Source organism: Cygnus atratus, chromosome 18 (assembly GCF_013377495.2).
Source record: "Cygnus atratus isolate AKBS03 ecotype Queensland, Australia chromosome 18, CAtr_DNAZoo_HiC_assembly, whole genome shotgun sequence".
NCBI classification, from domain to species: Eukaryota; Metazoa; Chordata; class Aves; order Anseriformes; family Anatidae; genus Cygnus; species Cygnus atratus.
In genome coordinates, this window is record NC_066379.1 from 138,798 (window position 1) to 273,697 (window position 134,900).

The window sequence follows — 134,900 nt, forward strand, 5'->3', positions numbered from 1 at the left end:
AAAAAGGGCCTCACAAAAGGCATGTGTCACTATAACCTGTGAGAGTTCACAAAAACTTTTAGCCCATTTTGGTTATAGAAGTTTAACCTTCGTTTGACTCACACTGGTAGACTGCTCCTATTCAGTGGTCTTGTGTGAATTCCTCCATGAGCAGTGCAAATCACCATGAGAACCTCTGACCTTCTGCAAACAGATTTTTTTCTGTCCATTGTAAGCCTCGCAGAGCCCAATTGTCTCTTCCTGTGTTACATACAGTGACCAACATAGATGGATGCAGACAGGTCCAACAGATCATTGCCTGTCAGGCCCCCTAACTGCACCAGTAGGACTCAACTGCCCTGACCAGCCTGACATGGATGTCCTCTGTCCACAGTTCAAGGAGTACAATTTAAGTTCAGGGCTGAGCTATGTTTTAGGTGTCTGACCTATGCTGTAGGTGCAGCTGTTTCCAGGCCTACCTCCAGCTTTGTCTCTTGAATGGACCTCAGACCCATGTTGTAGCCTCATCTCCTAGTCCTGTGCCTAGGCTCATCTCCTATTGCAGCTGACCAAAGTCCTTGGGTTGGCCTTGGTCCTGATTCATGAACTCATGTTGCCTTAGGGTGTTGATGCACCACATTACCAGCACCCTACTTCTTTCAAGCTTTTCAGAGCTGTGCCCTGGTGATAGCTGTGTTCACTAAGGGCTCTGCCTGTGCTATGATCTAGGGCCCCCAGCACAAGAAGGATGTGGGGCTGTTAGAGCAGGTCCAGGGGAGGGGAGGTTAGAGCAGGTGGGGAGGTTAGAGCAGGTCCAGGGCAGGTTAGAAGGAAATTCTTAGCTCAGAAGGTGGTGAGGCACTGGAACAGGTTGCCCAGAGAGGTTGTGGATGCCCCATCCCTGGAGGTCTTCAAGAATAGGTTAGCTGAGGCCCTGAGCAACCTATCTAGTGGGTGGTGTCCTTGCCTACGGCAGGGGGGTTGGAACTAGGTGATCTTTAAGGTCCCTTGCAACCTGAGCCATTCTATGATTCTGTGGTCACTTTGCTCCTGGTTTGTTTCACACTCATGGAGTAGCCCTGCTCTTGCTGCTTCTTGACACCATTGCTCAGCATATTTTTCATATTTCATTGGGAAACATGACTATTTGTGATGGGTACATGTGAAACATTAGAAGATGTAAGAAGCAACTCAATTAGGCTGACACCAAGGAAAATGACTACACAGCAGGGGATTGTGTGGTCCCTTTCCAAACCTGGTATCCTGTCCTCCAGCTGGCAAGCAGAGGTACTGAGTGCTTTCATGCTCCCAAGATTGTCGTTTTCTACAGTATAAAAGTTCATTATTACTTCTCCTTAGCTGCAGGTTATGCCCTACCCCTTCAGCAAAGAATCTTTTGCTGCTCCACCACTGCTCTGCCCTGGAAGGTCTTAAGTCCAACAGACTTCCTTTGCCTGGAAAAATACAGTCCTGTCAAGGATTGCAGATTTGGGTTGAGCAGCAATGCTGGAAGTGTGGTATGTAATGTGGCTGCAAATGTGGTGTTGTCCTCTGATGACTATACTTGACATCAAGGTCATATGCAAAGAAAAGGAACCAGTTAGAAATATGTCACATCTGTCACGTCCTCTTTCCTTTTTCCATTCCAAATCAGGATACATTGAAAGCATGAGTTAATATGACAACAAAGCCAGGTATTAGAAAGCAGTCAGCTGACACATTTGTGGCCAAGACGTAACAGCTTTTTATTCTGTCAGGCCTGTGTCTGCACATGCTCCATCACCAGTCCTGACAGCACACCTGGTAATCTTCAACGCAGTTGCAGTTTTCTAAGGACACTCCAATCTGAAACCCTGTAAGGCAAAGAGACACACTGACATCTTGTGTAAGGTAGAAACATGCACTGCAAAAAACAAAATCTGCACTGTAAAGGCAGAAATGGCATTGAACTGTGAGGGAAAGCAAAAGGGCCCTAGCAAATAATTCTGGGGTTCTTCCTCAGGTAGTAAATTGCTTGAAGGGAAATAGTCTGTGGAAAACCTATGCCAGACATAACTCCACCTCCCGTATTTTACAAATAAACACCTAGAAGCAGTTTTCCCTATGTCCATGACAAATTGCAGAATCATTTTCCGTGGTATTTTTAAAGATATCTTTATTATGCTAAATAGATTAAAACTTAGTCCTAAGTAGATTGTTTATTTCTGTTTGTCTCTATGACTAATCTTTTAATTAGTCAAGCACCTGGGGCGTTTCTTGTCTAACAAAGACAGAGCCCGTGCCTCTCAATCTGAACTCTTCAGATCTCATGTGTAAAACAGATCAGCACAGATCAGGTGTAAATGCACATACATAGAACAAGACCCTGCTATGTTCACCTATGGGGCAGAAGCAGATGGGTGGAAGGGTTTTGCTGGGGCACGTCATGTTTTAACAACAAAATCCAAGCAAAACTGAGGCTATGAGGAGTTTTGCCACATTACTGAAACTCACAATTTCTACTTCTTTCTGCTCTGTTGTCAGTGATATAAATCCCTATATAGCCAGGGGAAGGGTGCACAAGCATGTGCCTGGTGGTGCTTCCTTCAAACTCCTGCCTTGGTCCATATAGCTGCAGGACCTGCTGTGACCAGAGGCTGAATCTCTGGATTAAGCAATGCTTGGAGTAAAATCTTTCTCACAGCAACTAAATCTGTTTCAGAGCAATGCAAACTTCTGACATCCATAGCATTCTGAGGCATAAGGGTTTGCAATTTGACTGTGCAGCCTGAGAGGAATTATCATCTTTCACTTGATCTGTTGGTTAATTTAAATGCCTCTAGCAGGAAGGATTTGGGGGTAAGAAAAGCCTTCCTGACTCATATAGACTTTGGGGGAGGGAGGGAAACCCACAACTGCAGGGCACAAAAAAAGAGAGGGGAAATACAGATACACTTGAAAACTAATACAGGCTGGGAACAGATGTGGAGAGCTGTTGAGAGGAAGGCTACACATCCCTTCAGGTGAGTTAGTAGTGGGCATTTAAATTAAGCCTTTAGCTTCTAGGCCACAAACTCCGGTGCAAAACCCAAAATGTGCATATGAAAAGAGTTGTTTATTTCTACAGCACATGACTAGTACAAGGTTGATGTCTCACAAATATGACACAGTTAATGAAATTTACCTTGGTTGCTGTTCAGTTCTACTAACCTACTGACTACTCATTTTTTATCACACGAGTCAAAAAATAAGTACACCTCATAAAGGACTTGACAACACTTACTTCAAAGCAGGAAATAATTACTGGACATCCTTCAGAGTCCAGACCAATATAAGTAAGTAAGCACCAGGGTGCAATGCTTTCTGTCTGACCATTCGGTAGAGTGGGATTATATTGATAAAAGATTAACTTTGCTTTTATCTGTAGGAGCATTGCTGGGGCTCTAGACACACCCAAGATTTGGCTGTTTGGAAATTGTGGATGGTATGAGTAGGCATATGGGAAAGAAAATGCAGAAATAACATTTTAAAAGGTAGATCTACATAAACATTTCACCTTAGGTGACAATGTATTGTTTCTGTGACAAAAGGGTCAGTTGTTCCTGGTGACAAAAATGCTAACTCTGCACAGCTTTCAAGGCTTACTGGCTGTATTCAATATTCATCTACAATGTATTATCATTGTGGGAAGGCCCTGTCTGAAATAACAAATAAATCAAAAAGATTTTTCTCAAATCAATGAATGGTGCCTTTATTGCATAGGAAGGTCACTGCACAGTCAGAGCCCTGAAACAGGTGTATCTGAAATGCTACATTTTTCTGCAAGTTGCATGACTGTCCAAAATCAATAACAGGAATACAGTATAAAATATCAAAAGTTAATGCTTAGATTCAACAGCACAGGATGCATACTGGACAGTATATGTAGCCAACAGTGAGGCTTAATCCTGAAATATTCCGTGCAAAGCAGAGCCAAGTAAAAGCCATCATTCATTACTAACTGATTATGTGCTAAATAATATGATCTCTGAGTTCAGATGCCCCTGTGGCAGCAGGCCACCAGGAGCACATCATTGGGGAACTCCCCCAAACCTCCTCTAACTGGCCTGTACACAGCCAGGTTAAGAAATGATCTCCTACAGGCTAGACTCCTCCTGCCCAGAGCCTACCAGGTGCTATTTGACACAGTGCAGTTTGCATTCCCTGCAGTTTTCAGGACTGTCAGAACAAAACCCATTCTGATTAAAGCATTTTTCTTTGACTAGCAGGGCTCCTGTTGGATCTGTCAGTAGGGCCATTAGATCAGAATCTGCCTTTGAAGAGACTTGCAAATGGGCTTTATGCATCCTGCCTGTGGTACATGGCCAGAAGCAGCAACACAGGAAGCATGCTGTTCTCAGGTCACTTAATAATTGAATTGCTCCAAAATTCTACCTTCAACAAGACTAACTTATTCCACCCCTGAAGGAAAGGTGGAACCCTGCACAAAAATAATGAAGGTGGTGAGGAACAGCACCTAGAACAAATGGGACCTGATTCAAATCACTGGTGTCCATGCAGCCTCCAATTTCCATTTAATATTTTTAACTTGTAAGGACTTATCCAGAGACTTCCAAATCATGTTGCTGATTAGGAAACATCAGAAGATGCAGACAGAATTGACAGGATTTTATTTATAAGTAACAGGAATGTCTGAAGCATTAGGTAAGGGCTTGAGGAATAAAGCACGTCTACTTATTAGTCGTGAAAGAAATCTGAAATCAAATCACTTCACTGATGCCCTTCCACCTTTTTTTCTACTTCTGAGGAATGTGAGAGGGTCAAAAGCTTAATTGTACTGTGAAATCCAAGCTTTTTTGAGTAATTATTTTAAGTAATTATTTTGAGTAATTTTTTGAGTAATTGTTTGCAAAAGACTAGCACAGGTGTTTGTGTCCAAAATGAAGTAAAATCTTCTGCCCTTTATATCCAAATGTCATAGACTGTGAGGCTGACAGCCCGATCATCCACTCTGGTCCTTGACTGTAACAGTTAAGAGCCACCACACCAGCACAGCAAATGTCACAAGTTGTATGGTATCTCCTCATCTGCGGTTTCAGAGTTGTATCGTCCTCCACACTTCAAAATGCTGTTTGCTGATAAGGTGCAATGAAGTGTACCACAATATGTTAAGAATTGCCAAGCTTTCCCCAAGATGGTTTACACCATGCACCAACATCTGAAACAGCATTCTGAGATTTTTTTTGAGCAGATTTAGGCTACTTTGGGCAAAGTGCAAATGTACTGCTTTGAAAACCAAGCTTCAACCTAGAACTTTTGCAGTGCCTTACCTGTCTCTTCCTTTCCCGTGAAGAGTAAGCACAACTCTTCAACTACTTACCACATCAATGTATTAGGAATTTCCTTTACTAGCAACTCCTGTATTCCTTCATCTTTAAAAACACACCATGCAGGTATAGGACTATTCTGCAGGTGGGTGAAGAAAATAAATTTTTACATGAGATCAAAACTGGAAAAATTCTTAGGAGGAAGCTCCAGTGAGAATTATGAGATGTGTGGACAATGCCTTTACCTCCAAAGTCAGTGTATCACATGCTGCTGGGAGGGTGAGCTCATGCTCTGCAGAACTGTGACACATGCTTTTTGTGTGCTCTGCTTCTCCAGCAGTATCCCACATTGGAGACAGTAGTTGGGCTAGACAGAATTTTGGTAAGGTTGACTTTGACTTTTTTAGAAGACCTGCCAGCATGCATGTTAACTCAAACATTCAAAGTAGAACAATTTATTAACAACATTTTACAACAATGCTTTCTCTTCACCTAAACTTCAAGGTAAACATGGGACTTGCAGCTAAAGGACTGTGTGTAGAACACTTACGGAGCACTTAAACCATGCCAACTTCATGGCAGCTGCTTTCACACCTGTTTATGAATCAAACTCACTTAACTACTGCGTTTTAAATAGTTTTCTATATAAAAATGAAATTTTAACAATTGTACTCATCTGAATATCATGCAAAGGTCTGAAAAGGATATGGGTAAGTACATTACACCTGATTGATGTGATTGCAAATTCCAGCTATGTTACACTAGCATCAACAAAGCAGTAAATGTGCATATGACACCCCAGGTACACTTTGATGTTATTGCATTCAAAAGGTGTGTGACTTTGGTAGAAGAAAAAACAGTCTGGTATATACAATTCCATGCTCAATGTGTCTCTGTACAGTTTATTTTACAGGATATGAGATGAGCACTGTGGTGCATATAAACTTGCAGAACAATATAGGAAAATACAGTTTAACCATATGAAATTGTTTTACAGAAGACAAACATTATGTTGTGGAAATGCCTTCGATATTGAAGGACAACATCCATACTGACATAAAGTAGCTTCCACCAAACTCTGCCAGTATACCCAAGCTGAAGATCTGCCCCTTAAATGCTTTCTGCATTCAACTTCTTCAGGCTGGTGATTCCTTCATGTACCTTTATGGAACAAACCTCATCCTATAATTTGCACAATGATGCAAGATTTACTAATTACCCAGACAGAGACTGTATGATACATAAACTATTTTAAGAGGTCTAGTCAGCCAAAATTTATGGAATGTTACAAAACTCTGGTTAAACATCTTTAAAAAGAAATTAGTAGTGGCAAGAGACATCTTTTCTAAAATTTTAGAATGTATTTAGCAAATTACACAAAAAGGACCAAACAAGCAATCTTATTTTAGCAGAAAACTCTGTTTTACTGTATGACTGGTAATCTGGCCTACCCTTGAATCCTTGCTGCCAGAATGTCTGCAAAACCGTTTGGTAGATTTTTCACTGTCTTGGGCTGCTGGAAAAATGGAAATTAAAGAGAAGAAAACATTTGCCCAATACTAGAACCTGTTGCTGGTGGGGTTTTGTTTGTTTTTTGTTTTTAAATTTCATTTTAATGAATAGAGGTTTCTGTCCCTAAGAATGTTTTTGTCATATTGAAGTAACAGAGTGGTAAATGGGTATCAAAATTCCTTATGTTCTTTTGAAAATCTCAGTCATCCCATCAAAACACCTCCAAAGGAACAAGGGATTTCAGGTCAAGCATTCCCAAATTCAAATGACTAAGATTGTCACATCATGCAGATGTGAGATCCCTGAAATCGCTGTTCAGCTTTGGACTTCCAGTACCAGAAAAATTGTTCCAAGCAACTGCTTTAAAGAAGAGTCAAGGTTTGTTTTTACAAAATAGCATTACTTAATCCCCAAATGCTACTTGACTCAACTATATTTTATGCAGAACTGCCTGCTTATTCCCTACTGAGACCCTTATACTGAGACCACTATACCTATGTGTCAGAAGATTAAGTTAAAACTGTCTTTCAATGCAGTTAAGTCTAACATGGCTAACATTTCCTTCTCCATTTTCAGCACTATGATTTTATGATGCCTGTGTTAGACTGTAAATGATCAGTGATATAAAGGCAGGAATATGTAAGTGTGAATGCCCTAAAAGAGTGCACCGTCCAGAACAAGGAGGAAGGGTTGAGATTCCTGCACAGATCTGTACGTACTGGCTGCTCCTAAGTTCTGAAAATTTTTAGGGTCAATCTGTGTATTTTATATGGTTGTAGCATGTACAATTTAAAGAGGCACTTCAAGAGGAACAACTAGCTCAGTTTTAGTAGGGTTGTGATACAAGCCATTATTCAGTTATTTATGAAATCAGTAGCTCTGAAAGACTATATATATTCAAAACTATAGTCTCGTCCACTCACTGAACCTGAATATAGCAGCTGAAAAGCTTTTGTTCTTAATATCCACTGAGTTTGTCTCTTACAATACACCTGAAACAGTTCAACTTAATGTAAGTTGAGGGAGTTAAATTTGAATGTTTCAAATTTGTATTTTTATGTAATTAGTATGCTATTACTGTACGACAAATTTTATTGGTCTCTAAAAGATTTTGTCCATGTACAATTGTTAGAATCAGATGTTTCATTAGGCACAAAAGGTTTCTGCTTTGAGAACACATGGGATTAGAAATTTAAGTTAAATTGTGCTATGTGTTGGTCCCTTCAGAAAAAATCTCCAGGGAGAAAAGATAAACTGTGACTTGCACGAAAAGGAGTCATTGCACTTCCAAACCTAGTGGCTGTTTAGAGAACTCCAAAACAAAACGCAAAACAACATCTCCAAAAAGCAAGCACTTACCAGCCTCAGAAAATATCCAGAAGCGTGAAGTTTGGTCAGCACATAAAAGCAAAAGAAATGTTCTATGAACATTCAAAATCAAAGAAAAGATCTTGAAAACTGGTGTATGTCAGTAACAAAGGGGGGGGGGGTGTAGTAACAATGAAGTTGAAGAAATTAAAATTGACAGATGCCCTCTTACATAAGATCTACTATGAGACAATGTAATGAATAATATTTATACAACAGTTCTCAGGAGGAAGACAAGGACTTGCTGATGTGAAAGATGACATCATAATTATGTAAAAGAAAGACTGTGTTCTCCAAGCTCCTGGAGAATACCTGCACACCAGGCTTGATACATTTCTGCCTGACTCACAGCCAGTTCAGTGCCGTGGCACAGGACATCATACTACTGCCAAATCCAAAAAACATTCTGCAGTCATCAGTGTGGTATTGTCACATATCAGTCTCCTGCTTGCACAATCATATGCTAGTCAGAGAGCCCTGTATCAAGGAAGAGATACAAGGGAACATTTCATTACTGATTTTCATATGCTAAGCAAAATTCAGCAATGAGCCTTCTACTGGACCCGTCAGGGTTCTGAGGGAGATGAGTGCCTAGCATCAAGCTCAGATTTCATTGGGGCAATTAAATATTTTACTATCTTATGTGTACGCTTTTTAATTTGAATCTGCCTGTGACTATCGCCTGCCTGGTTAAGAGGGACCAGCATGCTCCTCTGTAAAATGTCAGATGCCTCCACCATGCACAGAAAGACACCACTCAGCTGCTCCTGAACACTGTACCGGAGGAATGCCCATACGGGAAGAATTATTCACAGCAATGCTTCGGAAACCACTACGTCTGGGACTTGATTCTTCTGTTTGAACATGTGCTGGATAGCAAAACGCCTACAGACTTTACATAAGGCTCAGTGATCAGGAAAAAAGACATTGTTCTTGCAAAGTAGAAATGTAAGAGTGACCAGGACTGCTTCCAGGACATCAAACTCTTGACTCCCATCTCTAGGAATAGGCCCAGCAGGCTGCACTAGTGCAAAACAGCACACTGGCTATTACGAAATAGCAAATATTTTTTCTATTCAGAATGAAGCAATCAGTTGATCACACCAAGAAGCCACATCTACTCACTCCAGGGGTTCCTTCAAAGTGCTGGTTTGGATTTCTAAGGTGCTTCATAGTGAAGGACCCACCTGGGTAAGCAATGCTCTCGCTCTCTCTCTCTCTCTGTGATAAAACAAACAGATGGTCAGAGCCACTTTTTCACTTATTTTGGGAATTGGATCATTAGAGCAGCAACAGGAGAGCTGTAGGCTCTAGAGCCATGCTCCTACAATAGCCAATTACACACGGAGCTGTTGGGAACTGCATACAGCAGCTAGGTCTCATACATTAAGTATTTGAGATTCTCGTTTCTTAATGTTTACCTCATTGAGAGACTGAGGAGAAAAAAAAAAAAGGAAGCTTGTGAATTTCTATTCAATACCCTTATTTTCAAAGTCTCTGGTATCACCTGTGTGTGCCCTGATGACTTCCTAGAAACCTCTGACAGCTAAGCACTTCCAAAGAACAGGTCAAAAGAGTGTACATTTCTGCATAAAGACTATGGAGGCTCACTTCCAGCAAATATTTAAAGAATGATGTAAAAAAAGGTACAAGTTTAAAGATGTTCTGAGAAGGTCTGAGTAATTATGACTGCTACCACCATGTAAAAGCTTCCTGTGAATGCTTTATAGAAAATTCCTGTTAGGAAAATAAAATATAAGAAAATAAAGTGACTTAGCAGGCAGATCACTGTCCCAAAACAGCTATGCTTGCTTGCATTGCATCATGGGGTATGATTCTATGGGGTAGCAAAATTAACAAAAAGCATTTAATTCTGCAACAGAAAACTGAATATACATAAAGTTTAAAGAGAAACAGAGAACAAGTTTGCACATCACCTGCTACGCATGAAAGAACGAACGATTTCAATATATACTGTTACTGTGCAATATGGAAGAAATACAGCTACCCCACAGCAGCTCAGGTAGGGCTGCAGAGGGAAAAAAGTGTTCCAAGAACATAAGAAGGATTTCCATATGTCTTTCAATGCTCTTATGATCTTTTAACATTAAAAAATAAAAATTAAAAATTAAAGCCATCTCTAAAGATCCCAGCATCAAGTAATTACAGAATGGCTGAGGTTGAAAGGGATCTCCAGAGATCACTTAATCTGTTAGTTTAACAGCCCCCCTGTTGAACTTCATGAGGTTCCTAACCACCCAACTCTCCAGCCTGTCCAGGTCCCTCTGAATGGCAGCACAGCCCTCTGGTATATCAGCTCCTCCTCCCAGTTTTGTGTCATCACCAATCTTCCTGAGGGTGCATTCTATTCCGTCATCCGGGTTACTGATGAATAAATCCAACAAGACTGGACCCAGTACGGACCCCTGGGGGACACTACTAGCTTACAGGCGTTTAAGCAGACTCTGTACCGCTGATCACAACCCTCTGAGCTCTGCTATCCAGCCAGTTCTCAATTCACCTCACTGTCCACTCATCCATCCCACACTTCCTGAGCTTGCCTATGAGAATGTTACGGGAGACAGCGTTGAAAGCCTTGATGAAGTTAAGGTAGACAACATCCACTGCTCACCCCTCATCTATCCAGCCAGTCATTCCATCATAGAAGGCTTTCAGATTGGTTAAGCATGATTTCCCCTTGGTGAATCCATGCCGACTACTCCTGATGACCTTCTTAGCCTCCACGTGCTTGGAGATTACATCTGTTCCATCACCTTTCCAGGGATGGAGGTGAGGCTGACTGGCCGGTAGTTTCCTGTGTCCTCCTTCTTGCCCTTCTTCAAGACTGGAGTGACATTGACTACTTGGGGCAGAATGGCTGGAAAGCTTCCAGAGGAAAAGGATCTGGGGGCGTTGGTTGATGCTCACCCTGAACATGAGCTGACAGTGTGCCCAGGTGGCCAAGAAGGCCAATGACATCCTGGCTTGTATCAGGAATAGCGTAGCTCACACCGGTAATTGTCCCACTGTACCCTGCTCTGGTGAGGCTGCACCTCAAGTATGGTGTTCAGTTTTGGGCTCCTCACTACAAGAAGGACATCAAGGCCCTGGAGCATGTCCAGAGAAGGGTAATGAAGCTGGTGAAGGGCATTGAACACAAGTCCTATGAGGAGCAGCTGAGGAAACTGGGGTTGTTTAGTCTGGAGAAAAGGAGGCTCAAGGGAGAACTTGTTGCTCTCTCCAACTACCTGAAAGGAAGTTGTGGGGAGCTAGGGGTCAGCTTCTTCTTGCAGATAACTAGCGATAGGACAAGAGGGAATGGCCTCAAGTTGCGCCAGGGGAGGTTCAGGTTGGAAATTAGGAGACATTTCTTGTCAGGAAGAGTGGTCAGGCATTGGAAGGGGTTGCCCAGGGAGGTGGTGGAGTCACCATCCCTGAGGGTGTTTAAGGAAAGGCTAGATGTTATACTTAGGGTCATGGTCTAGTGAGTAATATTGGTGGTTGGGAGATGGTTGCACCAGATGATCTCAGATGTCTTTTCCAACCTTAATGATACAATGATTGGTTTTCTTCCAGTCCTCAGACACCTCTCCTGTTCTCCATGACCTTTCAAAGATGATGGAGAGTAGCCTACCAGTGAAATAGCTTTCGTACAAGAGAACAACTGAAGACTTACAACACAAGTTCAACATATAGAAGTGACTAGCAAACAAGGGTTATGGATGTGAGTGAATCTAGAGCAGGATGGAAATCTGAGAATTAGGCCTTTTTGAATCTTGCTCTATGAAAGCAACTGGAATCCTGCCAGTGATGGAGAGAGTGCACTTCGCCAGTGTTGCAAATGACTCATTACTTTCAGCTCATTAACTCAAACAGAAATCAGCTGACAGCATTGGATCCAGAATCAATTCTGTTAGGAAAAAAGTTAAAAGAATACCTCAGAGAAAGACTTACAAGGACTTTCTATTGAGTTAACTGTACCAGAAGAATATATCTTAGAATATACAGGCAGACTGGTATAGACAATGAATAAAATGTAGGCATTCTGTACAGTAGCTGAAATAACAGTTGCATAACACCTCACCTGTTGTAGCACCTGAGTCAGGACACCCAAGGGATTCAAAGCCACCGGAGATCTTAGAGCCCTCTAGCTCAGACAAGAACTCAAAAGCTCTGCTTGAACTGGAGATCACCAGGGAACCAGAAATTTGGCAGCATGATACAAGTATGTATGAGACAACATTGCTTAATCCTAGAGAGGGAGCTATGCAGGAGGGGAAGGCCTTTGAAACACAGGCAGCTTCAAAAAAACCAAAAAACAGGGCAAGTGGAGCTACCAGATGAGAATCAAAGGCAAATTCCCACTAATAGTGCTTCTTTAGGTAAAAGCAATCAATACTAATCAAAAGCCCACCTTCTGTTCTGTGAACATGGAACCATATGAAGATGCAAGGCAGCATCAAACAACAAAAAACAGTTTGGTACCTATAGCAACTAGAACAGTAAAAACTTGTATGACGTGTGTTGACTCATCTGCCAGAAAAACAAGATCACACCAGAGCTCAGGACCTATGGTGGCAAGAGACTTTTTTTGCAACTCGATGATGAATAGAGCAATGCTGAAACTCCCAGAGTAATCTTGGTAAGAACAAACATGAGGGCAGGCATCCATGCTTCCCTTCAAACACGCCACTACTACTTTAAAGATATTGGCTGTTCAGAAGCATAGGATCTCCATCAATCGCTGATTTGTAAGGTGTCACACTGTCCAAGATCCATCAGCCAGACTAGGTAATGGGCCAAGCATCACTGATTCCAATCTGCAATGTGGTACCACAATGGAATATCATTCGTAGAAAATAACATTCAAATTGTTTTCAAGCAACAGCAAAACTTCCCTAATGCTTCCATCAATAACAAGATAAAATTCTTATTATATAGGAAATATTTCACTGAGTACAGAGCAGTTCCATGTAAGGGTTTGCTGAGCCATCAAATAAACAACAGCCAGACACAAGTGCACACCTCATATTATGCAAGAAAAACAAAGATACAGCCTCCACCAAGAGAATTATCATTCTACACAGCTCACACTTTCCTGCAACATTTCTAATAGACCAAAAAGTAGAAGTAGGAAAATGGCCTGGAAATAATTAAAAAACAACAACAAAAACCAAGTAATCAGAAATTGCAACTGAGAATTGAGAGCAGTTTAAGAAAACCATAGAAGTGGAACCAAAATACATTTCAGCCCTCACAGAAACCTGTGCGAATGGACAGTATTTCCAGTTCAAAGCAGATAAAATAATAAACAACTGTGAAAAAAGGAGGAAAAATAAACTGTAATTGGTAACAGAGTATTTCAGATATTTATTAAGGAGAATACCATTTAAAGTGCACAACTAGCTTGTTTGGTTTTGCAATCAAAATGTGATGAGATGTCATCAAGACTGCTCATTTTAACTTGCAGTGAGGCTTAGAATACAGGGGTTGACTTTAGACGCAGCTCTCAAGTACAGCAGTAAATTTTGGCCACTGAAGTTTTGAAAGCTCACCATGAATTTGTGGTTTTTAAAAAAAAAGTACCTGTCCTCCAAAGTGCATGGTAGAAATAGGAAAAGTACAAATCAATATGCCAAAAAGAATCATATTGAGAACAGAGTGTGAATGAATAGGAAGACTGAAAAAGCCCTATCAGCACAAAACTTCCCTGTTCAAGCAGCATAAGAAGAGTTGAAGTAAAATGTGTGGAGTCTAACAGTTCAAAGACAGAGTGACACTTAGGCAAACTATGGTTCAGGCATCAGCATGCTGGATGCTTCCAACACTGAGAATAAAATTATAACTGCAGATTATGAAGTGTGTAACTGAAGGGCAGTATGGTAAGTGTCAGGTCTAACAATCAGCAACAACAGGAAGAGTGATCCTGAGAATGCAGCAGTCACAAAATCGCACCTGCCAATGTGCAAAGGTTTATAAAGGCTAGCAACACAGCAGAGAAGGGTGCTGAAGAGACATTTGCTTTTGCAAGATGGGAATGACTTGTAATATCAGATTTTTTAAGGTGAATAAAAGGTGATTCATTCTTTTTCTATGAATCTATACTGGTAAAGAGGTGGTTGAAAAAAAGAAAAAGCCACTCTATGAGAATGCAACAGAATTCAGTTTGAAATGACAAGCCAGAAAAATAATCACTTGCAGCAATATTTTAAAAAGTATTTCAGATAAGACTTCTCTGCATCTCAGCTTGTGTTTGTAAAGGGGAAGATTAATTCTCAGTGATCTAATCACAGCACAGTAACTTAAATACTCTGAGATTGGTGAACAAAAGCTTAAAATAACAGCCAAGCGGAAGACACAATTTTGGTACGGGGGAAAAGGGACGTTAATAATGAGATATAGTAGGGCAAAACTGTGGATCAAATGAAAAAGTATAGTTTGGGATACTGTAGTTAATACCACCCTACACAATGAGGAAAGGCTATAGTGGTGAAAATCAAGGTTTCACAGAATCACAGAACGGTTAAGGCTGGCAGGGATCTCTGAAGGTCATCTGGTACAACTGCCATGCTCAAAGCTGGGCCAGCCACAGCAGGTTGTCCAGGACAGTATCCAGGTGTCTTTTGAAGATCTCCAAGGAGGGAGACTCCAGAACCTCTCTGGGCAACCAGTTCAACAAGTTTCTGCTGGATATAAAAGCAAGAATCTTGAGTATAAAATGCCGAAATAACAGAATCATAGAATATTCCGAGTTGGAAGGGACCCACAAGGATCATCAAGTCCAACTCCTGGCACCACACAGGTCTACCCAAAATTTTAGACCATGTGACTAAGTGCACAGTCCAAACACTTCTTAAATTCCAACAGGCTTGGTGCAGTGACTACTTCCCTGGGGAGCCTGTTCCAGTGTGCAACCACCCTCTCAGTGAAGAACCTCTTCCTGATGTGTAGCCTAAACCTCCTCTGCCTCAGCTTGACACCATTCCCGCGGGTCCTATCACCGGTGATTAAGGAGAATAGATCGGCACTTGCCCCTCCACTTTTGGGCCCTCTAATATATTAACAGCAACACTGATCAATCAGTCAGAAATAACAGTGGAAGAAGAAAATGAACACCTTTTAAAAAACAGTCTCCAAACTACCAAACACTGTGCCAAGAGCTGTGTTGAATTTTTGGTAAGGAAAAAAACCGTTTAAATATATGATGATGCAGAAGTGCTGGGCACCTACAGCTATACTTAATGCAGTCTAGAATCACAGATACGTGGTACCTTTGAAAATCAGGATCTAAAAAGATAAGCATAATTTAGCTACATGAACTTGATAATTAAATATAGCTAAAGTCTCTGATATTCAACTGAAGGAACCAACAGAGGGCAATTTAAACTTGAATCCCAAACAAAATGTTAGAGAGTTGTCTTTAAAAAGACACCATGAAAAAACATCCTGCATAAGCAGGAAAGGTTTTGAGCATCTCATTTACTCCTTGGTATATAACTTCTTTCTGTCATTGAGCTAATTCTGTCATTGAGCTAATGAGGTAGGTATAGCACAATAAAGTCTTTCCTGGTAAATAACACCTTCAACTTTATCAATTGGCCTAGAACAGAAACAATGACAATAATAGGTTTATGTATCCCTGAGAGGGAGTATAAAACAGGAAGAACAAGAGTCCTCTCTATAGATATGGGGGAAAAGGGCCATGGTGGGAAACTGTGTTATATGAAATAAATGTATTTGCACAACGTTGCTGCAAGATATGCAAGTTTTACAGATGGGGGAGCCAGAAAGTTAATTGACTTGCCTGTGGTCATGAAAGCAGTCAGTAACAGACCTGGGGTTCATGATTAGGGCTTCCTTGCCTCCTGCATCATGTTCGTTTACCCACTTGCTGGCCAGAGGAGACACTGCATTGTTGTTCTAACATACTATATACGATAGCCATGCAAGGGATATAGCACAAAGTCACTGAAGAACACAGTTCTCTCTGTACCAGAAAGCAGATTTCTTCTGGAAGCTGCGTGCAATTGAGAACCTTTGGTGGGAAGTGCACACCTGTTTTCTTCACCTTGGAATGTTTGGTGTTTAAGGCTTAGTTAGCACAATGAAAACCATTTTAATGACTAAATGTAACAGAGATAGCCCGTACAGGCATAAATTACAAGGTGTCTGGTAGTGGAACAACCTTTTCCATATGCTCTTCTGACCCCTAAAAAAAACATTAGCCTGGTTAATTCATCACGTACAACTATAAGAACAGTCTATATTTCCATGTCCACAGGTCGGATATCTCCAGTTTTGTGTTCTTTTACCCACAATTCTCTGTCTTTGGCAGGATCCACTTTCCGAAGCAACTGATCCACGAGCTCTACTGTCTGAAATAAACAAAACAAGAATCAAAATGTCAAGGGTGCATTTCAAGTGGATACAGTTATTGCTCTAAAGTGCAGAACTGCTTTGGGCATGCCTGTGTGGCATTTGCTGACAACTAAGAACTGCATGTACTTGAGGCCAGGGGACAACAGCCAGAATGGGAAGCCTTGTAGCAGGAAGCAGAAAAAAGGCAGGCCTGCAATGTCAGGCAGAGACAAGCTTCCTATACCAGGCACCAGCCAGTCAGTCTCTTGACTCTAGATCCGCAAGCTATACCTTACATCAAATACAACCATGTATTGCAGGTCAGCATACATCCTCTGTATTTAAATATTTGAAAACTAGACTTTTTAAAAATGAAAAATATACTCCCTCTCCCAACAGTGAAATTGTCTATTTACCATCTTTCATTGCAAGAAAAAATGACCTTGAGGTGTAGCATATGTTGCTGGGAGAGCTGGTAACAGCTCATGCTGGTCAAATGAAATTCAATACCCCAGCTAAAAGCTGTGATCCAGTAGTATGAAATGTAAGCAGGATCAGGAAGTCTTGGAGGAACAGGACTGGAGGGTTGCACTACAGTACTGCTGCAAACTTAACAAGCTGACAACATGCACTACTTCCACATCTCTTTTTGTTATCAAGTTAGTCAGATCAGGATAGGGACCATTCAGCTCAGATGAAATGCAGTAAAGACCAAAGGGATTAAACAAAAAGCAGACTTACACTTTGGTTGAACATGTCTGTCTCGTGCCGCAGCTGTGTATACTGACAAAGATGCTGCCGAATCATCTCCACCCTTTCAACTTCTAGTCTCTCAAGCTCCTGAAGAGGAAAAAAAAAAAAAAAAAAAAATCAAGTCCACATTTTTCTTGGAAGCTGATCTGGAAGGCCCATCCTCCCAAAGGATGACATACAAAAGGTCAGTGCAATACAGCCCCAGTCAGTGCAATACAGCCCCAGGGTCATGCTTTGGAACTGAATTCTGAGGTTCCCCCTGAATTGCAAAGAAGAGACAGCAAGCAACAGAAGTCACTTCAGCCTTAGCCAAAGGACAGAAAAGAAGGGTAAAACTTTGCATTGTTTTCAGGGATACTGCAAGCCAAGAGGGAATCTGTTTCCTGCAAGAAGCTTTGCATGTTTGTTGAAGTTAGCTCCGGTGATTCCTTGGGGAAGCAGGAGACCATGTCAAGGTGTATGACTCAGAGGGCCTATCTTCTGTCGAACCGGACACCTGATAGCAGTTTTATCTGTTCACTAGATGATGGGCTGGGACAAATCTCCACCTTGCCCAGCTGGCAGCGAGAATCATAGAATCATAGAATATCCCGAGTTGGAAGGGACCCACAAGGATCATCAAGTCCAACTCCTGGCACCACACAGGTCTACCCAAAATTTTAGACCATGTGACTAAGTGCACAGTCCAAACGCTTCTTAAACTCCAACAGGCTTGGTGCAGTGACTACTTCCCTGGGGAGCCTGTTCCAGTGTGCAACCACCCTCTCAGTGAAGAACCTCTTCCTGATGTGTAGCCTAAACCTCCTCTGCCTCAGCTTGACACCATTCCCGCGGGTCCTATCACTGGTGATTAAGGAGAATAGATTGGCACCTGCCCCTCCACTCCTCCTCGTGAGGAAGTTGTAGACCATGATGAGGTCTCCCCTCAGCCTCCTCTTTTCCAGGCTGAACAGGCCAAGTGACCTCAGCCGCTCCTCATACGTCTTCCCCTCTAGGCCCTTCACCATTTTCGTCGCCCTCCTCTGGACACTCTCCAACAGTTTTATATCCTTTTTGTACTGTGGTGCCCAGAACTGCACACACTACTCAAGGTGAGGCCGCACCAGCACAGAGTAGAGAGGGAGAATCACTTCCCTCAACTGACTAGCGATACTGTGCTTGATGCACCCCAGGATACGGTTGGCCCTCCTGGCTGCCAGGGCACACTGCTGGCTCATATACAACTTGCAGTCAACCACAACTCCCAGATCCTTCTCTGCAGGGCTGCTCTCCAGCGTCTCGTCGCCCAGTCTGTACGTATAGCCAGGGTTGCCTCGTCCCAGGTGCAGGACCTGGCACTTGCTCTTGTAAGCCCAGCAATGCTTTAGTTGAAAAGACAGGTGGTTTCTAACTTTCCTGTTGATTTTTTTTCTGCCTCCCTCTTCTCTGAAGGCCAGCTAGGACTGGGGAGGGCAGTATGCCTCCTGGATTCTGATACTGTTACTGTGCATCAAAATCTGCATTTAGTCCTCTCCTTGGCCACCTGCGTGGGAGTAGTAGAAGCAGCATGCCACAGAAGTCTATCTCTAAGGATACAAACTAAAATTGGCTTAACACTCCCCTCTGATGTATTACTAGAAAGTTCTGCATCCACAGGGACATTAGTGGGGTCAAATCTTTAAACCAAAATTGCATTCAGAGAGCATTTCTGATGTCTGCTTACTGGGCACCATGGTGAGTGCAGCCTCAGCATACACAAGCAGGCAGGCTGCTTCATTGCCTTCACTGTGCTTACTGCTATTTGTTAAATGTCTTGTGGGAAACAGATCCCTGATTATAGGGGACGAAAATCTCAGGTGGCACACCTGATGACACCTGGACGAAAATCTCAGGTGGCACACTATCTGCCTGGGGAATTAGAAGAACAAAGGAGCTCATGGTATGCACAGGACTGAAAAACTGATCTATTGCTGTTGCTGGCTGACGTACTGAGCTTATGGAAAGAAGTGGGCCAGTTTGAACTCAGACTCCCTTACTTAGGGCACATGTATGTGGGACCAAGAAACAGAACCCATTGTCCTAATGCTGATGAGCATGCGACACAAAGAATGTGCACTGTATGTGCAACACAAACTTCCTGAAAGAAGGCACACAAGGAAACTCAAATCTTCAAAATCTGACTCTCTTGACTGTGTGTTGTATATGAACAGATCAGATGCAGATTGTTTTTGAATTTAGATTTTATATTGATTATACTGAGACATATATTCAAATGTTTCTCAGCTTCCATTTCACAACAAACCAACCTACTGCGCAGGCTACAGGCTATGACAAAAGCACTTGAGTTGTACTGATTCCCCAGAAACATATATGCAACTTACATATGGCCACACCTCTGGCACTTATCAGTGAGAAAACACCAGCGCAGGTAAGAGGAGGATCAGATCCCTTACATATGGGAACTGCCAACTTTTCCTCTCTTGTTCTGCTTTTGGGATTATATCCGCCTCCTGGATTTCCATGCCCCATCTGCCTTTATTTATTTAGTGCACATCAAATATTGCACTGACACACTTCTAAATGCTGAGCAATTGACTCTGCTTCTTATTAGGAGGAGTCTGAAGCTTTGTGTTTGTCCAGTGAGGAAAATACTCACAGAAGATATTTTTATTTCCCACTTTTGAAAGTAACTGGCTGTCATTCAGAAGGGCTCTAAGGAATGGCATGAGGGAGGAGCCCTAAAGCTAACGTATGCATATTTCAAGGAATACAGCACATAAAGCGAGAAGAGTATCTTTGTATGCTAGTGACTAACCCTGAAGGCATATGCCCTTAGGGTGAATACTGTGAGCTGTGTTAGCATCAGAGAATAAGAACAGCAAGAAATTAAATGATATCTCTACTGAGCCAGCAATACTTGTGAAGAAACTTTAAAATCATAGAAACAAAAATTCATTAATTTATAAATGGATTCAGTGATTTAATGTGTGTCTTTCCATGTATTCCTTGCTCATTACTTCATCCTTCCTGGGGACAATTCCAGCATTCCGGCCCATAGGCAGCTCTGAACTGGTTTAGAGTCTTCTGCAAAGAAACAATTATCTCTGCCTTCCCCAAATGATATGTTTTTCTTAGAACTGAGAACACAAGATACCACAGGAGAGTTATCACCTAATTCTCCCAATGCTTTTCCCTGTAACTAGCTAAGTAATCAATGTTGCAAGTTATTAAAAGCTATTACAACTTTGCAATGCTATATAAACTTAAGATGCTAAACAGAGTTACATACCAGAGTGGTGGTCACCATTTCCTCAAACCACTTGGACTGTGCTTGATTATAAAGATCCACACAACGCATCAGATCATCTCCTGAAAAGTTCAAGACAGCAGCACTTTAGTCCTCTCTAGCTTGTATTATGAAGCTTAAAAGAAAGTTGTAGTTCATGTATTGTATAAAGATCAAAAAGTTTTGAAGGTCAGTCCTGGCAGAGCTGAACACAATTGTTAGATGGTATTTGTTAGGCACAATAAGAACAATTTGAACAAAACGTATGCAATTGATGTCTGCTTAAAGATCAGGTGATTGGGGTGAGAAACCATGAAGGAGAAAGAGAAAATTTTAAAATGAAAATATGAACACTAAGTAATATTTTATATAACGACCAAAACTATGAAAGATAGTTACTTCAGTTAAATTAAAGCTGGTCATAGAAAATTATATCAAAAAAATAAATAATTAAAATGGGAAATCATAATATTGAGTTATGGAGCTGCAGGATAGCAGCTCTGTAGTTCAGACTGCATTCTAAGACAGGTTTAAAACAGGAGAGAAGCATCAGGCTCAAGCTTTCTGAGATCAAGGGAAGCTTTTTTGCAGCAACCTCAACTGAACTGCACACTCTCATATTCTCCTTCTTCTGAAGATGCACAATTCCAGTCTGGCTCTGGCTTCCTCTCTTGTTCAGGGCAACAACCACACCTTATTGTGTTACTTGAAATTTTCTCCATTGTAGAGCTCTGCTCTGACAAAGAGGGTAAAGTGGGTGGCACGTTTGAGATTACCACTTTCTGACTAGTATATTCTCTTTCTTCTTTAAATGAGGCTCAGTTATTCCTTTGCTAATTGCTGTAATGTCTTGGTCCACAGTTCAAATTCATACAGTTCTTTTAGGTATAAAAAGATCTTTATACAGAAACCAGGGAAGAACTGAGCTTTAAGAACAGGACTACATAGACCAGAGAAGTGTCAAAGAAGTAAATGCATCTGAAAATTTGAGCCTCATGGACTTAAAACTTGGTGTGGCAACCAAAGTCTATAAAAACAAATGAACAGACCAGCCACATAGGATTCAGGGCTTAAAGTTTGGCAATATACTTATCTGCCCAGACAGGGGATGCCTAGGCTGACATGAAAACTGTGACCTAGCAGCTCCCACACTCCAGAAGACTCTCTAGGTATCAGACTCCAGATACTCTCCACCCACCTGCGTGAATCTGAGTCACTATACAGCCAGAAACATGAAAGTCATAGAACATATGACATGGAAGGAAGGAAAAAGCAACATCACTTATCAGTAAATGGTGGGATTATAGAAAGGGTGTGGTTTGAAGTGGTATCTGGAAGTCTCTAGTCCTACCATCCACTTGCAGCAGGCCTAATTTCAAAGCTAGATCATTAATGCTGCTGCTGTGTACATCCCAAGCACCCCAGAAAGGCTGCTGGGTAGCATTAACTGTGGGGATAAGGCCAGTCCTCCCCCTTCCATGGACTGTAACAGTGGCATGGTCTGGGAGAGTGATGGGGGGACTCAAGCCCAAACTCTTGGTTACTCCCTCCTTATCTTCATCTCTCCTTTGCTTGTTTGGTAAGTAACTATTACAAACAATTTCTGAAGACCCAGTGAACAGAGAGGTTGTGAATTTGCAGAGAGACAGAAGAATCATTTATCAAGGAGCCTCCTGTCACTAACACAGCATTTGTTCTCCTCAGATGGCTGCCTATACACACGGTCAAACTGTAAATGACTCTCATCAGTGGACTCAGAACCCAGAAAAGCCAAGAGAAGCCTTAGAGTTTTAAAACTGTTAAGGACCACTCTACCAAGGGACAGACCTATGAAAGGATGAACCACAGAAGCCCTAGTTAAAACATATTTTTATCAAAGGCACGAACAGGGATGCACATGGATCCCATGGAAGTGATTTGACTCTCTGTAAAACACATGCAAAAATCACATCGAGTAGTTTCGTCTTCACTACAGTATAACACACGCTACAATATTCTCAGTATTCCTTAAACAAATCATTTTAATCACTGAGTAACAGAGGAAAAATAGACAGAAAGTTCACTTTCAATGAAAAAGGCAGTGTAACAGGCACCCACATGGTTGGGGGTGACTGTGACTTAGGGAATAACCAAGCAAGGAACTACAATTTAAGGAAGAAACATCCTCAGTTGAGCAAAGATCTGTAACTACCTTTGACAGGAACTGTCAAGTGAAAAAATGAGATGCAGTCCCCCAAACAACTGTAAATAGGATTGGTCATATGGGCCTTAATCTTGCCAGTACTTGTGGTGTATGCAATGGTTACCTGAAGAACTTCTACAGACAGGAAAAATCTATGAAGATGGTATCAAAGACTGATAAGGCTTGTCCCATGAGAGAAACAAGAACCATATGTAGACACCACTTGGAAGACAAACCTCCAGAACTTGAGCTGCACATGAATCAGAAAAGGCTAAGGTCCTTTCTGTGGGAGAACAGAGGCTGGTACCACCTAGTTCTCTTTCATTGCAGTAATAAATGGCACTGAGCTGTGAAAAATTGACAGTAAGTTTAAAAGTTAAGATTGTACTTAGCTTGAACTGTAAACAGTGCTATGTTTCAGCCAAAAGTTCAGAAAAACTCAGGATATGGGGTGGGCCACGCTACCTCCATACCCTGTACATGATGTGTGGAGAGGAAGCCTGTAGTGTGCCTGCCCCTCTGAGAGCTCCCAGCGCTAAAAGTGCTTTGGTAGAGTATTTGAACATACCTGAAAGCGTGCATTTGCAGATCCACAATCACACCAAGAAAAGCCCCGAACTTCTTGCTTGCCATCTGGATGCCCTAGCTGATAGGAAGATTCAGACTCCTTCTTGCTTGCTCCCTCTGGACCCATAAAACTTGCCTTCATGGTTGCACACTAACCCAGCTTCAACAGGAGCGACGCAGAGCAATCTTAGCCCAGAACACCCCCTAGTTTGCTTACACTTCTTTGTGGATGGGCAACTGTATGTTTATAGCCCTGACTTGAGAGAGCCTAAACTACAGGTCTGCTGCATTCTGGACAAGCACCTGTCTGCTACCTGAATGGCAATAGGTCCTCCTCTGGCAGATTTTCAACTGAACTAAATACAACTTGAAAAAGTTACAAGCGTGTCTGGAAAACCCTAAGGGATTTAAAAACAGAGACCTCAGGCAGGAGACAGGCATCTCGTTGTCTCAGCAAGATCAACATCAAGCCACGATAGAGATGTTTCTGTCTGAAATCTGAAGCGTATAGGCAGGCTAAATAAGTTTACTGGACCCTAATTCCATCTCAAAATCACTTCAGGCTACTACAAACGTCTTTGAATCTGACTTTTAAAGTTTTGCAAACACTGTTATCTTAGCACACCTTTAGAAAACAAGTGTAATTCACTCTTCTTTCTGGCCAGTTACTGAAATCATCCATCATTTTCTGATGTCTGACTTAGAAAAACCTGGCTTAGTTTTTTCTTTGAAGAAAATTCTCCTCTTCAGAGGATTTAAAACCAAACATATCCATACCATGCTTCACATTGACTTCATAGCTGGAATCTTAAAAAAAAGAATGCAGATGGACAGGCAGTTCTATCCCAATTTTTCCTGCCACAATCTTCTCGGTGGCTTTCCTGGTGTAGCACTTACCTCCTGATGGCCCCTGGTCACAGGTACTCACCTGCCTGAGTGGACTTCCGCCTTGCCTTTTTAATTTCCTCTTCTGTCTTGTTGCTGAGTTTCACCTCCAGCTGCTGCGTTTTTGCTTCCAGATCCTTCTGTCTCTCTGTCAAGGCCTTCCGGGCCTTGGATTAATTAAAGAAGATCACATGTTTTTACAGGAAAAGAGCTTCCAACTGCTTTCAGACATCTATGACTTTTTCATACAAACGTGTCAGTAAGAAGTCAGGTTTCTAACCCAGTTTCAAGTACAAGGATTCAAGTTCCTAGGACACCATGTGGTGTCCAAAGAAGTGCCTTATTAGAATTTTTCACTGACCATCTGGACTCTCCCATAGGTCTCTGCCTATCTGCCTTACTGTACAAAAAGCATCATCAGACTGTCATGTTCTTTAGTAACTTTCTCATTATTTCTGGAACAAAAGGGAGCTGTAGTTTCTTCCAACTCTCTTAACCAGTATCACCAAGATACTTCTTCCACTTACTTCTCTCCTTAGGATCTGAATTGTTGAAAGAATTTCAAGTACACTGCAGAATTTATTTTCAACTACCCTCTGGTTTCAATATATATTTATCAGAAACTTTAGCAATAGGTAATCTTAGACTTATTTTAGAAAAACTAGTTCAGGTTCGTGACTACAGCAGTTCATAACATAGAAATCAATAACCTGAGACCTGTTTACAACTGATAATTTAATTACCTTACTTTAAAGTTCTTCAGGCTTTTAAAACCTGATTTATCAGTATAATTACTGAAATTATACCGGCAAATTAGTGAAGCATCTGAATTATAATTACCATATATGCATGCTGTCACCCCATTTGGTGAGGGTGCCTAAATATATTAAAAAAAAAAAAAATTGCTTTGTCCAGACTATTTCACTTGTTATAAAATAGGTCTTATTTGTTCTTTCTCCAGCATCTAAAACTAAATTTGGATAATTATATATTGTTAGCACCTTGGAGTTTTCCTGTAACTTACAATGCTTTTGAGGTGTTACTTGAATTTTTCAATTCACTTATAGACATTGGTCTTAGCTTGGTAGGTCGAAAGGTGGAGCTGCAGGAAAGCAATATGGTGAGAAGCTGTGTGCTTCAGGCAAACTGCTGACACAGCTTTTTTCTTTTTTTCCTTCTCAAGACTCCTATTTCTGATTCATTCGTTTCAGTATCCTACCGAGGACTGCGTTTCTTTGCAGATGTGATGGTAAATAACTAAGAATTTTACAGCAAAATGCATTCCGTGCATACATACAGTCTAATAATCTTGTGTATCCTGCCACACTTCTGCCCCTGAGCAAACTTCCTCATGTGCACTCTGGTCCTTAATGGAAATCCAAACAACCTCCTGGATTAACTGAGAGAGACATTTTCCTCTCCAGGTCATACCCAAGAGTATACTGGTTGAGGATACTGTAACAAACAGCCACACCATTTGGGGTAAGTGTCTTGGCAGCTGAGCCACAGGTATCTGTTTCCTGCCAACTACTGAGAAGACAGAACTATTTGTAGACAAAACTTTCTTTTAGTCATGACCTTAGCTACTACTGGATGGTCATATTGAAATAGTCCCTGAAACCAGCGTGTTGCTGTTTCCTGTGAGGCACATAAAACTGGAAGTAGGAGAAGGTTTGCAAATTATGGTGCCAGGTTTAAGGCTACCCTTCCTTGGCCATCTTCTTCTGGCCATTGTACAAGACGATATTGAGCCATACAAGCTTTTAGCCTGACCCTGCTGCTGTTCTAGTGCAATGCCTTTAAGATTTTGTGGGCAATACATGTGACTTCTGGATGCACATGAGCCAAGAGTATTTTCATCAAATGTATTAGAAATATATTATCCCAAATTGGAAAGGAGAAGATGCAACAAAAAGTTACTTTGGCAGTAACACATTAGCACTGTCTGCAGCACCCACTTTCCCAAAACACCAAACTATGCCTGCAGCCCAGCAAAGAATAACCAACTGCAGAAAGCACTCAGCAGAAATCTGTGGTTTCTCATCGTAAAATAGAAACTTTCCACTTGCAATTGTTTTTCTGTCCCAGACAGCAGTATCTCAAACTCTCCAGTTTGTTCTATTCCCACCTTTTCAACTGCTGCATAGCGGCTAGCCAGTTGCTTCCGTAAGTCTGCAATATGGTGGTCACACTTCTTCATGTCTTTCTTAAAGTTCTCTCTGAAGTTGAGCAGGGGTTTTTCTACCTCACTCTGAAGCTGAAAAAGAAAACATGAAGAAGAAATGGTGATAATGAGGAGCTGGGCAGTAATTCCTGGCTCTTCTGCTGAGAAGAGCTCAGGACAGAGTTAAGAATACAAATGCTGCAGACACAGGCCGTGGTTTATTGCAACACTTCTTGTGCCCAAGACAACCTGGAGTGATGCAAACATCAGCGCCTCACAAGACAGCTCTGCTAAGTGAATATTTACTGAAGGAAGCAGAAAGGTAGAAATTTTGTCTTCCTCCCCTGTTAAACTGTATCTCTCTTCTTAGACCTAAGATCAAACTTCAGACAATTATCACAGTACTGAGGTGCTCCAACTCTGACCTAACTGATGCAACCTACCTCCCAGAAAGTACACAAGTAAAACCTGCTAAACCTGACTGCAGTAAGGTTACTCAACACATTGAAGTTACACACCTGCATTTCTTGTACAGTTTAAACAGACGCATTAAAGATACATCTTATTTATTTATGCTAAATATAAAGGAGCCTAGCTGAACCCCTCTAAGTAATGGCAAGAAATCACTGTGAAATGGACTCAGAAGGACTTCCTACGTGACTGCAAGTACTTATCTCTTACAATCAGGACTTTATAGTCAGTAATACTCAACTCTGACAGAGTCTGTATCCCACTGCTCTTTGACTTCTTCGAAATGCGCTCTGAAGGGATAAAGATATTTCACCTCCCCAGAAGCAACCCACTACTGTTTTCTATTGTCCCTTCAATGCAGATGCTGGGCTCTTTCAACGCAAGTGGGTCCACAATCACCTCACATGGCCCACAGTGGAGCAATATTAAACAGTCCCCGAAACCAGGTATTTTTAGCCTTTCTGCAGTGCTATTTTAATGGAGAAGGAAACTTCCTTCATTCAAGCTCAGTAAAACCTTTTAGTGGGGAGATTCTACAAAGACAGCCAAGGCCTCACAGCACATCCTAGAGAGGTTAGTAAAGCTAGGCTTGATAACGCAGGTGGAGAGCAGCACCGAGGTGATCTATTATCACCTACAACTACACGAAGTTCAGCTACAAAGGTAGGAGACAAATTCTTCTTTGTAGGGCCAGGCAATGTCACAACAGACAATGGCCATAAATTGATCTTTGGAAGGTTCAGGTTGAATATCATCTACGAAAAAGTATCGCAAGAATGGTAGTGGGGCACTGGAACAGGCTGAACAGAGACGTTTTGAAATTTCTGTCCTTAGGGATATTCAAGACTTTGCTAGACAAAGATGTAGCTGACTTGATCCACTGTGAGTGATAGGCCAGCTCTCACTGGGAAGCTGGACTAGAAAACTCTAGATGCTATTTTTATGACATTCTCATCAGGATGACCCCAGACAAGCTTATAAAGATCTGTACCACCATGCTGAACCACAAAGTTGTGAAAAGGCTCTCTCAATATTGAGGTACAAACCTATAGCTGTGCCAGAAGCATTTCCAGTGCTCAATGAAAATAAGAAATGGCAAAGAGAGAAGTTCAGGATAGTTTCTGTGAACTCCAGAGGCAACGTATCACAATTGATAGAGATGCCTGTTTTCAAACAGGCTAAACTCTCTGAGAGCCCTTTGGATTCCCCTATCAATAAATGGATTAACCTCGGTAAACAACCCAAGATGAGTCAGTCATCCTCAGTAAGAGAGATGGCAACTTGACTTGTCTGACCTAAGCAGGCATTGCTGTAAAGACCCTCATAAAACTCTCCAGAGCTAGAGACACCAAACAGGAGTACATTTCAGTGGTAGCTCTCCTTGCCCAACAAAAAATAAAGACATTTGTTTATTTCACGCATTTTACAATGAGACTGGAAATTTTGATATCCTTAAAAAAACGGGAAATGCATCACCAAGAGGCTTAAAACGTGAACAAAACAGCTTTCTCCATTTTTGTGTGCAGGGAGTCACAGAGGCTTTTCAGTGATGGCTGTCATCTTCCTTCTAGCATCATTAATTGTCCTACTTGAACTTCCGTCTTGTAAAGCCATACCACAAGCTATCACACAGATTGACTGAGGCTTTTAGGTGTTGCATTATAGTTGACCATATTTATTCTTTTCTGTTAAAATATCTTGCTAAAAGACTTTATAATGCATGCAGTGGATGAAAAACTAAAAAATGTGAACTAGTTTCCTAAGATGATGAGAATTAAAGCCTTATTGTATATAGACAAAATTGACATCTACTTATCACTAAATGGGTAAGATGCTACGAAGAACTTGAAATCTCAAAACGTTTGCTAAAAGAAGTTATCAGGCATAGGGCAGAGACCTTATACCTTTGCACCACTATGGGAGAGACTTAAGCAGAAACATGCACACACCACCCAGGGTACGCTTCTTCCCATTGGAAATCAATTCAGTAGGCCAACAGGGAGCAAAAAGTATTTCACTAATTACAACCTTGAAGTAGAAGTTTGAAGCAGAGCAGTGGATTACCAGCAGCAGCTGGTTGCCTGAGTAACATCTGCATAATCGCTTACAAACACTGCAGAGCTATAATTTTCCTCCAGAACATGGCTGTTGTGCTTAGATATCTGCATCTATACTGAACATGATTACCCACAGAAGTTAACATAATGTAACAGGATGCAAGAATATGTCACATGGTAGAAAAAAAACAGATGAAATACAATAATTTGTACAAGAAATCTCCCTGGGCATCATTTGAAAGAAGATCTAAAAATAACACTAAGTTTAAATTCTCACCACACTTTTCAGAAACACTAATAACATGAAGAAGTCAGAATCCTGCTTCTCTTCCTTGCAGACAGGTGCAATAGATTCTTGTGAGAAACCATTTTTTTTTATTTTTATTTTTTTTAAATTTCTCCCTCTACAGAAGTAATCTGTACAAGCTCTAGGAAATTTTACTTAAACAGGATGGAACTTTGATACCTAAGTGAATAACCTTTAGAATCTTTTTTTTTTCTTTTAATGAAAAACTAAGGCTAGAAGTGTTTTAGCTTACTTATCAGGTGGATTAAATGAGCTACGATTTTGGCAGGAAAAAATGGACAGTTTCAAAAAGCTCATTCACCAGCTTTTTAGTTCTTCAGAATTTGTACCATATGCATTAAGTATTTTCCCTACTAGAGAAACACCCACTGAAGGGGACACACGTATCAATTACAGGGCAAAGATTTTTGCAAAAGGAAGAACTAATTACTTACCTTAGAAGAAAATTTGAGATGAACCTCTGCTTCATCAGCAAGACTCTTCTTTAGCTGAGTCCAAGCCTCTCCCAGTGTGCTGAAAAAAACACAGTGCAACAACGATCAGTGTTCTGTTTTCTGCATATCGTCCAAGCAAGACTAATCATACAGCTTCATATGACATACCAAAGCTTTGTAGCATATCATGCTCTGCAAAATCATGGAAAAGTGAAAGCAGAAATCTGAGAAGATAACTGATCTCTGTGACCAAGGAAGAATTGTATTTGGACTGTATGTGGAAGATCTCTGAAAACACTGTTCATAATGATGAGTTACAGAGATGCCAGTCTCTTTAAGCAAGATACTCCACTATCTTATCCTTGCCATAACAAGATTTCTCTTTTTTAATACTTAACATAGATAGAATCATAGAATCATTAAGGTTGGAAAAGACCTAAGATCTTCACTAATGCAGTTTTTCCATTGCCTCTTCTGTTTTATATCTTAGATTTGATGAACTGGTTATATTACTTCTCTGTGGAGAAGTATTTGAAAACTATTGGGTCTCTTTCTCCATCTTCTTTTTCCTTCAGACAAGTTATTTTCCAGACGATGGTCCTCTAGACCATCTCCAGCAGCCTAGATTCCTCTTAATGTGTCATAAAAAATACATTGACTTCCAGCAGAGGTCTTCCAGTTGATAAATTGGTAATAAAATATTTTCTATGAGACACTCTTTCTTTTGCATATCTCAGTATGATTTCTTTTTCAGACAACAGCATGAAGCTGTTGATGAATAAGCTTGTGATTCACTATAACCAGATCCTTCTCCCACAAACTGTTATGTAACTGTATCTTTCACATCATGTGAAAGTATAAAAACTTGGTACTTTGTCCTTACTGAAATGCATCTCAATTTCTCTCAGTTAATTACTCTAGTTTTTCAAAATTACTCTGAACTGCAATCTTTTCTTCAAATTTTACATCGTCCCTCGTAGCTTTGTCTCATCATCTCTGATTTCAATAAACCCATTCTTTCTTCTATGATAGGTCATTAATGAAAATATGGAAAAAAGAATCCGGGCTTGGGACAAACCTTGTGGACTGTCACTCCACAGCTACTTTCTGTTTGTAAGTAGCGAGTAGGATTTCATACCTAGTTTTGCACCTCAGCCTTTATTTAGCCCACATTTTTCTTGCCTGCCTACAAGAATCTCCCATTGTCAAAAGCTACACTAAATTAAGAGCTATGATGCTGACTCCTTCTTCCACATGGCCTGTTATTCTGTCACTGAAGGGACTTAGGTTGCTTTGGCACAGTTTCTTCTGTATTCATCCAAAATAATTGCTCATCATTTTGTTTTCCATTAAGTGCTTCTAGAAAGCTTGACTGCTTATTCAATCATTTTCTTGAGGTTATAAAGCCAACTGATCTACAATCTCCCATCTCCTCTCTATCCCATAAACCTCTTTCCAGAGACAGTCATATTTGCCTCTTCTTTGTAGCCTAAAAAAATGTTTCATCAGAAATTTCAAACTAATGATCTGTAATCTCTGTCATTGCTCCTCCTCTAAGTTGAGTCAAGCATGGTGTCCATTGCAGCTGAACACTCTGAGAATGCTTCACTTATGTAAGTACTCCCAACTCTTCTCCTTCCCTAGTTAAACCCCAAAGTCCCCTCCCATTGTCTATTTGTTACTGGTATTAGGTATTTGAGCTGCATGATGGTAGTTCATCTATTAAAATAAAGAAGGCATTTCAGCATGCTAAGCATCTTCTGTATCTCTTAACCAACTACAATGAGTTAAATGACTGTGGATTTTACTGCTTTATGTGCCTATGCAACAGCACTATACTCACAGCAGCCTGGCCGGAACGATCACACCAACACAGATCAACCCTACTCCTCACCCTCATGTCCCATTCACATAAACGATGGTGGGTGCTATTACCACCAGAGGAGGGTAGAGGATCCTGGAATAGAGCCCATATTTTAAGTTAATTCCACAGATGGCTGGACAGCAAAGGTAAAAAATGCTCTGTGGAGTATTACAGTAGCAGAAACTGTTGTGTTCACAGAGCAGTTCATGAGGTCCCCTGACTCACACCTTTTCAAGAATGAGAGGGAGACCCTGGTAAATGTGTATTATGAGAATGCTGGGTTTAAGTCCCATGTTTGACTCCTTCAAGTCCTCTTGTTTGCTGGTATTCCTCCCTCACTTTTTTGAATGGAAATTTTCCCCCTTCTGGGTCTCACCAATTCCCAGGATCTTCTCACTAGCCTCTTTCTGGACCTAACCATGATGGCCAGCACAGCACCAAGAGGAGAAATTCCAGGAGGACTTGTTTCCATTCCCTCATCTTGCCGCCCTTCCAGGCAGAGCACCACCAAGCAGTGTTCCTGGCTCCCTGTACATCTAAAGGGAGCTCTGAGCACTGCCAGGGGTGCTCTGCTCCTCACCCCGTTCAATTCCCTACTTTAACATTTCTAAGCTTCAGTTCTCATTCCCTCTCTCTTTTCATCTCCTGTCTCCTGCTTCTTCTCCCCCTTCTGCTTTCTCAGGCCTTCCACCTCTCTCCTGTTGAGGGTAGTAGATAGTACGAGGAGGATGTGGAAGAAACCAGTGTTAGCTTTGTTAGGAGCCGGTTGACACCTGCCCCTAAAAGAGAAAGAACAGAAACCATGGTCAGTGGAGATGTTTAAACGAGTACCACCCTGGCTGGCCTCTTTTCTTTTTTGTCCTTGGCTATTGGAAGCAGAGCAAACAAGCCATGAAGCCTCACTCCCAGAAGAAACACGCTGTGTCTGAACTAGGGTGAGCATAGTTATTTCCAGCCTTGGCTTTCAGTACTGAGAGGGCTTACATTGGAATAGACATAGCTAACTATTTTAATCTTTCAGGAGTACTATCTTCTTTTCATTATTACCAAAGAATTGCAATCCAGCCAAAATGCATTGTCTATTATCTTCTCAATAACTTCCAAAGTTACACTGTGGTTTGTTCTGCAGCCTTTGTTAGTGAAAGAAGCACTGGTGCCAGAGACATCCCACTGTATTCCTCACCAAGGCCTCTTTGATCCTTCCATTTTCTGCAGTGAACATGCTTTCAGCAGTGTATATATTTATATATTACATATATTCCTCCATATTCAAATTAATTTAGCATGTACACATGCTAATCCCTAGAGGAACTACTTCTGGTTTAAACAAGGATAGCATTAAACACACCAGTGGAAATGCAAGGTTCTATATAGGTATTCCTAAAAATTTACCATGAATATCTTCAAAAGAAAAACACTCCAAAGCAATTCTGTCTTCCCCAACACACACAGGATGCTACGCTAGATATACCTCTACTGAATAGGAGAGCTCAGGAAAAATGCATGTACCTGTGTGGGAGGAATGACTTATGTTAGAAATTCTTGTCTTCTGCAAAAGTCACAGAGACAAACTTACCCTTCTTCCTGAGCAGCCAAGGAATTCTGAGACAGTTTGGACAGATTTTTAGCATATTCCTCCTCAATCTTTATCCTACACAGAGAGAGAGAAAATACAAAGACAGCAGTAAGCAAGCATTAATGCAGAAACCCACACACATAATTTAAGGAAAATCTCTGCATTTCAAGGAATCTTGTAACAGGAATTTTCCTTGCAGTCTTCAGCACTAATCTTAGGATCCCTCTCTCCCCCTTTCATACGCTAAAAATACAGCAGCAAGAGCATAGATATATGCAGGACAGCATACATGATAAAAAGAGAAAAATCTACAGTTCTGGAGTGCAAATAACAAGGAGCAAGTGTTTCCACTGTATAACACGGACTGTCTGCAAAACTGGGCTCACTTGCAAAGCATGTGTTTCAGTGTGCTGCTAAACCTGAGGTTACACATCATTGAAGCAAAGATGAGGAAATGCAGCTATACAGAAAAATTTTATGTGAGCAATGCCACATCACTGATAATCAGGCTAGACTCAACCACTGAAGGCTGGTCTCCCACGAGAATAAAGATGTGACCTAGGAAGGGTAAGGATGAACAAATACTTAGAAATTCACCAGCAGAAAAGGATAGAGATCAACTCTACCTGATTAAAGAGGAGGAAACCAAGTGGAGACATGGCATCAAGTATTCAGCACATAAATGGCTACTCCATGTTCCCCATGGCCCCTGAATCTGGGGTGCTGGACTGCACCTTCCCTAGGAACACAGAATGTTTCCTTCTCCCTGTTTCAGATGACAAAGCTGGGGAAGACATGGCAGAGGCTTCTGCATACTACGTGCAGGATTGCAGCCCCCACCCTTCAACTATCCCAACCATAGCTGCAGCAGGATCCTGGTCCTCCTCTGCATTCACTCAGCATCATCATTCCAGTAAGAGGAGCTGAGCTTGCCAGCAGTGGGGGTGACAAAGACAGTAGCTGTTGGCACATGACTGCTATGGGATTGGCTGCAGGGAGAAGAACGAGAGTAGATGTTGAGTGAGGTAATGGGGGTAAATGCTTATTGCACAGCAGGGAGGGGAAGAACAGCCACGGGTTCAGAGGTGATGTGCATCTTGCTTGAAACCCAACTCAAGCTCCCCTGACATTTTTGCTGAGTCAAACATTTGCAAGGTTCTCCTAACTAGTGAGAACTGCTTTCTGATTTTCAAACAAGTTTGCTCTGTTTAGCATCTCTGACAGTGAGCAGTGTGGCAACCAATCAGGAGCAGTTCCTGATTCTGTGCTGAGCTACAAATAGACAGAGGAAAAGGGAAACAGAAGGTGGGATATTTTTGGCATACCATTCTGCAGTAGCTAGTCGAACAAACACTGCTACGCATAATACATTCAAGACAAGAAGAGTCCCTCTGGCCAGCTAAGATGTGTCTGATATTCTGGGATGATGAAAATATGGTCTGAATGTTACCCCAAGATGCAGCTGGCTGAGGCCCAAGGTATTTACCCGCTCTCTGCGGCATTACAGCACAGCACTACTACTGACCTCACCCAGCACATTTGAGTCTTTTACTCCTCATCCTGTGAGAACAAAACCAGCCAGCAGCTCAAGGCCAAATCTACAAGAACATGACTCAGAAATTGCCTCTGTCACTCAGAGGTATCAGTTCATGGTCTCTGTCAATGACTGACTGCCCAAACCTTGGTCAACATCCACAGGTCTTTGGTCTGGCTGAAGAACTAGCAGAACAAGTCAGGTCTGCCAGCAGCAACACACTAACCAAGCCTCAACACTGCTTGTCTCCCCTCGCCCACGTGACTATCTGCCAGTACTTTTCTCACATTCATTTAAAACACCTCACGAAAGAAAACATCCATTTAAAAAACAAGCAAACAAAATCCACTAATTTTCCATCAAAACATAGAATGGTTTAGGTTGTAAGGGACCTTAAAGATCATCAAGTTCCAAACCCAGCAGGCATGGGCAGGGACACCTTCCACTACACCAGGTTGCTCGAAGCCCCATCCAACCTGGCCTTATATACTTCCAGGGATGTGGCATCCACAGCTTCTCTGGGCAACCTGTTCCAGTGCCTCACCACCCTCACTGTGAAAAATTTCTTCTTAATATCTAATCTAAATCTACCCTCTTTTAGTTTAAAGCCATTACTTGTTGTCCTATATCACTACACTCTGTAAGAAGTCCTTCTCCAGCTTTCTTGTACTACCCTTTAGGTACTGAAAGAACCCCTATGCATGATCTTGTTTCCAAGCTGGTTGATCCCCAAGCCTGGTCCCCAGCTGCCCTGTTCCAGCCTGCAGCTCTCCCTCACCCCACCCCACCAATGCTGCTTCCTGCATCTGTTGTACCAACACCAATAAATACAGCTGCAATGTGCCAGAGGAAAGCTATGAGAGATGAAGGGCATCTAGCTCCCTTCAAAGGTGGGCACTTTCTAAGAAATATTCCCTGTGGAGCCTGGAAGGGGCAACAGCCCATTACTAAGGGAAGCAAAAGCCTCCAGAAGTCCCATCAATCTCACTCTGGGGCAAAGGGGGAAGCACCTTCTGAATCTCCAGGGAATTACTTAGTACTGACACGTGAGCATGAGAAATCCTCAACAAGCACATAAACTACCTGAAGTGTAGATTATTTAATATTCCTCCCAAGCACAACCAACATCTCATTTATAGGAAAAAAAAAAAGACGGCATAACTGTGTGGCTAAACTAAATGAAGGACTGAAGTCTCAGGGCATAAACAAATTTGTTGTTTGGCACTACTAAGAGGACAGGCTGCCTTGACAAGCAGGAAGGAACAAGTTGTTGGAGTCAGTAGTTCTTCAAATTACAGTAAAAAGGCTACTGTTCAACAACCCCAGCCAAAAATGACCCTCAGCCTGGTGTCCCTTCACCTTTTGTGGCAAAAACATCTTGAGCACCTTAGCTTCAGCAAAAGACAAACACAAGACAAAAGTATACCTCAAAAAGGGAAAAAAATGCTTCCTGAACTTGGCCAAAATGCCTACCTTCCAAACACTGCATTGTGATTACTGTGAAACACCAACACAACAGATACACAGGGAGTCCTGAACACCGTGATCCTATCTCTGGAAAGTCCCAGGGTTGTTATAAAATTATTCTACTTTCACACAGGAAAAAAATAGTTTCTTGTTTCCACGAACTTGTTCAAAAGCTTTCAGAATTTCACTCCTGTGTAGTCAGGAGCATCACAGTTTCTAAGTGCATTTTGATCCACATTGTCTTTATTAGTTCCAGTTGTGCTTTTTTTTTTTTTAAGCACATTGTGTGCTCACACACACATTGTTGGAGTTCCAAACATTCTATCTTATAGTGGATGAAGAAAATCTAGAGAGCTACGAAGGGAGGCAAAGATGATCTGATGAGACTACTGTAAGAAAAAAACTAAATACATTATGACAGCATAGAGAACACACAGAAGAGGTGGTAAGAGGATACCTGACAGACATCTGAACAACTGTCAGTTGTGTGAATAAAGTGACTATGAGTCTTTTTACCCTATTTCTCAAGATTGTGAGGCAACAATGAAATTATCAGACAACAGAATTTCTTTCTTGCATATAAATGCATTGCAAAAGTCTTTGGTATAAAACGTTGCCACAGTCAAAAAGAAGACTCAGAAGGATTGGACAAACAGTGGAAGATAGGTTTACAAATACCTGCTGAACAAGGCAGACCTGATGTAAACTCTGGCTGTGGAAATCCCCAAACTTTTGGTTATCAGAAGTTGGAAGGACAAAGACTCTGATGTTCTTTTCCTGCTAAGCAGTGAGTACGTGCACAGAGTAAAGTCTCTGGACTATGCTGACCTTTATCAGACTCAGTACAGACATCAGCCTGCTTGTGTTTCTTTTCATGTGGCTAAATAATCTGTTATATATTTTACACTTTCTAAACACAACTCAGCTCAAAAAGTGCGAGTGGACAAAAACTGAAGACAGTGTTTTCCTTTGCTAATAAAAGCACTTCCCTTCCTATACCCTGAGAGAATAATGCTATTCAGGGCAATCTGCAAGTTTTCTTGGCTGTTTTGGACAGCTTACTTGAATGTAAATGTTAGATCACAATTTCACTTCCAATTTAAATCAATTCTTTCTTTCTTTCACACAAACACTTGATCTTTCTGTTCAGCCAATTTCCTAATTATTTTCCTCCTTTTCTTGAGGTCTGTCTTATTTATTTTCAAAGTATTATAACCCTACCATTGCCTACCTTGCAACTCAACACAAACTGAAAGAAAAGCATTATTGCTCAGTCTAAGATTAGTATTTACAAGAGTAGCTCCTCTAAAAGTATCTACTTGATAAACTAAGTTTCAGTTCATATTGCCTCTTGTTGGTTATTTGATAAAGAAATCTGATTTATGTCTGCTAGTACCTATGTGTTACTGCCACTTATTCTCCTGTCCAGAAAAATTTAGTTGCCAGTAAGTACAAATGGAAATTACAGTATTATTTTTTCCATAACTTAAAACTATATATATTGTTATCTTATTTAAGTCAAACCTTGGACTTCTAAGAAATCTTCGCTATTCCTGCCTTTATTTTCTTCTTCTCCCTTCTAACCTTTCTTCCACCTCCTCCCATGCTTTCACTCACTCTAGTTCCCCAATACTACTTCACTATGTGCCTGCTATTGCTATTTATGTCCAGTTACATGACCTGCTACTAGGATTTCCAATTCTTCCATTATTTACCTAGTTTCTGTCCCTCCTCAAAGTGTGTGTCATGCTGCAAAATTATGTAAAACTGTCTCATCCCAGCTCTGTATTTAAAGATATTTTTATTACCTGTCTGAGCCTCAACTACAGAAGGCTGTTTTTACAGATGCAGAGAAGTTTTCTGAACATGAGAGCTTCTAGTTAATCATTTTGAAATGAAATCCTCCTCCTTTTCCATAGAGCAATCCTGAATCATTTCTTCCAAACTGAAGAAAAATGCATTCATATTTTTATAACTCCTCTCTAAATCCTCTCCAAACTCAATACTGACCCTTCTTTGTTTTCAGCATACAGTGAATCTTTTCTGTATTTTCTTCCATAACATGCCTGTTTCTTCCTATAGTAGCAACAAAAACATTCCTCCTTCCAGCATCAGAACTGGTCTCTCCTTACTCTAGCCCAGTCTAGCTGTATTTCACGCCAACTCTCCCTCCCTTTGGAATACTCCTTTCGTTTGTTTCTGTCAAATTTCATTATAAATTTCTTTCTTCAGAGCACCTTTTCTCCAATTTTCCCTGTCCATTTCTATCATGATTCTGCTTGCTTTTTTTTTTTCATCTTCTAGCTTTGCAAGTCTATTTTCCTTTCCCAGCTGATCCTTCCTTCTACCCGCTTCCACTGCTCACATTTTTTCCAGGGATTATACAGGCAACTGTCTTACAAAGACATTAGGAACCAAGCATGGATTCTGGGCACTCTACACCTCCTATATCAGACTGTCTTTATTGCCTGTGCTATACTTTGTATAGCCGCCACACTATTACTAAAGAAAAAGCTTTTTTTCTTTTTCCTATTATTAAAAAAAGCTGAGAGGAAGGAAGAAAAACCTCAAATGAAACCAACTATCTACAGGTTCTGCCCAATCAAACTGGCCCACAAAATCCAATGTGGATGTGTTTCTTCCCTCGTTCATTGCTTCCACCACTATTTACATCAGAACAACCATGCTGTGACCGCAGCAGTAGAGCAGGAAGACCATACCAGCTCAGCAGTAAGCACCAGTGGAGAATCAATAGCTGAGGACAGCAGCCCCTTCAACTGGTGTAACTGCCTCCAAGACAGAACAAGGATTAACGTGCTCTGCCCTTCTCTTGGGATTCAGCACCACTTCTTCCCTGTGGGCTGTTCTTGAGTTCTGAGAGTCATCCACAGATGATTTATACTAGCCTGCACACGTGACAAGCTATTTCAAACGTCTGTGACATTACTTCTAACTAATGATGTCATACCATCTCCAGTACCTGGCAGAACTGCACATCTATCAACTGCTTGTTTGGTGCTGAGTGCATTTATGTCAGCAGAACAATGGACCATTAATACCATTCTGGCATTTTCTGTTAGTAACATCTGCCGCTATGATTCTGGGTTCACTCTAAGTATCGATATACGTAATTTAGCTCCACAACCAGCTTGAATTCCAAGTGATGTTTTCCTTACATCTTCTAGTAAACTGCGCCTATGCTCCACTGTCAACAGATTGGCAGAATTGTTTGGGTTGGAAGGAACCTTAAAGATCACATAGTTCCAATCCCTCTGCCATGGACAGGGACACCTCCCACCAGGCCAGGTTGCTCAAAGCCCCATCCAGCCTGGCCTTGAGCACTTCTGGGGATGGCACATCCACAGCTTCTCTGGGCAACCTGTTCCAGTGCCTCGCCACCCTCACAGCAAAAAATTTCTTCCTAACGTCTAACCTCAATCTCCCCTCTTACAGTTTAAAGCCATTGCCCCTTCTCCTATCACTACTCTCCCTGACAAAGAGTCCCTCCCCAGCTTTCTTGTAGGTCTCCCTGAAGCCATTTCTTTTCCAGGCTAAACAGCTCCAACTCCCTCAGCCTCTCTTCACAGGAGAGGTTCTCCGGCCTCCTCCTGATCTTCGTGGCCTTCCTCTGCACTTGATCCAACAGCTTCATGTTCTTATGTTGGGAGCCCCAGAGCTGAACGCAGCACTCTAGGTAGGGTCTTACAAGAGCAGAGTAGAGGGGCAGAATCATCTCCCTTGACCTGCTGGTCATGCTGCTTTTGATGCAGCCCAGGACATGGTTGGCTTTCTGGGCTGCAAGAGCATGTTGCCAGCTCATGTTGAACTTCTCATCCACCAACATCCCCAGACCCTTCTCCTCAGGGCTGCTCTCAGTCCATTCTCCACCCAGCCTGTATTTGTGCTTGGAATTGCCCCAACCCAGGTGCAGGATCTTGCACTTGGCCTTGTTGAACTGCATGAAGTTCGTGTAGGCCCAGCTCTCAAGCTTGTCCAGGTCCTTCTGAAGGGCAACCCTTCTCTCTAGCATGTTGACTGTACCACACAGATTGGTGTCATCGGCAAACATGCTGAGGGTGCACTTAATCCCATTGGTTATGTCACCTACAAAGATGTTAAACCACACCCAGTACTGACCCCTGAGGAACTCCACTCATCACTGGTGCTTCTCTATTTTTTAGACAAAATATTTTATTTCTAAGTATCACCTCTACTCTGTTTTTCCCATATCCTGGTTTACTCTCAACTCTGCAGCTTTAATTTTCTTGGTTCCCTCCACCTAAATGGAAGGACTATATGCAGTATGACTGAGACAGCTGAGACACAAGTAAGAGCTGGGGAAGACCACAGAGTGTTCACAGAATCATCTAGGTTGGAAGAGACCTCCAAGATCACCGAGTCCAACCTCTGACCTAACACTAACAAGTCCTCCACTAAACCATATCACTAAGCTCTAAATCTAAACGTCTTTTAAAGACCTCCAGGGATGGTGACTCAACCACTTCCCTGGGCAGTCCATTCCAATGCCTAACAATCCTTTCGGTAAAGAAGTTTTTCCTAATATCCAACCTAAACCTCCCCGGCACAACTTTAGCCCATTCCTCCTCGTCCTATCACCAGGCACATGGGAGAACAGACCAACCCCCACCTCGCTACAGACTCCTTTAAGGTACCTATAGGGAGTGATAAGGTCGCCCCTGAGCCTCCTCTTCTCCAGGCTAAGCAATCCCAGCTCCCTCAGCCCCTCCTCATCAGACTTGTTCTCCAGACCCTTCACCAGCTTCGCTGCCCTTCTCTGGACTCGCTCGAGCACCTCCGTGTCCTTCTTCTAGCGAGGGACCCAAAGCTGAACACAGTACTCAAGGTGTGGCCTCACCAGAGCCAAGTACAGGGGGACAATCACTTCCCTAGCCCTGCTGGCCACACTGTTTCTTACACAAGCCAGGACGCTGTTGGCCTTCTTGGCCACCTGAGCACACTGCTGGCTCATATTCAGCCAACTGTCAACCAATACTCCCAGGTCCTTCTCAGCCAGACAGCTTTCCAACCACTCATCTCCCAGCCTGTAGTGCTGCTCGGGGTTGTTGTGCCACAAGTGCAGGACCTGGCACTTGGCCTTGTTGAACTTCTTACAGTAGGCCTCAGCCCATAAATGTGTCGATAGACATTAGTGTTTTATGTGGTTTATGAATTGGTAGCATAACTTTTACAGTTTTACCAGTTTAAGCTCTGTGATTGATGTATATAAAGAATATCCACATTATGAAAAAAAATATTGCCAGAAATAGTCAATTTGATAGCAAAGTGCTAATTACCTTTCTCGAACAAACTCTGCCATTTCCTTCTGTGTTTGTTTCCCTTTAAGTTGTTTTTGAAGAAGAATTTCAAATCCCGACACTGTATTGTTCCCTTGTGAATCCTTCTTATCAGCCTGGAAGGAAAAAGGAAGTTCAGACAAAAGATATGGGGCACAAAAGCACAGACACACAGTTCCCAGTGGCAGTCTGATTTCTCTCTGAGGAGTATGAACACGCAGAAGTGGTGTCTGAAGAGCCTTTTGCAGAAAGGACCTCCTGTGACAAAAATTCTCATCACAACAGCTCAGTCCCTCTTGGAGGAATATTCCAATACTTTCTCCTTCCCTCTCATCTTATTTCCCCTTGAAAAAAAAAAAAAAAAAAAAAAGATTTTACAGTTATTTTAAGCTAGCTAGTTATTTTAAGGCTGTTGTGGCCAAAGCAGCAGTATTGCCTTCCCTTCTGCCCATGGCCTTTCATACCTGCTAATTCTCCTGGGCTGGCTCTGGCAAGCATAAGCCCTGACAACTCAACACCCTGCGAATTAAAAATGGGTTCTGGAGCCAGTACAAGGGAACTGACACAGGAAAGGGGAGGACTCTGCTGCCCAATTCAGGGGTAATGCAGTCTTAAGTTACCTATAATAGACTGTAAAATTCTATGCAGATTTGCACTCAAAACACACAAGAAAACAACACCAAGTCTGCACAGATTTGCTGTAAAGCAAGGCAAAACACTAACTTGTTCAATAGCTTACCACAGTCCATCCCATCTTTCACCGTGTTTTTTTTTTTTCCCCGTACATGGCCCTTTTAATTCCTTGCTCCACCAACTTCAGCACTGCTGCAAGGACTGTCTCCTATCTCCGTTTTTCCATATTTCAGAATTTCATTTCCACCCTCTTCTAACAGACCCCTAGAACACTTCTGTGAGGATTACATTTTTTGCTCCAATACCTTTGGGCACTGTATATTTGCACCAAGAAAAAAGCCACATTAGTCAAAGTGTGAGACTTTAGGATGTATGGCCACAACACCAGGCACTGGGCAACATGCTGTTACAAGCCTGAGACTGGAAGAATGGAGTAGACTGAAGGAAGGCAAGTCATGGCCAGATCATGGATCACAAGGCTGATTGAAAAGAAAGACTTGGGAGCAGAATTATGGGAGGATAAAGAAGAAAGGCAACTTTCACGCGAGTTCCACTGAGGGCAGGATTTGAACTAAACCAAGCAACGAAGCAGTTATCAAACTTAAATGGAAAGAACCAAGCAGGGTGGTGCTTCTGAAAGACACACAAAAAATCAGCTTATAAGCCATTTCTAACTTTGTTGCTTATTGGGATCAGAACACTGGAAGAAACTGAAGAAGCACTTAATGATTTGGTTACGTGACCATTTGTAAAGCATGCTAGTGTATTTTAGCAAGTTACTGCCATTAGTCATAATCTGCTGTGCATGCCTCACACAACACTGAGCACTTACAAGGGGAATGTTGCTGCAGTTATAACTACACTGTTTTAAAATTGAAACTGATTTTTTTAAGCAATGGAAACACTACAGTGACTGATAACTGAAAACACATGCAAAATTCATAAAAAAGTTCATAAACTGGCTGTTACCTAACACAGGGGCAGCTTCTGGTCTCTTCTCACAGAGGCCGGCCCTGCAGTCCGCCCACTACCAAAACCTTGGCACATACACCCAACACGTCATCCTTTAAAAAAGTAATTTATCATCTGCCTCCACAACATCCTGTTAGATGGAGCTTCAAAATTTTGCATAAAATTTGTAAATGGGATACCTCTAGCCTCCATGTGCATTCATAGCTGTTGTGCTCTGAAAACAATGAAATAATGTTCCCTGTCCGTCATCCCCCCTCCTGCTGCACAGCTCTTTTGGCTGAGGTATTTTGAGATGTGTAGGTTTGCCGTACATACTACCCATTTCCTGACCAAAACTATCTCCTGACAGCTCATGCTGCCTTTCTGGACACTCTTCAGATAACTGTTCACATGTCTGAGCCTGGTTAAATGGCTTCCATGTGATCTTCACTGGCTTCTTCAGTCTACCTTGCACTGCCCTAGCATGCTGCAGTTCAGCCCAAATTCTCCTTCACGTTGTACCACAAATCAAGCTATTTGTTCCATTTTTTCTGAAGCTCAAGAATGACAAAATGGCATGTGGCTGGCTGCCCACTTACCCAGAAATAATCACAGTAGCTCCACTCAGAAGGTTTCAGCAACTGCTGCTCTGGCATTACATCAGGGTGGGGGAAAGTCACACAGTTTATCTGTAAGAAAGGAAAGCAGAAGAGAGTTAGAAGGTAATAAAATTTAGCTGCTAATGAGAAATATGCAAATGAAAGATTATATACATGCACACCAATCAAAAAAACTACACTGAACATGTCAGTGAAGAAAAATTGGTTGTTGCATGGAAACAGCAGCTAAGTATTCCCAGAAAGCTCCTGTGAGCAAGCAGTAGCGTTGGCTCAAAGGACAAACTACTTGTTTCATAAGAGGAAAACCTGCCTGATTCAGAAGTGCCATACACAAAGTTCTCCTAGATCTCTTACAAAGCTGTGGAAAAATACCTGATGTGAAACACCCTGAGCATGCTCTGAACACAAGAAATAATCTAAACAATGAAGAGTACTGAAAGCACTGCTACTGGCATAGCATAGAATCATAAAATTATTAAGATTGGTAAAAACCTCCAAGATCATCTGATCCAACCATCCGCCTACCACCAATATCACCCACAAAATCACGTCCCTAAGTACCATGTCCAACCATTCCTTAAACACCCCCATGGACCGTGACCCCACCACCTCCCTGGTGGAATCTCATCAGCAATTTTGGTTATGTTAGTTTCCTACAGGATTACAAAAAAGGTGTTATTTTTTCAGCACACAGCCCTTCACTCTGTATCAGAAACCTTTACAGATAAAAGTGGTGCTCCTGGAGAAAGGAATAGAAACTTTTAAATCAGTTAAGCTTCAGTGCACAGAAGCGCACAGCAATTTTTGAGACAGAACCCATCATGCAGACATTAAACAAAGGCACAAGAATGTAAAAGTGCTCATTAAGTTATCACAGCAGAAAATGTAGCCTGATAAAAGCACAGTGTAAGCAAAGAACGTGACAGCTAGGGCAGAACATGCTGCAGAAAACTCTGGACGCAACTAAGCCCTTTTCAAGTGAAGCACCAGCAAGAGTCTCTCACTGTCACTACATAATGCTCCTGTAAAACTCCTGCTGGGCCCTCTTACTGTACCATCAGGTTCACTGGACACTAAGGATACTTGTATATTAATCAAAAAATCAACCAAAATTAGGGATGGAAAAGTATCACAAATGTAACTGTCTGTTGTTTGCTTTTTTTTTTTGGGGGGGGGGGGAGGGGTGGGGGAATTACTTAATATTCAAGGAAAAACCAAGAAAGGATTTGGGCAGGGCTATCACAGCTGCACAGGCAGACCTAAACCTAACGCTTATAGGTCGCGAATCTGCCTTTGGACTATTCAAAGGGGATCAAAAAGGACACAGCACCCTGTTATGAAGAGCTGACTCTGTATAAACCCACCATACCATATCAATGCAGCAACGCCTTTAGCTGATACAAAACTGTTCCTGCAAATCCACACTGACTCTTCCACTGTTAGCCTGCACCAAAGTTTCAGTGGCTGTCCTGTTCACAATCCAACATCTTTCTCCAACCTCCTTCTTCAGAAGGGTCACTCATTCTTTACAGAGCATGCCAATTCTTATTTCAAAGCAGGCTCAGGACCCAGGCCACATGTTACCAACATCCATCTACCCTGGACAATAGGAGCAGGTGAAAACACACAGTTCCTTCACACTCCTCCACCCAAAGAGTCATGGATCATAAAACTCTGGCTCAGTTCAGAGCGACTGGTGCAGTGAGGGGCACCTGCACTATCCCATGCTGATCTCTCTCACCACATAGCCTCCAGCACTAAGCCTATCTCTGAGGAATGTTTTACTGAGTAAACCTGCCTCAGCTAACATTTTTCTGTTCCTTGTCAGCTCAGTCATCTCAAGACAGCACTGCAAGCCTATCTTGTCCTGTTTTTTTGGTTAGGTAGGTCGAGTTACCTTCCCTTCTCCATCCAGGGACCAGTTCTAAAAGCCTGCAAGCGGAGTCCACCATCCCCTGGAAATAGCCCAGCCACAGAGAGGAGCCCACAGCTCTCCTCTGTGTGTGGCCAGCCCAAGCAGAGGTTTGCTGAGATCTTGGGCACTGGAAAGTTCGGGTGCAAGGGGCTGCCAGTGTACACTAGTTCAACACCCTGCAAGGAGAGGTCAGCAACTCTCACCCCATCAGGAAGTTTCAGATAGATCAGTACAAAGGTCTTAAAAATAGCAGCCAAAGACCCTAAGCAAATCACTAGCTTCAGACAGTGTCTAACAAGCACCAGCCTGGATCAGTACCAAAAAGACACACAACGACAACATACTTTGCAGACAACATTATGTCTCTGCTTGACTTCACAGATTGCCAAATTCCATGCTATTGCTAATCACAGGCTGCTCTTGTACCTTAGCATACCTCCCTGCTGACCATTTCTCAAATAAATCGATATATCATATTTTTGCCTTAAAACATAAAATGACCTCAAAACCTACACACAACTGCTCTGTTATAGAGGTGAACTGCTTGGTGTAAGTATGAAAGACAGTAGGTCATCCGGTAGCAAAGACAGAGAACGCAAAATATTGCTAGCAACAAAAATGTTATATGTAACCATGTTGAGGAATGGGATGGGAGGCACAGGTTTAAGCACTTTCTGGCTTTGATATTGCCTCTCGCACTCACTGAATAAAGCTTTGGTGACGGACACAGTGTGCATGAAACGCTGCCCTGCACACAGCTACAGCATGTGCTTACACGACACTCCTCGTGGGTCTCCAGGACAAGGTACCGCCTCCTAAGAGCGGGTTGCCATGCTACAGTTACTTAGGTTGTGCCTCAAGTTAAAAATAGGCAGCAGTAGAAAGCAAAAGAGGTGAAAAGATTGTCTGGAGGTTTTAGAGACACTGGCAACAATTCACATCTCCAGTCATGAGCATCAATACTGCAATGGTGAAAGAAGCTATTCTGGTTTCCATCTATCAGATTATCCTCTTACTGGTGGAGTTGCAGAGAATGTCAAGGAATGTCCCCCATGGAAATACGCTACTGAGTGAAGTTTTGCGTGGACCAAGATCATTTATTTCTACTGGCAAAGGACCAATGCTTGCTATCAAGACAATAATGCTTTCAAGGCAGATTTCTAGGGCACAACATTGTCACAACAGATGAAAAGGAGCAGCATGGAATGCACCTCCTAATTGTATTTTGCAACCTTCACCAGATGACCGCGCATCACCCCTCTGTGCACATCAAGACACAGATGTGACAGATGGCAAGAAGCACATACAACGCTAGTTGAGAAAGGAAACTGCAATGGAAATTCGTATTTCCTGCTAAAAATGGGACATGCCTGACAAAAACTAAACCTGTGTCAGTTGGAAGCTACTTACTAAGACTGTTACGTCACTGATATGCTGAATAAATAAATAAAATCACCAGAAATTCCCACACTCGGAGAGGTGAAGGTGTCCCACTGATATGGACTGAATGCACCACACTACTTCCATGTACACGGCAGGAAGAGAAATAGTGAGTACAGATCAACAGGTCATGAAAGTAGGGTTGAATTCATGTCTTTCTCAAAGAGCATTCTCCGATTCAAAGTTTTCTTAGTAAATCAGACATTCTTCACTGCTCAGAAGTTTATGCTTAACTATATAGAAATGATGCTGAATGGGCTGGAAAACATCAGTTACGTTTAGTACCACATCCAAAAGGAAACTGGTGTCAAAATTTAAGAAGTACAATGCAGAAGCTTTTGAAATCCTAAAAAAAAAAAAACAAGCAAAGAAAAAAGACTATTTGTGCAGTAAAGTTAACTTACAGTTTCCTACATTAAGTCCCTGAGGAAGCATGACAATTTTCAAAACTCTAGAAATATTACTAAAACAATATACAACTGTCTAGAAAATCTTATGACTCTTTCTTTCCTTTCATCACCAGATTTTCCTACACTTAAACAAGAAGTCTTGGACTTGAATTTCCAAACATTTCTAAAACTTCACAATGTATCTCAGCAGGACAGGGATGACTGGGCAGGCACTGAGCAGGACAAGGCTATTAGCTCTCATCCCCACATCTCATTCCCCTCACAAACCCTTCTCTGAAATATTCCTTTTGTTGTTTCTAAAAGGAAAGATGGATGAAAAAAAACACTGGTTCACTAGATCAGTCCCACTGATGGTCTTTTGCCTGATGCTAAATCACTGCATCATCAGATACATTCAGAAAGTTTCTTAAATGAAACACAACTCTATTCTCCCAGGACATGGTATCCCATTCTACCTTTTCCATTTAACTCTCCCTCACCTCCGCTACATGAACCTCAGCTTTCACAGGTAATTCTTGTCCAGAGGGTTATCTCTTCAGAAGGCAGACAGCAAACCATCCAGGCTAAAACTAACGACTGAACCTTGAAAGTCACTGCAAAATCAATGCAAACCACAGACCTGCACTTCTGCTTCCTAAGTGAGCATCAACAATTTGTGCAAATGTCAGTTTCATAACAGTCTATGATACAACCCATCAGGGGCTTCCTTTCCAGAGAAAACAGACTCTTAGTGTTGGTAATAGTTGTTTACCAAAATCACCATATCCTTCATCTTGTTGAAACACTCCAGACCACACCTGCCTTCAGGATTTCCAGAAGCAAGAATAAGTCGTTCTCCCAAACAACACTCTGAATGTAGAGAAGGCACTTGCATTGCTAGAAAGTCAGTAACTAAGTCCCACTCCTCTGCCAGGCTACAGCTGCTGATCAAGTGTCATTATCTGATGTTTGCAACTTACCTATCACAGGGTTTCTGTTTAGGTGGAGTTTGCTGGACTGAGAACTCCAAAGTTAATGACCAAACTCCTCTTTGCAAGAAGAGGTTCTGCCTGAGCACTGCTACAGACCAAGAAAAAACATTGAACAAGTCAAGGACATACCCTGAAGCTCTGCTAACCAGAGTATCCCGAAGTCAGCTGGAGCAGTGCGGAAAAAACATAATGGAAGGGGGGGGGAGGGAATTTACATTGCTTTACAGTCCATATGAGAATGCTGTTTTTAACAATGCTTCCTTGGAGCAGGCAATGGCTTGGAGTAATCAGCTGTTAAAATTAGATTGTTTTTGGCCTCTCTGATTCATTATACTCGAAAGCTTTGGACTTCTGTTGGAGAAAGGCACACACAGGGATCTTTACATAACACACAACACTTTATTGCTTTGTAGATGCTACCAGATGGCACACAGGCCAACAAACATGACAGTGAAAAGCCTAAGTCTTCACCCTGTAAGCAGCAAGTATTTCAGAAACACAGGCACTCTCGCTTTTATGTTGCTCTTGCATTACAGTGCAATCTACCCGAAAGCCACGTCCCAACCCTCTGGCGAAGATATTCAGCTTGTGGTTTGCTCTTGTCCCTCTCACCCTGACAGGGAGGAGGCTGAGAGTACATTAGGTGGCTCAGACACATTCCCAATCCCAGCCACCTGGAGACCCTACAGCAGATCAGCAGATTCCCCAGGACATTTGCCAATCTGCCCAAACCAACAGATTCATATTCACTTCATGACATACCACACTCTCAATACTCTAATTAACAGTACATCTTCTAATGTTTAACAACTGATTTTGATAAAAAGAATCCTCAACAGCGTATCTGTTTTTTTCCTGAAAAATGTTGCTATGTGGCAATGACTGACCTGCGCTGCACTTAGAAGGGGAAACCGGAGCATGCTCCTTCCAAACCCTTGCTCCTGTCACCAGAAACCCAGGGAATCATACTCACCGAGGGACAAATCAACAAGCTGTATGTAACAATGCAGACAACAGCCTCCTTCCTGTAGTAACAGTTAACCATAATATATAACATTAAACATTAAAATTACAACATTCCTTTCGTTGTCTTGGATTTTATACCTTGGCAATGCTCACAACTACAACATGCTTATTCCCTCTCCTTTATCACAGCAATTCATTCACCTTCTTATTTATCTTTATTATTTCCTTTCAAATAAACCATTGTACTTCCAGCCACTTCCATTAGTTTCTTTTGATATCCTTCCTGTTTTTAAACATCTGTCATGTACTGAGGAGTCCAGAATTGCACACTGTGTTCCAGATGAGGTCATCACTCATACAAAATATATTAAGATTTATAAACCCAATACTGAGAACATCTTAACTGAACCAACTATATTTAATTATTATTATGAAAAGCAATGTTTCAATGATTTCATACTGATACCTAAAATCTTAGCCTGTATCAGAAATCTTCAGCTGCTCTGGCATAGAAAAATACCTTTGATGCCTTTGAAACGACAAAAATTGTTCTCTAGCAGGGCAACGACCCATCTCCTGCATTTTTCTATCCTTTCAGTGCTTCTCCAACTATTCAGGCTATTTCAGGGAGAGGGGAAGAATGGTTAAAAGCATAGTAAATTTTCTCAGGACACCTGATTCACAGCCAGAATCTTTAGAGAATGCCTGTTCCCTTTTTCAGTTATTTTCTTACCTCCTGGTCATCCCAGAATCACTAGAATTGAAGGGGAAAATCACGCAGGAATGTGCGCTCTGAAAATCTCCAAGGATGAACAGAACTGAACAGAACTTCCTGAACTGGAAGGGACCCACAAGGATCGTTCTAGGTGGAGTTCCACCCTTTCGGTGTGTCCTGGTTTCAGGTAGGACAGAGTTAATTTTCCTCCTAGTAGCTGGCAGGGTGCTATGTTTTGGATTAGAATGAGAAGAGCGCTGATAACATGCTGATGTTTTAATTGTTGTAGAGCAGTGCTTACACCAAGCCAAGGACTTTTCAGCTTCTCGCTCTGTCCTGCTAGCGAGCAGGCTGGGGGTGCAGCAGGAGCTGGGAGGGGACAGACCCAGGACAGCTGACCCAAACTGGCCAAAGGGGTATTCCATACCATCTGGCGTCATGCTGAACAATATATACGGGTGGCTAGCCGGGGTGGGGGGCCGGCTGCTCGGGGATAGGCTGGGCATCGGTCAACGGGTGGTGAGCAATTGCATTGTGCATCACTTATTTCGTACACATTATTACTATTAATACTATTATTATTATTATTATTATTGTTATTATTTTTCCTGTCTTAATAAACTGTCTTTATCTCAACTCACAGGCTTCACTTTCCCGTTTCTCTCCCCCATCCCGGAGAGGGAGGGGGGAGGGTGAGCGAACGGCTGTGTGGTGTTTGGCTGCCAGCCGGGCTAAACCACAACACGGTGGAAATCCCAAAGCTTCTCGGGGCCCTGACTCAGTACTTAAACACAGCAAAACTACTCGTGGCGAAGACTCTGCTCCTGAAGCCCATCCGGAACTTCCTCCCTGCAACACGACCCGTCCTTCCACCGGGCACCTCCGGCAGCCTGGCTCTTCGCCTCCGCTGCCGGCTGCGCTCGCCCCACGGCCACGACGCCGGAGCGCCTAGCACCCCTGGGCTAGGAAGGCACAGCCGGGCACGGCGCCAGGCGCAGGTGCCCTCGACGCGTTCCTGCCGCGCTGCCCCGGGATCGGCCCCAAGCGCTCCTACCCCGGCTGACGAGGCGGCCGCCACCGACCCGCCCCCCCCTCACCCCGAGGGGGTGGCGCCCGTCGACGGCGGCGCGCAGCGCAGACCCCTCGGCCCCGTCCGCCTCCGAGCGCTCAGCAAGGCCACTCGCGGCCACCCCAGGGGTCCGGCAGCCCACCCCGGCGCGGCGGCACTCACCGTCAGGCTGCTTTCCTTGCTCTGCCTCCGCGGCGCCGCCGGGGACCCCGGGGTCTGTGGAGAAAAGCGGGGCGCATCGTCAAGGGCGCTCTCGGAGCCTAGCATGGCGGGCGCGAGCCGTGCGGGGTGGGCGCTAGGCCGACTCCATGGCACGGCACGGCACGGCACAGGAGCTGGAGGTGGCGCTGCCGTCCGGCAGGGCCGCGCCCCTTCGCCGCGGCCAATGGCGGGCCGGGCCGGGCCGGGCCGGGCCGGGCGGCGGAGCCCGCTGCCAGCCACTGAGGCGGGCCGCTGGCCCCGCCGCCTCCCGCCCAAGCCCTCGGGGCGACACCGTTCCGGCGCTCCGCCTCTCGCCTCCGCCGCGCCGCTCCAGAGGGAGAGGCCGGGGGCAGAGTAGGCGCTGCGGCGGTAACGCGGGCGCGCCCAGCACAGTGCACGCAGTGCACGCCGTGCTGCACGCCGTGCGCGCAGCCCCGCCGCCCGGGCGTGACAGCTGGATGGTGTGTGTCACAGCCGGGCTGTCTGCTCGGAGGCGGCAGGATCCGCTCCACTGCATGCGAGCCCACGTGAGCTGCCGCCACCATCGTGGTCCTGTGCTGTGGCCCCCACACTGCTCTGGCCCCCTCCCCTTGCTCCTGTGTTCTGGGGATTGCCACCCGCTATGAAGACTATGGGGACGACTGGGGATACTCTTAGTGGGGTAGAGGGGAATGTATCTGAGCTAGCCTGGGCCAGGGCTCTGCTGGAGCCCCTGAACATAGCATTTCCTTTGAGCTACAACTTGAAATTCAATGTCCAGCTGAAGTCACGTAAACAGCGAAGTGACCAGGGCTGAATATGTGAGGTTTCACACTGGCCTGCTGCTGGCCTGCAACACACCAGTCAGGCAGTTCTGCTGCTCCATTTGTGCTGGTTGTGACAACCTGAACCAGCAGCATTTAGCTGCTCTCTAGGAAGCTGTAAGCGACGCCTGGCCCTGTGCCCAGCACAGTACAGTTCTGTTTTGTTCTCAGTTGTGGCTTTTTCCCCCTTGACCTGTGTCCAAGAAATGCGGCTGAGCTTGCCCAAGGGATCTTCCCAGCATTTGCTTGCATGATGGCTGCTGCCCAGGTCTAAGCATCCTGGAGAATGTCTGGAAGCTGCTCTCCAGCAGGAGAAAGCCTGTGCCAAGAACAGGCAAGGAGGTAGTCAAGGCAGAGCAGCTTGGGATGGTCCAAGACGGAGGTAGGAGAGGAACAGGCCAGTCTGTAGAAGAGTCTAAAGGCCTAGAGAACAGCACTAGAAAAACACCTTCTTGCAACCAACAGCAATGTGGTCAGATGTTTTCCTTACTAAGGACTCTTCTGCAAAAGCATCCACAGCTCCCAGGAACAGCAGGCTCCCACATGGGTGTGGACATAAGCTTCTCTTAGTATTAATGCAACCAGCAGCTAGTTACAGATGCAAAACTAGTTAAAAGTTCAAAGCACAAACGAGGCCAGGACTTCAGTTTGGGAAAGCTGGTAAGAGCAATGTAAATAAAGTATCATGGAGGCTTCTGAAGTGAATGAAAGAAAGCATGAAAAGAATTTTTGTCAGTGTGATGGTTGAGTCAGCTAAGCAAAGCAGTGCATGAAAATAGACTCCTTGTGTACCTCAAATGTGAATCTGAGCAAAAAGATGACTTTAGGCAAACAGGTGAACTTGAGTGAGACTCAGCACCATAAAAGAGGCAAATGTTAGAAATAAGGTTTTGGGGGAGTCAGTGAATCTGACCTGTGTACCAAGATACATGTATAGCAGATATCTTGAGAAATTAGATTTGTTGCACAAGGATTAACATTGCTTTTTTTAAAGAGAAGTCACACCTTGCAAATTTATTTGGGTTCTCTGAGGGAGACACAGCAGGCGTGTGGACAGGGTTGTACAGTAATGCACTATGTCAGCTTTTAAAATGGTTTTGAGCTAGTTTAGGTTTCCATATGCTCTGCCTCTAGTCTGTGTAAACTGCTCAGAGAAGAAGCAGTGTAGAAGTTAAATGTGAAATGTTTGTAATGGATGTGGAAAGAACAGGGAACCTGAAATGACAGACTATATCACAGGAGATATCATGAATCCACTAGGAAAGTAAAACCAGAAATACTGGCTCAGTTGAAAGAGCACCCCTGGTGTGATGGGGCAACAGTGAAGGCCAGTACTTAGCAGGCCGTGGACAAGAAAGAGGGTGAAGGCAAAGGGGGACAGTGAGCAGACAACACAAAATTTAGATCAAGAAAACAGAGGGACACTAAGAGCAACAGGCAATCCAGTTCAGCATGGTAACTGCACACAAAACGTGCATTTCACTGTCAGTATTTAAATAGTTGCACTACAGGAGAACCTAGCAGTTAACAGAGAAATGAAAAAGAGAACTCAGGTCCTGTACTACCGGGAAAAAGAGCCAGCAGGCAGGGAAGCACAAAAGTGCTACCTAGTACCTATTCAACTGTTGCAGTTTTGGCTGAGAATGAAGAGTTTCAGGGCTGGAGCTGGAAGAGGGGCCTGTGGCATATGACGAAATGCAGGGAATACTCTCCTGTATACAAGAGGTGGTGCAATGAAAAGTGCAAGGGTATTTAGTAAAAGTTTAGACAAACAGGCAGAGGAGAGTGGCTGTCGAGTCAGCATCTTGAACACTAGCCTGAGGTGATGAGATGAGTGTTGGACAGGCTATGTAAGGCGCAGAGGAGGGCCTGTGAAAGGACACACAGAAATGGATGAAGTAATTGAGAAAAACATTTCAGACAAATTCTTTGTGAATAATGTCTTTGGGAGGGAAGGCTGGAGCTGTGTAGTGCGTTTACGTGCCAAGGTTTTGGTAGCAGGGGGCCATAAGGGTGGCTTCTGTGAGAAGAATCTAGAAGCTGCCCCATGTTAGGTAAAGGCCCCGCTGCTGACCAGAGCCGAGCCAATAAGCGATGTTGTTTGTGCCTCTGAGAGCCTATTTAAGAAAGGGGAAAAAAATGCTGCTTCACAGCAGCTGGGAGAGTGAGAGGAGTGAGAAACAGTCTTGCAGGCACCAAGGTCAGTGAAGAGGTGCTCCAGGCGCTGGAGCAGAAAGTCCCCTGCGGCCTGTGGTGAGGACCATGGTGAAGCAGGCTGTCCCCCTGCAGCCCATGGAGTACCACGGTGGAGCAGGGTTCCATGCTGCAGCCCATGGAGGAGCAGCCCAATGCTGCAGCCCAATGCAGGTGGACCTGCACTGACGGAGGCTGCAGCCTGTGGAGGACCCCCGCCAGAGCAGATTTCAGGCCGGACCTGCAGCCCATGGAGAGGAGCCCATGTAGGAGCAGGTGACCTGGCAGGAGCTGCTGCCTGTGGAGGACCCACGTTGGAGCAGTTTGCTCCTGAGGGATGGACCCCATGGTACGGACCCATATCTGGAGCAGTTCTTGAAGAGCTGCTGCCTGTGGGAAGCCCACGCTGCATCAGTTCTGCAAGGACTGCATCCCGTGGGAGGGACCCCACAGCACAGGGGATGAGAGTGACCGAGAAGGAGAGGCGGAGACAAAGCACTATAGACTGACCACAACCCCCATTCCCCCGTTCCCCTGCGCTGCTCAGGGGGAGGAGGTGGAAGAGGGCTGATTGGGGGAAGGCATTTTTAGTTTCTTTCCTTTGTTTGTCACTTCTCTAGCTTGTTAGTAATAGGCAATAAATCTTACTATCTCCCTATGCTGAGTCTGTTTTGTCCATCGTAATTACTGGGTGATCTCCCCGTCCTTATTTCAGCCCTTGAGCCCTTTTGCATCATATTTTCTTCCCCTTCCTCTGTGAGGAGGGGGAGTGAGAGAGCAGCTGTGGTGGAACTTGGCTGCCCACCCGAGTAAAACCACCACAAGCTGCAAGAAAATACACTGAGATAAAGACAAGGACAGATCTGCACATCTAGAGAGGCAGGCCCACATTTTAGGCTAGAAGGGCAGGAAATTTTGGAGGGTTGTTAACAGTGACTGAAGTGGCCTGAGGGATTTTTCAGAAAGGAGTGATAGGGCACAAAAATTCAAAGTATTTTGGCATTTTGTATTGTTTTGGCAGTTAGACAAGAAGACTGACTTTTCTAGATGTAATGAATCTGACTGATCTGACAGTTTTTTAAAGAAAATGCCTCTACTCTAAATATCCTACTCTGACAGACTCCTAAACTACTTAAGCAGACACCCACATGTCTTTGTACCACTCCTTGAATTTCTTCCCCCAAAACTTACCTGGGGGTCCCCACTGGCTTTCCGGAGGCTCGTATGACCAGAGTCTAGTTGGTGTACTGGCGTCCCAGAAATGTGGTAGCCATTCACTGTAAGAACATGAAGAGTGAGCAGGCTTGCTGTAGGTAGCAAATGCATAACTACACATTTTAAAAACTAATCATGTAATTGAATATAAATGTGTGTACTCTACTGAAGATCAGCACACAGGCCCATTCTCCTCTCAGCATCTTGCAGCAGGCTTTTATCAGCAGTTATGACAGGAGTTAACTGAGTTGGAAGAGTCAAGAAAAAGAGGCCCCAAGTCATAGAATCATAGACTGGTTTGGGCTGGAAGGGGCATTAAAGATCATCTAGTTCCAAACCCCTACCATGGACGGGAACACCTCCCACCAGGCCAGGTTGTTCAAAGCCCCATCCAACCTGGCCTTCGGCACTGCCAGGGATGGGGCAGCCACAACATCTCTGGGCAACCTGTACCAGTGCTTCACCACACTCACAGTAAAGAATTTCCTCCTTATATCTAATGTAAACCTACCCTCTTTTAGTTTAAAGCTATTATTTCTTGTCCTTTCACTATACTCCCTGACAAAGAGTCCCTCCAAAGCCTTCCTGCAGGCTCCCTCTAGGTGTTGGAAAGTTGCTATAGGGTCTCCTCAGAGCCATTTCTTTTCGAGGCTGAACAGCCCCAACTCCCTCAGCCTGTCTTTGTAGGAGAGGTTCTCCAGCCGCTTGATCATCTTTGTGGCTCTCCTCTGGACTCTCGTAATACTTCCATGTCCTTCTTGTGCTGGGGGTCCCAGAGTCTTGTGCTGGGGGATCCCAGAGCTGAATGCAGGGCTCCAGGTGTGGTCTTATGAGAGCAGAGTAGAAGGGGAAAATCACCTTCCTTACCCTGCTGGCCATGCTTCTTTTGATGTAGCCCAGGATGCAGTTGGCTTTCTGGGTTGCAAGCACGCACTGCCAGCTCATGTCAACCTTGTCGTCAACCAGCATCCCCAAGTCCTTCTCCTCAGGGCTGCTCTTAATCCGTTTTCCACCCAGCCTGTATTTGTGCTTGGAATTGCCTTGGCCTAGGTACAGGACCTTGCACTTGGCCTTGCTGAACTTCATGAGATTTGCACAGGCCCAACTCTCAAGTCTGTCCTGGTCCCTTTGAATGGAATCCCTCCCCTCCAGTGTGTCAGCCGCACTGCACAGCTTGGTGTCATTGTCAAACTTGCTGAGGGTGCACTCAATCCCACTGTCCATGTCACCCACAAAAATGTTAAACAGTGCCAGTCCCAACATTGACCTCTGAGGAACACCACTCGTTACTGATCTCCACTTGGACATTGAGCTGTTGACCGCAACTCTTTGAGTGTGACCATCCAGCCAATTCCTTACCCACTGAGTGATGGATGGACCACAATCAATGGACCAAAACTCAAACAGTTCCCATAGCCAAGTCTGGTAAAATGATGTGTTTGAAGAATTAGTCTATGTAAAAGCACTGGTTTAATGGAGACGGGCTGTTTATTTCAAGAAAGCAAGCTTTGTAAGATGTTTATGATTTACGTACACAGCTGTAGGGTGCTTTACTTTTGGAAAATAGTGAGCAAAGAATAACGTTCATAGTAGGCTTAAATGAAGATACACAGCCAAGTTACGAATCCTTTGGTTACAACAAAATGTGCATCCTTAAAGCATGCTTCCCACTTGGCTCGGCCAGTAAAGACAGGCATCAGTTTGAAAAATTTTGGCAAAAAACGTTCTTTAGACTGCATTACTATCAGCTGACAGAAATGTAGTTACTACATGCTACAAGACTTCCTGGTTCCCATGTTCCCTGTGTGAAGGAGCTACAGCCGTCTCAGGTTTCCCTGCAGCCTGCTGCTTCTCAAGAGCCTGCAGAAAGCAGGACTGGAAAAGGCAGTCTGTCCTTCTGTCCTGAAGCCTGCAGCTCCAGTGCCTTGCTGGGCCACCAACCTGCCTCATTGCTCCAAGGAAGGAGCCACCTCAGCTCTGAGCAGGCATTTCAGACAGGCCACAAGATGCGTCAGTTAGGAAACAGCAGGTGAGATGTGTCAGAAGGGAAAGCCTCACCACATTTGCTCTGCCACACGATTGTGTACATTAAATATAAATCCCATTCAATCACAGTATTTTCATTTGCTTTGCTAACTTGTAGAGAAAGAGATTCACCCAAGGCAGTGGTCAGGCATGGCAACAAACAGTACCTGCAGGACTCTTCTGTGTCACAGGGCTCTTTGGAGTCCCAGGCACGCTGCTCGGCCGCTCCCAGGTTGTCTCTGTTGAAGGGAAACAGCAATGTAAGGATGATGGAGGCCTAGCACACCCAGCAGAGTTACATGTCTATGACACGTACAAATGGGTCTGACTCTCAGTGTTCTCTGATCCAGGTTCTCACCCCATGAGTAAGGTGTTTGCACCTCTCTGCACTCGCCATCTCTTCCCTTATCTTCCTGCCTTGCTTCCCAGCCCCCACTCACTTGGCAGCCTGCTAGGATCAGTGGAAATAGATTCAGAGTAGCATCACCAGTTCTTCCAGTGCAGGTCTACTCCAGGGCCACACTCAGCAAGACAGCAAGCTACAGCTGCAAGCAAAGATCACAATCCATGCAGAAAGCATTTCCAGGTATAGTTAAATCAAGCCCAGGATCCTGTCTGCAGCCCCGTGCAGACAAGGAGACCTGCCCAGCCACAGCAACTGCAGCACAGCCAGCCATGCCTCTTATCCTGGGAACAAAGACCAAACGGTGGCATTGCCTTTCAACCTGCTCTCCGCATGGAATGCAACTCAAAGACATAGTTTTAGTGATGTAAACACAGAACACAGCACTTTTTTTCCCCTCAAAAAAGCTATTTCCCTTGCAAAATTTTCTTTTTCTGCTTGGTTCTATGTCACCACTTTTGATACTCAAAAGACTGCTGCTGCTGCTTTTTCCTTCTTATTCTCCTCTAGTTTAACCATTCTGCTAATTTTCTCATCAAATGCAAAATTATCTTTGGCCACATGCAAAGCATAGAGGATTTAATTGCAAAATTTCACAGAAGTTGCAAATGGTAGATAGTGGAGTTAGAACAGCAACTTCTTTAAAAGTCTAGCTCAAAAGCCCAAGACAGCAACATTCCTTTAGAAAAGAAATATATATATTGGTATCAAACAAAAATAAATACTACTGCCTATCAATTAACTAAGAAAATAAGCAAGTTAGTGTAATCAAGTCAAAGCACTGCATTGACCACTTCGTTTCAAACTGTGATTCTCAGAACCCAACCAACAGCCATCCCTGCCAAAGCCTGAAATCCTACATCTCTCAATATTCTGGATGGAAATGGGCAAGTGGCAACAGGACAGGAGATGCTGAGAGAGCCCTTGTGTGTAACAGCATAGGGGCTGTCAGTCAGCACTTGTATGGGTGGCACATAAGGCTTCCTATCCTAAGTAAGTGCTTATTTGAGCAGCAAAAAAGATGGCAACATATTCTTCAAGAACTATAAGAGGGCTACTGGGTAAAGAAGGAAGAACCATTTCCTCTCTCTTCATATATACATTCATTCACATACACACACATGCAGATGTATTCAAGGGTTGCTTCAGGTTCTTCATTTCAGGAAAGAGGATCCCAAATTCCTTACTTCAGGAACTGCAGCTCCCAGATGGGAGAAGGTGCCATCCTCCCAAACCTATCATGCTCACATCCTTGAAGACACACACCCTGCTTCTTGCTTTGCACTCTCTCCCCTTCTTCCCAAGCCTCAGAACTCATGTAAAGCTTCTCATCAACCAACACCCCCAAGTCCTTCTCCTCAGGGCTGCTCTCAGTCCATTCTCCACCCAGCCTGTATTTGTGCTTGGGATTACCCCAACCCAGGTGCAGGACCTTGCACTTGGCCTTGTTGAACTGCATGAGGTTCATGTAGGCCCAACTCTCAAGGTTGTCCAGGTCCCTCTGGATGGCATCCCTTCCCTCCAGTGTGTTGACCGTACCACACGGCTTGGTGTCATTGGCAAACTTGCTGAGGGTGCACTCAATCCCACTGTCCATGTCACCAAGTTGTTAAATCATGCCAGTACTAACACTGACCCCTGAGAACACCACTTGTCACCAGTCTTCACCTGGACATTGAGCTGTTGACCGCAACTCTTTTGAGTATAACCATCCAGACAGTTCTTTACCCACTGAATGGTCCATACATCAAATCTATGTCTCTTCAATTTACAAATAAGGATGTAATGCAGGTCAGTGTCAAATGCTTTGCACAAATCAAAGTAGATGACATTAGCTGCTCTTCCCCTATCCACCTAAGCTGTAACTCCATCATAGAAGGCCACCAAATTTGTCAGGCATGATTTGTCCTTAGTGAAGTCATGCTGGCTGTCATCACTCACCTCTCTGTTTTCCATGTGAATTAGCATGGTTTCCAGGAGGATCTGCTCCATGATCTTGCCAGGAATAGATGTGAGACTAACTGGCCTGTAATTCCCCAGACCTTCCTTTTTTCTGTTTTTAAAAATGGGGGTTATGTTTCCCCTTTTCCAGTCACTGGGAACTTCAATAGACTGCCACAACTTTTCAATTATGATGGATGGTGGCTTAGCAGCTTCATCTGCTAGTTTTCTCAGGAGCCTCGGATGCATCGCATCAGGTCCTATGGACTTGTGCACGTTCAGGTTCCTTGGATTGTTTCAAACCTGATCTTCTCCTACAGTGGGCAGTTCTTCATTCTCCCAGTCCCTGCAACTTGGGTAGTGTGGCTAGAGCACTTGCTGGTGAAGACAAAAAAGTCACCTAAGCCTTCTCCATATCCTGGGTGACCAGGTCTTCTGTTTCCTTCTGGAGTGGGCCCACATTTTCCCTAGTCTTCCTTTTATCACTGCATACTTAGTAGAAGTCTTTCTTGTTGCCCTTTATGTCCCTGGCCAGATTTAATTCTATCAGGGCTTTAGCTTTCCAAACATGATCACTAGTTGCTCGGACAACATCTCTATTCATCCAAGGTTACCTGTCCTTGATTACACCATCTGTAGGCTTCCTTTTTGTGTTTGACTTTGTCCAGGAGCTCCTTGTTCATCCATGCAGGCCTCCTGGCATTTTTGCCTGAGCTCCTCTTTGCTAGGACACATCACTCTTGAGCTTGGATGAGGTGACCTTCAAACATCAACCAGCTTTCCTGGGCCCCTCTTCCCCCCAGGACTTTATCCCACGCTACTCTAACAAGCAGAACCCTGAACAGGCCAAAGTTTGCTCTCCTGAAGTCCAGGATAGTGATTTTGCTGTGCACCCTCCTCACTGCCCTAAGGATCTGGAACTTCACCTTTTCATGGTCACTGTAGCCAAGTCTGCCCTTGAGATTTACATTCCCCTTGCTGGAAGATGGTCCAGCATAGCACCTCTCCTTATAGGCTCCTCTATCACTTGGAGAAGAAAATTATCAACAGTGCAATCTAGGAATCTCCTGGATTGCTTATGCCCTGCTGTGCTGTTCCCCCAACAGATAATCAGGTTGATTGAATTCCCCCCCATGAGGACCAGAGCTTGTGCACATGAGGCTGCTCCTATCTATCAGTAGGGGGCATGTTCCTCTTGGTCTTCCTGGTCAGGTGGCCTGTAGCAGACCCCCACTATGTCACCTGTCCCTGCCCTCCCTTCAATCCTGACACATAAGCTGTGTCTACGCAGAAATGATATAGTAAGAGCAAAAATAGTTCCAAGACCCAAGGTATGCATGACAACAAAACAAAAGATGGTTTTCACAGATGTGGTTAAGCATTTTCTCCCAAATGAAAGCGGAAACCTGTTTTTTGGAAAAAAGCTCAATTTGCATCTGTTTGGCAGAATGAGAAATGGCATGATGTGTCAGGCCTTCAAAGAGACACATGCTCTGGGTCTTTATGTTAGTCAGGAAACACAACTTCTGAAGAGGCCGCAGTGTGGGTGATTTTTGGATCAAAGTGTAACAGCTGAAGAGGGTATTTTGTGTCCCTTCTCCATTAATCCTCAGAGGTCAAAGCAGCTGATTTACAGTTTGAAAATGCGGCATAAGCCAAACATTAATCATAAGCCTTAAGTTTGCATAATACTACCTGAATGTGTTCATATTGCTTTCAGGAATAGGTTTAGTATCTCTGCATGGTGTTATGTTGTAGTGCAATTTTAGGAGCTACATGTTCCATAGTTTCATTGGCCAAACTATGAGAATGGGACAGAGTAAGCTAGAGGACCTCTGGGTCTGTTTACTGTGCAGAAACTTTCCCTTGTCTTTAGGTTCTGTATCAGGTACAAGGTGTCACCCAACTGCTGGTGCTATCTCACATCTTTATAGATAGGTTTTGAGTTTGTTCTAGTTAATAGCAAGAAAACTGTAATGCTGAGCAGCTCCAAATACAGTGTCTGGCTCAAATATTGTAAAGCTGTGCAGGATCTCGCCTACAGAAAAGCTGGGGAGGGATTCTTTGACAGGTAGTGTAGTGATAGGACAAGGGGCAATGGCTTTAAACTAAAAGATGGTAGGTTTGCATTAGCTATAAGGAGGAAATTCTGTACTCTGAGGGTGGTGAGGCATTGGAACAGGTTACCTAGAGAAGCTGTGGATGCCCCATCCCTGGAAATGCTCAAGGCCAGGTTGGATGGGGCTTTGAACAACCTGGCCTGGTGGGAGGTGTCCCTGCCCATGGCAGAGGGTTTGGAACTAGATGATCTTTAATGCCCTTTCCAGCCCAAGCCATTCTATGATTCTGTGATAAGTTGCACAGGTCACTCTGACGTGGATGAAGAACAGCAAGTGAAATTTTCTCCTGTCCCTCCTCAATGCCACAAGAAGAAACCCTGCAAGCTTCTCACACTGTTCCTGATAAGATGCAGAATTAGAAGTGATATTTGTGGTAAGGTAAAACAGACTGCCCAGTCTTACCCCATCTTTTTTGCATTCACTTTGCACTCGCTGGTGGCATGTAGGAATCTCCTGTCTGTGTAGACAGTTTGCAGACCTCCTTTTCTTTCCTTGCTGCTCCACTGCATCTTTATAGGCTTTCTGCAAGGTTTTCTGCCTGTCTGTGGCTCCCCAAAGTGCAAAACTTGGCTGGACTTATGAGTCAAAGGGAGTGCAAACAGGCCTACTTTGTAAACAGGTTTCCTTTAACTGCATAATACTGCACTCCACTGTCCAAACCTCCAGGCTGCTTGAAGCTGACACACTCTATCTGGCGTTCTGGAAGCACACCTCACCTAGGCAGAAAGAAAGAAACTGATGGCAGTGCTTTTGCATCTTACCTCCCCTTTCTTGCTAAAATCTTTCCCACGTTTGTGATGAATCAGAAAGAGTTTAATGGCACTTCATTCCTTGATATTGTGGGGGAAAACAGCCCTAAAGAAAGGCAGGAGGAATTGGTAGGCTTGTGCATGTGAGGAGGGGAAATCACTCACAATGCCCTAAGACTGGAGTAAAACATTCAAAACTGTAGAAGCAGAAGGAATGGGTGAATGTAAGTACAATGAAAATATTTTCCTCCGGTTCCATACAGGGCATGTAGCACAAGGAGATTTTGTTTAGTTTAAACAAGAAGGTGTGACCTCTGCATCAGTTCATCCTGTCTCTCCCTTGCTGACCTCCTGCAGACTACAGCATAAGGAATCTCCTGATTTATCACAGAAGCTGCTGCTTCTCTTGTGCTCCACCATTTTGGCCCAGTGAGCCCTGCAGTACTGAACGCTATAGGGCTATGGTAACATCAGCTTAAAAGGCCCAACCAGCCAGCCTGTGCATGAGTTTGTCAACAACATGGTGTCTTCTCATTGCACTGCACAGTAACATTAGCCCACGGGCCTCCCAAGGCCCTAATCTTTACCTCCATCCTCATACTTATTTTAAATTAGAGACAGGAAAAGCACACAGAACTGACAGATGCAAATCTCCCTGCACCTGCATGAAACATGAGATTCAATCTCTTAAGTGCTGAAAGCAGAGCACTCTGTAGTACATGAACTATTTCAGCAGGAGTTGCCATGTCAGAACTGAAATCCAGCTCCATCCTATCCTGCAGCCTCCAAAGAGACTGAGGCTGCAATACAGTTTTTATTCTCCAGCCCTAAATGTTGCCATGGAGACAGGCACCATGGAAGAGTTCTTGAAATTTTATGTCTATGTGTTGACAGGGGAGGTGCTTGTTACTATCTCAGCAGCATGGGAGAAGTCGCTGACAACAGTCCTTATTTCATCTTTCAAAATATCTTTTAAAATGAGCACTGAGTACCATGCACCTCCTTTTGCAAACAATATGCCAGACAAAAGTGACCCTATGTTGCAAGCGTGGTAGTGATAATAATGCTGTTTCCAGCATTTACTGAGACATACTTTGCTTTTCTAGGTTTTAGGCCACTTTACCAGGGTAAGGTTACTACACCACCCTTTAGCTAGGGCATTCTGTATCACAGGGAAACTGTCACTAGGAGGTTTTATCTGTAAGAGAAAAGACATAATAGAAATGCTTGACATCTCTTAGTCATCTCCATAGAGGATTTACTGTCTCAGCTGCAGTTCTTAAGTTTAGTTGGAGTAGGTGTTGACTATGGCTGGTGAGATACAAAAGAAAAAGCCCAACCTACAGACTAAATCCATCCAAGCTCCCTAACTCTCTCAGAGAGCTGGAAAAATATTTAGGCAGAGGAAATACTGAAGAAGGATGTGGTTATGTTCCTTCCATTCACTGATCTCTTACTTCAGGTCTGGCAACCAACAATTGAAAAGAACTAAAATTTGTCTGTAAATGGTGAACATCCTCACTGTTTTCCGGTGTTGTAGTACTTGTTGTCTTACAGGAAAGAGCCCCTGTAATGAATTGCACCTGACTTTATTGAGTTTCAGGCTGATGTGCTGAGGTACACAACAAGGTATGCTAGGCAGAAGCTCCAGGAATATGCCTATCTAAGTGAATTTCTGGGCCATCTCCCTCAAAGAAACAACATGTTTTCAGCTTGCTTTGCAGTTGCTTTCTAACCAAGCAAAGATAAAATAATTCTTGTTTACTCTGTCAAAATAAAGAGTTCAAGATTTGGTAAAGGTTGGAAGTTACAAAATGACCAACCAACCAATAGCTTTAGAGTCACCCTTAGCTGGATTCTTTCCAGGCTATGCTCAGGCCATCAGCATAGATCTCGCATGCACTTCCTCTGGAGAATGGTCACTGTCTGCACTTACCCACGTCTCTCCCCCTCTCACAACAAAATCAGTGAAAATGCAAACATCGTTGTATGATTGCAGGTCAGAAACTTCTCCTGCTTAGTCTGTTGTCACACTCCAATTACCCAGTGAAATGCAGCATTATTAAAATTGCTTTCATGTTCGTGATTAAGGTCTAGCTTATTATAGTGCAGCAGGGAGGCTTCATTTACATCTGGTGCTTCTTAATTTAACCTGCATTGTGCGCTTACAATTCTTTAAAATTATGTGTCTTAGAAAAGGACAGTTGAGCTTGTGACATCCTAATGTTACAGTGCTCTCAGCTCTGGCATTGCATAGAAGCTAGGAGACATAGATGTAGTGAATTATATATTTTAGGATGGAGAACCTCAAAACATGCAGAAGCCCCTTTGAGTTTCTGTGGGTATTCTCTGACCAAACAAGTGTCCTAATGGCAATGGTACCACATAAAACATGACCGCAGCCACTGTTACTATCCCTTATCTGTGTATGTTATGCCAGGCACCATTCATGACAATGGCCCATGGACAAGGTGCAAGAAGGACAAAGAGCCATGGACATTCCAGCTGTAGATTCCAAGGCGGGTTAGTCAAGTCAGTGGTAAAAGATGGCTGGTGGTACCAGAAGAATACTAGGTAGTATCTATTTTTTCAGGCAGACAGAGAAAACTTTCCTGAGCCTCTGAAGTGTTGGACTTCTCAAGATTCTTTTCAAGGAAATAACTACTTGCCACTACACTTTTCAGACTACTTGAAAGTCCATGTCCTAGAACTTGGTGTTGCAGGTGGCATTTTAGTGGTGATTTTTGTGATGATGAGAATAAATGGGCCTTAATCAGGATCAAGATAATATGAAAGCAGACTTCTTGCTTTCCAGGAGGAAAAAGCTGTTCAGTAAATGGGAAGAACATAACATTGTAGACAAGAAAAGCCTGGAAGTAAGAACACACCATGTAAGGCTGACCTCATCTGAGAAAGCAAGACGGCAGCAAGCCACACAAACACTTGTGTCATAACTATGTAAGTCATCTTTAATGTGATGGACAATGTAGATGGAGTACTATTGTTTGACTAATGCAAGAGATATCACAGCTGCAGCACATCTGAGAATTTCTTCTGCATAGTCAAATATTTTCCAGCTGAATCTACCACCCACACACAGTAGTAAACCACTCCCAAAGACACTGAGCAACCATATGGCTAATGACATAGTAACTGTGCACTCCAGGCACACAGTGCATTCAAACTCGGCATGGCAATCTAATTCTAAGGCTCTCCATTCAAAAAACACACCAAGACCACCCATGCCATGCAGCCTAGAAATTTCTCCACATTCTGTTACAATCCAGGTTATATGCAGTCTCATCTGCTCTGCCAGCACCATTCAGCCAATGCCTTACTACACTCTCATATCAAAAAGAGGATTAACTGAATGTTAAAGCAAAGGAGATTGCTCTCTCCACTTTTTTTTAAAGATGGATAAATATTATCTATGCAAAGAAGATGGTTTTAAGAGGCTGTGTGAAGCACACTATTCCTTACACCTTTCAGAGACCAGATAGCATCTCCACCCTCCTATCCTGACTGCTGCTTAGCTTCTTGACTCCTTTGCTTTCCTGTCCTTCCCCATCACTTCTCCCTCTGCATGGACTCACATCTTCTCTCATTTGAAATCACAACACAGAACTGCAATTATTATTGATAAGAAAATGTCATACTAGGGAATTACTATATAAACACCCATTTCTTTCAGATGATGCCAGTGTAGTCCTAGGAAAGGGGAGAGGCTCAGCCCTAATAAAACTGCATGAAGGTAAAAGCAGTCCTAACACTGCCTGAACTAAATTTGAAACACTGTGTAGAAATGCAGCCAAAAAAACACAGTGCTAGTTTTCTTGCTTTGGGCTGTGAAAAATGCCAGCTAGAAGCCACCTGCCAACTCTGTGAAATAGCAACATGTAAATAAATGTAGTTCTTTGATGGGGACTGTCAGGTAGGAGATATTCAGGGCAGAAATCTTTTCATCTTACCTGCACCTGCCTCCAAATCACCCACAGGTTGTTCAGAAGTGCTCAACATTGAATGTAAACATCAGCAACCTGTCTATTTTGCACTCTGTCTCGGACAGGATATCTTCCTATTCACAGTCCTCCCATCAGCTCATATACATGAAAAGTTTTGAAAGCTTCACACACTGTGATTTTGCAACCCAGACCAGCATGGAAACATTTATTTCCTGTAATACCAGCACAACAACAGAGCTTCTAGCTGAGTTGCTGCAATGGTACCTGTCTTGGGAAGGGAACAGATGGAACATCCCTGTACACAGGAGCAACTAGCAATCTCAGCTGAACTGAGAAAACGGACACAGGTCCTGAGGACCCAGCAGGGGTCTACAGCACTTCACTTAAACACTTAGCGGCTTCTCTTCAGTAAGATAACACACAATAGCAGTTCCTCATTCAGTAAGATCACGCACAATAACAGCTCCTCACCTTAGTCACAGGCAGAGATAGAAGAGCCTGCATAGATCAATGGAGTGTTTATCAAGCCAGGACTTGAACCAGTTCACATGAAATATGAAGGCCATAAGATAACTGGCAGTTTCTGGAGGCCTTATTTCATGTTTCTCCCAACAGGTCAACACGGGAGCTGAACTTCGAGACCAATGGGAGTGCAGATGGAGAGCTGACTCCCCAGGGATGGAGACCACCACTATTTGGTGAGGTAAAAATAATAGAAAGAGCAGTACAGTTCTGATGAGGAAGCAATAACAAGAACTCCCATGTTCTGGTTTTCTTCTAAAGCAAATAAGGGAATTGGAGTGCTGAGAGGTGTCTGGTTGGTTCAGAAATTTGGGAGTTGAGTACAAGGATGATTGCCGCTGTCTCCACTCCTCCTACCCTTTTTCTCCCCTTGTCTGCAAAGAGGACTCCTAAACCCACCCGTGTGGGCTGTGAAGACTCCCTTCCCACTTAACTGCCCTCACCTCTGGCTGCCAACACCCTCCTACATCCCCAGAAAGCAGAAGCACATATCCCGACAACCCCTTCCCTGATGCTGAGAAGGACCAGGCCAGCAAAGGATGGGTTGCACACCCTGCCCTTTCCATCCAGAGTCACAAGCACCAATGCCCCTGCCCAAATTTTCGCTACAGGGCAGCAGGAGCTTCAAGACAGGGGGATGAGGGTCTGGGGTTGCTTATAATCAATTGGCTTCTAATAGCCATTTCCTCTTACCTTGGAATGTGTGGTGAACGTCGGACAACATGGACTGAGTGCACGTCATAGAGGGCTTGCAGAAGGTGCAAGGGACTGCGTGGCTGTGAGTAGTAAGGCTAAGGTTGAAGAAACTGGAAGACTGTAAGCATGGGGATAGCCAAACACAGGAGATTTTAAAGTCTAAAACTTTATAGGTAAAAAAATCCAAGGCAGAATACTATTGTCCAAGGGCACAGGGGACATAGTGCCGAAGAACATCCAATGCTGCAGGCCTGGGATGGACCTTCTCACCTTTAGACAGTTATTTCTCAGAGTAACCATTTCTCTCCCATTCACTGCTCCAGCAGCAGAAAAAAAACTTTTCCCCTCCCTTTGCTGCATCAAACCTTTGAGTACTGCATACACAGATACGTGTTTTTCAGATCATACCTAGCAGTTTCTAGTACACAGAAAAGTCTTCAGCAGGGCTTACAGCTCTTTAGAGGAACACTAAACTGTTTCTCTGTCCTGCTATAAGCTATATGCTGTGGCTACACTGAATGAGGCGAAGTGTGCTACAGGGAAGGTGTTCTCCTCCCAGAGATAATCTCTGAAGCTGTACTTATAAAGTCTGCATTGCCTTTCCACTAACTTCCTTCCAGCCTCCGTGTGACCTTCTAGGTTCTTCTTAGTACTTATGCAATGAAAGTTTCTGCAGACATATTTTTTTTTCTCAATCATTGCTACCCTGAGAGGTCATATTTCTGATATTTCTGCTACTTCAATTCCCTAAACCTGTAAGACTTCCTGCTCCCATATGAATGTTTTCCCTGGTCTGATCTGCAGAGGTGTTTGTCTGGCCTTCCAGTCACTTTTAGGGTGTAGCTCACGTTAGCTATTTTAGATGCCTACAACAGGAAGATAACTGAGAGGTGAAGGTAATTATTTCTTTTCATTGATAAACAGTGAGATTAGAAGATCCAGTTCAAATGGTGATGTCCACCCATGCACAGTACCTTCAGACAGGTGAATCAAATCCTGCCCTACTCAGACAGTGATGGGGATGGTGAAACTTATCTAAGGGCACTACAGTAAGCGCTCCTTGAGCCCAGCCAGTGCTGTGGACTTTGATGAGTGTCCTTTGCACACACTTCCTTGAGTTTATCATCCTTGCTTGGTTGTGTCAAATTCTAAACAGAAAGCTGGTACATATACTTAACCCCCCAAATCCCAGTAAAGATATCTTGATCATACTTCCAGACAGCATGACTCCTCACAGGAATGATGCAAAGTCTGCAAAATAAGGACTATCCCAACCTTCCAGGAGTTTTAGAGTGGTTAGTCATCTCTCTACTTTTCCTTATGTTTTGACATTACAAGCTATGATGGCTGTAGACGTTGCACAAAATAGATGCCCAGCATTCCAAATGTAATGTATTCAACCTTCCTACAGCAGGCCATATTGTGAAAACAAATTTTTTCATTATGCAGACCTTTACAGGTTGGACGCTTTTAGAATGGCTTCGGGATTTGAGTCCAATCAGCTTCAAAGAATGATAAATGTGGAATGTTTATCTGATTTGGCCAGCAGGTGGAGATAGACAAGAACATGCTGTCTGTGGGCTAGCTCATTTACCCGTGCAGATATGTTTGTTCAATAAAGAGTTGCCCCACTTCTTTCATTACAGTTTTTTTCTAACATATTTTTCTGGGTAAGGACACTGTCTCATAAATTCTATTTCCTTCCAGTTAAGTACCAATTTCCTTGTGTTTATCATGTAAAGACAATGAAAATCAGATCACTCTCAGTGGAAATGCTAGTAAGGTCAGATAAGACACAAGACCAATAATCACAATGTAGAAGGGCACTAAATGTTGTAAGCAGCTGACAGAATAATAGTGGCAGGTTCTGCTGTATTTTGAAGGCTCGTAAGAATCATCACGTTACTTCCCCCTAAAATCCCATTGGCTCCCAGGTTTGGGAATGCATATCTTGAGTTCCCTTGTCTGAATAGCTCAAGCACCAAGAGCAGAAAGCCTATTTAATCTAACAAAGGCCTCTGCATTTTGTGAGGAAGGACACAAATGGTGACAGCCAGTTGGAGCAGCAGGGGTGGTGCAGTGCTGGTCATGTTTGGAAAGGCAATTTGTCGAACTGGACTGGCCATCCAACACTTCCTATCTTCAGGAGGAAGGAGCAGAACTACACAAAAGATTCAGGGTGAGGAGCAGTATAGAACCTCACTGCACCAAAATTTGTATAGCTTTTATTCCCTGACCTTCTTCAAAGCCTATGTTCCCTCCAGGATTCTGTCTGTGCACCCATCCCAGCAGATCAACTGCAAGGTGTGGAGCCCACCAGTGCTGCTGTCCTGGATGCAGGACCACTGACTAATCCTGCCTTTTTTAAGGGAGCAGGAGGGCAGGACTGTCCAGGGAGGATGAGGATCTGCCCCAAACCATAGTGGGAATTTTCAGCACATGTACACGTAAGGACACATGACGTGAAGCACAGCAAATGTTCTTCTCAACTTATATTAAGGTTCTTTCTGACTTAGAGGAGCAGGAAAAGCAAAACAGCAGTTGTATGCCAATAGTGTAGCTATATATGATGTATTTAAAAATCTTGGAAACCCAACAATATTGAATAAAAAACAACTCCCATGTGAGTACCAGGCATTTGTCATCCTCTACATTAATATTTTCATTTAGGTTAGGCTTTACAGACTGAAAAAACCGGCCTGACAGGGATTTTAAGAAGTCATTTGGTCCCTGCTGTACTCCAAACCAAGGCCAACATGACTTTTCACAGTTTTGTGCCACCTACTTTTACAGATCTGCAGTGACACTGAAACCCAGGCAACTCCCTGCTCCCACACTCCACTAGCTTAAGAGAGCCAGGAAGAGTTAGGGTTGTCCTCATTGCAACTGACACGTTACTGTATCCTCTAGTCACCACAAGCACTGCAAAACAGCCTACTTTCATGTCCTCATTCATATCTTCACTTTCTTAGGGCAAATAGACCCAATCTCTTCACATGTGCCCACAGGCCATGTTTTCCACATCTCTCATCATTCTCAACACTCTTTTCTGGACTTTATACAACTGGCTTACATTTTTCCTGAAGTGTGGAGCTCAAACAAGATAAAATATTCTAGCTGAGGCTTCATAATTTCCTTGTAAAGTTGAAGGAATACTTTCATGCCTCACAAACAACACTCCTATTTTATACAATGGAAAATGCTGTCTGCTTTTCTAATAGCACAACCCTGCTGATTTGATTTCAGATCCTCAAGAGCTCCTACATCTTTGTCTGTGAGCTGCTCCATTGCCAGCCTTTGTCACTTAATTATTTCTGATGAAATCTCCAATCTTACGCACATCTTTATCGAACAGCTTCTTACACTTTCAGCATGTGTCCTCAGTTGCAGGATGATTCTGAATTCTGAGCTTGTTCTGTGCAGAACACGATGTTCTCTCCCAGCTTCATTTAAAGTTAACATTTGAATAAGTACTCTCAATGTCAACATGCCATTCATTTCTGGAAATACTGACTAGAGAGAAGCCTAGGGAATTCCCTGCAGGATTTCCTTCTGTGCAAACTTCCCTTTGACAAGGGACCATTGAGAACTGCTCTTTGAGTATGATCTGCCAAGCAGTTCTGCACTACCTTCATAGTTATTTATGATCCCTTTCCCCTTAATTTGCTTTCCCTCTAGCCAGCTTCCAATTTGTCTTTGCTATTTTTAAGACTCTCTGTAAAAGAGCGGCCCTGCTGCAAATGGAGTCTTTGCTCACAGCCCTGCCCTGCCTTGAGGATGCATAAATGTTTAGCCACAATCCCCCAATCCATCTGAGAGGGTGCATACCTCATCTGATCACTTCTTGTTGATGATGGAAGTGCTAAAACTGCTGTAACCTTGCCAAGAAAGCCTGCTTTTGCCAGCATTCACCTTCTGTAAGGTGATGATTCCCTCTGCAACTCCTCAACACAGCGTGTCATGGAAGTTTTGTGCTCTTACCCATCCCAGGGCTCAGCCACAGCCCTGAATTTCGAGAATGGTCCCAACCTACTACACTTTAGGATATGCCTCCTAGTGACTCACTGGGCAACTGGTTGAGCACATAGGACAGCTGGAGTGCTGTAGAGAAGGACATGCCACTCAGGGGATGTCCACATAAAATATTTAAATGAATAGACAGTGAACTCAGTGCCTGGAGCTTCCACATATGGTTAGCATATGGCTGAGTTAAGTGACTGTATTCTACCTCATGCATGAGAGACAATATAATGGAAAGGACAAACAGAGGGAGTGTGCATGATAGGAATGCATAAGGGATATGTATATAAACAAAGCAGAAGCTTTGGGCTCTTCATGGGCATCAGGCTACAGGAGACCCAGCAGAGTGCCTTTCAACCAAAAATGCAATGTTAACATTTTTTACCTAACATCAGCCTTGAAGAAAATAAAACAAACAAAAAAAGCCACTGTGTAACACTAGCATTTGGCTGAGTTTTGTTGTAGGCCAAGTCTGGTATCTCTGGACTCTGGCAGAGGTGGGATTAAAGATAGCTCCTGCAGCAGTATGCTGTAGCCAGAGGCCAAGCAGCTGCATCCTTGGATGGAATTGGTTGCGCAGGCTCCCCAGGGTGTGTATGGAACATGAGCGATAGTCAAACGAACTGCTAGCAGGGCTCTCCAGCTGAGGAGAGCTGAGGATGTTCCTGGATGCTCTGTCATGGGGATGCGGCTGCCCGTCCTTCCACTCACTTTCTGGCTGCTTTTCCTTGATATCACTACCTGTGAAAGCACCTTCCACTCTGTCCACTGAGCAGCTGTTTGCTTTTCCTAGTTATTATTAGTTTCTCCTCTCAAATTTCTGCATGACTGGGCTGAAGTAGATAATCTCTTCCCTCTGTTTCAGCTTCACTGCCTAGCTCAGCCTCAGTGGGTAGGAGAGGCACAGAGAAATAACACAGAACCTGTGGTAGGAGGGATATTATAAGTTAATTAAGAGAAAACACTAACTTCAGTTTTCACAGCAGCCAGAGACACCTGCTGTAAGCTAGGAGAACACCCTGTCATATTCTCTGAAATCATTTACTCCCTCACCAAGTGGAGTTCAGACCAGGGTTGAGATATAGAAATCCCTTTGTGGATTTAAAGATTAAAGAAAGGAAAAAGAAAAGTCTACATAAAGTACAACCCACTATAACAAAGCTAAAGTTGTACAGTCTCTTCAGACAATTTTGGTGCTTCAGCACCTGGAGAAGACACCCTTGCTATGACGGGGTGATTCTGATCCTGATCCAGATTCTATACATGAAAGAAACGCCACAGGACATTTCAGAGGAGCTAGGGAGTGAACCTTTGGTGAACCACAGATAGCGACTGCAGAGGCCTTCCCAGGACAATTTCATGATTCTTCCTGTTGAACAAGAAGCTTTGTGAAACCTGATAACAGGAGACATGAGACATACACAGGGACACACCTACACTGCTCTGAAGTCAGAGCCTTCACTTTGGGACTGAAAACTGAAGTCCTCTCTGACAGAAGGCTACAAATAGAGGAGAAAAAAACTAATTTTTCAGTACACTGCAGTGTAACAAGGCCCCTATAAACCTTTATAATCCAAGTATATGTCATAGTGTTTTGCTGCATGTCAGAGGATCCATACCTTTGGTGCCAGCTCTTTACCATGCAGCAGAAGGCTCTGAGAGGACTGAGTAGAAAGTGTACTAATTGAGATTCTCCTGACTGAAACATCTACTGTAACCTTCAATGAACAATGCCTTGGTGTCATCCATTTGTCTAAAACTCACCTTCCAGTGCAGCTATGTTAACATACAATTCTAATGTAATACTTTATTCACAACATCTAGTTTCAGCAAAGCAGTTACAGATGCCTGTGAAAGACAGAAGTAAAAAAGAAAGGAAAACCACAATTAAACCACTTAGAGTAAAAATAACCCAGAAATTTCTCTCTCATTCCCTTATCACTCTGGAATACTGTCCTCTCCTGGCAGGGTGGTACACAGCTTCCTAAGCATACCTTATACCTTGCTGTATCTATTAAGGAGATCCCTTCACAAGAAAGCCTGCATCAAAATTTGTGAAGAGTTTTGAAGAGGCCTTGAAACACTTTCTTATTGTTCATCTTAATAAAAAGACAACTGGTTCCTGGGAGATCTGAAAAATGGTTACAACCTCACTAGCCAAGTGTTTTGCATCTGCTGCCATTGTTGGTAATGGTGAGAAAAACACCTTTAACCATATGGATGAAACTGAAAGCCAACCAGGAACATGTCCACTTCCTAGAAATATAGCTACTGGCCTCTAAGTTACTGTACTTGTGAAACTTAACAGTGATGTCTCTCTCAAACACTCCAGCATACGTTCATCATTTGGTAATAGCTACAATAAAGGGAGACCAATTTAGGAGTGCATCTTCACAAAAGAAGAAACCTTGATGGAAAAGAGACCTAGATCCTACTGCTGAAACAATGGTGCCAAGAAGGCAAAGTAGGAAGGAGGTACATGAAACTGTGACAGAAATGTATGCTGGCACCATGTCGCCATTACAAATATTGTCAGTCTTTATCTGGATACTGCCAGCAGCAGCTGCAGCAGTTACAGGACAAACAAGCAGTTAAGACAAGTGAGCAGGTGTAGTCAGTGAGATGTCCAGTCTATGAAACTTATTATAAACATTAACTATGCCAATACAGATCTGCCACACAGCAAAGATGGGGACTGCAGTTTTATAGCATATTGTCTTTTACTTATGCTTTGGCTCAAAGCCAAAGAATACTTTCTGAGTGTTAAGGTACAATCCCACTGTTAAACAAGCCTCACATGCCAAATGTGACTTTGTGTTGACTACATGGCTCAGCAGCTCCAACTCTGCAGCACAGTCAAGGAATAAAGTGCATATACAACATGAGACTGGACGATCTGTCTATGGACAGTCCTGCACTACCAGTTTTGGAGGGACAAAGGTCAGAGCCAATTAGTCAGATTTAATCAAAACACTGTACTGACAGCTGCTTAATCCAAGGCTGGATGAGGCTTCATCACATGCTTCAACAGAAAGTTCTAGAGATTGCATCCATCTTCTGCTTTGTCTGAGGCCTAAATGACACCACAGGGGACACTTTCTTGGCAAATAATTCACCTTGAGGAAGCACAGACATTGTCAATGTGAATCTGACAATGCAATATAGCCCAGCTAGAGCAAAAAAAAACCTCCCAGGCAAGATCATCAAACTGCCAAAACTAGCAAACATTAACATCCACACAGATAGACAACTTTCAGGCAGCAGCATATTCTAACTGAGCAAACTGAAAGGAACTGAGCTGGCCAAGAACACCAGCTAAACTGGAGTGATGGACGGGTGATGTACAGTGCCCCTGTACATGCCGTAGGGCATGTACACAGAAATCTCCCTTCTATCCTCTCTTCTATTCTGTTACTCTGAAAGCCATATTCCTTGCTGCCTAGCAATCCCATTGCAGTAGGTGAGACAGGAATTTGCAAATAGCAGGACAGGTTGGAAGCGAGAAGTCTCTAGCCCAGCTGTTCACTCTGAGCAGTATCGCTGCCAACAACAGATAATGTCAGCCACAACCTTGTCTAGCCATCTGAAAACATCCAAGGATGAAGATTCTACCACCTCCGTGGTCTGCTTCTGCCAGGGCTACCCTGACTTCTTAGTGAAAACTTGATTTCCAGCCCTTAACTTCTGAAGCAGGCTGTGGCTATTGTCTTTTCCTATATCACCTGTAACTTTTGTGAGGATAGTAAAAAGCTGTCTGAGACTACGTGGAAACAGTTCAGGCCATCTGCTTTTCTGGGATAGGGTTACTGTGACAAGAGTGTTTATTGCATGAAAACCAGGCTCTGCTTCTTACTGCTTTTTCTGACCTCAAGCCAATGCATGTGAGTAAGGGTCCATTGCCATGCTGGCTCAGGACTGAGCTTAATCACCACCTTATCCACCTCTGAATTGCAACGGGGACAGGGTATCTAACTCCTACTGACCTCCCCAGCCATGCAGGGGATGTTGTCAATGAACCAAAGCACACCGTGCTTCAAAGTGAAGGTGTTTTATGGTAATTATATATGAGTGTTTAATGGTAATGTGACTTCTGCAGGGTCCTATGAGATGTCAGTACATAAAACCAAGGTAAATAATGACTTGGCAGACTTGTAAGCCAAAGGCTTCTTCAGCTAAATAGATCAGTCACTGAACGGACCATGAGGCTCACTGTGACAGCCCATGGCTCTTCCTTGCCCTCACAGTGAGTCAGAAAGAGGAACGTCAATGGTGATTCCTGGTGGATTTGACTATGTTATGAACACAGCGAACTCTTGCCGTCCTCTCCTCCCCTGTCATTCTGTCATTCTTTCTGCTTCAGAAATCTGGTTTTGCTGGTCACAAGTCCCTGTTTTGCAATGCTGTTATAAGCTCATGACCAGAGAAGGTAGATAGTGTAAGTCAAAAGTGGTACAAGTCTAACAGTTCTTGAGCAGTTTATAAGATTGTGAGTTAAGTCTGTTACCCTACTAGCAAGACAGTGAATTAAAGACTGAAATATAGACTGAAAAGTCTATCTTTGATATCCCACTGCACAGCCTTTTCTTTTATCTCCACAGGGAAGGTGACTCTGACTTAAGCAACTTTTCAATTAACTACTTATGTTTTCCTCTAAAGGTGATATGTGACATTCTATTAAATAACTCTACATATGTGTACATATATAGATACACATATCTGCAGCTGAAGGAAAAAGAAATAAAGAATGTGATAAAAATTAAATCATTACAGTATTTTATATTCTGAATCATTTACGGCAGAGTTGTTTCTACTTTACATTACCTATCTTTTATAAAAGCTTCAGATATCTTCTAATGGTCAGAATTAACATGAGAGAGGACCAGAACACTAGATTTAGTTACATTATTTCCTTCATATGGTGGCAGGGTCATATATTCATTTCTTTGACTCACTAGGTGTAGCTAGCCATCAAAATTAACTTGAGAGACAACTTCCTGCAGCAGATTTCTGCAGGTAGTGTGACACATCTACTGGAGCCTCCACTTACCATTTGTGAAGGTGTTCACATAGTACCTGCGGCCCTGGGGAGACATATAGCTCTGCCAGCCTGGGGGAAGATGGCCATTCAAGGTATCTTCTCCTGGCTGAGTAGTTGCCTTTCTGGGTTTCTGCTGAGGACCAAAAAAAAAAAAAAAAAAAAAAAAAAAAAAAAGAAAAAACACGATCTTTTAAGTCAATATCTAGATAATTTAAAATCTAACCAGACACACATCTGGAAAGAGACCATATGGTTTAGCATTCTAGAGACTGCAAAACACCCAAAGACTTTCAGTCCATTTCTCTCCTTATCTGTCCTAGTTTCATCCAGAACATGATTTATATCCTAGAAATCTTCCCTTGGAGCACTGGGTGCACAGAACATCCTTTGGGAGAGAAATGAAACCCCTCTGTATTTGATGTTCCATGAGCACCCGGACTTGTCCAAGAAAAGCATTCTTGTTAAACAATAAAACTTGAAGCAGAGAATAATCAAGTGCCTGAGAAAGAAAGACATGCATGTGGCACTCTCATTCATTTCATGTAGACATACTGGCAGGTCAAAGTGCTGGTCATAAAGGTGCTGTCCCAATTTAATTTACAGGGGCATCATCACCTTCAGACATTGTGAAGATGAAACACTGCAGATGCCTGTTGCCTATAGGAACAACATGCTGAAGTACATTTATCAGTATGATGATTATACACCGATAATGGAAGTAATTATCAGTGCATACATTACTGATCCAGATGTAATCTGGATCCACATCATCCAGTGACTATCATCCTGATTGTTAGGATCCAGATCACCATGAGTGATCCAGACCATTAGGAACAGCAGGAGATAAGCATCATGCTGTCACCTGCTCTCCAGGCACACAAAGAACTGCTATGAGGGTTCAAGTGCCACCTCAGCTGTACATCTCTTCACCAATTCAGTTGCAAGCCTCAGTGTGCTGGGGTTCAGGCTGCAAGGAAAAGAAAGAGGTGAAGCTGAAGTGCAAGTAACTGTCTGCACCACATTGCATCACCTGGTGATATCACTGCTTCCAAGCGGCTCCAGTGGTTCCTTGGAAGCTAGGGAGTTACAGCAGCTGTGAGAATAGCAAAGAGGGTTTCATCACAAAGATGGCTTGAAGCCCTGTCTGGTCCCTTCAACCAGGGACACTGAATAAGGCCAAGCTGGGAAAATAAGATACATGGGCAAAGACTGCCAGTTGCAGCCTCGTAGGGCTGCAGCTATGAACCCAACAGCTTCCTCCTGGCTCACATCTAGAGAGCTTCACCCTGTCTTCCCCTAATCCCTAAGGCAAACCAGGCATATACTGATTTTTGTTTGTTTGTTTGTTTATTTGCATTGCCCTCAAAGGAAGAAATATAAGAAAGCAAGGAAAAATGTGTGAAATGCAATCATTTATTCCATGGAAGCAAATCTCCTTCCAGGACATGCCTTCTGATATTGTGGAGGACAGGTCAGAAATGACTGCACTAAACTCACAAGCAGCCACATTCAGAGGGCAGGCAGACCTTCAGCTTCTGCACACAACATTCAAACATTGACAGACATATGAATATTACTGTCAGAGAAAGAAACAAATAAACAAACAGAACAACAAAAAAACATGTTGTGTCCTTCTACAATTCATATTCTGAGTGAAATTCCAAATCTGCTCCAACCCAGAATAAACAGCACATTTAATGGTTTTGGAGCCAAATGTCTATTTTCTGTTTCTTTTCAGTTTGAGAAAACTGATTACAATGGCTCTGAAGGAGCAGCAAACTAAAGAATGATCTTCCATTTATGCCTCATCAGGCATTCTTGCACAGGCAGGTCACAGGCTGCAAGGCAGCTGTATGGACCCAAGTCCAGCGCGAGATAACCACTACCTCCACACTGCAGCACAGATTGTGCCTATGCTGATTCAGATTTTAGCTCCTCTCCTAAGCAGAGATACAGCCTGGGAGACTCAGCTGACCCAACATGAATTTGACAAGTTAGCTAGGCAGATACTAAGGGACTCTATAAGGTGTATGACTCACATGTCTATTCTGCATACCTATGGCTAGCACAGTGGTGATCGGTAAGATCTTTGTCATCTAATCCTATCTCCTGCTCTTCTGCTCTCTGAGGTTCAATTAAATCAATTTACATCTCTGTATCTGTATCTGTTATCACCCTGCTTTATATGTGAGAAAGCAGAAGCTTTCACAGTTTATGCTGCTATTTGATATTTACTTTTTGCTGATCCCAGCTTAGGATGCAAGGGAAAAAACCTCTCACACGTTAGCTGGTCCAAAGGCACATGTTCTTATTGTTGTTATACTATTGCCTAGAAATGTACTAAATGAAATTCCCATCTCAATGAAACTAGCACAGCTATGCCTATTCTACTGTGACCATATGGACTGGATCCCTCCATACATGCCATGGAAACACTTCCGTGTTTCGTAAAGCTTTCTGTGAAAGCTCTAAATCCTATTGAAAACACTAAATATATGTATATGAATATGAATATATGAAAACACTAAAGTTCATGGATATGACAGAAAAATTGGTATCCCTGTTTTATCTCTGAGGTATCTTGAGTTCTTCTCCAACATGATGGGTGTTTACAGAATTGTCTTTTTCACTAAGGAATGAGACTTCTAACAATTCCAACAAACGCATACTTATTTCCAGTTCCTTACAGCCATTTACTGGCACCACCAAAAGGACTTGCTCACACAGCTACGGCACCTGCAGTACGGACTCAATGTCCAGCAACATCTTTTGTTTGATTTAATTCTCAATCAAGACTGAAAATAATTCACTGCAGGCTCCCCAGGCACAATGTCTCCGGAAGCATCCCACTGCTCATGCAGGTGATGCAGACCAGTGGCTGTGTCTATGGCACTGACCATGTACTCTTCTCAAGCAAATCTTACAAACAAAAGCATTTTTGTGCAAGCTGACTTTGGGTCCTTCTCAGTTTGTGTGCTCTTTCCTGCCATATAGAGGAGCTTTTTCATCTCATGTCTCTCTCAGACACCCCTTTGCACAGCCTTACCTAATGGGAACATTGGGAATTAAAAAGGACTCTTGGAAAGAGTGTGTCTTACCAGTGCAGTAACTTTATTAACGTCTAAGAAGACATCTGGCTGATTTCTGTCTCCAGGACTACCTCCTGAGGGGCTGTACTTGCACCTTACCCATACACAGTCCTTATTCAAAGCATGGGTAGGTTTGGTGAGAAAGCCAGGGCTGAAGGACATTCAGAGGTTCAAGGTCAATGAACATATGCAGGGAAGGTCAAAACAGAAGGGAAAGAGAGATAGTTCCTGACTATTTTTTTGAACCACAAAACCTCTCTCTCCCAACACATTCCAAGGGACAGCACAGAGTAATGCTCCAGGGGCAGCTCCTGAACTCTCTCCATCACAGGATTAATGACCCCCATTGTTGTTTAAAAAAGCATACTGAATAAAATTGAAATTCCACAGCCTAGAAGACAAAGTTACACCAAAAAAGCACACAAGCACTATGTTTCACAGTTAATAATTCTATTTTGGAGTTACTGTCTCACCATTGCTTCTGATTCTGCAAATGCTTAAGTGCTGAGGGCACAATAGTCCCTGTGAATGATGGTCAAGAGGACTGAATATAAGGAAAACTCCAGCACTGCCAAATCCAGCAGTTCTAGTAAACAATGGAACATTGGTCTGCTTGAATGTATCTGAACTACGGATATGTGGATCTCTTTCATTTGTTTTAGGGAGCAATATGATTCCAAACAGTAGCTCACTATTGTGCAGTATTTTACTCCACCATAGGGACTGCAGAAGAACCTCTGGATACTAACTATAGTGGATACTAACTATAATAGTTAGGAGTCCCTAACTCCTCCCAGAGCAGTCCTCTCATGCACACAATCCCACTCCTGTGGTGGCTCTGCTCCAATGTGATACTCTATGGGGTAAAAAGGAACTGAAAATGGCACAAGGAAGGAATGAAGAAACAAAACCCGGTTTCGTCCTCTACTCCTCACCACCCTACACTCTAGGAGAGATCTGGGATACATTGTGTGGGGCTGTGGCATATGGGGCTGGCCTATAAAATGCATCATAGTTCATAGTTTTGGCACACTCCTTTTAGGAATGAGTGTGCTGTGAAGGCCATGGGGGCAGCACACTGTCCCTCCTCTGCCAAAAGAAGAGATCAGTGTCACAGTAGAGAGTTTCTCACTCTGTTTTGCTTGGCAAACACAATCCTGTCCTATCCAGACCCTCTGCATTCCCTTTTTCCAGCATCAGCACAGCTAAATTTGGACCATATTTACACACCCACATGGGAGGAGTTCAGACTAACCTGTATGTAATGAGAGGCAATCCTGCTCCAGCCCGAGGAGACCAGACAGGCGAGGCCACAAGGCAGCACAGAAACAGGAGGTGACCAGCAGATGGCGTTCAAGAGCCCAACTCCAAAGCTGGCAATGACACTCTTCAAACCTCCCCAAGCCCAGCTTCCACCAGAACACACCCTGTGCCCCTTCCACGTATCACAAGAAGAGAGGCACATGTGCTTGCACGCCTCTTCCTTGAACAGCTTGGCAGGACTGTGCTATTACTTTGATCTCTTGTTACTATTTTTAGGAGAATTATTGCCATGATAGTTTAAGAGAACTGTAAATCATAATAGAGGACAATCTACACAGAGAAGAGGTTTCATTTTTAGCAGAGAGCGTTATGAACCTGCAGACAAAGACAGAACAGCTGATAATTACTGGAACTTGCAACTAGACAGGCTCAGATTGAAAAGAATCTTTCAGTCATGAAGGTAATTGTCAACTGGAATGGCTTACCAGGAGGCTGTTCACTTCTTGTAGTTCCTCCATCAAGATTAAGTGCCTCTTTCTAGATCTGCTCTATTCCAATCAGAGAAAAAAGATGGAACCCTGAATCCCCTTGAGGTGGCTGTGCAGAAGCTCCGGCTGAGTGGACCAGCAATCCCTTCTGGCTTTCAAACCTTGCAACTCCCACAGTGCGTTTGAGCTAAGAGAAACACTTAGGCCACTCCCCTGTGTCATTTCTGGGAGTGTCACCAGCCTCTACATGGTGGTGGACAGGCAGATTTGGACCTGAAAAGGATGTCTGCAACACACCATAGAGGAAACAGGAAATGTGAACAATGTGAATAGAGAGGGAAATGTGTGAACCCAGTAAAATCCTTCTGCATCTGTATTTGGAGCCTAGAAAAGAGACCCAGTATCTCTCAAAACATTAAAAACCAAGAACACAAGCACTTCCCTCCTACAAGATTTTCTAGAATCAGAAGTCCATACTGCAGGGATACATACAATGGTAGACAAGAGCCACCTGCCCAGGCCTCGCGACAAGCAATGGAAGCAATGGTTTTCATTTGTTGTCTGCAGAAGCACAGGGACAGGAGTCTTCTGGTGTATGCACAACAAAGAGGAACCAGAAATTTGCAGCAAATACAAAAGGAAGCCCAAAGCAGAGTGGGCACTGGAGCTATTCAGCACCAAAGCACGTACCAGAGAGCTAGCAAAGGTGAGCGTAAGAAATAAGAGCAGATCTACTGGGTCAACCCACCTAACCCAGGACTACAGCACTGACAAAGAGGCAGAAGGATGTGCTTTTTAAGGCACAGCACATGAATCTGTCCACTACCCATTCCCGCAGCATTCACAGGCATTGGATTAGTGATGTCAGAGCAGCCACCCCAAAGCATCACAACCTACTCAGAAGCTGCAGTCTTGACCATGAAACACACTGTTTCATGGCTTTCTCTGCTGTTACACACATATTGCTTAGAAGCATTCCTGAAGAGAATGAGAAGTGGGTTAGACATCCCAGAGGCTCCACACAAAAAAGACCACCAGTCATGGCCTGCACGTGGAAGCCCTAGCTACTTGTTGTTTAGGTCAGCCAGCTCAGAAGAGGGCATGCAGGTCCAGCAGGGAGGCAATGATACACTGGCAGTGGCAATGCCTCCTCTGCCCAGCTCTTCTGACTTTCTGACTGCTTTGTTTTACTTTTCTTTCTCTTCTTGATCAAGTTAGCAGCAGCCCAACTCACCCTGTTCCTTTGCAGACCGTGGGGCAATGTGATCCACTCCCAGTAGTGGAAAAGAAGAAAATGAAGAGGGGTTTTATGCAGCTAAGAGAGGAAACAGAGAATGAAGGGCCCACACACATCAGTCCATCCTATGCTGAGTGACCCCCTGAGTTCAGCCTTGCTCAACAGAGGAAAATCACTTCCCATTTTCAAACTGCAGGAAATCCCCTTTCCCCTTCAAAGACGGATCCAAGGGAGGAAACATCTGTGCACTTAAAAGCCTGAGCTCTCTGGAGATGTGTTTGCACTCTGGCAGAGTACAGCCCAGTGGTTCTCCCAAACACACAACCCAAGGTAAGACAAAACAATCCCAAAACCACAAATGCAGGCCCTGAGCAATCTGATCAAAGACCTCCAAAAGGGCTGGACCAAAGGCCTCTAAAAGTCCCTTTCAATTTAAATTATTCTATGATTTTATGGTCTTATTACAACAGAGCACCCAGCCTCAAAGCAAATCAAGAGGATGACTCTAGCTTTGAGAAAGGTAAGAATTAAATGCAGTGTTACCTGCTGCTGCCACTTGCTTGGAGACACACTGCACTTCTGCTGCAGTGTCAAAGTAGAAAGAAAAGCTACAAAGCCTTGTTAAGCAGCTCCCCTGCAATGTCCTGCCTGGTGTTGGAGTATCACTGGTAATGGAGAATAGACAGAAAAAATGCAGTGGAAACTGCAAGAAGCAATGCAGGTACACAGCAGAGAAAAGCTGCCACAACATAAGCGTGCATCACAACAGTCCCCTGTTCTCTGGGGGGAAAAGCTTACCCTGTAATGACATTAGTAAGCTGATACTTCTGTCTAACTGCAGTTTTCATAAATACCAAACTTGGCAAATGTATGTGTCTACTCGAGGGTGTGAAACAGAAATAAGGTCGATATGGTGAAGCCAAAGAGCTAGGGTCTGTGTTTGAAGGCAACTGATGCTGTAAACAGGACTGCTAGTGTGACAAGTCCACAGAAAACACTCAGCAGCAGCAATGCTTACATTGAGATCTGTATCTATCCTGAGTTTGACATGAAGATCCCAGCGCTAGGAAGTGCCCCATACAGCCTCCTCAGGCTCGGCACAGGCACAGACACACTAACTCATGCCCTGGTAAAGTGAAATATCCGGTGCACCTCTGAATCCCTCCAGCATTACCCACAATCTCTCTCTCTAGTACGTTGAGTCATCCCGTGTTTTGTTCATTTTTATGCAATCTTTCTTGCTCAACATTTGGTTTCCATGGTGTCACGTACACTGTGTGAAACAGATTTATATTTAGAAAGTGGAACGGGTCATATGAGCTCTCCCAGTTGTTATGGCAACCAACACAACTCCTAGTTCAGCTGAATCTAACAGCACAGGTCTACTGGGGATAAGTTGCCCTCCCTGGGTGGTCCTGCAGACACCGTTTCTGCAGCAGAAACTCAAGAGAGATTGCAATGCAAACATGGCCACTGCCTCCCCCCCTCCCCCAACCCCCCCCCGACCCTGCAGCCCAGCTGATGGCCTTCTTCTTCTTTGAATACCATGCCTCATCCTTGGTCACCTTCTGTAACACCACCCACTTTCGAAGAGAAAAAGTCCTTTTGCCTGTACCAAGTGCTAGGGCATCTCAGTGTTTCTTGTGTCAGCAGATTGGAGCCGTGTACATACCCCACATGTCAGTGTAACAGGACAGCTCTCATTTTTCTCTTCTCAAAAAAAATCCCTTGCCCTGATAACTCTCCTCCATGCCACCCTAAACTCTTCTTCATCCCTTGTCCTCCTAAATAACATCAGCATCTCTGTGCAGCTGCTGTTTCCTCAGATGAGCTCTCCATCACCTTCCCACCAACCCCATACAGCTGTGACACTCCACTGGAGGACCACGGAGTGAGTTCCTGTGGACAGCTTTCCGCTCTGGGGTGAACTCTCCTAAAGCTCTGCACACCCATTTCCCATTTGGCTCTGAAGTCCAGCACTATCTTGCTCACTGTGGGCTTGCTCTCCCAGCCAGACCCACAGCTGCCAGAATTCCTCTCCTCTCCCACCCAGGTCCCTGGATGTGGTACAGTTGTGCCCAGAACTCTGCTTTAAGCTAAGATCCACTGAAGAGCACTGTGCTTGCAGGCAATTTGTCTTCTGGGACTGGTATACTCGCCTCTGCCAGCACCCTACACTTGAGAAAAGCAAACTGTTTCTGAAGGATACATGACCCGGGCTCACAGGCTGCGTGATGTTTTGTGGCTTGGTGCTATGTGAGAGACCAAAACAGGTGGGAAGTAAATGCTATGGTCCATGAACCCCTCCTAGACACTTTCAAAACAGGGGCTGTCAAGCCAGAGTTGATAAAGCCAAGTCACTCCAGTGCAGCTCAGTCTTCTCCCTTCCTTCTAAACGTGCATCTGGTGCACAAAGTCACATAAGAGGCCAAACCAGAAGAAGCCACAGCAGTGAGCTGCAGCTGAGCCTGTCTCATGAGACCCATGGCACCAAGTCTGGTCCAGATCCTGCTGCACACAGAGGTCACTCCCCTGCAAAGCAGCAGTTCAAGAAGGTACTTGGCAACAACTATAAATTTGCTGGCTGAAGAGAATGAAGCTGGGTATCATTAAGATTAGGTTGGAAAAGACATCCAAGATCATCTGGTCCAACCATCCCCCTACCACCAATGTCACCCATTAAACCACATCCCTAACTACCAAGTCCAACCATTCCTTAAACACTCCCAGGGACAGTGACTCCACCACCTCCCTGGGCAACCCGTTCCAATGCTTGACTACCGTTTCTGAGAATAAATTTCTCCTAATTTCCAACCTGAACCTCCCTAGGTAGATGTAAGAAGTAGGAAGGATAAGAAAGATGGGGCATGGGGGAGATTCAGTGTGGGAAAAGAGCATGGGAGTGGGGCCCAGATTTAGGGAGGGTAGCTAGCACAGAAGAGAATAAAAGGTTTGTGATGGCTTCTGATCTGGAGAACAGCAGGTGTGGCAGGAGGGTGAGCACAGTTTGCAGAGGATGATAGCCTGGCTGCTGGCTGCTCTGCCTGAGCTCTCAGCACACTCCCAAGCAAGTTCATCACTTTCCTATGATTTCTTTTCAGTGTGCTCACAGCCACTGTGAGCATCACTCTGTGACAGTATTTAGCACTATTTGACAAAGTTGTAGAGTCCTGGTACTGAACTAGCAACCAAGAAAGGGGAAACGAAGTACCAACCTCATGGCAGGCACTGAACAGCCAGATAGGAATGGTGTCTGCATTGAATGAGAAAGCCTGTCCAGAGCATGGTAACCACAGCTACCGTTGCTCATGTATTCCTACAGCTATAATGAATATACCCACAGAGAGCTCAAAAATCACCCCTAGGAAAATAAATGGTCTACTGTTTTTCTTTCTTGTGCTAATGGATGAAAACTCATTTAATGCACAAATATGTCCTGTTCTCTTTGAGCACTTCCTCCTGGTTAGTGTTATCGAGCTGAGCTGTGCATGAAAAGGTGATGGCCACAATGAAGCAGGATGGGAAAGAAGCTGCGGGTGGTCACCACAGGCAGCAGCAAGAGCTGGCACTCCTGGGTGGTGCGGCCTGGGGAGGCTGAACACACAAATGGCCAAGGAGGTGTCTACCAGGCAGACTGCTGTGATGAAGGGTTCAGTTACACACACACAAGGGAGCAGAGAGGAACAGCAACAGCAACGGAAGGACAATGACAGGTGGGGAACCCCAACAACCAAATGAGACAAACAGAGCACCCTTGCCCGGCTCCTCCCCTGTACAGGACAGCAATAAGCCCCATTGTCTGGAGTGAAAACTATCACAGTGAGTCAAGGGAAAGGCTCCGTAGAACATCTTACAGAGTGGTACTGCCTACAGGGGTATAGGATTTATTATGGGATGCAAGCAAAGCATACCTTGGGATTGTTGGGATTGTGCAAGACTTGGGATGTTTAGGAGAAGAAACAAAGGTAGGTGAAGGGGGGAATTCAGGTGGTTTGGGGAGGAACCAGTGCAGGAAAATAGAGGCGTAAGAGGATGAAAGGTGTCAGCTGCATGTAAACAGGTGACCAGTCACTACATTTGTCTGTTCATGCCCTGCATCCGATCACTGTAGTCTGTCCTGTCTTTTTATTAATCTCCTTTTCTAACTGTTATCCTGGACATGGGGCTCTCCATTCAGTGTGCATGTACGAGTTAATGCCAGCAACTGGAGTGGGGACCATGAGTCACAAGGGCAAGTACATCTGGAGTGCCAGCAACTGGAGACATTGGAGTACCAGTGTATCATGTGCGTGCTTATCAAGCTGAACTACCCAGGTATCAAAACAGCCGTAAGTCTGGACGAGCTACTGGAGAGACCAGAGGCTATTTGAGTTGACTACTAGAGGGACCAAAAGGTCCAGTCCTGGTCTCTTCCACAGACCCTAAGTTCTGGGAATTGGCTGAGACCCATTTGCTTGTGTGTGTCTCTGTGTGTGAGTTGAAAGGATCCATGGCTCAGCTCCCAAATAGACTACCAGCTCCTGGACAGACTGTCTCAGGCCAGTTACAGGAAGGCTTCACACTACATATATGTATGTATTCCCTACTAATAGACCTTTATCTTGTTCAGCTACATGGGGGAAAGGATGAGATTGATGCTGTTTGTGTGAGTGCTGAGTGTTTCTGTCTGTCTGGATCTGTGCGGCTGGCTATATGTATATGTATTTAAGTACTGTATGTGTCCATTAGTGTTGCATACCTACTGCTTAGCCTCCCTGCTGCCTGCACCTAGAGGTATGTAGCTTTGGCAGCCTCACCTCTGTTGGTCAAACAGACTCAGCAGCCCCTGACAGAATGCACATACACTTCCCAGCCCCTGGTGGGGGTTTTCGAGCTGATGATGTGGAGGACAGTTAGCTGAGGTGGAATAATCTCAGTTCAAAACGAAGCTGAGCAATGATGAAGAGAGATACCTCACATGTGCCTGACCCCTGTTACTGCCCCAGGAAAATGGAGGACCATCACCTTGCATTCATTCCATCCTGCAGAAGCCCAGCTCTGCAGCAACAAGTTTAAGAAAAGACTTCACACACCATGTCCATTCAAAGGCACCGGGTTCTGAAGAGAAAACAGAGAGATCTTGGCATCCCCATGAGGCTCCACAGGAAGTCAATACACATACATGCCATGCAGAAATTAAAAGGCAAGAGCAAAAATGCCAGGAAGGACTGAGGTGGTACCTCGCACTCACTCCCAAACACAGCTGTGTCAAACTGCCTCCCTCAAATGTGAAGCAATCCCTCCGAGCAGTCTGTTTTCCCATAACAGTCAAGGAGTTTATCTGAAACATCTCTACTCCTTTTTCTTCTTCCCAAATAGAAATAAAGAAGTTAGTACTCTCCCACTCCTCTTGTTTTCAGCAGTATTGTTTTTTGCTGTTCAGAGTTAATACCTGGCATCTAATTTGCTAGCTAGCAGAGCCAATATGGGCTATGGAGGTCTGTAAACAGTTTATATGTTAGTACACAGCCAGCTTGGGTCACCAACATGCAGCATATTGAGCGCTCTGTGTTGCTACCTTTCTGTTATTAGGAAATTAAGCCATGATGTCTTCCCACCATGCTGTCAAAATAACAGGATGTGTCCAGCTGGGACAAAGCTGATTTCTCAAGAGATACAGAGCTGATGGTAGCTGACAGGGTCCCATCTCTATGCCAAAGCTCTGCATGCTCCCACATACAATTGGCTTACAAACTTTGACATGAGCTTACCGAAATGCAGGCCTATTATCTCAATAGGAATTGAGACAGAGCTCTGCCACTGGCTGGCATGAGCTGGCTTGCCTAGATTCTAAGACTTCCCCAGGAAAGTGTTATTGCACCACAGTTTTCAGTGTGGGAATGGGTAGGAAAAAATGAAAGCCTGGGGCTAAGGCATCGCCAGCATTTCATGAGCTCTGGGCTGGACATGACATGGGCAGCCCAGGAAGAGCCAGAAGCCCAGCGTGGCTCAGCACGTGGCACCCTCCTCCACTTGCTGTGCTCCAGAGGGATATTCCAGCTCCATCCCTGACATACGCATTTGGTACAAGGCAGAGCACCAGGGCCAAGTGCTCTGAAGGACTTTGTTGTCCTGGGCAGCCAGGGACAACATGCCCATTGTTGGGCACAACCTTGTACTGTAAGAGTCACCCCGCATATGCCTAGACAGTCACAAGGCCAGGTCAGGCCAGCTGCAGTGTTGTTGCTTGTCTACAGTTGGAAATGACAGATCCCCCTCTGAGTAACTGCAGAGCATGCCATACCAGGAAGACAATCCGACACTCAAGAGGCACCTCAACACTGCATGCTCCAGGTGCTCTACACTGGGGATGGAGACTGGAAGCAGTTAAAAAAAAAACTAAGAAACTTCCCAGAACGATTTAAATTTACAGTCTGTCCCCTCTCCCTGCACTGCTTAACTCAGTGTGCCCGTGACTCTCACAGCCCTGCAGAGTTCTGGTATTAGCAATGCCCTATGCCTTAATTCTGCAGCACAGAAAAGGCAGGCAGAGAAGTATCCACAACAGGCTTGAGCACCAGCAAAGGACATGGCAGCACAACTGCTTTCTGTGCTCCTAGGATCCTGTGAGTACAGCTGGTTTTGAAAAAATGTCTGGGAATGATGCCAAATGTTCTTATACAGGACCTGCAGTCCTTACGTTGCAGGGAAGTTCAGCCTGGCTAAGCTCCCTCTTCCATATGCACTGACAGAACACACTCTCATCAGCCCAGAACGAAGCTCTGAGTCTCCCACGCTCACCTACATGCAGGGATATGCCCAGTCTGTCCAATCAGAGCCAAAAAGCATGGATGAATTCAGATTAGATGCAGTTCCACAGTCAGATATTTCACAAGATGTTATGATGAACTGCAAAATGCATGCACTTAGAAATAGAAGGCAGCCCCAAGCCACCATGGCCTTGGTAAGGATGTGCCATACTACCTCCTATGACTGTCCCCAAACAATGCCACACTACTTCTGAAAATAGATGCCTTGTTTTATCTGAAGACAAATGAGAAGAAGTAACTGTTTAAATAGGAAGAAAAAAAAAACACAAAACTTGAACAGAAACAAAAATAGAAAGAAGATGTGGTAGAGAAACCTCCACCACCTCCACCTGACTTTCTGCATGGCACCTAGAAACCCCCCACCTTGAGGCCCAAGCAGGAGGGCAGCCCCTGCCTCCTGCCAGTTCCCTGTGGGCTGCCCAGCTGGTTGCTGACCTGTCCATCAGCTCTGTTACAGCTCCATAGATCCTAGGAATTGTAAGCATCCCCTCCTCCTGCAGCACTCCATCTGACCCTGAGCACAGCAGTCATGTGAACAGAACCCAGTATCAGCTACTGCAGGAACACAATAAAAAAACTGCCCCCAGCAGCAAAACATTCCCTCTCCAAGTCAGATTACAGGCTTCCAGCATCTCACAGGAGTACAACATGAATGTGGTGCCACCACAGTAGCTATTAGCAATGAAGAGTCGCTTGCTTTTGTGTGGATTGCACAGAAGCTGGAACACTCTTCCACTCCAGCAATGCACAAGGTGCAAAAAGAAAAAATTATGAGTAAAAATAAAATAATAATGAAAAAATCTACGAAAAATCTACAAATCATTGTGCAAGAAATTTGTTCCCTCAAGGGTACAATGTACGTATACAACGTAACGTGACAAACATACACCACTTACAAAGGGGTTGTGTCAGGGCATGGCTTTATGTGCTTCATTTCTTATACAGCACTGGTTTTTTTTTTTGTTTTGTTTTGTTTTTTAACAAGCATGACTCTACTGCTGTGCTCTGCAGTTTCCCAGACAAAATAAACTTCTTAACAACTAAGAACTAGTGTCTGTTCTTTTAGGTAGGGATCCTCTCTAAGATTATATGCTAGAGCTAAATGCTCTCCCATGTGCACACATACACACACAGCAAAGCTAAGGCATGGCACCATCTACCTCTGCTACTGTCATTTGCCAGGAATGGATATTTACAAAAATATTCTGGAACACATGAATAACCTATCTGCAAGGTAGAAAAGGAAGTAAAAACAACATAGTAGAGTTTCTGCTGAGATTTCCAGAGCTGGTGCATTCTCCTTCTCAAAAGAAGTTAATGAAAGGATATTCTGAGATTGTCCAAAGGATAATGTTGGTTAGTTGTTGATATTTTTCTTTAATTACTTTTTAAAAGACTTTAAAAACCCTCCCACTGTTAGGAAGAATGTTGGGACCAGGTCCCAGAGAACCTTATGTTGATCTGCATCTCTAATAAGATATTTTTATTATAAATATTATCTCAAAATCTATGCAATTAAAACAAAATCGGAATAGTTAATTCAGATTCTGTTCCTGGCCCCAGGCCTTAAGCACAGCTATTAAGACTTGGGCATATTGCTGCTACATTTTCCTGCACTTTAAAATGAAATTTGCTTCTCCCTGGTGCTGTGGTAGGTCAGGATCCCCAAACAGAGCCCCAGCTACTTTTGCATGCAGCCTGGGCAGGACTTTTTATTTACAATTGTCCTTAACTTCTTTTGAATGGTGCTTCCTTGCAGAGGAAATCTCTTATGCAGTTCCTACCTGCTATTCCCTGCATTAGATGGCCTTCCACAACCAAAACGCAGGGAAACTCAGATGCAGAAAAAACAATTGAATAGACAAGATACAAAGTGCTGCCAGATGCACATTCCTGTGCATTCCCTCATAATCCCTCTCAGGCGAAGGGAATGTAACTGTTGTTGCCGGTAACTCTGCAGTAAAGCATATGAAGACAGACATGACATTTAGCTGTTATTTTTTGCGGCTGTCGAATGGTATAATTCTTCATAAATGAGCAAACAAACAAAAAGCAAGAAAAGAAGGCCATTCCCAGCACTTGCCAAGGCCGAGCCAGGCTGCAGCAGCCCCAGCCAGTGCCCCCAGTCAGAGCCATGGTTCCGCCATGACCCCATGGCCTGCCTGCCACCAAGCCGCTGCAGCCAGCCAGAGGCCACTTAGGAGCGGAGACACCGCATGGAGCTGTGCCAGTCTGGGTGGGAGTTGGCTGGGAGCAGGGCTGGTGTGAGGGGCCTGTGGTGGCTGCATGCCAGGGGACAAGGGCAGTAAGGGGAGGGCTGGGGCTTTGGGGCTCCATGGTGAGGTAGACAACGCCTGCTGCCCCTGGCAGCTGGGATAAGGGTGTCCTGCCAGGCTCAGCAGGCACTTCCTGCAAGGACAGCCCTGGTGGCATGCGCCTTTGCAGCACTCCCAGTGTTTTTTTAAGGAGACCCTTCTCTAAGAGGGGGAAGTATGGGACTTTCCACCCCAGTGGAGAACAAAGATGTCACTAGAGCAAAGCCCTCCTTCCCCACCAGTCTCAGTAACACCAGAGGGTGCTCATGGCAGGATGTGCTGAGCATGACCACAACCACCTCTGCTTGGCTGCCTTTCCACCTCCCGTGAGGCAGTCTGGACACACCAGCACAGGTGGAGAGGCCAACTGGCACCAGAGGATGTTATATTCACCTAAAAGCTTCTTTTCCAATACACATATTGGAAAAAGTGCAAATGTGACGTGCAAGTAACACAGCAGCATCAGCTGCCTCTGAAGATGTCCCTTTTCACATAAAGCAGCACAGGATCTGGCTGCTGGGCAAGAGCCACACATCCCCCCCCAGCCCCACCACACAGACTTGGCCTCTGCAGCTCTAGCAAAGACTGGGCTGGTGCACAGAGACCTCTGCAGTGCAGTGTGCTCTGTGGCTGCTGTCCCCCTCCGTCTCTCCTGTGTAGTTTGGCCTTTCTGATTTGGAAAAGGACACCTGGGTCTCTCCCACATGCCACATACCCAGGGCTATAAAGTGATCCACAATCTTAATAGACTGGGCAACCTTTGACAACATGGATGCCTCTTATCTCTAACATATCACTAATGCTGACATCAAAGGTTCTGTTCATGTTTACTTTGTAGTTAGCAGCACACCTTGAAGCATTTGAGAAACCACAGAGTTTCTTGTCCTCAGAGCTACTACTCCCATCTGTTTGCACACCAAAGGGAGCTCAGACTTCTTTTTAATGAAACTGCACAGTACAAGCATTTCATCTGAGAAGAATACCTGGGTAACCACACTTGTAAAAACTCACTTAGTACTGGGATGGCCCATTTATGAGAATAAAATTTAACCCAGCACACTGCAGACGGGGGAAGGGCTGCAGATACCAAGGATGACAAAGGCAGACCTAAAAGAAAGCACCAGGAAGCTGCTGCAGCCAAGCAGGTCTAGAACAGTGAGAGCCGTCAATCGGAGCTGATCAGCTGCAGCCAGAACAGACGCACAGAAAAGTGGAGCAGGCAGCAATATGGACAGGAAATAAGATGATATTCATCTTGGAAAAATGCAAGTACAGGAAAACAGTCCATACAAGAGCCAGTGGGAGGGAAATCCCTGGAAAAAGTCATTGATGAATTGTAATTTGCCCCACCCTGTAACTGAGAACAGCCTCAGAAGAACATCATGAGCATCACTGAGCCACCTCCCCCCCACTCCCCCTTTGCTCAGTCATTCCCCTTCTCTACTAATGCTGATTTAGAGGAGATTAATTATCTCCTCATTTTAAAATTGCCATATTTCCCTCTAGACTCCCCATTCCCTTCTGGACTTTTCCATACTTCAAGCCTCCAATCATATGTCTATGAGGATGCATTTTTGCTTCACCTCAATCTAATTTATGCAGCAAAAAGGATAGAGGAACTTGTTAGAAAAAATGGCTGACAATTGCCATTGCATATAAAGCTCACTGCAGAATCGTGAACTGAATATACACATTTGGAAGAAGGCTGGCCTCTTACCCCCGAGACTATCCTTCAGCAAGGATGCATTTCCACAATGTCCAGACACTACAATGCATTGCTTACTCAAGATTTATCACCAAGCCTCACTGTCTCGCAAAGCAGGCAAAGCAAATCTATCTACTTAGTTGTTCTACATCCAGCAAGTTATTCTTGTTTAAGGATTTCAGAATTTCAATATACATCTTCCTCTATTGTCCACAGTGCATTTTACTGCAGCACTGGTATTTACTGGTTATTATATGGTAGCACCAGAAGTCATTGGGACTGGGAACCCTTTGTGCTTGGTGCTATGCATGTAAGGAAAGGAACCTCTGAGACTGCTTTTAGATGGAAAATAAGCTGACAGTTACTCTTACAACAACTAAAGAAATGTGGGCGTAATATTAGATAAAATCAGAAAAAAAAAGCATTAACAGTAACAGGAAGTGTTCTATAAATGCAGTAGTATTAAGAGGAAAACCAAGTAAAGGAACCACTTGCTGTGCAGCAGAGAACGAAAGCTACCCATGGATGATTGTGTTCAGTATCTTCAACAAAAAAGTCATCTGCTAATGAAAAAATCATCTGTGATCAAGTGGTTGTCACAGTTAATACTAGCAACAAAGAGTTAAAATCTTTGCCTGCAACAGGGAAGGAAGACACAGAATACTGATACTGAATAATTCATCCTAAGACTTTTAAAAAACTGGCTCATAAGTATGAGAGCCTTTGCTAATCATCTCTGGGAATTTGTGGAAGATCAGGGTGGGAAAGTTCTGGCAACATAGAAAAGGCAAAACAGAGTGTCTCACTTGAAGAAATTGGAAAAGAAGGAGATGGAGTCATGGAACAGCCAGTCTAATTCCAATTTCTAGAACAAAAAATGGAATAAATTATTTAACATTTTTTAAAGAACTCTGAGAAGGAAATAAGGATATAATTAAAAACCTACACCACTTTGTCACAGATATATCTGTTAAATCAACCTGATTATCTGCGTGAACACTAGCCCCAAGGTAAAAGTGGGACTGCAGAGGTGCCAGCAGTGGTACACTCTACTCGAAAGACAAACATCTTATTGGGATGGAAGAGAAAACAGCAGCTTTAGAGACATGAACCTGGTAAACTGGATTATGTGCCAAGTTCTGAGCTTCACTCTTTAAGATATGAACAAATTGGGTAGTCCAAAAGAAAGTAAAAAACAGATCTGGAAAAAATGACCTGAAAGGAAGAGCAAAAGATGTTTAATATAGAGAAGGAACAAGCAAGAGTGGAGTGTCTCAGATATGTCACAAAGCTGCTGAAAAAAGAAAAATAATGGTTTATTTTCCTCTTAATCATAAGTAGGATAAAAATGGATTTAAATTGCAGGTATAGCCTGTAGAGAATACTGAAGTTTGGACATCCTTAAAAAAAAAAAAAAAAAAAAAAAAAAGACCAGATAACTGTTTTTCAGAAATAATGAAGGTATTATTGAGACTTGAATGAAGCAGAGGAGTGAGCCTGTGACTACAGTGTGAGATATACATATGTTCCCTGAGTAGCTGTTTTCAATGATCACACTATGCTGACGTTGCCTGAGGTGACTTGGAATATATGCAGTTGTTTTTAAAATGGAAATATTATCTCAAGTATGAGATTACGTACTGAAAAGAAAATAAAATCTAATATAAGAAAATGTTACTTAGAAAATGCCAAAACTTGGAGCTGAAAGTTAAAGAACTAGGGTGGGGACTACGTAATCTTTTTTGACTGCATGCATAACACAGACTTTAATAACATTATCACAAATCATTTTCTTCCACAGGACTCTGATGCTTAAGTGGTGTGATTATTGAGAAACTGCTTAACAGTACCTCATTTCTGTCCTCTGGGGAATAATTTATGAGGAATAAAATGGATTCAACTGTAAAATCAACCATTTAGACTGACAGCAATTAGGAATAAGGCCCCAGAGACCACCAGCATATGGGATTTACCTCTCCTTAATCCTGATATTTAAGAAAAAGTACAAGACTTTTAACTACCATCAAACCAGTAATATCTCCCTGCAGAGACACAAACCAGGACATTTACAAAGGGATGTGAAAGGCCTAGGTTCAGTTTTATTTATCAATAACTTCTGAGATCAGTCATTTTTCATTTGCGTTCAGTCAATTCTGCATCCACAAGCCAAATGTGAGAGGATTTCTTCAATCCAGTCTGAATCATGAAGCAGAAAAGCTTCTGGAGTGATCCAGTAGACCTTCCCCACCCCACTTAAATAATGGTCTTTAAAAATGCCAGTAAAAATGAATGTACTTGAGTGACAGAGATACAAGGCCCTTGTTTAAAGAAACCTGGTAAAAACTCAGATTGAGGTTGGTATGATCCCAGATCCAAGCCTGTGCTGTATTATTCAAAGGATTTTGCAGATCAATGGCCTTGGATTTGTACAAAGTGGTCTCTGCCAAAGCCCTTAGGCTGCACAGCACATACATGCTTGCAACATCTGAGGGTTTCTGTACGAGGCTGAAATACAGAGCTGCCTGTTTCCTTGTCCAGCCCAGCAACCCAGCAAGGCACCCACTCTCCAGCCTTACTCTCACATCACCTTAACCTTTTCTCAGCACCACCTTTGCTCTCATGTAACCTGGACAAAATTACCTCGACGAGTAGTAATTCCTAGACTATCAACCCTTTTCACATGAACTGCTAGTAACTTTTGCACATGAACCACAGTCATATTTGCAGTTGAGGTAGCTTGAAGCTGGGGATTGCAGAAACTTAATGTAGACAAAGAAAGAAAGATCTAATGAGTCTTGCAATTATATCTCACTGCTTCAGATGGGATTCTTAAGGCCTGAAATCATGTGTTTCAGTGAAAAATACTCTATTTTGAACTTAGAATCGACGTGACATACAGGGCCAAAAGTTTCCTGATAGCAAGCTACTACCCTGCCGAGAGCAGAAAAATAAAAGATTATTGTAGCACAGTTTTTGATACAGCTAATCTAGGAGCAATGGAAACGCCCTCCTGGAAACACAAAAAAGCAAGCTTCTAGGACATCACCTCTGCCAGCAGCTTGCCCATGCCAGTGTGCCTCACTATCTGCACCACTTCACTTCACTCCTGAAGCCCTGCATGAAGGTGCATTGTTGTGGTCTCACCTTGAATATTCTGTACAGTTCTGGGCTCGACAATATAGAAATGATGTTAAGATACTTGGGAGTGTCCAGAGGACGGAAACAAAGCTGGTAAAAGGGTTGGAAGGAATGTCCTATGATGAGAGGCTGAGGACACTTGGTTTGTCTAGTCTGGAGAAAAGGGGGCTAAGTAGGTGACCTCTACAACTCCCTAAGGAGGAGAGATGGGAGACGAAGGTGCCAGTCTCTTCTCTCTGATAGGATATGTGGGAATGGCACAAAGCAGTGCCAGAGGAGGTTCAGACTCGGTATTAGGAAAAATGTCTTTACTGTGAGGGTGGTCAGACACAGGCACAGGATTCCTGGGGAGGTGGTTGATGTCCCATGCCTGTCAGTGTTCAAGTGGCATTTGGATGATGCCCTCAATAACATGCTTTAAACTTTTGATTAGCCCTGAAGTGGTCAGGCAGTTTGACTTGATAATCTTTGTATGTCCCTTCACAACTGAACTATTCTATTCTATGAAGTCCACGGACCAACCCCTTTGTGACATCTGTGGTGCTGCACCCAGCCACCTGAATACTTGTGTTGGGTTCAGGGAGCCACAGGCAGGAATACAAAGCACTTAGGTTCAACAAAAAGTGCTACAATTCATACTGAGAGATACTTTCTGCCCTGTAAAAAAAAATAATTAAAAAAAAATGCATTTTCATGTACTGCTGCAACAGCCATGTCTATGAAGAAAGGAACTGGAAGCCTTAGCAAAGCCTTGCATGTACAGGCAGGTCCCACAACCTCCTGGACAACAAACACCAGCCTTGGCCTCATGCCTAGGAAAGAAGCATGACAACACAGAACAGATGCTGAATTCAAACCACAGATTGGTAACAACTCCTCCAGGCTCCTGCACTCTGAGTTAGCAATAGGAAGAACAGTTTGGCAAGACAAGAAAATTACATTTCAGTGTAGATTCTCATAGAGAGAGTCATAGAGCCGGTTCTGAGCACAGGGAGGTCAATACTCAGAGCTGGTGAAACTTCCTGCCTGAGTTCAGCACTGTAGAGTTTATCTGAGTGAATATAGGTGCCTACAGCTGTGCTCCTGTAATCACTAGGGAGAAATGGAGGACCAAGCTCCTTCCAGACAGGCTGTTTGAAAAAACACAGCCCCAGAAGTACCTCTTTATTAGTTGGCTCCTAAGAAGTCTGAGTAACTCCATTTTGTCTCTTTCAAGTAAAGATGAAGTTGTTCTTCACTGTCTACATGTTACTAAGAAGTTTCCCAACTGAGAAGCTTCTCCTCCAGGACCACTCACCTGTCTACTTAAAATGGACCATCACAGCAGAAACAATTCTCAAAGCTTATGAGAAACCTGCCATCCCTCTGGATTCCCCATGCTCGCTCTACTTGTGTTGCCTGGGCTCCTGCCTGCTGACTGCACTCAGCCAGCCTTCCCCAGCAGGCAGAAGGATGTTCATGGCACAGCCTGGCAGCTAACGTGCTCCTCAAGGAACTGAGAAGTGCAAGCTTGAACCCACTCTGAATAAGAGAAGCCACATCTCCCACTTCCTGCACACAAGCTGCTCACATGCTGCAAGAGGTGGTTGTTCAAGTCTCTTCTCCCTACAGCTTTTAACAAGCCATGAGGCCCCCTCCACAATGGACATCAAATGCATATGGCCCTCTTGCACAGCCTCACATCAGACACCACAGCTGGTAGGAGGAGCTCTAGCGCACACCAGCCCCAGGACTTGTCCTTTCCCACTGGTGAATATTGGGCAGCTTTGCATAAATCAACACTCAAACCCCTTTGGAGAAGCCAGCATGTCTTGCATCATCTGCACACAAAGGCTGTATGCCTCCCTTACATGATTGAGCTTAACCTGCTTGAGCACCACACCTATATGCTAGTGATCAGGTGAAGATCTGGCTCTGGAAACATCTGTAATACTTTGCAATTTGTGTGCTCAAACTGATTCACCCCCAACCACTCCAGTCACAGAGAGACAAGGAAGGGATCTCAGCAACCCTGGAAACCCAGCATTTGCAACCACAAGGTAAAGTACCAGGGAGCAGTGAGTTGTCCTGACCGCTGTGTCCTGCTCTGCTCCCATCCCCACTCTTGACATCCACTTTGAATGGGCTCTGGTGCTCAGTGGTCCTGTGAGCTCACCCAGCTAAAAAGCAACCCTGGGAAAACAGTGAGCCACCTTCTGCTGAGAGACCTGGACCAGCTCATACAGGGAGGTAGCACAGACTTGCTACCAAATGCAGGCTGGGATTAAAGAGGCAGAACAGGATTGAAGGGGAGGCCAGTCTAGGCCAGCTATCCACCCTTGCTAAGCCACCCAGGCTAAAGCACCTGAAGTCAACTGAATACTGATTGTCTGAGCCTAAACATCCCTCACATTGGACTAAATATTGCAGGGCCTGTTGCTGAACCAAAACACTGAGAGTTTATGGCAACCCAAGATCAGCAGGATCTGTGTGTCTGTGTACGACTGTATACATGCCACCTTCCTACAGACCTCATAGGTTTGTCTCTACCCACCTTCACTGGTGCAGTGGTGCTCCTGCCACAGAACCTTTATGTGGTCCATCCCAAATTTCTGTAATTGACTGGATTAAGAGAGAATAGTTGGTCTGATTACAGATGGAATTTTCCTCGTGAATCCTGCACAGCTGCAGGATCTCACCATGCAAAGAAAAACAAAGCCTGCATTATCTGAGGGAAACCTGGGAGGTTATCCTGGTTTTGGCCTCACTCTAGTAGTTTTGCACACATAAAGATATTGAATCTGTGTCTAATTAATCACAGCCTCCTACACCATAGCAGCACACTCAATATTGTTGTTCATCAGAATAATATTGCTTAAAAATACAGAGAACTGAAACTTTGCTGTAACTTGTGGTTCTCATCCCTTAGAACATGCTCCTAAGAGGGGGTCTCTAGAGCTGAAAGATGTTTTCAGCATGCTCTGAACAAAAATAATGAATGTGACATTTCATGGTCTCCACTGAAAGAGAAAAGTCTTTAGACAGGAAGCAGGGCTGAGATCGAAATTAGTTTTACAGGAACAGCTTTCAGATTTGGCTTGCTCTTTCCTGGAGTGATATATTTATTTCTTTCAACTGAAGAAGCTGCCTTCCTACTTCTGGAGCTGATGTCAAGCAGAGAAAAAAAAAAAAAAGAACGAACACCAAAGAAAAAGGAAGGCTTACAAATTTAGAAATTAATTTCTCACCTTGAGAATAAAATGTAGAAACTGCCAAGGAAGATAACATCATAAATAAAGGAAAAAGCTTTCAACAGAGGAAAAAATGTGTCCTGTGTTGTAATGATCAACTAATTCCTTGGAAATATTCTGCTAAGACAATTGAGGCAGTCATAAGTTACATGACAAGAAGAAACAATTGCTGCTCTTTGCAGAGCAGAATAACACAGCTTGGGTGTACAGGCTCTATTAGAGTCTAAGCTGTAATCTTATTTGTTAAAATAAAAGGAAGTATTTATAAGGGTTTTAGATACATTGCTTTCTCAAGCCATAACAAGCTGCCCTTCAGGCTGCATACCATCTGAAAAAAGGGTAGGTGACAATGATAAACCATGACCATGACCATTTGCTATGTGCCCTGCATGGCAGGTAGAACTGTTCATGACAGCTGTCTGTTGCATCGAAGCCAAACAGTCCTGACAATGCTCATGTTGCATTTCTCCACTGGGATAGAGATGTCAGACACCCAGTCAGATCGCACCAATAGCTGCTGAGAGCTGCACTATTAAATAAGCAACACGGGAACACACAAGCCCTCCACCACACAGAGCAAGGCAAAGGTTACTGGCCAGCATCACTTTTATTTTCAAAAAAGAGGTCTAATGACTCTGACTTTGGTTCTGCCATACACGATGCGTGTCTCAGAGAGACTGAAAGGTCTTGAATGCTGGGGACACAAGAGAAGGACCCAATGAGCACGCAATAGCAAGGTACCACAGATCACCAGTCATTCAAAAACTCTTGGCTTTGGTCCCCAGGCTCATTTTTTGAAAGTGGCTCTTGTCTCAGCACCTCTGTAGTAGATATCTTCAACACAAACTAAATCAACACAGACCAGATTGGCTTTTTTTTTTTTTGAGAGGGAGAGGTTTGTTTATGGCACCCTTACAGACTGGCAAGGCTCCGGCAGTGCTAAGTATAACCATGCCCTGCAGTTTGCAATACTGGTCTCACTGCTTGCAGGTGTGGCCATGTGACTGCACAGTTTTTCCTCCAGTTATTGAGAGAACAAACTGGACCTCTGATGAAAGATCCCACTGCAAAAGCTGTGGGATCTCCCACTGCAGAAAGGCCTGTGCATACACATAGCCCCCTCCCCCAAGCACAGGCATTTGGAGAAAACTTGCTCCAAACTCTGCTAAGATTTAGGCAGTGCCTGCTGCGTGCATGCATGGCAGCTGCAAATCCTTGCAGGGCCAGTCTCTCCATTGCAGCCACTCTTGTAGAGCAATTTCCTCCTGCTGATGTGGGAATGAAAGGCAGAGTTATATTGAGTATGGGGTGAGGTGAGGCTACCCAGGCACAGTGTTATAACTTAGGACAGTGACGTGCTATCATAGAAATAAAATTATAAATTTGTCTCTGCACAATGAAACTGAAGAAACTGTTTGGACTGCAAATCTCCTTGGTTAAACTTTTCTACCAGTAGCTCTAAAGAGTAGCATGGGATGTGACCAGCCCCGTGGTCAACAAGCCACTGAAGACAATGGGTGATAACTTTCCTATTCAGATAACACACAAGAGAGACAATAGTTTGGATTATCAGGGGTCTAAAAGGACCAGGGGACAGATGTAGTGCTGCTGCTGGAACATTTGCACTGACACAGGACTTGCAATTTGTTTACTCTCAAACACCCAAAAGCAGCAAACAAAAACCCTGTCAGTCCAGGGCAGGCAGCAAAGCAGACACAGCACATCTAGCTCTGTGTTGGTGTGTGGAAATGGGGCAGGTTTGGCAGATTAAAATTCCTATGCAAAAATATGCCCTCCCATGAGATAGATGCCCTGACCTCAGACACACATCCTTTATTATTCACTGGCCCCTAAATGGTGGAAAATAAGGCTGTCTGTTGATATCACCTGCACCTCCTGCCTGACCTTGCTCTCCAGTTGGCTCACCTACGCAACAAAGAAGGCATAAAGACAGCGTTGAAAACACTGCTGGCAGAGGCTATGAGTTAGTACTCCCAGTGGAATGTAGCTGTAAAGCTGGCATCAGAGTACCCGGTACAGCTTTAGTACTTTTTTTTTTCAGGGCACAACAGCTTTTGGGGAATGATGAAGGTGCTACAGCCCTTTCCTTAAGTTTTCTCAGCACTGGAGGAAAAGATGCATGGAGGGTAAAGCATGAAGTTTTAAGAGAAGGAAAAAAAAAAAAAAAACAGCAGAAGATTGCATGAGGATAGGTGAGGAGGAAACCTTCCATCCCAGCACAGCAAGGGAAGGGCCCGGGCACAGCAATTCAAATCAACTTCCCCAAAGCACTTCCCTTCCATGAGGAGGGGAAAAGAGACTTTTAAACTCTCTCCCCTCTAATCACAAGCAAACACTGGATCCTCCATCACTTCAAGCAAAGCAACTAGAACTTCTGATCCTAATGTCCCAAAAGAACAATTTCCAGAGATCCATAACTTGCCCAACAAAAAGCCACTCCATTTAATACAGCCAGCTGCATTACCTATGTTCCAAAAATCACCATTTTTTCAGATGCAAGCATATGGTTGAGGAACTGCTGCTTTGCACAAGACCCAGTGCGTGGCCCTCAGTTGGCCCTCCCTGATCACCTGTTCATGTCAGCACGAGCACCTCCTCCAGTACTGCAGGAAAACTGAAAGACAGCAAGAACAGGCCTATTCATATTTAACTCTCAGAAACAAGCAAGACACATTGGCTTCAGAGACTCATGCAAAGTCCACTGAGGTCAACCAAAATAAAAGAAAATGGGGACGAAGAACAACCCTTCCCGAGAAGAGCTCTGTACAGTTGAGGCTATGGCAGAATCCACCTGCTGCCTGAGCCAGCCCAGCTCTCCACATAACCTCTCTGCTGGCAAATCGACAACCAGCAGGACAGAACTGCCAAGATGGGGGCAGCTTCCCATATGACACCCATTGGAATGATCTAACAAGGTGATCTGAGTATCTGAAATGATCTCCACGTGGCTGTAAACTAACACTCTCTCAACCCAGAATATATGTGTGGAGCAGCTCTTGGCCTGGAGAAGGGAGCCTGGGCAACACTGGGTCATGGCCACATGGAAGGTGGCAGTTCCCGTGCTCATACTGGTCATTCTGGAGTGGTACTCACTTGGACACCCAGAAGGAACAGTGCACAGGTGCAAGCCTATGAGGCTGTGATATGAAGAACTTTGCTGGGCATCACTGAATGGACCTCTGTGATCAAGTTCTCCAGCCTACTAGAGGAAAAAGTACTGCAAAAATTGTAGCTCTCAGTGAGTACATATTTCACATAAATTTCCCTGAGTCACAGTGAGTGTAGCAGCTGAGCCCTCAGCTTCTTTCACCTTTCACAGACTGCTTGCAGTCAGTAGGTTGTCTTTAGCTGTGCATTTCCTGTTTATGGAGCTCCAATATGGTCAGAAGATCTCCTGTCATGCTCCAGCAGAGATTCCCACATCTGAGACATGTCAGGTCCCACCTCAAAGCTGAGAAGATGCCAGAACAGGTGGTCATAAATGAGAGAGATGTTGGAAGATGCCATGTTGTCTCCTACCTCCTCCAGTGACAAGGAGTGCAGCATCCTGCTTCGTATACACTGGACAGCTACAGCAATCACAGGATGCTGGGAATGGTGATTTTCACCAGCTACCCCTTCTAGCACAGCCAGGAAGACATACATCAGAAGAACCCAGTTAGCTGAGGTAGAGACCATAATAATGTCTCTGGCCAGCACTGAGGGAGGGCTTTGTACCTCACCAATGATCCATTTCCAGACTTGGTAAATCCTGCTGGTTAGGGGCAGAGGAGGAAGCAAGAGTGCAGGAATCCAGCAAACCCTGGGGCAATGCAGCTGAGACGGGAGCCGACACAAACTCAGTTTCATTTCAAAATGATATTCCAAAAAGGACCCATAGATCATTTAAATATGATTTCATTTTGGAAATACCTGAAGTTCCATTCTTCATCCCGTAACACACTGCAGTTCAACTCCAGTCTTCATTTGGTGCCAGTTATCATTGTGATAATCATCAGTTCACAGCACAATGAGATAAGTCATAGGCTCTCCTTTAAATCTTGCTAGTGAGAGTGATTACTTGGCCTTGGGTAATGAATTAGCCCTATTATACAGCAGCTGGCAGAGGAGAAGCAAATCTGCTGCTCAGGCAGCTCATTACAAGGGCGTGCTGGAACTACTCAGCCATGTGCTACACACACAGCCCTCAGCAGGATTTTTAAACAGAATTCTGCAGACACAGATTTCTCTGGGACTGCAGAATACACTACATTCATCAATCCAGTTTCTAGCTATTGTTTTCCAAGTTAAGCATTTGCCTGCCCCTTGGAAATATAATTCCTCTTCTGTGCAATTTCTGCATGGCATGTTGCCTACCGTTATCAAATTCAAACTGTTTTAATCCTTCGTTCTTTGTCACCCCCCTGCAATCTCTGTTACTGTGCATCTCCATTCTTTCTCCCAAACTCTTCCATGCTAATTATTCCTTCACCCCCACTACCAGAACCTTGACAGCTTGTGACGCTTCCTGTTCTACAGCCAAGTCTCACCTCTGCAGCAACTGAAGGAAGTTTCCTTTGCAACTACTTTTGTCATACATCAGATTATCATTGTAGATCTGACTTTGTGGCTTTGTGGTATTTGGCTCAAGGAGGAGGAGCACGTGAGCACACAGCAACTGCAGAATTTTGTTTTGGAAACCTGAATGAAGTGCTAAATAAGTGAATTAGAAAGGATCAGGAAGACAAAGCAGATCCAATCAGTCAATTTAAAAGAACATTCTGAAAGTGCCTATAGATTATCAGAATAAAAAAAGCAGAATGAAAGAATATGCTTGATAGTAATGTTATAGCCATGATGGCATAAGACTATCTGTTAGGTACTCTTGGGAGAGCCAGCATCTTCTGTTAGACCACCTATCAGAAGTATGCTTGTGAAAATTCATTCCTTCTCTGAAACTTTCAGAAGAAAAGAAGCAGTCAAGGAGCAAGAAAACTACTGTGTAAGATAAAAAAATGATAAGCCAGAGAGCAAGGACCAGAAAAAAAGAAGAGGTAGTCTTCTTAACTCAAAAGTCTAGCAATGCAACCACAAAGGTCTGATGATGCAGCTAATTTCTCAACTAATTCAAGAAAAGGAGAGTGAGAAGTGTGTTGTAAATATCTGCAAGTGATACATGAAGCTAATCCAGTCAAAAGCCTGAAGAACCTTGATAAGTACAATAAAGAAGTAACATCATAGCAAGCAAACTACACTAGTGAGAAATGCTAAGTATTATATACGGGAGTAATAACTGGAGTCCTACACACATCATTCCTGTTCCAAACAGTGTCCATCAGCTCAAAGATCCTTGCTTCTCCCGCTTCCACAGAAGCTGGTCCTTTGGCAGCACCGTGTGCTCTCGTGAGAGTAGAAGCCTCATTTTAACTTCATTCTTGCTTTCCATTCAATTACTGCTTTTTCCTTAACAGTTCCAGCACTGCTTGATCATGTCTCTGATTGAATCACTGTAAGAAGGCTAACAGAGGCAATGAGCGATGCTGAAATGCCAGAAAGCACAAAGTAGGCTTAGTAAGAGATGAAATGTAACTCTGAGCTAACAGACATGTCTCTGAAATGTAAGGAATATTTACAAGAGTTTTAAATAAAGGACAGGGACAAATATGGGAAAAAGTAAAACCAGCTTGGGACTCTTAATTATGTTGTGATGTGCCTCCCTCCTCTCTCTCAAGCTTTTCTCCCTTTTATCCATTCCTGGACTCACTGAGTGTGAGAGGACACTTCCAAGGCTAAGATGCAGTGCTAATGGGATAACTTAAAAATCGCATGTGAGGCGTACAGCCCAGAGGCAGCTTTCACATTTTTATATGTAATGTGCCTTGCAGCATCACCCGTCTTCTAGCAGCACTCTACTAGCAGTGTTGTCTAGCTCTGCATTTGATGTAGGAGAGGCAAGTGAGGTTGCAGCTGGGCCAGGAAGTCCCCCTGCAGCTTTCAAATCAGCTGCATGTTTTCCTTACCTGGGAGCAGGCACTCTGTGGTAACGCCGTGGAAAGCTCACTCACGTCTTCCTTCCACATCTTGACCATCACAGGTCTTTCACAAACTTTTAAGTTTTAATTACCTTTCATTGAGCTTTCTTTTTCCCCATGGAAAAAGATAATACAGAGTAAAAGAGAAAGGCATGGAACTGATCAATAGGTGTACACATAGCGATACAAGACAAAACAACTGATGTTGAATGTATTCTGTTTCCACCAGACACCCTGGAAACTGCAGTAGCAAAGGTGCAAAGGGCTATTTAAAGTTGTCATTGAGCTGGGAAAGCCCTGGGAGATACGTGCAGTAAAGAAATTTGGTGCCCAGACCAACACTGGAAGGCTACAGTGCTTTTGCTGTCAGCATCACAGTGCAAGTATCTGTGGCTCAAGAAGAATCTGCAAAGAGTCTGTTCTTACCAAATACAGGACAAAGTGCCTGACAGCTGTCCAAAAATGCCAAGGAAATATTTTTGACCTTTGGGTCTGCACCTGCCTAGGAGTTCAAAGATTAGAGACCAAAGGTCTCTGAAAGCCACCTGTCAGTCAGCCTAGATTCATTGCAAAGGGGCCCATACCAGCAACATAGACTGTTTCCAAGCATTAAGAAAGGCATGTGTTAAAAGGTGCTGGCCTGTTCCACTGCTGTATATGTTCTACAACATACAGAGTGATAGTTCTTGAGTAACCCAAGGCATCCTCCTTTAAGAGTTTACCAGCAAAAAGGCTAACCACAAATGTACTAGACTAATACAAAAGCTATTTTGATAGAATGATGTGGAAAACTGGATTACTAGCAGGAACAAGGAGTGATTCTCCCAAATGGTTACCACAGTGTGCACAGAGAAAGTCCTCTGGCAGACAGCATACAGCGTCAAATCTGTAGCACCTGGTGTACAGCCTGCCCTGCCTCCCAGCCAGAGTAGGTTTTACCAGCCAGAAGTGCACTTTTGCTGGTATGGCATACATGTAAGGGCTCTCACTGTAGAGGTGCACTCCCATGCCTAAACCCCCTGCTCTGCCTGCAGCCGCATGCTGCATGGGCTTGGACTGCCTGCCTACACTGCACATACAGTGCAGATCTGCACAGCTGATGGCCCAGGTTTCCTGCCACACACCAGTCCTTTACAAGAGGTCCTCTTAATAAGTAATGGTTTACACAGTGGCATGAAATAAAAATTCCAGCCAAACTATTTTCTTTTTTAATTTTTCAATAGACACTTGCAGAAGCACCCTGCTCTTGAAAAACTAACTGACGAAACTGTTGGCCTTGATTTTACACTGTTCTCCACTAGATCATAAGTGGATCATACCAACACAAGGGAGTACAATTTGTAATTACATATGGCCAAAGACATTTTAAACTGACATAAGCTGATGACAATGTGCAGAGCACAGTATGGGGACCATCAAGTCCATTATGCTTTTTTCAGATTTCCCCAACAGGTACTCCTTCTCTGTCTGCAAATTCTGCCCAGATGCAGAGCCTTGATCCATTACTGGAAATGTGCACAGTAGGGATCAGCCACCACAACAAGACCCAAGCTTTTGGGAGGCTTCCAGCAAATCTACCATGTACGCACAGTGAGACACATCCCATAAATGTTGGATTCTGAAAAAGATTCACAGAACAAGTGTTCCCTGGAAGTGCCAGAAATCAAGGACAAAAATATCGGTGCCTTATGTCAAATATTCTAAGACACAAGTTAGCAGTGCTGCTTGCCTGCTACCCTCGTTAGGCTGGCTTCCCATGCTCCACTGATGGCACAAACTGGATGAACATATGGAATATTAGAAGTATCACCCTTGCTGCCCTGAGTTACAATGTGGCCATGGTGAAAACAACTGCAAGAGTCCCGAACGCTTCCAAATACAGACACTATATGCAATGGTGCAGAATCACATACTTGTTTGTTACTATTATTATTGGACTTCTCCAAAACAGAAGAATGCCCTATCTTTGTGATTTTACGTAGGGTCGGTATTCAGTGAAAGAATGAAAACAAATCCCTAGTACATACTCAGACATTTAAGACTCTGGAAACACAGAAACAAGGTGTATTGATGATAAGAACGTGCTCCATGGAACATAAGCAACCATGGATAAAAACCCAGTTATTAAAAAGACCAGTTAATTCTACCCAGTCACCACACATGCAAAAGTGAAATGAGCAGAAAAAATCCAAATCTGCAAGTATCTTCTGGTCTTGGTTTCAGGGCTGAATTTACCAATTTGGAAATCAAAATAAAGTTCTTTTTAGAAAATAGTGAGTATCCAACGTATTCCCATTATTCCTTTAAAAAGTATTCAGTGTAACATACTGTGTAATATATTCAGTGGATGCTGTTTGCAGTGCAGCCCACAGGACATCAAACATGCATTTTGCATCCACACCAGAAAACAAGACTATCACTACAGAAATCTCTTAGTTTTCCACAGGATGTGTGTCCCAGAGCACAGTATGAACAGGGAAGTCTTCAGTGAACTAAGCAGTCTTTAACTGAGTCTTAAAATGATCTATGTTTTTCATCTTCACTCTATATCCACCCCTAAAATGCAGGTGAGTGGCAACTCATTTCACCTTCAACATCTGCCAGGCAGATATCAGCAGTGAGAGGTTTTAGACACCCTTTGTAATCCGTGGGTGGAAGACATGAGCGGAATAAGCCTTCTGTGACCTGTTTCCATCTTATAGAAAAGGATAAAGAAAAACACTTTTAAAACTTCTGTTCTGTGCAATTTCTGCAAGGCAAGAGATTTGATTGTTCTCACATGCTACAGGCACAGCATCCATGAGTTCAGCTTCTACATGATCCCTTTGTGCAGAGAGCAAAAGAGCTCACAAAAATCCCACACTTATCAATAAGACCCTCCCTTTCACAGGTTTTTGAGTATTTATGGTACTATACAGTTTTTAAATTCTAACTATAACTTTGACAGTCAAAGAAAATTTTCACAACACATATAATAGATGACACTTAAGAGCTAGGGATTAGGACCTGCACATTCTCACAAGGCTTTAAAATACCTCAAAAACCTTGATCAAAAAGTAATGTTCTGGTAACAAAACAGTATTTCTTACTCTTTTAACATGAGAAAATAATTGTTTTGTTTTGTTCACATTTTTCAGAAATGTCAGTGGTCCAATGACCAGAAGTTTCAAGTCTGAAAAGTTACAGCCACAGAAAGTCACAGATGTCAGAAATCAGAAATGACACTTTGAAACTAAAATGCCGGTGTGGTCAGAGCTGCACATGTCACTGACTACAGAAACATGCTGGCTAATTGAATCATCCCTGCCCTGGAAGAACCAAAATTATCCTTCTTTGCCTGGAGAAGTTAGACGTGGGGAAATGCCAACCCCTCTTCAGCCATGCTTACTGCCTCTCCCCAGCACCATCTTTCAGTGGCAGCAGGGCAGTCAGAAAGCACAAGCAGGTACCACAGGCATCCCTGGGGAGAGCCAGCAGGAGACAAGAGTACCAATTCCAGCCTGGCACTTGCTCAGCCAAGGAACTTAACTGTTAAGTGTGAAGCAACAGAAGCGAAACACCGTGTCGGTTTTTTGAGCATGATGCCATGCTCACTTGCTAGCCACTTGATAACCACAGAAGGGTTCAGCACTCACACCCTTATCACCCTAAATTAAAGGTCAGATTCCTCTCCCATCACACAGGACTACGTAAGAGAACTACTACTTATTCTGCAGAGTACCCTCCAAAAAAAAGCAGTGATAGCAGCCACAAATTACCCAAGATCATCACATATCACCCTATGTCCTTGTTGCTCTCTGTGACTTTTTATGTTGAGCTTTTGAGGGGAGAGATGGAGGAATGAGGGAATGTCAGGTAACTAAGCCAAAGGATGTAGAAAGACCTGCTAAGAAAACAAAGCACCATCGTCGCATGCAGGAAGTATAGACGCCACATATAAAAAGCCCAGGCCTCTGATACTCAGAGACAGGCAGGTACTTTGCATACGCAGCCTCACCCTTTTTTGTATGGTCATCAAGTAAAAGCTCTACTGCAAAAGCTGCCAACATCTCTCTTCTAGCTGTATCACACACATTATGTAACTCCCACTGCAGCAGAGAGCAGCTCCTGCAGCTGCTCACACCAGCCCTCGCTGTGGCAACGTGCAGCACAGCCACCACACTGCAGCACTGGCTACAGCAATGCTCGTTCCTAGCACTGGCGGGAAACCTTCTGACAAAATGTTTTGGGGTGTTTTTGTTCAAAATACACTTCAACATCAAACTGAAGAAAGCGAAATAAAAACATAATCTTTTCTCTCTAAGAATAAAGATTTCATCAAAATTCTGTTTCACAGGAATGTTTCAAAGTTGCATTTTGTCATAAAGTAGAATTTTCTTTGCTAATCAGCTTGCAGATTCTCATTTCTCCTTAAGCACACTGTCTCTTTGGATGATACCAGCTTACAGCAAGATATATCTTGGCATGGAAATTCTCTACAATTTCTCTGCCATTATAAAATAAATTAAAAGCATTATCATCTCTATTAACTCCTCTCATCCTTGTTTTTCATGACTACCTGCGTACAACGAATAATGCAGTTCCTGCCATGCCATGCTTCCTGCAGATAAAGGTGCCACAACCTCCTGTCTCAGCTGTTTGCACTTTTCCATGTCTGTGTGTCACAGGTGAGATGAGTTTCCCCCTGAATATTACACAGCAGTGGAAGTAATGCATAATACTGTCCAATGCCTGCAGATGCACCATGCATCAGGGAAAACACGTGATTCTTTCCTTCCAAAATGTATCATGGTTCCAGTAAAGTGTGAAAGTGCAGACAAGATCAGTGGCAGCTCTCAGTCCTACTCAGTCCAGCTAGCTCGGTTAGATTCCAGAGCCACCTCCATCCATGCTGGAAGCACAAACTGTGCTTCACACAAAGACTTACGTCTGTGGGATGGCTGAAGCTATAAAAACTGCTGACAATTATCAGCAAATTTGCATATGTTGCTACTGCTGCTGCTTATATAAGTGATTTCTAGCCAACCACAAACACAAAAAGCAATACCCAAAATAGATTTTAAAACAAACCACTTGCAAATGTGACTGAATGACACATGTCCCCACCTCTCTAAAAGTCACATCTCTAGAAAAGGCAGATGCAACAGCCAGCATCTCCCCAGAGGGCCTGAGTGCAAAACACCTTCTGGAGTACATGCTCCAGAGCTCTAACCTCACCTTCTCCTTCTTGACATTTATGGTATCCTGCACCAACACAGGCTATGACAAACTGGGACACGCTTGAAGCTTGTCCTAAATTGCTCTCAGGTCTGGAGCTGTGCGAAGACCTGTCTACACACATCATCATGCTAAGCATCCCTGATGCAGATGGGGTGAGGAGCCTCTGTGCAGGAAGTATTTTGTTGCTTTCAGCTGTTAAGGAATCCTGGAATTGTCATTCACTGTATCGTACACCACATTCCACCTGCACTGCACCTGTGTTTGCTGTGATGGAGCTGGTCTGAAGCACTACGCAAGGCCTGTAGCTGCACAGATTCCTCTTTGCATCAGCATGGTAAGGAAAATTGTTCACCCCATGAGTGCATGTTGTGGTTTAACCCAGCCGGCAGCTAAGCACCACACAGCCGTTCGCTCACCCTCCCCTCTCCCTCTCTGGAATGGGGGAGAGAATCAGGAAAATGAAGCCTGTGGGTTGAGATAGAGACAGTTTATTAGGACAGAAAAGAAAAGGAAAATACTAATAATAATGATAATAGTACTACTACTAATAATAATGTGTATGAAACAAGTGATGCACAATGCTGACTGATGCCCCGCCTATCCCTAAGCAGCCAGTCCCCCCCCTCAGCCAGCCACCCCTATGTATTGTTTAGCATGACATCAGATGGTATGGAATACCCCTTTGGCCAGTTTGGGTCAGCTGTCCTGGGTCTGTCCCCTCCCAGCTCCTGCTGCACCCCCAGCCTGCCCGCTGGCAGGACAGAGCAAGAAGCTGAAAAGTCCTTGGCTTGGTGTAAGCACTGCTCTGCAACAATTAAAACATCAGGGTGTTATCAACACTCTTCTCATCCTAATCCAAAACATAGCACCCTACCAGCGACTACGAGGAAAATTAACCCTATCCTAACTGAAACCAGGACAGTGCAGCAGTCTGATACAGTTTCTGCATGGTTCTGCTCAAATGGTCAAAAGGTTAAACCAAAAAAAAAGTGCAAAAGAATGAGGAAATAGCCAGAAGAAGTAGGTGACAGTCCCCAGACTGTCAAGTCTCATTGCTTTCATAGCTATAAATCACCAAAGGCAGGGTGAAGATTGGAGCTGATGGCATATCCACTCCATCAGATATGAATCACAGACAACAATATCCCTCTTTCCCAAGCTCTCAAGTATGCAGAAGGATGTTACTTGAACACAAATCAAGCTCAGTCAGAGCTAATCCATATGAATTAAGCAGCACCTTTTCAGACTTCTCTGGTGTCAACTGATTCTCTTGTTGAGAAAAAAAAGCTGGGTCCTGTTTCTCCATTAACCTACTATCTCCAAGAGTACAACAGTGCAAGAAACAGTACTTGGCTTTCCAGTACAAGAAAGACAGGGACATACTGGAAAGACTCCAGCAAAGGGCCACAATGATGTTTAAGGGATTGGAGCATCTGTCATACAGAACTGGGACTATTTAGCCTCAAGAAAAGAAGGCTCGAGAGGGATCAATGTGTATAAAAATCTATGTGGGGCACTAAAAAATAAACCAGATACAGTCTCTGCTCAGTGATATCCACTGAAAGTACAAGATGCAGTGGGCACAAGTTAAAACACTGAAAATCACATTTAAACATAAACACTACAAGAGATTGCCCAGAAAGGCTGTGTAGTCTCCATCCTTGCATGTATTCAGAACCTCACCAGTGAAGCAGGACCAGGTGATCTCCAGACATACGTTTCAGCTCAGCAATTCTGACAAGACCAAGGCAGCTTCCCTGACTGCTACCAAAAGACCAGGCCTAAAGGAGTCCACCTGGAATCCCATTACGGAGCTAGTACCTTCCCGTGTTCTCTTCTTGTCGAAGAGACCTACAAACATCAAGTCCAACTGCCAGACCACTTCAGGGCTGACCAAAAGTTGAAACATATCATTAAGGGCATTATACAAATGCCTCTTGAACACTGACATGCATGAGGCATCAACCACCTTGCTAGGAAGCCCATTCCAGTCTTTGATCACCTTCAAAATACAGAAATTTTTCCTAACATCCAGTCTGAACCTCCCCTGGCACAGCTTTGAGCCGTTCCTTCATATCCTATTATTGGTTACCAGGGAGCAGAGCCTGGCACCTCCATCTCCCCTCCTCTGAGTCTTGCGGAGAACAAGATCACCTCTGAGCTTCCTTTTCTCCAAACTAGACAAACTAAGTGTCCTCAGCTCCTCCTTGTAGGACATGCTTTCCATGGGATCCCTTTTGATCTATTACAGCTGTATCCTCTCCAGAGCTTATCGACATCTTTTTTCCTAATCATCCCCTGCATACATTCCACTCATCCTCCAGCTCTCATTGCTTCTATCATTGCCAGAACAGGGACCTCCCAGACATCACTTCCTTCTAATCCACCACTGTGGGCTTGCAGCTACCATGGTAGTAGGAACCGAAGACTGCCAAACCTCCTGACCTCCCTTCGCCTCTCTTGTGTCACATTTACTACAGTTTCAGTCCTTTCCTTGATCTCCTGTGATGAATGAATTGAAAATACATTTTTGCCAGCAGGAGAACCCATGAGGCAAAGGCATTCCTCAGGAATGCCCATCTCTAGCACTGGAGTTTGTTTCCCACAGGCCACCTTCATGGATTTCTCAGAGCTGTCCAACTCCTCATTTGCCATTAAAACCAGTCCTGGTTAACAACCAGGCACAGATACCCATTTTTCATTGCAAGAGTCTAGCGCTACCATTCAGTGTGAGTAAGCATACAAAGAGGAGCTGCATGACCTATCCTCAAATCCTGGGTAAGACAGCCAGAGCAATGCAGAAGCATGCAGATGCTCCTCGTGATCAACACTGGCAGCTCCACAGCTCTGCTGGCCGAGAAGAGACATAGGTGCTGCTGATGCAGTACAGTTCCTCCCAAGTCAGAGTTAACACTGGGAACAGTCCTTCCTCCTCATTTGTTCAGAAGGAACCTGCATGCTGCAGGCTGGATGCGAAACTAACCACTCAACGCTAGAAGAGACTCCCCTTTCAGCTGCTGTCCTTCATTCCTTTCTCACTTTCCTCTTTCAGCTCAGGAACAAAACAAAGAGCAGACTTTAAGGGAAATTTCACTGTTGGTAAATGTGAAGTAGTGTGAATGAGAAAATCCAGCCTACCCGTCTGTGTACAGTGACAACCTTAAAGTTACAAAGCCTTCAGAAAAAGGACATCTCCTTTGGGTAGCAGCCAGCCACCTGACAGACTTTCCTGCAAGGAGAAGCAGTATGTGCCATGCAGGGCAAACCCTGCCAGCCCTGGCACACCTTGGACAATGCCACGAGCCATGTTCATTCACTGCTGTGGCAGAATATTCAGCCAGTTGTCCTTAAGGGTAATGAGTTATGGGTCTACAGAGAGAGGAGTACAGGTACCCACTAGAGTGAATAACAAGGAATGGGGAAATGAGGGCAGAGCCAAGGGAAGGATTGTATCTTCCTCTTTCAACAGAAGTGCGTAGCTAAAAAATTTACCTCACAACATAGTGTTGAACCTTACCAAAAGCTGCAGGGCTGGAGCACTCAAAGTCAACATGAGTGCAGGTTGGTACTGAAAGGAGAATCATGTTCATGGCTCCATCTGGCTGTATGTTTTCCTCACCTCCCTGGTGCCAGTTCCAGTGTCTATGTGGTTGAGTGGCAGCTTGGATCAGAGAATGGAAAAGGAGGGTATTTCTGTCGTGGTGTCTTTCAGTTAGATCAGGTCCTTGAGCAAGCTAACCACACACCTAAACACCAGGGAAAGGCTACTTGCACAGAGCCACGAGACAGGCACACTAACAGAACTTTCTCATTCTCACACATCCACTTAACTGCAATGTGTGCTAGCTACCTGTGGTCCCATAAATTTAGTTAATTAGCTCTTGCCCCTCAGTACAAGAAGGACATCGGGGCCATGGAACGTGTCCAGAGAAAGGCTACGAAGCTGGTGAAGGGCCTTGAACACAAGTCCTGTGAGGAGCGGCTGAGGGAACTGGGGTTGTTTAGTCTGGAGAAGAGGAGGCTCAGGGGAGACCTTATTGCTCTCAACAACTACCTGAAAGGTAGTTATCTTCTACCTAAAAGGTAATTATCTTCTCACAGATAACTAGTGATAGGACTAGAGGGAATGGCGTCAAGTTGCGCCACGGGAGGTTTATGTTGGAAATTAGGTGACATTTCTTCTCAGAAAGAGTAGTCAGGCATTGGGACGGGTTGCCAGGGAAGTGGTGGCGTTGCCATCCCTGGGGATGTTCAAGGAAAGGTTGGATGTGGTGCTTAGGGACATGGTTTAGTTGGTGACATTCGTGGTAGTGGGAAGGTTGGACCATATGATCTTGGAGGTCTTTTCCAACCCTAATGATTCTATGATTCTATGAATTCTTTACCTATTAACACTGGTCCATAGACCTTATTAGGAACAACCTCTGGAGGAAAAGAAAACACGCCAGAGTAAACACCTCTCAGCACTTGTCGTCTTTCTTACCTTCCTTCTGAAGGTTTATTCAAGAGACAGGAGTCTGGGCTGCACAGACCATCAGGCAGCAACAAAGTTTTCAGTCATACATGAACCTAGGGTCAGAGAGGCACAACTGGGGGCTCTAAGCACCATTCTGAGCACAGCATAACACACTCAGAATTAAGTGGGAAGAGAGGAGTTTGAAAGAGGGAGGTGATATAAAACCAACCATTGTGTATGACTTCCCACTGCCTTTGTCGAGCAAAGTTTGTCTCATCTCCTGATACACTTTGCCTCAAACAATGTCTAAATTCCTGGTTAGATGTGTAAATATTTGGCAATGTAAAAGACCACAAACATTCACATATCTCAGTAAATGATCTTGTAGGTGGCAAAACTGACAAACAAAAGGACTCCCACACTCCTAAACTATAGCAAAAAAAAATCCCAAATGCTTCAGCGGCAGTGAAAAGTCTCTGGCCTCACTCTTCTAGCATTGAGGGTGGAAATTTTGCATCCCCTTTTCTGTCCTTCCAGGTAAGAATGAGAAACAGAAACTTCATTGAAATACCAGGGATATTTTATTAATTTGGACCAGAGAATCAGAAAGGCAATTGCAAATTTGCAGGCAAAATATTGTCCTACTACAAAGAACCTTCTGCTCACAAAACATGCACCTCGGTGGGCCTGGTTCTGCTGAGGGCTGTGTGTCCTGCTGCTCTGGATTTCCCAGAAGGTGAGCATGAAAAGCCTGGGATAGATAGTGTCTTCCTTGCATGTAAGCAAAGCAGGCTATCCTGCAAATTATATATTTATCCTTAGAAATCTGGAAGACAAACAGAGGCTGACTTGCAAAGCCCTGCACTGCTAACCACATCAGCACTGTCACTGCAGGAACCCATACTCACATCCTAGATTAAGTTCCAAATGACACCACACAGAATCACACACACACAGAATAACACACAGAATCATCTAGGTTGGAAGAGACCTCCAAGATCACCTAGTCCAACCTCTGACCTAACACTAACAGTCCTCCACTAAACCATATCACTAAGCTCTACATTTAAACGTCTTTTAAAGACCTCCAGGGATGGTGACTCAACCGCTTCCCTGCACAACCAGGGCATGGTCATCGAGGGAAGAGCTGATGGGCTCATAGCAGATTCTTGCTTTGGTACAAGTTGTTTCAAAATTCACTTTCAGAAATGCAAGATTGTGAAGGCACTCTTTGTGGACGTGTATTTCACACCCAAATTGTGTCTTTTTTCCAAAGGAAAGAAAGTAATAAACTCAGAAGCAAGCAGTTCTGTGGGAATACAGCTGGTGCCCTAGATGTCATGGCCCTGAAGAGCGCAGACGCTAAATGAGCTGCTCAGCATCCTGATGGGAATATTATGACCTTTGAGTGAGGATCTCTGAGGCTCTCTGGGGCAATGCCACACGTACTGACAGCAAGGTATCACCAGCCAGCTGGGGAGCTGTGGCAACAGAAGGGACACATCTGAATCTTCCACACCATAAACCCAAGATATGTTTAGTGAAAAAAAATAAAAAGGAGAGGGAGAGGGAGGGGGAGGGGGAAGAGGAACTTGCCCAGCATTTGGTCCACCCTGCATGACTGACAGGAGCTGCATCACCTCTACCACTGAATTCTGCTGCTGTTTACCAATTGTGAATGAAGTGTCCAGAGGAGCCTGCAGCTCAACGTAGAGCCTGAACTCTGCCACTCTGTGGCTACAACTGTGGGTACCTAAGGTTCTTGCTGCCACAGCAGGACTGGGCAGGCTCCTCCTTCTCTGGTCCTTATCAGCACCAAGTACACTCCGGCTCTTGGGTGGCCAGGGCTCTTTTCCTTCCCTGGGCACAGGGCTGACTGATGCCGAGGTGGGTCCCCGACGGAAGCGCCGGTGTGCTGCCGTGCGTCTGCCCCCGTGCACTGCTGGCACTCCCCAGTGAGCCGAGCTGCCGTTCGGGGCGCCCTCGCTGCCGGCCAGCGGCTCAGCCCCGGGCAGTGCCCGGCGCGCAGAGTGCGGAGCGGCGATGGCACCGCTGCAGGACCGCTCCGGGTCCCGGTCCGCCCGGCCCGGCCCTGCCCGCCGAGCGGCTCCCGCCCGGCCGCCGGCGCTCCCCCCTCCCCTGCCCGCGCTCCCCCGCCGCCCTCTCGGCGCAGCTCGCGGCCCTGGCTCCTACCTCCAGAAGCTGCACGTAGCTGGCCGGGAACCAGCCACGCAGCCCGTCCTCCTTCTGCCCTTCCCACCAGCCGCCGTCCGGCACCTGCAGCACCGTGATCAGCTCCCCCGCGGCGAAGCGGAGACCTTGCCGGTGCCGCTCCCCGGAGAAGGGGTACAGCGTCTGGCAGCGCGAGCCCGACATGCTGCCAGGCAGGCACGCGGCCGCGCCCCGCCGCAGCCCGCAGCCCGCCGCCCGCCGCCCGGCCCCGGCCCCGGCCGTCGCTCAGCGCCCGCTCGGGGCGCCGCCGCCCGCCCCACGGCGCGCAGGGCTGCGGGAGGGCCCGCGCTGGCCGCGCCCCTCGCCCGCCCCGTTCCGCTCCCAGGGCGCGGCGGCCGCCGAGCACGGGCGAGAGCGGGACAGCCCCGGCGCCGGGCGGCCCCGGGCGCTACCGGCTTGCAGGACGCGGAGGGGGAGAGGCGAGGGGGGGGGAGAGAGGAGGCGGTTAAAAGAGGGGGAAGGGAGAGGAGAGCGGGATGAGGTGGAGAGAAGGGGGAGGGAAGGGGCGGAGGAGGGGAAAGGGGGCGGGGGAGGAGAAGGAGAAGGAGAAGGAGAAGGAGAAGGAGAAGGAGAAGGAGAAGGAGAAGGAGAAGGAGAAGGAGAAGGAGAAGGAGAAGGAGAGGGCCAGGGCCCCGGGGTGCGCAACCCACTCCGCGTGACACGCGTGCCTGCGGGACACCGTGTGCGAGACCGCGTGACAGACGCCGTGTGTGTCAGTCAGAAACACCGCGTGGGTGGCCGTGGCACTCTCTGTGATGCCGAGCGCGTGTCTGTAAGAGACACCATGTGTGTGACCCTGTCTCTGTAGGAGAGACCATGTGTGTGTGTGCAAGATACTGCGTGCATTAGAAACGTGATATCCATGTATGACAGCCACTGGCTGAGAGATGTATGTGACATCTGGGAGAGAGGCCATGCATGTGCGGGGGACACCATCCACGTGTTCATGAAACACACCCACATGGGTGACATCCATCTTGCCAGGGATGCCATGTGACACACCCAAGGATACATGAAATGTACAAGTGTGTGTGACATACATTCCCAAGCATTGGTGTGTCTGTGCAACTCAGCTGAGTGCACAACTCACTCTGTGTGTGCTTCTGACACCCATTGTGCATGAATCCCATGTGTGGGACACTTCTATATGTACATGAGGTGAGGTACACCATATGGGTGACACCCTCATCTGTGTGACGCTCCTGTATGTGTCTGTATGTGAGACACAACCACGTGTCTGTATTTTGGTTATGATCTCCCATTCCGTGTGCACAACCTGCTCTGGGTGGGCATGCCAGGCTCACTCTGCAGCACATCTGTGCCTCCCATGTGTGTAAGACACGCATGTCTTTGTGCACCCAGGCGTGTATGAACCTGTGCATGTGGCTCTGCACAGAAATGCACACCTGACTCATTGCATTACATGTGACTCACACATACATAATGCACACATGCCTCTACATGTATGGACACTGATGGGGATGTGTGTATGAAGCCTATGCATACAGGTATGTGCAACCTATTGAAGGGTGTGCTGCCTGACCACGTGCTTGGAGAGGGCGGGGGGAGGGAGATGGGCTTGTGTGAGACGCCCATATCATACATGAGATCTCCTTGTGTGGGGGGGGTGTACCTGAGACACAAGATACACATACCTGAGTGATTGTACTATTGTTGTGTGTTGTGTTTACGGGACACACATTGATGTATGAGAATCCCACAGCTACATGTGCAAAACTTAGTCTTACATGAAGACGTACACTTTTGCTGTCATACCTGTGTGCGAGAGACTGTTGTGAGTGTTACTGACCGGCGTTTATGTAACTCTTAGGCTGAGCTTTGTGTGTTTGTGTATGTGGTTTACCCTGAATGTGCAAAAATCACTTATACATAAGACTGACCTGTGTGTGTGTTTGCAGAACAATCATATGAGACCCAACCACATCTGTATGACTGTGTCTTTGTGTGTAAGCATGCTGTATGTCACTGCATGGGTGAGTCCCATTTGTGTGTGTGTTTTTGTGTACCAGACTTGCTGCAGTATGCACCACTGTGTTTGTGTACAGCTCCATGTATGAGGCCCTCATCTGTGTTTGTGCAACCCACAATCTGCGCCTGTAGGATTGTGTCTGTAGTACATGTGGCATGTGGATGAGAGAGAGAAACACACTTCTGCATGTGCAAGAGTCATGAAAGCATGAATGTGTGGAAGTAATGAGGCAAAATGAGTTAGATCTGCCTTACAGACATCCCACAGCCATATCTAAGCCTGCTACCCAGCATCCTTTTGTAGTCAGTGGGGAGGAGGCAGGACACAAACCTGCTGCATGTGGAAGTCTGTGAGACAAGACACCAGGAGCCCTTGGGTCCTTCTTCCCATGGGCAGGTCTGGACATGTCCAGCTCACATGTCCGCATCTCCTTTGATGCGCACTCTGTTGATTGCCTCCCAGACACTGTGTGTTCATGGGTGAGCAGGTACACATGTATCTACTTCCAGTACACTTGTGAGAATCACAGAATCACAGAATTGTAGGGCCTGGAAGGGACCTCCAGAGATCATCAGGTCCAACCGCCCCCCAAAGCAGGTTCCCTAGAGCAGGTTGCACAGGTAGGCGTCCAGATGGGTCTTGAATATCTCCAGAGAAAGACTCCACAACTTCCCTGGGCAGCCTGTTCCAGTGCTCTGTCACCCTTACCGTGAAGAAGTTCCTTCTCATATCAGTGCAGAACTTCCTGTGCTCCATTTTGTGGCCATGGCCCCTTGTCCTGTCCCCACAAAACAGTGAAAACAGGTTGGCCACACCCCTCTGTCTCCCACACTTGAGATATTTGTAAACATCTACAATATCCCCTCTCAGTCTTCTTTTCTCAAGGCTGAACAGACCCAGGTCTCTCAGCCATACCTCACAGGGAAGATGCTCCAGGCCCCATATCATCTTTGTGGCTCTCTGCTGGACTCTTTCCAGGAGATTCCTGTCTTTTTTTTGTACCGGGGAGCCCAGAACTGGATACAGTACTCCAGGTGAGGCCTTACCAGGGCAGAGTAGAGGGGGAGGATCACCTCCCTTGACCTGCTGGCCACGCTCCTTTTAATACACGCCAGGATCGCATTGACCTTCATGGCCGCCAGGGCACACTGCTGGCTCATGGCCAACCTGTTGTCTACCAGGATCCCCAGGTCCTCCTCCACGGAGCTCCTTTCCAGCAGGTCATCCCCCAGCCTGTACTGATACATGTGGTTGTTCCTTCCCAGGTGCAGGACTCTCCACTTGCTTTTGTTAAACCTCATTTGGTTTCTTCCTGCCCAGCTCTCCAGCCTGTCCAGGTCTTGCTGAATGGCAGCATAGCCTTCTGGCATGTTAGCCACTCCTCCCAGCTTTGTATCATTGTCGTACTTGCTTAGGATTCCCTCATCAAGGTTGTCGACGAAGATGTTGAACAAGACCGGACCCAGCACCGACCCCTGGGGAACACCACTTGTCACAGGTCTCCAACCAGACTCTGCGCCGCCGATCACCACTCTCTGAGCTCGGCCAGTCAGCCAGTTCTCAACCCACCTTACTGTCCATTCATCTATCCCACACTTTCTCAGCTTTGTTATCAGGATGTCGTGGGAGACAGTATCAAAAGCCTTGCTGAAGTCAAGGTAGATGACATCCACTTATCTCCCTCCATCTACCCAGCTGGTGATGTCATCGTGGAAGGCAACAAGGTTGGTCGAGCATGATTTCACCTTGGTGAATCCATGCTGACTACTCCTCATAACCTTCTCCTCTTCCAATTGCTTGCAGATGGCATCCAGAACAAGCTGTTCCAACACCTTTCCAGGGACAGAGGTGAGACTGACTGGCCTGTAGTTTCCCAGATCCTCATTCTTGCCCTTTTTGAAGACCGGAGTGACATTGGTTATCTCCAGTCTTCAGGCACCTCTCCTGTTCTCCAAGACCTGTCAAAGATGATAAGAGAGTGGTTCGGTGATCACCTCTTGCAGCTCCCTCAGCACACGTGGATGCATCCCATCAGGGCCCATGGATTTGTGTACATTGATCCCACTCAGATGCTCCCAAACCATTCCCTCCTCAAACAGAGGAGAGTTCTCCATTTCCCAGACTCTTTCTCTTCCCTCCAGGGTCCAGGAGTCCCGGGGGCGAGTGTCTGAAGCAAAGACTGAAGCAAAGAAGGCATTCAGTATCTCCGCCTTCTCAGAGTCCCCTGTTACCAGGACACCCCCCTTATTCAGCATGGGACCCACATTATCCCTAGTCTTCCTTTTACTGTTTACATCCTTAAAAAAACCCTTCTTATTATTCTTTACCTACTTTGCCAGATTCATCTCCAGGAGGGCTTTAGCCTTTCTTGTTGCATCCCTGCAGGCCCTGACAACACTCCAATACTCTTCCCAATGACACAGGCCCTTTTTCCACATTTCATAGACCTTCTTCTTCCTTTTGAGCTTGTTGATGAGCTCTTTGCTCATCCACGCAGGTTTCCTACCCCCTTCCCTGATTTCCTCCTCTTAGGGATGCACTGATCCTGAGCTTGGAAGAAGTGCTGTTTAAATGTTGCCCAGCTCTCACAAGCACCTTTGCTTTCTAGCAAACTAGCCCATGAGATACCCCCAAGTAGGTCCCAGAAGAGGTTGAAGTTTGTAGGGTAGTAATCCTTCTTCTTGCCTTACTTCTACCAAGTTCCATCTTGAACTCCACCATCTCATGGTCACTGCATCCCAAGCTCATCCCAACCTTCACAACCCTAACAAGACCATCCCTGTTTGTAAGGACAAGGTCCAGAAGCACCCCCCACCTCGTCAGCTCCTCTCCCACTTGCGTCAGAAAATTATCTTCAACGCATTGTAGGAACCGTTTGGACTGTGTGTGCCTAGCCGAGTTGCTTACCCAACAGATGTCTGGATGATTAAAATCCCCCATGAGAACCAGCATCCAGGATCCTGAGGCTACTTCCAGCTGCTTGTAGAAGGCCTCATCAACCTCCTCCACATGATCTGGTGACCTGTAGCACACCCCCACAACAGTGTCACCCATACCAGCCCGCCCATTAATTCTCACCCATAAGCTCTCCACTCCTTCTTCTCCCTCCCCCAGGTGGAGCTGGGTACACTTTAATTGCTCTCTCACATAGAGGGCAACTCCCACCCCACCCCCGTTTCCCCAGCCTGTATTTCCTAAAGAGGACATAGCCCTCCATGACAGCGTTCCAGTCATGCGAGCTGTCCCACCATGTCTCCGTGACTGCAATGAGATCCTGGCCCCGTGACCATACACAGATCTCCAGCTCATCCTGTTTATTTCACATGCTTCACACATTGGTATACAGGCACTTTAGGGAAGCAGCAAGCACAGTTACCTCTAGAGGGACACAAGAAGATTCTGGATGGGGTATCAGGAGCATTGCCTTCTCTGAGGAACCCTCGGACGATTCTATGGGACAACTCAGAGGTTTTTCCCTACTATCTTCAACAGTGACAGCAGTGACAGCATCCCCCAGCCCTCTTCTGTCACATCTAACTCCCCTCCCTTCCCCCATTAAACCTAGTTTAAAGCCCTGGTAATCAGTCCAGAGAGCTTGCTCCCCAATACACTTGTGCCCCACTTGCCAAGTCGGAGTCCGTCAGCAGCCCACATACCCGGCTTCTCAAAGGCCTGCCCAAGATCAAAATACCCAAGCCTTGGTCTAGACACCACCCCCTCAGCCAGTCATTTACCTGTCTCATTCTCTCCCTTCTTTCAGGGTCCCAGTCACCCATGGGGAGGGCAGATGAGAACACTACCTGCACCCCCGATCCCTTCAACATCCTTCCCAGGGATGCAAAATCCTTTTTAATGTTACTCATTTTCCTTGTTGCAGCTTCCCGGGACCCAGCCTGAATGACTCTTGTGGTTTAACCCGGCTGGCAGCTAAACACCACACAGCTGTTCGCTCACCCTCCCCCCTCCCTCTCTGGGATGGGGAAGAGAAACGGGAAAGTGAAGCCTGTGAGTTGAGATAAAGACAGTTTATTAAGACAGGAAAATAATAATAATAATAATTATTATTATTATATTAGTACTACTAATAATGTGTATGAAACAAGTGATGCACAATGCAATTGCTCACCACCTGCTGACCTATGCCCAGCCTATCCCTAAGCAGCCAGTCCCCCCACCTCAGCCAGCCACCCCTATGTATTGTTTAGCATGACATCAGATGGTATGGAATACCCCTTTGGCCAGTTTGGGTCAGCTGTCCTGGGTCTGTCCCCTCCCAGCTCCTGCTGCACCCCCAGCCTGCCCGCTGGCAGGACAGAGCAAGAAGCTGAAAAGTCCTTGGCTTGGTGTAAGCCCTGCTCTGCAACAATTAAAACATTAGGTTGTTATCAACACTCTTCTCATCCTAATCCAAAACAGCACCCTACCAGCGACTACGAGGAAAATTAACCCTATCCTAACTGAAACCAGGACGATGATAAGAGGATAGTAGCCCTCTGGATTAATGAGCTGCGACTGAGCCTTCCTAATGTCTTTGACACGCACTCCAGGAAGACAACACACCTCCCTGGAGAGGTTATCTGAATGGCAAATGGGAGTTTGCTCTCTTAGAATCGTAGTTATGTGCAAGTGTGTGAGCGCTGATCTCGTTGTACATGTGTTTGAGAGACCTTGATAGTACACACACACATACACACACGCTCTTTATCTCACAACCATTATGTGTTATTATCACAACAGCTGTGCCTTGTCTGGCAAAAAGCAACTGACCCGATTATCATGGCATACATCCATGTACATCTTTCAGCAGTTTTCTCTAACAATGCCATTGCTAGATGGGAAGAACTAGATTTGAACCAAAAAAGCAACACATTTTTTTTCAGAAAATACAATCCAGTCTATGCCTATGTTGGAACACAGATACAAATAGTACAGAGCTTTCATGTACAACAATGAATTTTATTCTAAATTTTACTTTTCTTTCTTATGTTTAGTGTTATTTTTTTGTTGTTGTTAGTTTCTGACATTTTTTCCTCTGCTATTTTTATTCTTCCAGCTTGTTCTGCTTTCCCATCTCCCTTTCTTATATTTTTAGTGGCTTATGTTCTGTAGGTAAACTTTCTCAGTGAGAAATCCTTCAGTAGGTTTTTAGTCCTGGGATTGTCCATTTCCTGAAACAATTACAAACTTCAGCTTTTCAGGACTTTACATCTACTAGCAGACAGGTCCAAATGCAAACACTACCTTCATACATATTTTACGTTATCTTTCTAAATCTGTTACTACAACTTCACTTTGGTTGTGTACAAATGTCAGACCTGACAACAGAAAGGCTTTGTTCATGACAGAGTCACTATTAAGTCACTTTCAGTCACTCGAAGTATGTTTCTTGAACAGGTCCCCAAAGCAATCCTCATTTCATTGTGCAGATAATTACATGGTCAGTTTTTCTTTAGACGTGCCTGGACCTTCTTCTCAACTTGAAGAATGGCTTTACTTGCACAGAGAGCAGCTCTCTCACCAAAGGCTTATACAAATGTTTGTTTCTGCATCATGTCTTCTCTTTATTGTGGAGGATATTCTTGTGGAAGTGACTTGTTCATTAGAAGAAAAAGGATTTCTGGGCATAGAAAGCATTTTCATATAGCATAAGATATGAGAACCAGAGACACTGGATGGAAGATAAAGAAGCCATCTTAGAAATATGAAGGTTTGCAACAGCAATGGTACAGAGCATTGGAATGAATTGTTCAGCTCTTAGTTTCAGTCTTGTTTTCTATCATCTGTTCCAGCTCAGCTAAAGCATCTTGTTGGGATGCAGGTATTCTCTGGCTAGTACTCAGCAGGTCTGACTGATGCTCAGAACAATCCCTCTGGCTGTAAGATCTCTACAGATTTATTTCCTGAGCCATCACAACTGTCATATTCTGTCATCTGATCTGGGAGAGTATTCCAATTAGCAGTGAAAAGCCCATTCTAGAATTAGTGTCACATGAACACATTCTGTATTAAAATTAGATGAATCTCAACTTGAGAGGACCTTTTTCTCTGTCTGCTACCAGAAAGTCTAGGATGAAGACCTTAAGTCTTAGATATCAAACTTTTAAACAAACCTTAGTGTCACTAAAATGTTGTCTGTGAATGTGAAAAAGCCAACTTCATATAATGCTGCAGAGAGCCTCAATTATAGTTATCTAGTCAGAGATGAATTAATCCTTATTGGCTTGATTTTACAGATTGTATCTGGAGCTTAAAGTGACACCACTAAAGCCCTGTACAGATGTGGAGATTCCCTGAAGAGGGGCCTAAGAACATCATGGGAGTAATGGAAAGTCCACATCTGACAGCAGTAGAAACAGCATGGTCCATATTTTGTTTCTTCAATGCAACAGCTGACAATCTCTTTAGCCCATGGGAAAAAAAAAAAAAAAAAAAAAGATCCTGCAGAGCTCAAAATGAGAAGGAGCTAGCATAGGTGCATGGGAGAGCTTTTTTTGGTTATGACAGACTGCTTGAAAATCACTTGAAAAATTGATTGGCCACAGATATTTGCAAGACACAGCAACACCAGATATCATGAGGCCAAGAATTAGCAAAGAAAGAGACTAAAAAGAAACCACATGTAGTAGTAGATCTTTAAATGATCTTTGCAGTCTAACTGCCTAGAAGAAATTAGTTCTGTTGTTGGAGAGGAAATATTCCAAGCCTGTACATAAACGATATTATCAGTTTTTAAAATGTTTAAATGCTATAGTTTTTGATGGGAAGGGACTATTTCCAATACTTTGAACAGCCAAAACGTAAGAACAGATACAGCAGCTCAGAACAAAATTTAATCTAGACTACAGTCTTTCTGACAGCAACTCAAAGAGAATGCATGGGGTAGAGTGAAAGAGCAAGAAAACATACAGCAGTTTTTCCCTTGAATATTCTCCCATCATCAACCAAACTGCAGTTTAGTAACTTCCTAAACTAGATATTCTGGAGTATCACACTTGGAAATTTAAGCGTCCAGGAATTCAAACATTCCAGGGAGAGGACTCAGAGTTATGACTCATGTTCATAAGACCAAATATGTGTTTCAAGCACAATACAAAAACTTGATTATACAGAATAGCTTTACCTTTGATTTCTGCCTGTTTCAGAGCCCTGTTCAGGTGGCTCTGCTGACATTGGAACTCTTCTTGTACAAGGTCAATTATGAAAATAAGATCAGATCAGATGTTCAGTTCATTGCCTGACTGTGGCCACTGTAAAACTTAGTGATGTTCTAGGGCAGGTTTAGTCATCTGTACCTATGTCATCTGTCAATGCCCAGAGCTGTACCTACTATTTTAGAGCCAGACTTAAACACAGTCTCTGTCTATAAAGGGACAGTGACATGACATGAACAAACAGCTTGTGGTGATTCACCTGAGACTAAACTGGATTTGCCTGCCAGGATAATTCACCTGGAGAGCTTACTGCTTCCATTCACCCCCTTTCTTGGAAACAAGCTGAGAATAACAAACTGTTCTGATAACATCATCCTCCTTACAGTCAACATACTCTCTGTGGAGAGGCAGGGCAGGTCACACCCTATTACATGACAGGCACATATATGGTCATATAAATGTGATTGATAACTCTGACTCTTCAGCTTAAGAGTTAGGTGTCACCAACACCCTGTTGTCACAAACAACCTTACTTGAAATGTTGATGCCATGACTTCTCTACAGCAGTTCAGTGTTCAGTTCTCTCTGCCTGGGAATCTGGAAAGTCTAAGTCACAAAAATGTGCTCTAATCAGCTGGCTACAGACTTCCAGGAGAGAACTGCTATCAGTCCATCTTGCTGCTGCTCCTGTTGGTGCAAGCTAAATATGCTTTGGGTAAGAGACCAGGGCATTCAACAGCGACAAGAACATTCACAAATGAGGGCATACCTCTAGACCAACTCAATGACTCCCAAGCATTTATATTCATTAAAACAAATACCATAACCTTGTCTTCTCTTCTCCCAGATAAATTCTATAGCCAGAACTTTAAGCATCTATCACAATTTTAAGCATTTCTTTATTGAAAGTTTAGCTATTTCATGCAAAAGAGAAAAATCCTTAGAAAGAAGAAAGGTGTTATCTATAAATCATGTTGTTTCAGTATCAGTAACCAACAAGCTGTGGACATTTGTTTTTCAATTTCTAGGTGCTATACAAGAACATAAGACAAATAGCTCTGGGTTAGACCACAGGTCTGTCTGGTTTATTATCCTCTTGCCAGCAATGTTTAATAGCAGAAGTTTAGGAAAAAGGACAGGTGCAGAGACTTATTTCTGCAGAATATCCTCTGGATTTCCTGCTAATGATAGCTCAGATCCTCCCCAGTGAGAAACGGTATCTTGTATTTAGAAGAGCTCATTTCCATTATTTTGGGCAGTTATTTTTTGAGCCCATGAAAACTTTTGGGATCCATAAGATCCTGTAGCCAGGTTTTCCAATTCAGGCACTGTATTTTGGAACCTGCCTCTTGCCTGTTTTGTCTGAGGCAATGTTGGCCCACTGTAGTAAGCACAACTCACCTACGCTGACCTTTATAATGTTATAGCTGCACTGATGCCCAAACTTGAATGGTTGAACTGAAGGTTACCTGCATGTAAAGACATGGACATGAACATACATGAATCACCCACTTTAAGTATCTTAAGGAACTTGTCCAAGATCAAATGAAGAGACATTGGAAAAGCAGGAAAACATCCCAAGATGTCTCTGACGAAAGCCCATAAACTTTCCTTCAAATATCTTTCTCTCTGGTTTAGCATCAGTCTCAGTGGTGTGATCTGGTCTTGCCAGATCATCTACAACAGGTTGCTAGGTCCCAGAGCATCTGAACTTTTCTTTTGATCCCACGGAGAATTAGACTTTTAGCCAGCTAAAAAGAGCAATACAGCTAGGCAGTCCTCCAGCCAAACTTCCCCTGGGTGTGCTCGTTTGGACGTTGATATTTCACTGATACTAAACTTTGCTCTTCATCATGAACTGCTCATTACTTGAATTCCATCAGGAATTTCTTATGTCATGAAAGAGCAGAGATTCTGCCTGAGCACACTGAGCAGGACTGACTGTCTGCTTTCTGTGGATAAAGTCGTTGATTTGTGTATATGTGTGTGCCTGTATCTGCAGAACATAGATGTCTTAGTGTTTTCCTCTCAATGGCGTCTCTGTTCTGCAACCATCTGTGTATAAAGCTGCTATTCTCTCATGAACAATGAGTCATACAGGAAAGTCTCTAAGAATTAGGCAAAAACTATGCTCATCCCTAGTACTGAAGATGAGGACTCAGCCCCACAAGCTCTCTGGAAACTCAGCATTAGTTTTCCCTTGACAGCTTTAATCTTAAAAATCTGCTGTTGCTGACACAAACTTACAAACAACAGGTTGGCAGTAAGCTGTCTGCAAACTGGCACTTCAAGTCCACTGCTTACCCTCCTCTTGGAACTTTCTAACAAGGACCCAGTACAGCACTGCTTACTGTGACCAACCTTTTCCTCATTCTATTTTCCAGTGGGGATCTGCTAAAAATAATTCCCCAACTCTTTCTCAGCCCTCACAGATGACTCTCTCCAGCTCTTTCTTTTACATTTCCAAACTACTCTGCAGATCTGCAAATTGCAGTGGAAGAGTTTGAAAAAGTTAGGGTCACTGCTCCTTGTGTCCAACAAGCTACACCTAGACCTGGAGCTGCCCAAAAGATTGAGAAGTTGGCCATATGAACTATATGAGACAGTGATCCATACTGGTATCAAAGAATAAGGTCAAGAGCGAAGGTCTTGCACCTGAGTCAGGGCAATCCCAAACATGAAAACAGGCTTGATAATGAATGGATAGAAAACAGTCTTGCAGAGAAGAACTTGGGGGTACTGGTGGATGAAAAACTCAACATGAGTTAGCAATGTGCACTTGCAGCCCACAAAGTCAACTGTATCCTGGGCTGCATCAAAAGAAGCGTGACCAGCAGGACGAGGAAGGTGATTATCCCCTTCTACTCTGCTCTTGTAAGATCCCCCCTGGAGCACTGCATTCAGCTCTGGAGCCCCCAACACAAGTAGGACATGGACATATTACAGTGAGTCCAGAGCAGGGCTGGAGCACCAGTCCTGTGAAGAAAGGCTGAGAAAGCTGGATTTGTTTAGCTTAGGGAAGAGAAGGCTCTAGTGAGAACTTATGGCAGGCCTACAAAGAAAGATGGGGAGAGAGTTTTTATCAGAGAATGTAGTGATAGGACAAGGTGTAACAATTTTAAACTAAAAAAAGGGTATGTTTAGATTAGATATAAGGAAGAAATTCTTCATAATGAAGGTGGCGAGGCACTGGACCAGGTTGCCCAGATACATTGTGGATGCCTGACCCCCAGAAGTGTTCAAGGCCAGGTTGGATGGAGCTTTGGGCAACCTGATCCAGTGGAAAGTATCCCTGTCCATGGCAGGGGGCTGGAACTAGATGGTCTTCAATATCCCTTCCAACCCAAACTATTCTATGATTCTAATAACAACAGTCTTAATTTCACATATCCAATGAGGTTTGGGTACTTAGGAAATAATTGAAAGAAAGGAAATATCCAGATTTTCTTAGAAAGTCTCCTGTGGCCAGAAAGAGTACAGAAAGAAGAGTTTCTGAAAATCAGGTGAGCTCCTCTGGCTAGTGGGGAAGTTTCTGTTTTGGGTCATGTTGTCAGACACAGTGGAAAGAAAAGGTTACAGGGTTTTCATGGCCTCCATTGCCCCAGAGAGGTAACTAAGATGATTAAGGAGGTTTGAAATAAACGGTGACATATCCTAATAATGTAATGTACTCTAGATAAGTAGACCATACCCAGGAAACATGCACATGATAAATTCAAATTTTCAGTTAGCTTAGAATTTTAATTGGAAATTTTAATCTCAGATTTTAAAAGTTCTCTAATATTTTAGGTGATAAGTAAGGGTTAGAGATGCTAATACATGAAAGGAAACATGCTCCTGGGGGCGTGAGCGAAGCTGGGTGGCTGGAGTTGGACCAGATGTTAAGATCAACATATAAAATTAGAATAACTGAATCACAGAATGTTTGAGGCTGGAAGTGACCTCTGGAGGTCATCTAGTCCACAAGCAGGGCTACCTAGGTCTGCTTGCCCAGGACTATGTCCAGATGGCTTTTAAATATGTTCAAGGATGGAGATTAAAATCCTATGCTCTATAATGGGAAAAAGATATTGCACTTTATACCTGGAGTCATCACTTTGGGCACTGAAGGAAGTGACTGGATAGCTCACTTGGATGGTGTCTGAGAGACCATCCATGCTATCCTTCCTCAGCCATCACCCTTCCTGTTAGCTGCATCCTTCTGACCCTCCTGTGCCTGGTATCAGTTTTGTGTTCTCCAGCCTTTTCACTGAATTGATCAGTCTTCAACCAGCAGAAAGCCACTGCTTGGTGGGTTCACTGAATCACTGAAAAATGTGGCTTGGAAGGGCTATTGGAGGTCTTCAGTCCAATTTCCTACTCCAAGCAGGGCTAACTTCAAAGCTAGATAAAGTTGCTCAGGGCCTTGCTCATGGGAATCCTGTAAATCCCTAAGGACACAGATTCTCTGCAGAGTCTCTGGGCAGCATGTCACAGGGCATCACCACTCTCATGGTAGACAATGTATTTGTCAAAAAACATCTTCCTGGTTTGCAACATGAGACCATTGCCTTTTGGCCTTTCACTTTGCACTTGCAAGAAAAGCCTGGATGCATCTAATTTGCATCCACCCTTTTCAGCAGTGTTAATTTTAGTTACATAGTCCCTAAGCCTCCTCTTCTTCAGACCAAACAAATCTAATTCCCTTTGCATCTTCATATGGCATCTGTTACAGCTGACTGATCATACTAGGGGCTTTTGCTAGATTCTCTCCAGTATGTCGACACCTCTAATATAATCGGGGGGTGGGGCGTGGGGGGCATGTCAGAGAACTGTACAAAGTATTACAGAAGCAGTCTCATCAGTGTCAAATAAAGTGAATAATCACATCCCTCCACCTGCTAGATCCATTACTAGCTACTTACTAATGCAATGCAATCCAATGACTGGTTAGCATTATCACTACAGGAGTGCATTGCTGACCTATGTCTAGCTTGTTTTCCATGAGGTTCCCTAAGTCTTTTCTGCAGAGCTGCACCCTAGCCAGTCAATTCCTAGTCTGCATTGATGCAGGGAGTTGTTCTATCCCAGGTAGAAAATATAACAGGATTTATTATTTCATAGAATTAGAACAAACCTATGAGGTCAATTAGACCAAAATTTACCAGCTGAAAAGTTACCTCAGTCTTCTTGTGCTTTGTCTGGTAATACATGTGATGAGCAATGGTGACATATAGGAGCAATGTTTCATCCCTGAGAAATTCTAATTTTCTGCAAAATATTTTTAGAGCTGCACAAGGTCCAATGTTGGTCACAGACATACGCAAATGGCCTGTAACTCTCAGCACAATTTACCCTTTTTCTCACAAAAGGCCCTGCAGGCTTGAAAGAGAATCTTGTAGGCCCCTGGAATGAATCCCACTTCCATCTGTTCCCCCAGGACCTCAAAGGAGCAGCAGGCACCATGCCTAGAAAGGATAAGCTTTGTGTGTGCATGGTATGTTTTTAAATCAGCATTTTAATCCTCCTTCTGACTTCACAGATAGCCAAACTAGTAGGAGTTCTTAGTACACCTTGAGGTATACTAACATTCTACTACATTCTTAGTATACCTTGAGGTATGACAAAGCTCCAGCTCTCCTATTAAGCTTATTTGTTAGTGTCATAAAATAAAGAGTATGTACTTTTTATTTCCTCAGTATAACTTAAACTACTCATAGGTCAACTAAATGAACAGTAGTATGTTTCTTGCTCTTAAAGAAATAAATAAAATTTATTTAGAAACCCTAGCAGCTGTCCTATTTCAATTTTCTTCCAGCTTTCTGTTTGGTTGGTTTTGTCCTCTTTACTCCCTGTCCTGTTTTCTAGAAACTGTCTGCTTCTGTTCAGAATGCTAATGCTAATACACCTGCATTTCTTATAAATTTAGAAGCAAAAGCTAAGTACAGGGATACAGAAATAAAGAAATACAAAAAACTCCAAAGCTGGGCAGAGCTTAGAGGTGCTTACTGGAATTGCTAGACACAGACCTGTGTTCACATTCTTCCCAGTCTATGGAGTCTCAATGCCACTGTCCTGTCTTCTCAGATCCTCTCTGTGTAAAGATACTTAGTTGAACAGTGTGCAATTTTTGAAGAACAGATAACACGAATGTTTGCTTTTATTTTCACATTTATAGCTAATTTAAAGGTGTGGCCTGTTTTTTTTTATTTGTTTTACTTTATTTTACTATATTTTATTTTATTTTTTCCCTCAGCCTAAGAGCAGTTCAAGCCTTTGGCCTGAGCACTGTGCCCACCATCAGCTTGGACAGTGCACTCTGCCTCTGTACAGTGGTGATGAGTAGTATAGATTTGGACTAAGTCTTTAACATTTACCTTGTCCCTTCTGCGTCTCTCCCAGAACTGTCTTAAATGAGCATGGTGACACGATCAAAGGTCATGAAAGGAAGCCACTGAAGCTCTTTTGACTGCTGATGCTAACATATGACCTGAACACCTAACAGGCTGATTTAATGAAATACAGCTGCAGAGAAACAGCTTATCACACAAAATGATCCTTCTTACTGCTGACTGGCATGCCCAGAATAAGCCAGTGCTGGCTCATGGGTAACACATGTGTCTGGTCATTCCATTACCTCTCCTTTCCTGGTATACTGCGACAAAGCAAAGGACACAGAGGGTTCTACATGACATCTCACCTTATGACAACTACAATGCACATCTAGAAGCTTCTGGGAGTTCAAAGAAATTTTCAGATGAAGGCTTTGCTTTCAGCTTTATAAATGTGCTTGTAGCTCTCATCATGTTAAAGAAAAAATAGTGTTAAAAACCACTCCTGCAGAACAAAACTCCAATGCAGATGTCATTTCTCCTCTTTGCATGTTTCTTCCTTTATATACAAATAAAATTATAAGAACTGGTTAGTACTTAACAAAAGGATAAACCCTGCTAATCTACTGATTTATGTGCCTGCATTGTGCTTACCACAGCACCGTTTGTTGGCTGAGGCAGACGTGGTCCTAATGTGCACAGCTGTGCAATGAAAACCGTATCATGTCATGTGAGTGTGGGCAGGACTTGCCAGTTTAGAGGGGGTTGGACACAATGACAGTTCAAGTCAGACTGCTATGTTTGTGACGTTGCTAACCATACTTATCTCTAACAATTGAAAATGCCATGCTGAGGAACGTACAAGCTAGAGCCAATCACAGCAGGTAGCCATGGAGCAAAAGAAGAGAAACAATAAGGTGATTTTGACCAGCTTGACAGGCAGTGATCACAGACCATCATGTGATGGGGCATTAGTAGACAAAACACCAGAGAGCTATGACTGGCACAAAGAACCCTGAATACAAGTGGGATGATGACCAGTCAGGAGGCAAATGGGTTACAGCCAACAGTGATGACAGGGTACAAAATACGGAAGGATGACAGAAGCCCAAACTGAACACAACATACAAAAAAAATTGCCACAATTGTTTCCCAAAACAATCTTTGAATTCCCTAAATGAGAAAGGAATGAGATGGAAGGAACAAGGAATGAGATAAAGGAGATAAGAACAGTGTGCCACGAAGTACTGAATGTACTTAGGGGAGGCAGGAAACTTGACAGGTGTGATCAG

The 134,900-nt window shown here is 44.1% G+C and overlaps 1 protein-coding gene across 6 annotated transcripts; it reads right to left on the bottom strand.

The window, feature by feature from the left end:
• Positions 1 to 6,159: 6,159 nt before the first annotated feature.
• On the bottom strand, positions 6,160 to 118,326 carry GAS7 (growth arrest specific 7). 6 transcript variants are annotated; one of them, XM_035561872.2, is made up of 14 exons: positions 118,118 to 118,326; positions 76,952 to 77,072; positions 57,659 to 57,730; positions 55,443 to 55,528; positions 51,217 to 51,270; positions 43,548 to 43,637; positions 41,365 to 41,480; positions 33,049 to 33,123; positions 29,609 to 29,687; positions 26,304 to 26,432; positions 24,219 to 24,342; positions 20,545 to 20,624; positions 17,265 to 17,363; positions 6,160 to 16,540 (listed from the first exon to the last, which is right to left on the bottom strand). In XM_035561872.2, exons 1-14 carry the CDS (start codon positions 118,298 to 118,300, stop codon positions 16,427 to 16,429), a joined length of 1,422 nt encoding a protein of 473 aa, XP_035417765.1. In that variant the 5' UTR covers positions 118,301 to 118,326; the 3' UTR covers positions 6,160 to 16,426. The 6 variants fall into 6 exon arrangements, with proteins under 6 accessions (XP_035417765.1, XP_035417764.1, XP_050570357.1 ...); XM_035561871.2 differs by having other exon boundaries at positions 76,952 to 77,075; XM_050714400.1 differs by lacking the exon at positions 118,118 to 118,326 and adding an exon at positions 81,780 to 81,957 and having other exon boundaries at positions 76,952 to 77,075.
• Between the last annotated feature and the right edge of the window lie 16,574 nt (positions 118,327 to 134,900).

Excerpts from the sequence above, each read along its gene's own strand:
- GAS7 (XM_035561871.2), bottom strand. The coding sequence starts at position 118,300 with ATGTCGGGCTCGCGCTGCCAGACGCTGTACCCCTTCTCCGGGGAGCGG. Across the intron at positions 24,343-26,303 it reads GCTATGCAGCAGTTGAAAAG|GCCCGGAAGGCCTTGACAGA; the intron begins GTGGGAATAGAA and ends AATTAATCCAAG. Across the intron at positions 17,364-20,544 it reads AAATGGTGACCACCACTCTG|GAGCTTGAGAGACTAGAAGT; the intron begins GTATGTAACTCT and ends TTTCCTCTTCAG.